Consider the following 144,179-nt stretch of genomic DNA (forward strand, 5'->3'; position numbering starts at 1 on the left):
CTCTAACAACAATCTATGGGACAGCGGTTACACCTCAGTTCCACACAATTCTACACAGTTTCACACTGGCCGTATCACCACTGCAGTTCAGCCAATATAAACACTCAATATAAACAGCTTAGCAGCTCAGAAACTGAGCCCAAGTATTAATGAATATACACCAGGTATCAAGTTCAAGCAAATAGGTAGGTTTAAAAGACTGATCTGGGGGACATTTCAATTTAGAATATTTCAAGGCCTACTACAAGTCAAGTCAAGTCAAGTCAAAGTTTATTTATATAGTGTTTTTTACAACAGGTGTTGTCACAAAGCAGCTTTACAGAAAAATCTGGGTCCAAGCCCCCATGAGCGTCGCCAATAGCGACAGTGGCAAGGAAAAACTCCCTAAGAGCAGGAGGAAGAAACCTTGAGAGGAACCAAGACTCAAAAAGGGGAAGCCGTCCTCCTCTGGTTGACTGGATAGCAAACAGCATTAGTATAAAATATTAGGATACAAAACGGGGAAAAACAGGTGGAGCAATGGTTAATTAGATAGTTTGAGTTCATGCAGCAGCAGGAGGGTCAGTTCACGCAGGTGAGGTGCAGATCAGCCAACAGAGATGGAGCTCTGTTTACTCTAGCAGCTCTGGTGGTTCACATGTGGCGACTCAGGCAGACGTCGCTCAGGGGCTCAAATAAAGAGAGAGAGAGAGAGAGAGAGAGAGAGAGAGAGAGATTGATTAACAGGACAGGTCCGTTTATGGAGAGATATTACTGAGTTAATAGTGCAGCAACTGATATTAGCAAAATGCTCGTGCAAACAGGTCAGTTTTGAGTCTGGTTTTAAATGTAGAGAGTGTGTCTGAGTCCCAAACAGAGGTTGAGGGATGATTCCATAATTTTGGGGCTACATGGGAAAATGCTCGACCACCTGCTGTGGTTTTTCTAATTCTAGAAACTGTCAGCAGGCCGTTAGTTTGTGAGCGGAGCATACATGTGGGTTCATATGACTGAATTAATTCACTAAGATACTGCAGAGCCAGGCCATTTAATAATGCATACGTTAAGAGGAGGATCTTATACTCTACACAAAATTGAACAGGTAGCCAGTGACAGGATTGGGGATAGATGGTCAAATTTTTTGGTCCTTGTAAGAACTCTAGCAGCTGCATTCTGGACCAAGTGTTGGAGCATCCAGCTAAAATGGTGTTACAGTAGTCCAGCCTGGAGGTTATAAATGCATGCAAGTTTTTCCGCATTGTTTAGGGCTAGAATATTACGTAGTTTAGCGATGTTACGCCAGTGAAAGAATGCGGTTCTGACAATGTTGCAAACATGTGTATCAAAAGAGAGACTGGAATTTAAGATGACGCCTAGATTTTTTACAGTAGTGCTTGGAATGACCGTATGGCCTCTAAATTTAGTTCAAATTTGGAGAGCTGAGATCCCTCTGCTTTGGGTCCAAGTAGTAGGACCTCAGTTTTGTTAGGATTAAGAAGAAGGAAATTGTTGGTCATCCAGTTTTTGATATTTTCAACACATTCTTCAAGATTATTTAGATTCAGTAGATATGTAAAGTTGCATGTCATCTGCGTAGCAGTGAAAACTAACGCAGAATCTGCGAATTAGGTTACCAAGAGGTTGCATGTACAGAGAGAAAAGCAGCGGCCCGAGCACAGATCCTTGGGGGACACCGCGTTGCACTAGCGTGCGATCAGAGTCTTTATTGTTAACACTGACAAATTGATAATGGTCTGTCAGATTAGATCGGAAACCACGACAAAGCCTGTCCTTTGATACCAACCAGATTTTCCAGCTTATCAAGGAGGATTTTGTGGTTGATAGTACTGAATGCTGCACTGAGATCTAGAAGGACTAGTATGCAAATATGGCCACTATCAAGAGACACAAGGAGATCATTTACTCCTCTAGTTAATGCTGCTTCAGTACTGTGAAAGGGTCTAAAGCCAGACTGAAACATCTCATGGAGACAGTTTTCTTGTATATAGGAGCTCAGTTGATGTGAGACCACTTTTTCTAAGATCTTAGCAATGAAAGGGAGATTGAATTGGTCTATAGTTGGCAAGTTCATTGGGATCAAGAGCTTGCTTTTTAAGTGGGGGGTTAACGACTGTGGTACATACCCCAGACTGAGGGACGAATTTATTATAGACAGCAGAGGTTTAACAACACAGGGGATCTGTTTGAGAAGTTTTGTAGGTACTGGGTCAAGAATTCATTGATGATTTGGATGAGCTAATCAGTGTAACCAATTCCTTTGTTTGGATAGGACTAAAACATAGCAACTGGACTTTAGGGCTGGCAGGGCACCCTATCATGTTGTGGTAATAGATCTATAGGCAGATTTTGGATTTGTAGTCTAATATTTTCTATTTTATAATTGAAGAAACTGCTAAAATCATTGCCGCCATATGTTGTTTGAATATCATCTTCAAACTGTTTAATGTTACCAGTTAGTTTGGATATAGTCGCGAACAGGATCTTAGGATTTTTGTTATTCTCAATTAGCGATGAAAAATACGATGCTTTGGCTGCATTTAGGGTACGCTTATATTCTGTGATGCTGTTTTTCCATTAGATTCGGAAACAGTCTAGTTTTGATATGCGCCATTTACGTTCCAGACTACGATGTATGATGTACGATGTATGCTCGTTGTACCATGGTGCGACCTTTTTTCTTCCAACTTTTTTCATCTTATACTACAAGTGCCTATATTTTACTGTTGAAGTTTTCGCATATTTTGAATAAAAACCGTGGTCATTTCGGTTTATAGCAAAATGTTAAATAAAAATGAAATACATAGGGTTTTGAGTTTGATACCCCTGTTTTAACCCAAGTAGTCATTGCAGTGAAAAAGCCTTGAATATATTAATAACACAACAGCAATTAAACAACCAATTAATAAATAGCAACTTAATCGTAGTTAATTAAAGCTGTTTGGAGACCTCTCTGGTGGAAATGTGGAAATGCATGCGCTGTGCGGAAAAACATTTTGCAACTTCGGTTGTGGTTTGCACCCATCATCTTCCAATTTGTTTTGGTTCTCGCAGGGCAAAGAACACAGTGATGTTTAAAAAAAGTGTGTTACATAGTTTTGGAGCAGAAAATTTGTGCTCCAACATTTTACATTGTCGTTCATTTGCATCATGTTCGGTAGGTAGCGGCCTTTAGCGGCCCTTGATGAACCATCCCAGAGTTACCAAACGGGCTTTGCATGTTTACAGTGGTGTTGCATTTGTGTGGACTGCGAGCTGAAGAACAACTGGAATTCCCTTTCCTATCTAATTTCCTAACTACATTAGAGATTTTCACACCCCACCACCAACCCATCTCCTCCCGTTCCTCAGTCTTATCTCTCCATGTTTCCAGATCTCCAGCTCAAGCTCTACAGTCATACAATCTTTCTCAAACTACAAGCATAAGTTAAAAGCATAGTCTGAACCCACAAACTGGGTAATACTTTAGTATAAGGCAACATTATAAAACTCTTGTATTGCGCTTATTAAGCCTTAACAAGCCAGTAGTTGGTAGTTAATGGACTGCTTATTACAGCAATATTAAGCACTGAATTAAGAATTTCCAGAGCACTTACAATGCTCTTATTAAGGCTCAACAAGCAAGTAGTTGGTAGTTAATGAACTGCTTATTACAACAGCATTAAGCAGTATATTAAGCATCTCCACATCACTTGCAATGCTCTTATTAAGCCTTAACAAGCCAACAGTTAGTAAAACACATTTTACTACATTATTAGTCAGTTACAGGGGGAAAATAAGACATTTCCAGGGACTTCTGTGTATTATACTCTCTTTAAAAAGATGGTTCTTTGATAAAGAAAATGGTTCCATATAGAACATATAGGTTTCTTTGCATCATGAAAACGTTCTTCAGATTGATGGAGAATGTGCTGCAGATGGCTCTATATAGAACCTTTTTGAAAATGGTTCTATATAGCACTGAAAATGTTCTTATATTGTTACAATGTCAAGAAAACCCTTTTTGGTGCTATATAGAACCTTTTTCAGAAAGGTTCTATATACACCACATTGTCTACCAATCTGATAAACCATTTAATGATGCATAGAACCCTTTAATCTTGCAAAGGGTTCTATGAGTGCTCATGGTTCTAAATAGAACTATTTTCTTTACTAAAGAACCCTTAAAGAACCATCTTTTTTAAGTGTGTATATATAATCATTATTACGGACTTATTAAGCCTTACTGAGCTGGTAACTGAGATTAAGCCTATAGTGTTGACTCAAGTACTTCATCACTATATAATACACAAATTAAACGTTACTGGTTAATAATGTAGTAATAAGCAGTTAGTTCATTAGTAATTATTGGAATTAGTTTGTTACCACCTGTTAGCTTCATAAGGCTCAGTGAGGGTATAATAATGGACACCTTACATTATGATGCCTAATACACAAATACAAGTGCTCTGGAAAATGCATATTTCACCTTAGTAAGCAGCAGTTAATTACAAACTACCGGTTGTTACGGCTTAATAAGCACATTATAAGGGCATTATAATGTCCACTCATAGTGCATCACCACAAACTGTTCTCAACAAAGAGTGCAAAGGCTTTTCTTGTATAATACGCTAAAGAATACAGCGCTGCAAACCAGTGGAATATTCTCCGGAATATTCTTGGCTGTCGGAAAAATGACATCATTGTTAAATATTTGTGAAACTTTAAAATAAACCAAACATTTTCCCTGTGGAATACATGCGAGTCTACACTATTTGTTTTTTTTTTCCAAACCAGTGCGGATCGTAGCTCAGGTGTTGGCAAACCTGAGTGTTACCCCAGGCCATGCGTTGCCTCCTTCACCTGGCAGATGGCTTCGCTCCGCTGCTGAATGCTTCGACAGAACGCCTCACAGCATCCCTCTACCTCTCTCTCGCTTCCTTTCCTCACCCCCTTCTCTCTTTCTCTTGCTCTCCACCTGCCGTCCTGTCCCCGCAGTGGGCAGTGGGTCATGGCCAGACCTCTGCAGAGCCTCGCTCTCTCTAATATCAAACCAAAACAAAACAAGTTGATGCCTCTTGATGGATGCTGTTGACTTTGCGGCAGATACTTTGTGTGTCCGCAATCCGACCCTCATGCTGGGACTGTCCTCACAGCAGTCCAAATGTATGGGAAAGTATTCGGGAGGGCTTTAGAGAAGACATTACTCCTCGCTGACAAATATGATCTCCAAACCAGTCTAAACTTGAAGTGAATTAGTGGGGTGGAATCGGGTTCATGCTCCAGTTCGAGCCGAGGCTTACAGTACAAATCATACAGTACCTCATTGATGATACTCCAGATGATACATGATCACACATTTCTGGTCTTCATCTCATCTATTAGTGATCTCCAGTGAGAGCCTATAAAGCTATGACTATAGCCGAAGCCACATCAGACAACTGGTTAACTCAGAACATTCCAGGAAGCAAATGCTGTAATTTTACCCTGGAGTTGCCAATGGGAAAAATGCAATGAGCCTTGGCAAAGATGGACGTCAGAAGTTCCTTTGAAACCAGCATCATTTGAAGAAGGAATGATTGAGCGTTCTTGATCAGGATGCTCCATTTGTGACTCTTTACATTGGTGAGAAGAACTTCCCTGAGATGATGATGTGACTGTCTTTCAAGCTTCAAGGTAAACTGCCCCCAAAAAAAGGTTGCTGGGGTTGAGAGTTGGTGGCTTTGTAGCAAAAACCCTGTCCAAGAGGTTGTTTGTTCAAATCTGGTCTGGCTGTGTTGTGGTGGTGCCCTCAAAAAATTAACCTACAGGGTTGTTGGACTTAAAATATGGCACTAAACACATGAATTGTGTTGTATTTATTTATTTATTTTACATAAAGTGGTCAAAAATGAATGAAAATGCATTTCAATTAATGAAAGCCAAAGAGAATTCCGTTCCAATGAAACTGAAATAAATTGTACTGAAAGTTTCGGTTTTGTTCCATCAACAATATAATTTTATGTAACAAAGCCATTGTATACTGACTCTACTGTATTTGACTGAATGGAAGTGGAAATATGTGGCATAACTTTATAGAAGTTTATAGAAGAATAATTAATTATATATAATTATAGAAGAAATGATTTTGCCATGGAAGTGAGAAAGAAAAGCAGGTGAGTGGGAACGATTACACCCTTGTTCCAAGTTGCAACACCCCTTTTTGTCTCCACACCCTCTAGCCTTACTCAAACCCTGTTCACCACCATCCTGATTGGAATTTGAACTGAGAACCTCCTGACTTTTAATGTTTTGTGTTACTTTTGGCCATTTAATGTTTTGTGTTATTTTTGGCCATTTGTCTCACAGAACCACAGTAAAAATATCTAAAGTCTTGGTCAGGATTTGAACCAATAACCTCCTGACATCATGGCTGACTTAGCACTTTATGGTCGAGGAGGTCATGGTCCTATTCGTGTTTAAGAGTAGACAACCTACATGTGCAAGGTGAAGTCTTTACATTGGTGAACATCCCTGGGATCTTGTAGCTGTCTTTCAAGTGTACCCCAAGTTCTGGAAAAGTCAAGCTTTATGTGCAGGAGGTTGCTGGTTCAAATATGGCGGTACGGTGGTGGTACTGGTGAGGACTTGTTTCTTGTCACCACTACCAGTACCACAATTATCGGTACTCTGTATCTCATTTTTTCACAGTCAACCACCCCCACAACCCGCTCCTGCTCAGGATTTGAGCCAACAACCATATGACCTTTGCATTGCTCAGACCAGTGAGCCACCAGACCTTACAGCCTTCTGTTTGTTTGTTTTTTTCAGTTGACTTTGCAAGATGAGAGAAATAGACCTGAAACATTGATCTTGATTGGGATTCGAGCTAATAATCTCCTGATCCTGGCTCATATCAGGCTAAACGACCTCTCTTTCAGCCTGTTTTTGGTGAGATGGGGGGGGCGGTGATATGTATCTTTAAGATTCCCAGCTTACAGTTTAAAAAGTTTTTAAAAACTTCAAACTTTTGCATGTGTGTATCTTGACACTGACCACTAGAAGTCAAAGGCTGTACTTGCATTCTGCATTCAAAGGTTTTAACTCTGACCTTTGAGCTACCGGCCTGAATGCTTTATTAGTTTAAACTGAACAAACAGAAAAGACCTCTTTCTCTCATAACTTACAGAGACTTGGAAAGCAGCAATTACAGCGCAAGATGCCTCAATCGCTCAAATGTTATTTGTTCATATAACATAATTTGTTAATAAAGATCTCGATCTAGGTTCTGAAAAGTTATCTCAAAACGCCAGAAAATGGTGCTTACATATGTTAAAATGTAAAATATTTGCTCCCAGAGGAGGATACCCCCAGACTCCCCTACAAGATTCAGATGTTTTGGCCGAAGCCCCAGTTTTTAAATCCCAGAAACGCCTCTGCTCTGTGTGATTTATAAAACTTTATCCAATGTAACTCTTTCACCGAGGAACGATCCGTTGTCATAATTTAAACGTTTGGTATTTGACAGAGATAAAGAGTTCTATAAGAGCACCAAAGCTGGTTCCAGTATTGATCTTGGACTCAGGCAGGCCTGAAGGCTTAGTAGGAACTATGTTTGCACGCAGCGTAGGGGGGGGTTTTGGCATGGCAGAGTGTATGCATAGTCCTGCGGCGTGATCGCAAACACTCAGGAACCAAGCCGGAGCCTCTATTCCGAACATTTCTCCCACTCTGTCTCTCTCCTACTTTATCCGGCCCCATCCAGTCACAGATATATCACCCCAATGCACCGTCATTTCACCAGCGGCGGCTGAAGGTCTTTGTTGGACCCGCTGAACTTCTCTGGAGTTGAGGATTCTGGCGAGGACTCAGGCAAAGCCTGATTTATGGCTGTTAGGTTTTTTTTACACAATCTCATAAGCACCAATCAAGAGAGCTGTGATGGGGGGCACTTTCGGCTGGTTCTTATTACCATTGCTATTCCTGAACTACCATCCAGAAGTTTTGGAATCACTGGAATTCTTTGTGGATAAAGGTGATTTGGTAGCACCTGCTACACAGCATAGACTTATCCATGCCATAAACATGTCACAGCAGATGTTTATGTTAAAGACGTATTTTGTATGTATGGTAATGACATTGTTATACACCACCCAGCCACTTCATTAAACCCACCTCCTTGTTTCTACACTTACTGTCCATTTTGTCAGCTTCACTTACCACATTGGTGCACTTTGTAATTCTACAATTACTGACTGTAGCCCATCTGTTGGTCTTTATACCTTCAATGGTCAGCACCCTCACAGGACCACCACAGAGCAGGTATTATCTGGGTGGTGGATCATTCTCAGCACTGCAGTGACATTGATGTGGTGGTGGTGTGTTAGTGTGTGTTGTGCTGGTATGAGTGGATCAGACACAGCAGTGCTGCAAGCTGTTCAGAACAAATATAAATAAAAAAAATGATCAATTGCTTCAAAGAGCTGTAGATGGTTCTAGAATGACTGGGAAACCTGTGTAGCATTAAGAATGAAGCTATAATGAAATGAAAATCCAGAGTGCTGCTCAAATCTCAAAGCAGATAATTTGACAAATTGATTATTATGATGTTTTATCATTTAATAACTTGTTCCCAAAATACTTTATATATTTAAATAAACCATCTGAAAACACCTTCTGGTGCTTAGTGTATCTATACTGTGCTCACCACCTGGAACAATTAGACCATCAAAGCAATTTATATATTAAAAGGGAATCACAATTTTCAAATTTGGTGGGGTCGGGATGTCTACGATGCAAATATAGCCATTTTATTTACTATCCATGCTAGAAAAAAGCTGCATGGCTGGTCAACAGCAAAACCAGCATATGTTGTGTTTTGGATAGTGGTGGTATGTTGGTCAACCCGAATGACCATGCTGGTGACCAGCTAAACCAAAGCTCGACCAGTATAAACTGGTCTGTGTTGTTTTATAGCAGTGAATGTGTTTTCACCACCATGAAAGGCATGATCTTGTTCCCGCACCTTACTAAGTGGTGGCCACAACTTAATTATCTCATTCCCACACCTTACTAAGTCGTGGTCACGCTATATTAACGTGTGGGAAAGAGATCCTAACGCATTATTTTTATTTACATGGGATGTCACCAGCAGGGCTCCGTACTTCTGCACATTTTAATGCACAGTTACTGTTTATGTGCTGAATTTAATATACTGAGGGGGAAATAGAACCTAAAGTGTAGCCTGTGCAAAAGTTTTGGCATGTTTTACATTCTATGTTTTATTGTTTTCCTCAGCAAATAGATAGAAAATGTGCATTACATCACTAAATGTGCTGAAGAAATGCCATATTTAAGCCCTGTTTTAGAGGTGGAGGTCTGGTGCCACCACTCTTAAGTGCCTCTGTAACAGAGCATTTCACACCAAACCACTCTGAACGACTTTGTTCATTCATTCATTCATTATCTAACACTCTTATCCTCCTGGATCACAGGGCGGGGAGGGGGGGGGACTCCACATGGGGATGGCCCTGGTTGCCCAGCTGGGGAATCGAACCCAGGCCCTTCTTGCTTTCTTAACTGAATCATGCAGAAATTTGGAAAATCAGCGGAATTTACTTTAAACACCATTCTTGAAACAAAACAAACATTGGACAAGTGGCAAATGTCTCAGACTCGCTTTATGGCTTTATCCAGAACAGCTCACCATCCACTTGCCAAGTTATTGTAGACAAAATACCTTAAATGATTAATATAACAAATGATTCCAAACTGCTGAATTCCGTTGTATGTATAAGGAACTCATATCGGAGGATTGAGATCTGTAAGCTGAAAAGAACGCTGTGGTCATGTATTACAGTTCAGCGCTTGCAGGGCAAGAAGTGCGTGGGTGCAGGTGGGGATTTTGGAGGGGCATTTTCAGGACGGATACAGGGAAGGAGGGATGGGAGGCGTTTAGAAAGAAAGAAAGAGCCCATCGACAGCAGTAGAGAAACTCAGAGGGAGGATAAAACAAATTAAAGATTTTAATTGCATTGAGCCCCCTCCTCTGTGCCTCCATTCTCCATCCTGACTCTGTGCACTTCTTGCTGTGCCCCTGCACTCACTCTCTCTCTCTCTCTCTCTCGCTCTCTCTCTGCTGGTAAAAGACAGTGGGTGAGTGTGCCTCTGTTAAGCAAACCTCATTATCTTTGTCATCTCTCAGTCATTAATCATGCAGGGCTGTTTGGAGCGGAGCACAGTGTGCGTTCACCACCCGGAACAATCAGTCCCATTTACACACTCCACATATTAAACACCGCTCTTGAAACAGTCTTGAAAAAAACACAAGACAAATGACTCGAAGTTTGGATCACAGTCCTAAAGAACTTCCGGAAACTACTGACATTCATCAGTGTTACGTCACCGGGTTGGCCACTTTGAGACCCGCCTACCTTAAAGGTCCTCTATAGGTGTACAGTTATGTAGGGTATTGTATGGTATGATACGATATGGTTGCGAATCCATGATATCACATTTTGTTGTCATTTCCACCGCCTAGTGAAATGTACCCATAGACGTCAACCTCTAGGCCAGGGGTCTCAAACTCAACCACTAAAAGGGCCATATTAAAAAATCTCAGCAAATCTGTGGGCCAGATCTGTTTTTATTTCATTTTCATTTGCCATGACCCGAATGGCCTGTTGTTTATTCAAAATATTCCAAAACTGCACCAGCAAAATAGACACTACTTATTAAAAAATAATTCTAAATAAAAATAAATTGTTTTAGTTTTTTTTTGTTTGTTTAAAACTGCCTATTTGCTTGGCCTAGACACTAGGCGTCTTTTCTTTTTGTGTAACTGCTAGCCCATAGTTGTTGGGGGGACTTACACTATGTTGCAGTGCATGCTGGGGACGTAGTGAACCTCAGGGTGAAACAGGCTAATAAGAATAGAAAATTAAAATAATTAGGTATAGGCCTGTGTCATGGGCCTGACTTGGCCTGTGGGCCTTGTGTTTGACACAGGGGCTCTAGACACAGTGGGCCAGATTCATAAAACTGGACAGTAACTGCGCTACACCATGCAAAATGTGTTACTGTCAGTAAGAGCTATTCATAAAGTCACCGCTGGTGATCAGCGCACCGGTGTCTTTTAATGTGGCAGGATATTAGGCAAGAGCCAATCAAAATCAACATGTAAATGAAAATATTAAAGATCCATGCCAAGTGAAGTTCTGGTTGGCTGCCAAAATGGACACGATGAAAGAAACAAAAAATGAAGAAAACCAGAATTCAGAAACAGAGTGATGAATTTCAAGCCAGTGGCAGGAAATTAATTGTTTGGTAAAGATGCTTTTAACTTCTAATCAAAAAACAAATTTTCTTTATTTGAAAATGATGTTGAAACCAGACAAAAATGACAAAGTCTAATTATAACATCTTAAATTTCAACTTTTATTGTAGAAATTCTATTTTAGCACATAAATTTCTCATTGGTAAGAATTTAAGCCTGTGCCCAGTTCATTACAATTGCAGTAACTATTTTTACTAACAAAGTTTAAAATTTAAAGTTGTGGTAATTTTTCCACAATTAGAAATTCATTTGACATGCTGAAATTTGTATTACTCATATGACATGCTATATTACTACGGCAGGCTTTTTTAGCTTTTATTTTCTATTTTTCCAGATCTCAGGAATTTAATGTACGCATTAAATGCACGTAATTTTAACTAAATATTTAATTTGCATGTGAAAATGAAATGTCCACTAGTAAATATCAAATTTCAACTAATACAAAATCAGCTTCTACTTGTACAAAATGAATTTTTCCGAGTAAATACCATTTTCACATGTGCAGACAGAATTTTTTGCGGAATACTCTCCGCTGTGTGTACACAGCCTCAGGTTGTGTTCCATGATGAACTGACAGAACAAAGAGTCTCTGAAGCTGTAGGATCATCTCCAAGGTGAGATCTTGGGGCACATCTATCTTTGCTAATGCATTATTAAGTAAGATGCAGCAACTTTGATGTTTTTTTTTTTTTTTTTACAATAAGCAACGCACAGTCTGAATATTACAGTAAAAACACAAAAAATACATTCTAGCGTGTGATGCTCTGATGGCTCATTTCCCACTTAGGGCGATATCTGTTTTGTCCAGTGGGCACGCTCCAAAAATTTCCCATAAATCACTTTACCTTTGCTCATACCCCCACCAGGACTGATCAGATTACTTTTCAGACTAGCAAGCCTTAAAAATCGGAAAGTGAAAAACAAAAGAGTGAAAACGAAAAACAAAACGAAGTGCAGGTTTATGGGGAATCTGTATTAGACCAGATTTCCCATATCTTAATATGGCCACGTACCTCCAAATTTGCAACAAAATTTTATGGTATTTTATGGGTAAACCATATGGGTCGACACTTAGACGTACTGTACCTGATTACCTATGCCGAATTTGGATCCCCTTCTTGTCAGGATGCCTAATGTACTGAGCTGTGAAGTATAGGTGGAGCAAGAAATGGTGCACACCATTCATTGGTCAAACTCAAGATGGACGACCACCATTTCTCAAAAACACTAGCCAGACTCTCTTATAAAACCAACGGCAGAGTAAGAAGTCAGAACTTAAAGCTCCTCCATTGTTGCTGCTGTTGTTTATTTACAGTTTTATGCAAAAGTTTGAAAAGTCAGATTGTTGATTTACTAAATGAAAATAAGTTAACACATCCTCTACTGCTGGTGACATCCTGTATAAATGAAAATAATGCGTGGCCACACCATATTAACACGTGGGAACAAGATCCTAATGTGTGGCCAAGACTTAGTAAGGCGTGGGAACGAGATCATGCCTTATTAAGCTGTGGTCAAGGCTTAATTATCTCATCCCTTATTATCTCTAAGTAAGTCATGGCCATGCATTAGTATCTCATTCCCACGCCTTACTAAGTCATGGCCACGAATTGTCTCATTCCCACGCCTTACTATGTCTTGGCCACACCTAGGATCTTGTTCCCACACGTTAATTCTTATACGGGATGTCACCAGCAGGGCTCTGAAGCTCCCTGTAGAGAATGTGTACTTATTTTCAATCAGAAAATCAACAAAAGCATGTCATTTGACCAAAGGAGCTCAAAATTTTGCACGACTGTACTGTTCATCAGCACCACGTGAGAAATGACCCACACAACCTCCAGAGAACCCCGCCTACTTTCATGGTTCTCTTGAGGGATGCAAACTCCACCAGGGTGCAACGAGATCTGGGTTTGGATGCCATACTGCAAAATCCCTCTACTATAGACTGTTGTCTCATCAGCCTCTCTAACTCTACACCGGCATGGTAGGTGCAAGGTGTGGGTTTCTAATAAAGTGGCCAGTAAGCACTGTATATGAAAGCAAAGGATTCTCAGTTGTGAGGGAATCTTTAGGCACTTTCATGTTACAACAGAATAAAGATACCTTAATAATATTGCTTTGATTCCTGGCAATTTAGCTGCTTTCCTTATTGCCTGAGTCACTGCTGACCCATAATAAACCATTTCTAATAAAGTAGCTGGTGGGCGTATGTTACGTTTGATCTAATATTCAATATCTTCCCTAACGGTCCCTTCGTTTCCTAGTGTTAATATTAAATAGTGTTATTCATACTGATATATTAATATTGAATAGTTTGTGCTGAACAGTTTTCTTAGTCTTATACTCAGCCTGAGTAACAGGTTGATGTCTGATTAATGGCTTAATTCCAACTTCTGTTTTGGCCTCTTGTCCCGGTGGTTTTACTACAGTCAGAGGGACTCATGTGGTTCACAAAGGGGTCAAAACAGTGGGCTTTACTCCATCAGAGAGACTGTTTGAATGGGAGATTAAGCCGCAGGGGTCACGCACAGATTAGAGGTGATTATGGAAATACAGAAATACCAGCGTGTCGAGACCACCGCCCAACCTCCAACCTTTAACTACCACTGCTTTATAGACAGTCGTGGTCAGCTGTGAGGAAACAATGTTAATCCTGTTGATGTGTGGCATCAATACACAGGCTTGACAGAATGTTTTTGTTTCACTTGTAAAATGCAAATAGAAACAGAAAGCAGTGATTTATAAACCTACTTTGACCTGTATTTGAACAGAACCAGTACAAAGACCAGATATGTAATGTTTCACTTCATCAACTTCACTGTTTTTTTGTAAATATATGGTCATTCTGAGATTTATGCCTGCGACACATTCCAAAAAAGTTGCAACCGGTGCGTTTTAAGGCCACAAACAGTGTGAAATGTTCAAAAAATAATCTTAAACAGGTGATGCAATCATGCTTGGGTATAAAAGGAGCATCCAGGAAAGGTCTAGTCTTTTATAAGCAAGGGTGGGTCAAGGTTCGCCACTTCGTCAAAAATGCATCAGCAAAAACTAAAGCATTTTACTCTCTATGGTGAAGAATAGCATCAAAAGATTCAGGGAATCTGGAGAAATCTCCAGGTGTAAAGGACAAGGCCGAATACCTGTGACCTGCACTGCATTAAAACCTGCCATGCTTCTGTGAGGGGTATCATCGCATGGGCTCGGGAATGCTTTGAAAAACTGCTGGCAATAAACACTGTCAATCACCGCAACCACAAATGCAAGTTAAGACTGTACTAAACACAGTGGAAGTCATATATCAACAATGTAGAAACACTGCCGACTTCTCTGGGCTCTAGCTCATTAGAACTGTGTATTGTGGTCTGACAAGTCAAGCATTCGGATTGTTTCAGAGAAATAACTGATGCATTCTCTACACCAAAGAAGTAAAAGACCATCTAGACTGTTATCTGCGTAAAGTCTATGGCCATGGGTAGCTTGCAAATCAGTCAAAGCATCATTAACACTGAACACATTTTTGAAGCAACCTGCGCTGCCTTTTAGACGCCGTCTTTTTCAGGGATGTTCATGCTTACTGAACATGAAAACAGCTATCCAAGCATGCTGCATTATTAAGCTCAAAATTTGACAACGAAGGTCCTGTAGAGTTGCGCAGCTAGTCACTTTTATAATAGAAGGATGGCAAAAATTGTTCAAAGGAAACACAGTGGTAAACATGCTCTTGTTCCAAATTTGGAATAACCATACGTTACAGGTAAAACAAAATATTGTGTTTTTTGTATGGTCTTCGATTTAATACAGGTCAAGCGGAATTTACTGACGACTGCTTTCAGGTTTCATTAGCATTTCAAATGTCTTGCCAACTTTTTTGGAACCGGGTTTGTACACTATACGGTACATCTCCTCAACATTGTTACATTTTAATAAAGTACAAAGATTTTGTCGATACGCTAAACAGCTAATTTGGGCACATTCTGTCACACTAAGCTGAGAAGTGGAGTCATGTTGATCTATTATCAGGGTAGTTTATTGCCTGCATTTGTGATTCTGTCAGACTAGCTAAACTGTTTTATTAAAATCATATTAGATTATACTACGTTATTCCAACATCATAATGCCATTCAGATCTGATTACACTTCTGATAAATGTAAGAAATCTAAATCCATCCCAAAACTGACCATCCCCTTTGAAAAACTGGCATCTCTGCTTTCCATCCCCTTTGGATCAGTCCGTACCTTGATATCATCGCTATTTTAATTCCATCCATGTTTGAGATTTGCGCACCATGTTGTTCTGCAAGTATCAGGAGTTATTCATATATAAACACAGCTTACAATTGAGGCAAAGCACGCATGCATTGATTTGGAGGCGGTGATGCGCTTTCGCTTTTCATGGGAGTGTTTTGGGCTGCTGCAATTAAGCCTTTATATTCAGAAAAGGCAAAGCGAACACAAGAGATACAGCAAAGTATGTAGACTTTCTTTAAAAAGAACCTGCATTAACCAGATGTGTGGAGTTAATGTAACAGCAAATTCGAGCTTTTAATCTTGGAGGGATTCTTATGGGACCACTCCATATTGCACTGATGAGGCTATATGACTTAAATAGACATGCTAGAGTGCTAACTTGCTGGCTTCGATTGGTAAAAAGGCCCAGCTTTACACGGTGAAACTTTCGTGCAACTAGTTGCATGTTGTGAGTTGCATGCAACATCATTTCTCCTGCTTGAAGCAATTAGCACTAGTTAGCCAAATTAGCAGCTTGTATTTTTGATATATTGTTCTCACTATGTAAAGTCATGTTTTTTTATATTTGCATATATATATATATATATATATATATATATATATATATATATATATATATACATTGCATTTTTCATTTTTCTGTAATTGTCCATGCTGTCATTTCTCTTCTTTTTTATCTATCTATCTATCTATCTATCTATCTATCTATCTATCTTTTTTTATTCTGTTCTGTACTGCAATTTCGTCAAGGACCGCAACATGATCTTCAAATGAAAGCCAAAAGAATCAAACTGTGTAAAATTAGGGAGCTACAAGAAAGGACAAAGAGAATAATCTAGCTACAGAGCAGGCTGTCTTTACACAATGAAAGTTTCATGCAACTTTAGTTGCTTGAAACCTACACAGAACTAAATTGTGCTTAAATTCCATAACGCAAAGCATCTTGCAACTCAGCCGCAACAGTTGCTGGCGGCTCAACTGAAGTTCCATGAAACCAATCAATTTTCAATGCATTCTGTCATCACATCGAACGATGTGCTTCGAAATGACTGAATTGAGATGGTTGCAGCCGTTGCACTTTCAAATAAGAGGCAGGATGCTTTACAATAAATAATGTGAAATAACTCGAGTGAAATTTCGTTGCATGTAAGTTTCAAGCAACTAAAGTGGCATGTGAATAAAAAAGAACATAATATATAAAAAAAAAGTGGCATTAACCCACCATCCCCCCTTGAAATTAGCGAAATTACTGTCCAATCACTGGGCACAGCCCTACCCCAAAACACCAGGCCATCAGTTCTACAGATGCTGAGTTTCTCAGACTCCTTACTGCTGACATCTCAGAGTTTTGAGTGAAGTCTCTTGGAGTGCTCTGTTGAGTGCTACTCCACTTTAAATGCTCACTCACTCGCATCACTCTAGACTAGCTCAGCCTCCCTCTCTCTCTGCGTTCCACAGCAAATGTTACTTCTCTGCTCATTAACTACCTGCTAATTTTCAGCCCGGTGAGTCTTTCCTGAGTTGAAGTTTAAGTTCTTCTTGCCTTTTTTCCCCCTTCTTCCCCTCCATTCTCGCTTCCTCTCTGCACATCGGCGGGCGCTAAACAACATGCATAATGCATGCATCTCTCATTAGGGTGATTGTCGCAGGAAAAACATCGGCGGGCTCGCGGCGGGGTTTTCTACGATTCCAAAAAAATTACGTTTTCAAGGGCCTGTTTTCTTTTGTTTCTCTTTTTCTCCCCCCTCCCTTCCTCGCTTTATTTATCAAAGGCTTTGCACAATCAGCCATCATTGCGGACGGGAGGGCTGCGGGGAAACAGATGTTTACTGATTAAACGTAAGCGGCGTGCCAGCGTGGCTGTATTACGGCCCATTCACGGCGCGAGAAAGGACAGGAAAAGCCAGGGGAAGAGAAAAAAGAAGAAAAAAAGCTGGAAAGGAAGAAAAAAAAAAAAGCTGACGAAACGCAGGCCAGTCGACGAGCCGCCTTCTCTGCAGTGCCGTTTGATTGTTGAGATTGTTCTTCGGGGGGATAATTCCCTCCCTCAACTACTTTTTTCAGATTTAATGTGGTGCTTATCCCAAACTGCACTAACTCACAATCAGAGCCACAGTTTACACAAGCACTCGCATCCAGGGCAGGATTAGGGCTGAGCGATTGGACCAGAAATCTTTTCACGATAAGGCGTTTTCCAGTATCATTCAGTCTTGATAATAATCGACTATTATTATATCATTGCTGTACTTGTATCTCCAAAACGGTAATAATAATTTATCTAAAACACGATATGGATTCAAATCTGATACACAATTTTTGGACTCACTGTTATAAAAAGTAGTGGAATGAAAGGCCAAAAAATTGACCCCTACATGTACTTCTTGTAGATGCTCCTAGAAAGCTTTCAGTGACATATAAGCATTTACATATGTTTCCCACACCGTTATAAACTGGTCATTTGCATGGTGGAGACACAAAAAAAAAATACTGACAAAAAATTGTCAAAGCAAATCAATTTTGCAAAAGCACTGAGACAGAAATATCAGAGGAGGTATCAGTTTTCGCATAAGATAGCAACAGTATGTATTTTCTAATGTTGACTATTAAGTCTAAATACAACTGTATTTACAATTGTATCTGTATTAACTCAGATGTAATCGATCAGCCGAGACGTTTGGGGCCGAAATTTTGCTTCTTTAGTTCAGCACTGGAGGCTAACGTTACTAACACTTGAAGTCAATAGTCACCCAAATCTTTTGTGCAAATACGTCCCTAAAATCTCTGTCAACCCGCTCAAACTGTATTCAGGAGTTCATTAAGGTTTTGCAGGCTTGTTTTTGTGGTTTAGGACACAGAAAGAACAAAACTTTACAATGTAGCTTAACACTGTGGACAGCCACTTCAGTCAGCAGGTGCGACCTTAATGAAAATGTGGATGCAGTTTGAGCAGGTTGAGAGAAATTTTGGGGATATATTTACAAGAAAGATTTGAGTGAGTATTGGAGACTACATATATATATATATATATACACATACATAATTGTCATTTTTGTTTTATTGGCCTAGGCCAGGGGTCTTTTACTGCCCTGTTACGGCTCCACAGCAGAATTAGAGATAAGAATAATCCTCCTTTGCAGTAAGGTAAAGCTTTTTAACAATAAATGGTCTTAACCTCTGGAGTTATATATATAACTGCTAAATCACCCTTTAACCCTGAAGGCTGCCGCGCAGACAACAATCTCGCCTAGCTAGTAGCTAACGAAAGGGCAAAGAGAAAGATTTAAGACGAACATCGATAATTTGGAGATTAATTCTTTTCATTAAGAATTACTCCAGCTGGTTTCCTGATACGTTTCATCTGCAACGAGAAACTGTCAAACACTAAAAAGTCGCAAAGCTGAAGTCAGCTTCTTGTTCGAATTTTTATGTTCCACCTTAAATGGTGCAACAGTTACATAGTTAGCTACATAGTTAGCTACATTCTGGCGCCTCAGGCACCACTTGAGGTGAGCAGGAAAATTAGAACAAGAAGCTGGTGCACGAGAAGCTGACAGCTTCATAAAAAGTTGAACGTTGAGAGACATTTTGCAAGAAACTGTTCTACTTTTTTGCAGCAAAGTTTTCTGCCAGAGATGTGAGAAAAGCAGCTATGACTGAGCTAAAACTTAAAGCAGAGCAAAGTTAGTCTGTGTTTTCATTTATATTATATATTTTTAGCCTATATTAGTACATCAGCACATACTGAGACTTATTTACAGTCAAGCCGACATTACTTCAATTAAATGGATATAAAAATGTTCTGGCTCCCAAAGTGGTTAGATTTTTGTTGAAACTTGACAAAATGGCTCTTCTTAACATTTGGGTTGCTGATCCCTGGCCTAGGCAGGAGGGGAGGGGAGGAGAGGGAGGACTGAAAGAGGGGCAGGAAGTTTTAAAAATGAAAACAATCCTGGACCTGTTGCTTATGGACCAGCAGTCCTGTTTACATTGCCTATTCCAGTGCCCACCTGCTACTGCGTTTCAAGTTTGGCCAAACGTAATGGAACTGTGGCACAGTGAGCCGCCTGTCCTGCATTAGCCTCTAATGGCACTTCTGTGTCCATCTAAACACAAGGTCCACTCGTGCGCTGCGAAAGAACATCTCACCAGACAGTCTGGAGAGACAGACAGACATCCGTTCCAAGAATGTGGTTTTGAAGAACAGCGGTGCTCTTGCTCAAGTGTAACCTTCCCATAAATCTTCCCAGGCGTTCATTACAATGCACTTGGCAATCATTTATTTTCCCCTCATATTTCTATTTTACAATTTACAAACTAGATAAAAAAGACCATAAATAAATGACATGTTTCATGTACCTAAAATCATTAAAATAAAAAAAGAGAAAAAAAAACAATGGCAGTATACATAGATGCAAGTAAGCACAATGTTAATCCATATGACTAGATTAACAGAGAAAACAAATTCGATGTGTTAGTTCGATTCCCCAGAATAAACTACATTAAGAAGCTTGGCACAATACATTCTATAGATCTCAACCTCCCCCACATTCCTTGCATATTCCAAACAGGTCCTCAAAGGCTGAGAGTGAGCAGTGAGGAAGAAAAAAAAAGAAAGATTTAAGGAAAGGAGCAGATTCTGGGGTCGGAGGCTTGTGAATGCATCACACTGACAACCCCTCATGTTAAACAAGAAAAGCCTCGCAGATAGAACGGGATGACATGAATCATGAAACAAGTGAAATGTCAAGAGTCTTTTTCCCTTTTCATAAACATTCCTGCAAAAAGTTTATCCTAGGTACAAATGTGCCTTTTTCCACTGTCCAGTTTCCAGGCTGTTCCCTTTAGCTTTATTATCTTCTGAACTCACAAATGACTTCCACAGCTCCAGGAGGGCTGTGTTTTAGCTACAGTCTCTGGAGAATTCCTTGTGTTGGCAGAGGAAACAAAAAAAACAGCGTGGTTTAACAAACAGCGAACCATTCTGGCGTTTTGTTTTCCAGCAAGTAGCCACAACTTAGCACTCTGTAGTCTTAGCACACGCTGTATGCATGTCCTCTTTGTGTGTGCGTTTTTCTCAAAACAAACTGTCATCCTTGAAAGAACAGAAAGCACATGAAGAGCACACTGAGCTGAGCGCTAGTAGTCTGCATGTTGCTAGCATACGTGACAGCATGCCTTGCAACTGTGCAATGCGGAAAGCAAAAAGATAAAACCCAAAATATGTAATCATGGATTGAAGAATCCTCTCCTCGGCTTGTCTGACGTTTGTTTGGCCTTCTCATGCCATTGGACCCTGGGAATTGTCCTGGGAATTGGAGTCCTGGTCCCAGTGAGGAAGCAGTCGTGATATGAGGCTTGCCGTGTTTTGGCGCTGAGGCGGTGAAGGATATCGCTCCGCTGCAGACGTACCGAGGCTGACACTGTGGAGAGACGAGAAGAGAGAGAAAGCGAGTGAGTCGGGTGTTCGAGACTCACTGTTTCAACACTCAAGGGCACAAACAAAGCATTAACTGAAGTAATCCTTTGAGCATGGAAACAGAAATTGCTCTGTTTTGCTCTGTTGCTGGGACGCTGGGGAGAAACACATTTCTCCAGTTTGGCTACAGGTTCTTTTATTGTTTTTTTGGTAAGAGCGTCCCGCTGAACAGCGCTAGCATCTGCCAGCAACTCATCTCTGCTGGTATGAATCCCACCTAAGGAGTGGATAAATAACGGTGGGGTGCCCGAAAGGAAACGGAGCAGATCTCGTAAATGGCGGGACGGGCCCGTGCCTCTGTGCTTACCTTAGCTCCGTCCTGCCGCAACTTCCAGTAAGTGAGACGTGTGAGGATTTCATGGCCTGTCGGGGGTCTTCGGATAGTTGGTTGGGGGGGGGAGAAGAGAAAGAGAGAGAAGGAGATGGAGCAAGAGAGTGAGAACAAGGAAGAGGTGGGGGTGGGGGGTGGGGGGGTGCCTTGGAGACCAAGTTGGAGAGAGAGAGAAAGAGATGTAAACTCAGTGCAGCATTCTCTAATCCAAGCGGTGCGCATGAGTTCCCAGCCAAGCGGAGCGGGGAGAAGAATTGCGGAGTGGAGACAGATATTCCATTTCAAAGGGTGGGGAAAACTGGAGAGATTCCAGACCCAGTTCCATTCCGTATGCGTTGAAGACGAATGCCTCTCCCCCAGCATGATAAGCACACAGAGCCAGAAACCCCAGAACAAAAAAATAAAGAGCTCAAAAATGTCTAACACTTCTCATACCGCCATTTTACAGCCCCCGCTTTAAATCGCCAGGTGCACTGACTCAGCTAAAAATTGACGAAATGGCAGGAAAAATGGCACAGGGGGGGAAATAAATCCAAAAGATCTACTTATTTACATACTGACACATACATACAAAAAAAGGTGGAGCAGAGAAAAAGAGCATGCCCTCTTAGTTCCACTGTCTAGCAAAGGCATGGTCAAAGAGCCTTCTAGAATAATATCCAGTATGTCACAACACCATGAGGCGGAGATTCCTCCAATCGAAATGGCTGGGTGCCTTCATCCGAAAAAGTGCTGTGTAATTTCGCCGTTCTTGTCTTCAGTTGCTCCTCTTTCTCCTCTTGTCGTTTGTTTTTTTTTTTCTTCTTCTTCTTCTTGAACAATTTCAATTTAAAGTGCATGGATGAGGTAAATGGATTTCCTTTCAAAAAACAAAAAAAAAACCAAAAACAAGAAAAGAAAACAAAGTATGTTTTGAGTTTCGTCTTCCGATACTGTGTGTTCAGACAGGAACCATCCTGTCCTGTATCTGTTGCATCTGGGACAGAATTCCCTGTGCGCTGCTGAGGATCTTGTCCTGGTGTGCGGTGGAGCAGATCCCTATCCTGGTCATGTCTCTGTTTGAGGGGGAAAAAAAAACAAATAATGGAGAAGTGATGAGAATAGCCAGCCACAAGCACATGATCTAAACACTAAAAAGGCTTCTATTTGGTTATTTGGATTTTATGCTACAAGTTTCTCCACAGCTACACCAAACCTCAAACCAGTACACCAAGTCTGTTCCAAATGAAATGAAAGCTCTCCCTCGTTTCTCGTTGCTGAGCTCCTTGGAGGACAATCTGGCTGAACAGGAGAACTAAGAGCTGAATCCTGACCTGAGATTTGCATGCCAAAGGCGATTTTCTCAGGAAAAAAAAAAAACAAAAAAACGCTCCATTTCTATCTATAGGGGCTTTTGTATGGAAATGTGATTTCTGAGCCCATAAGTCAAGGCAACATGTCCCCAAGTGCTGATTTGAGAGTGAGTTTCCATGGTCCTGCATTAATCATGATCACACCGAGAGCACACTGTGTCCAACACGCACACACACACACACTCTTACCACTCTATCGACGCAAGTCGTCACAGTGCGAAAGTTGCAGGACTTACTCTTGCGTCATGGAGACCACAGCTTCTGGGGTGGTGTAGCCGGCGGCGGTGAAGTTGTCCCGGTAACGTTCCATGTTGATGGCCTGTAGCCAATCAGAAATGGAGCCCAGGGGAGAAGAGAACTCTGGACTGCTGGGTTCTAGAAGGGTCGTGTTGGGTCTGAGAGAGAGAGAGGGAGAGAGAGAGAGAGAGAGAGAGAGGGAGAGAGAGAGAGAGAGAGAGAGAATATGTAATTGCTGTGCTAGGGAACTGCCCACATTTACTGAGTCTTAGAGGCTCAGTGGGGCATATAAAACTTTATAACCATATGCATCAGTTCATTGGAACACATTTACAGATCTAGCATGAAACACCTCTCAATGCTATAGCAATCATTAAAAAAAGAACAAAGTCCTAACAAGAACAATTCACTGTTCAAGCTTGGACCTCTAGCCATAGCAAAGTCTGCTTATGACATTCACTGACTTGATCCATGGACGCTATGCTTTTATCACAGCGTGTGAAACATCGTACCTGGCTATTTCTCCACCGGTCCTTTTCAGGCTGTTGGGGTTGCGGATGAGTTTGTCCAGCATGTTAACGATCTGGCTGAACTTGGGCCTCTCGGCTCTCTCTTTTTGCCAGCAGTCTAGCATCAGCTGATGCAAGGACACAGGGCAGTCCATTGGAGGGGGGAGTCTGTAGCCCTCTTCAATCGCTTTTATGACCTGAGAAAAAGAGCAGGAGAAAGAGAAGGTGTGAGAAAATGAAAGGTCAAAAAATGACCCCCCTAGCAAGTCTGAATCAGTGTTCCTGAAAGTCTCGCCACACTCACATCCTGGTTGCTCATATCCCAGTATGGCCGCTCTCCGTACGACATCACCTCCCACATGACGATGCCGTAGCTCCACACGTCGGAGGCCGAGGTGAACTTCCTGTAGGCAATGGCCTCTGGGGCCGTCCAGCGAATGGGGATTTTTCCCCCCTGCGATTGATAGGTTCCCATTATTTCCTTTCAAAAGACACAACAAAACACGTGCACCGAGGTTAATCACGCACACCCGCATGCACACAGGGCAAAGCAGCACTAGGGTTAGTAACGTTACACTTCACAAGCCGCGTAGAACATAAAAATATGGAGCTCTTTGGCTCTTTTACACTCTAAAACCTTACCCTTGTTGTGTAGGCTGCATCAGGGTCTTCCTCCAGCACTCGAGACATGCCGAAATCAGACACTTTACACACCAGGTTGCTGTTGACCAGGATGTTCCGTGCAGCCAAGTCACGATGGACGTAACTCATGTCCGACAGATATTTCATTCCTGATGCAATTCCACGTAGGATTCCGACCAGTTGGATAACCGTGAAACGCCCATCGTTCTTCTGTGAAAAAGGCAGCACACCGGCAGGTTACATCAAATAATAACTAGAGAAAGAAAAAGCTCCAACAGGTAACAAGGTCATGGGAATGGTGGACTCACCCTAAGGAAAGCATCAAGGGAGCCATTCTCCATGTATTCGGTGATTATCATTACTGGTTTACCTACACAAAAAAACAGCTTTCAGTTAAACATGTCTAGTGCCGCTAAATTTTGGAGTAGTTAAAAATAAGCACCAAAAAACTGTAAACAAGCAAAACATAGAAGGAGATCATTTAGCATTTTGCAAAAGAAATCATGTGAACTTGTCCCCACTGTTAGCCGTCTTCGCTTAGTGAAATATTCCCTTAATCTACTGCGGTATGGACTGTCATAATTCAGCTGCCATAGACTTCTTCTAAAGTCATGCATATAAAGCAGGTGTGCCACTGGTACAGCTTTCTCCCCCCACATCTATCCCTTATTCCTTCTCTTTTGTTCCTTTCTTCCACCTCTTCTCCGTCAGCTCTACTTAATAACTCCCTAACAATCAGCAAACCCATCTGCTAAACAAACACCATCTTCTCTCAGCCAAGTCTCCATGGAGGCTGTCTCATGAATGGTAATCAACTCTGGCACATATAAACAAAACGCAGAAGCAGGAAAACCTAATCAAAAACTTAAAAAAATATAAAAAAAAAAAACACTCCACACCCTATGCACCATAAGCAGATTTTCATTTTTGTGGCTCAATGTCCCTGCGCTACTGTGAGTAAATGAGTAGGTATGAGAAGAAAGAAAACTTTTTGGTTAAAAAAAGTGCTAATCTGATGTTCTCAAAGCGCTCAGTGGCTTTGAGTGACATTTCCCAATCAAGCTTGAAACTGCCTGAGCGGACGGCCCCTCCTCGTTTCTCACACTTGCTCGCTCTTCCTCTCCTCCATCTTATTTGCATCGGTGTTTTTTTCCTCCTCTGTGTTTGTTTATTGAATGCGTCCATTGCGGTGGGGCTATCAGGCCTCCATTCCAGAATTACCTGCCAGTCAGTGCTGAGACAAGAGAGCGCTATGGCAACGAGAAACCCCTTTTATTGAGATGGGGGACAGCAGTGTGATGGCTTTACAATGGAGGACAGTCTCACACACACATACAGGCTCTCTCGGAGAAATCATTGCGGTGTTAAAGCGGTGGCTTCATTATGCAAATGTAATCTTGCAATCTTGCATTTAGCGCCCACCATTCCTGTCTCTGAATGCTTCCTTTAGGGACGGCTGGCATCTCTCTCTCTCTTTCTCTCTCTCTCCCTTAAGCTTGGGGGCATTTTGTGGTTATTTATTCAGGACACTTTCAACATCATTAGTAATTTAACACATTTAATTGGCCCTGTTGGAGATGCGGGCTATGAGCGGAGGGGCCGCCATTGTCTGTCAGCAATAACAATTAGCTTGAGCGCTCTTCAGTCAGGCCGCAGCTTTTATGAGTGCAGGACTAGTACTGCCATTAATAAAACTAACAGCTCTCACCACGCTAACCAGGAGACAGCAGCTAAAGAGACCCCACAGCTAAAAGAGCCACTTCAGGACATGGGCGAGCAATGCATCTTCTCTCTCTCTCTCTCTCTCTCTCTCTCCCTCTCTCGCTAGCCCATCTCTTGGCAGTGTCCTCCCCAATGCATAACTTAGAGAGGATATCTGCCAGGCCTGTCCACAAGAGAGATAGGAGCCAACAGGCTGGCCACATGTGTGCCTAGTCTTTCTCCTACATCATAGTATCCCTACACATGGCTATTAGCTCCCCTCATCCTCAAAAAAGGAAAAAAAAAATGGAAGAAAAGTCTGCATTCCTTTCCCATCCCCAGGCTGCCTCTCCCAGTATGGCTGTTGAAAGGACTTGGAGTAAGTGAGGCATCACAGAGGAGAAATGTTATGCTTGTCTACTGTTCATTAAACAGTGATGAAGGCAGCTTAGTAGTTAGACAACTCCACTTTGACTTAAAGAGGTCACAGGGCTGCACGATATGGACAAAAGTACCATACTGTGGTTATACTGCTACTGTGATATGCTTTGCAATATATTAAACATACAAAGGTAAACTCATAATGTTGCTTGATGGACGTGGTTAAAGACCTGCATTTTTTTTTATTTAATTTTTTCGGTGAAACAAACCTTTGATTTATCCAAACACCATCAGAACCTCAACTGGAACATCAATGACTGGGCAAAGTGCTCATAGCACAAAAGTCTAGTTTGATAGAGGGCGCATTTGCATAATTTTTATGAAGGCCTTTTATTGCCTTCTGCTATAAAAGTCTAAAATCAAGATAATAATTAACAAATGATATACTGCTCAGCCCAAGTCTCAGCACAGCTAACAGGACCAGCCATAGTGTCCTTGAGCAAGGTTCCTGCGTCTGTGCTGCTGGGTAATTCAAGTTGCTTCGGGCAAATATGTCAGTCAAACGAATAAATGTGCATTAAGCTTCCCCATACAAATGCAACTAACCCTGTAAGAATTATGGCAGAGGATGAACTTTAAAAAGTTTGTGTTTAATTCATATAGACAAGCGGATACTTTCAATCGATAAAGCACTATTAAAAATTTTGATGTCAGACCAACCAGCCTGCCAAGATTCTGCTCTGGAAAGAGCAGCGGCCATTATAAAATACAAGTTTGATTTCCATCAAGTCAGAAAAAAGAGACTGCGTAATTTTTTAAAGCCGGGTGCCAAATGGCAATTGCGACGCAAACAGCAGACAGGCATCAATGCTGGGCAATTTACAAAGTGGAGCAGCAGAACAACAATGACGCCCAGCTTGAAACCAAACCCTAAAAAGTTGTGAAATTGTTAAGATCAAAAATGTCTGAGCTGTCGACTTCCCAAAGTGGGTGAACCAGTTTCAGCTTTAAGAGATAAAGGCTTGAAAAGTCTCCAAGTCTTGCAAAAGGCAGCGAGACTGAAGAAGCAGACTCTGCTTATCCGCTTTGGGCTGAATTTTATTATCCTTCTTCAAACAGTAACTTGAGGATAGCCGGACTGAGGACTCACATTTGGTGACCACTCCCTCCAGCCGGATGATGTTGGGGTGGTCAAACTGACCCATGATGCTGGCCTCGCTCAGGAAATCCCTCCGCTGCTTGTCTGTGTATCCAGCTTTGAGGGTTTTGATGGCCACACAGATTTCTCTCTTGCCTGGCATCTTCAGGCGGCCACTGCACACTTCACCAAACTCTCCTAAGGAAAAGAGATACACGCCAGACTGAATTATGCTGTCAAATATTCAAATACAACATTTACGTTTGCGCAATTTACCAGATGTTCTTATCCACTTAGTAAGGTGCTTTGTTGTTTATTTGTAAAAAAAAAAATACCCTTGAGCTAAGACACAGCCACAAACATAAGTCAGTGCTGATACCTAAACACACAGAAATTACAATACAATACACTACTTTTAAAACATTCATGATAAAATTGAGTTGGCCTGTTGCAGAGTTTGTACTAGTTGCCAGCATCAGTGTTGGGGGAGAACTCTGGATACATTGTGAACTGTGAATGGGAAGCAGCAGGCAGGCTTCTTACCGATCCCGATGACCTTTTCGATCTTAATGCAGGAGGCGTCGATCTCTTTGGCGAATTCGCGGACGGCTTGGTTGGGGTCCTCATAAGTGAAAGGGTCCACATAGATTCGGACCCCTGTGGGCAGAGAGAGGGAGGGAGGTGGGTGAATGTGAGAGAGACAAGGAGAGGAGAGGAGAAAGGGGGAGGCAGGCAACATGAAGAATACACAACATCTGTTTCCCATTCTCGTGCCGTTTCCTGCTGTCCAGAATGCCCATCTCTGGATTCACCTCCTTCATTTTCATTGCCATCCAGCGCACAATGACCAAGAGATTTTACTCTGTGAGTGTATTTGGCTACAACTAACTATTATTTGTGTAATCTATTAAACTATCGACTATTATTTGATCGGTCAACTATCGTGTCTGTTTTGGTTGCTTTCCATTTTTATGCTGCCATCATTTAATATTCTGTGTGACAAGTGTTTTATTTCAAAACAACATGCTTCCTGTCGTGCACGGCAATCAGTCAGAATAGCTGTGTGTATTATATGAACATCATATAGCATCACTGCAGCCCCAGTGGGTGTGGGCAGTGGTTCCTCCATACCTGGGTGAAGGTGCTTCTCTTCATCTGAGTCCTGCTTGGCTTTGCTGTATTTACTCCTCCTAGAGAAAACAGAAAACAAAGATGGGCTTTTAAAGCCTGCAGCTTGTTGTCACTGAGGTCGTTCAGAAACAAAAGGTGAGAAAGATGGGTAGGCATTGGTATGCTGAGTTTGTGTTATCTGTGGCCACCTGTCCCTCCTGCAGAGCAGGGAGGCATAAACTCAGAAAGGCTGCTGTTACTGCAGAGCCAGCACAGAACACCTCAAGGGTGCCTCTACAAACTACTAACTCCAGCCTTTCAGTTTAGCGCAGGGGAACCCATGAGGGTTCATAGAGAAAGAAGAAAGACAAGCAGCGTCTGAAATTAAAACCTGGGAAAAACTGGGATGTGGTGTGGCAAACTGTCATTCCACCCACCATATTGGAAGATACATTTTTTGTATTACCAAATAGTAACATGTTGAATTTCTGTGATATCCTTGATGTAACCCAAAATCAAATTAATGGGCTGTCAATGTTGTGCTTCACTCTCTGTAGCACTGAATTTTGATACTGGCCAATTATGAAGATGTTTAATTCTAATGTCACTTATTTTCACCATGATTTCAGAGGTGGCAGGTAAAAAAATATCATTAATCTGCCACAGTGTTTGGTTGAGAAACAGTTTCAGGCCCTGACGACAAGACAAAGGGCACACAGGAAATGGCCAAAACAGTCAATCCTGTCCAAACGCAAATACACACCCACACCCACACATGACCAATTACTCCCCCTGCTCAAAAGCTCCAGTTACCCTGGGGGTCACCTGGCTGAGGCCCACCCAGAGCAGTGAAGCACAATAGTTCTGATAGAGGCCCCAAACAGAAGCAGCAGGAGCCCGGGCATCCCCTGCTGAGCCGCAGGGTCACCTGGGTGAGTGTGTGGCGAGGGGCGGCTGAACTAAAGCAACCTTTTCAGGAATGCGGCAGTGTTGTTATTGTTTTCCTAGTGCAGTCTGGCGTTGACAAAAGCCCCCTGAGGTGGGCAGGAAAGAGGGAGAGAGAGTTTATGTGTGACAGAGAGAGAGAGAGAGAGAGAGAGAGAGAGAGAGAGAGGGAGGGAGAGGTGATGGTGGGAGATATCCACAGGTAGAGCAGGAGGAGGAGGAGGCTAGGCTTTAACGCCTGAGCGCTCCAGTGCAGTTCTAAAGAGCCTCGGCTGTGCGTGTATGTGTGTAAGAGGACAGTGTCGTCATCCCGAGAAACCAATCCAGCAGTCCTGCCCTCGTCCTGCAACTCCCCCGCCCCCTGCCCCTGCTCCGACTGGCCAGCCTGAACGGCCAGTCCTTGTTATTTTAGGCACAAGGAGATTATCAGGTGTGCCATCCAAATTCTACAGTGACAACCTGCCTGTGTTCTCGAATTGAATAAAACATCTAAAATACCTCTGATCATTTATTGTGATATATATATTTTGATCTACTCTGTGTAAGTTGTTACTGAATAAAATAACAATGATTATTAATATGGCAAGTGCTTCCAAATTTCTGAACAGTAGTGTAAAAACACACACAGAAGCCCATCTACCAGCCCTCTGGAGAACAGGCCAGCCAAGGTAAGAAAGAAAAAAGAGAGACACAGTAGAGGTGTAGTCTTCTCTCTAATAGGACAGCAACCAGTGAGGAAGTGCCTAATGGGTGCTAGGGGAAAACAAAGAGCCCATTCATTAGGCTGATTTGTATTTGGGAGTGTGAATGAGGGAGATGCTGCTTTTTCAGCCCTGCTAAGGCAGACCCACCTGCATTGAGCTGATTATCGTGGCTGATTGTGCTACAGTGTCAACTGTTGCAAAGAGGTAACGCCATGGGATGAAAGGCGTCTCTTTGGGAAGCTGTTAGTTAACCCTTTGAAGTCTTACTTATTGCTGGTGATGACAAAAGCACTGTATTTTTATTTTATTAAGTTCTCACTTATACATTCTGAAAGTGTATATTCTGCTTTTAATACGTAAAAGATGAGATCTTTTTTTTAACTGAATGTAATTATTTTTGTGTATACAGTACATTAACAACATTATCAAATGACTCAGTCACTTTTTAACACCATTTTTCTAGCGTGATCCTTAAAACCATCTATAGTTCCAGGCTGAAGCCCAGCTACGATAGCATGATGTTTGTTGTTATGAACTCGACAACTGTCCTCTTTCAAAAACAGTTTTTAAATGGCAAGTTCCATTGATTTCCAGCCACCGCAATGTCCTGAATTTGTTTCAAGATGATCTAAGCACACTGAGTCATTTACAAGCAAAACACACCGCTGATGCTGATGATACCAGTAATTTAGCAGACTATGCTAGATAGTTCCTGTAAGAGACCTCTATGGATAGTCCAAAAAAGTCCAAAATCAGCAAACTAATGAAAGCTACAGCAAAGTAGAAAGCTCCAGCTCCTCTTAAAACATGACATAACGTAGTGACAGCGAGAGGAGTTGGGACCACTGACTCTATTTATATGATATGTACACGCACTGGTTGGAACATGCAGCCTCTGGGCCTCATTCCCCAATCGTTCTTAAGAAGAAATTTCTTGCAGTCTTCACAAAGATTTTGACATTCACCAGCGTTTTCTCAATTGAGATTTGTTCTTAGGTAAAAACAGAATCTGTGCATAATCAACAGCACAATGGTGTAAACAATTCTGTGGTTTAAGAACATGTCAGGAATCTGACGTAGACTTTTTCTTAAGACCTTCCTCAAGAGCAAATTTTAGAAAAAAACTTAGGAAGATATTGGTGAATGAGGCCCATTGTTATTCTCATTGGGCAAGAAATTTTAGGTTTAGGTTCATAAAAAGAGATTTAATTTGAATTATACAGCAAAACAAAAGTATTAACTTGAATTAAAGCTAGCTAACGTGTCGCATATGGAGGAGGAGGATGCCAACCCAGGGTATGTTTGACAAGAGAGGGCAAAAAAAGTTGTATGATTAGGATGCAACAGTGGTGACATTTCGCCCGTGGGAATTGTGATGGACTCTGAGACGGAGTCCAACACACACATACACATGCATGTACACACCCACACAGTCTCCTGTGTGTCCCTGGCTCCTCTGGGGCCTCCTGAACAGAACACACTCCCTGCGGAGTCCAACACACGCGAGTAAGGAGAACCTGCAGAGGGCCGGCAGACGCTCTAATCAGGCTGAGCTGCCAGCCGCCTGTCACTACACTGCCAGCAGCACCGTAGGGAGGGAGAGAGAGAGAGAGAGAGAGAGAGAGAGAGACAGAAAAAGAGAGAGAGAAAGAGAGAGAGAGGATGGCAAGGGACGCAAGAAAGCTTAGAGAGCCAGAGTGATGGACAGGGAAAGTGAGAGAAAGACAGCAAAGGGACAGGAGAGAGAGGGAGAGAGATGGAGAGATAGCGAGAGAGTGATAGGGTCTGACGGACGAGGTGAGAGAGAGGTGACAGAGAGAGCCACAGGGAAAGAAAGAGGGATGGGGGGACGGTGCCTGTGGCCGAATACTCAGAGGCTGATGGACAGGGACGCGGAGGTGACTCACCTGCGGCTGATGACGAAGACTCCGATGAAGATGAGCAGCAGAATCACACTGCCGATGACGGACACCAGCAGCACTGTGGAATTAGCTCCATCTCCAATGATAGGGGAAGGAACTGAAGGCAAAAAACAACAGCAAAGCACAATTCAGCAAATCTTTACTAGATACAGCTTCATAAGAATCCTCACTTACCAGTAAATGTGTCTTAGATTGTTTAATCAAAATTTTTCATCAGCTACATAAAAAAACTACTAAAAAAACCAAAACCAAAACAATCTGTTTGCTTTCTCGTGGGTGTAACTCTGAAGTTGCCTGAGTAGATTCCCCAATCTCATTTCCGTAACAAACTAAGAGCCTTGTTTTATGAGCCTCATTATAAATCTTCCTATTCATTAAGAATCCTATCGTGCATTTTCAAACCGCTTTCCTTCTCGTCTCTCCAGAATTCCGTCTGTTCCCGTGCTTGTCTGTTCCGTTTAAGTGCCAATTTAAAAAAAAAAAGGCACTAGGCAAACAAAAGAGCTATCTGTTCAAAAAGAAGTTTGCAGCAAGAGGTCTGTAATTATGTATACATCAGCTGGTTTCCGACAGAGAGAAAAAGAGATCCACCCTGAAACTCAACACTCGTGTCTATCACTGTGGGAACTCAACCACGTGGTTTCTTTGTCGTCCGCCTGTCTTGTCTGCACATACACGCACACACACATACACAGACGAGTGCCTGCTAAAGCGTAACCCACCTGAATTGGTCATGAATTCGAAAGGGGCGCTGAATTCTCCGTAGCCGGCGGCAGTGCGAGCGCGCACGTGAAAGACGTAGGAGGTGAGTGGGCTCAGGCCTTTGATGTCGGCGCTGCGGGACGACGTCTTCATTATCCGATAACTGCGTTCGTTTTGATCCTGGTTAGACGAGGGAGACAGCCAAATGTTAAAATGCCTATATTCTAGAATTTTCTTTCCCTGTTGCCCACTTTGGCAAAAGCAGTACTAAAAACATTTAATTAAGATTTAGACAATCATTTTCCAACCACTCTTAATCTCTCTCGATATTAAATAGACTGTTTTTTTGTTACTGATGTATCTTTTTCTGTAATTGTCTGTCCTGTACTGTGCCTCGTTCACAAAGCAAGGAAGCTAAATCCTGCCTACAATTTACGCTTATATAACTCTGCTACAGACTGTCTGCAGTAACAACACTGTTTATCACTTCAATGCAAATGGGCAGCTAAACTGCTGAAGTCATATGTAAATGTGTTCACAGTTGTCACAGTGCAACCATAATAGATTCAAAACAAGCTGTTTTTGCAGCATAGTTTCCATGTTTTGGGACTGTAGCAATGCTTACATGGTACATTTCATTTAAAAAATGCAAGGAAAATCCAGCTGCCCTTCTAATCAACCAACGTGACTGGCCGCTTGGTCTGTTGCATTTGGAGCCAGCAGCTGATGAAACACTGCGATCAAACAAAAGGGATTCGCTGAAGGTCTGACATGAAAAGTACAGGGAAGCTTTTGTAGGGGGAAACCACAACCACGTTGTTCGAAAAACAGGGCGGCCATCTTTGTTTGCTCTTTCTCCCGCGGGTGTAACCTGAAGTTGCTTGTGTAGAAATCCCCTGCCTCATCTCTGCATTCAAACCACTTAGGATACCGTCAGATCTGCACCAAAGCAAGCAAAGCGACTTGGTTTAACTGAAGGTTTTCCTTTTTTCTCCATGTCCCCTAATGTTCGGCTTGTAGCTGTTGGAGCATAATACGAGCCGCTCTGTGTGAGTGTGTAAGGGAGAGCGAGAGAGAACGGAATCTGACCATGGCTGCTCTGTAATCACTCAACCAGGCAGAGGAGAGAACACAGCAGGAGAGGAGAGGAGAAGAGAGAGGAGCGCTATCCTCCCTCCATCTCTCTTTCCCTGCAATTCCTCTCTCTCTCTCCCTCATCCACCCCATGCTGTCTCTCCATCCGCCAGGCACTGGCCTTCACCTTCAGATCGGAACTACGTTATCCACAACTCTCTTTTTTGATGTGCTCGGCATCACGCTGTTCACTCTGATGGCTTGAACTACACTTCCCAGATGGCCTTGCTCTTTTTTTTTCGCGGTGCTTGACCCCCTGCCTCCAGCGTAAAGGCAGCCTGATCGGTTATGACCCTGGATTACGGATTACATCTCTCATGCCATCTCCTCACCTTCTCATAGTACTTGACCTCGTATTCCAGGATGACTCCGTTAGGCCTCTCGGGCTGCTGCCATGCCAGAGACACAGCATGCCTGGTGATGTCCTTGGCCTGGATGGAAGTAACCGGAGAGGGAGCTGGACGGGGGAAAAAAAAGAAGAAAAAAAACACACAGACTTTGAGAATAAAGCCTCAGTGTAGCTACGAGCTCTCCCTCAGCTGCCTCTTCCAGTTGATTCTGGTCCCAGTTCACAGAAAGACAAACACATTAGCGCCATAAAGCTATAAAGGATTACGGAGGCGGGGAGATATTTGCGTTGTCGTGCCGAGAGACCCTTTGGAACATTGCTAGCTAGCCTCCCCCATTAATTAGCCCTGGGTTAGACAGCAGCGATTACGGCAACAGCTGATCGATATGCGTTTCAGTCCCCCCCCCTCCCAACCAGAAGGCCACTTTCGCCAACTCACGGCACCCTACATGACCATTATAACAGCAAGACTGCTTGGTTTTCTCTGAGAAAAAGGCAGCGGCCCCAGAGCTTTTATTTTCCCTCATAACTAGACTTTATTATTTCAGCGAGTCTATTGACACAGTAATGTAGCAAGCATGAGCTTTATCTGTAATCTATATGGCTTTATCAATGGTGCTGTGCTGTTGCCAAGGCGAGGATTAAATCCAAGCTCCTTGGGCCACTGCTGGCTAAAGCTGTCTTAGACATTACCTCCCTCTGCTCACCTGAGATCAGTCTCAGCTTATCGGTACAGATAGATACAGTGAGGACTCAAGCTGGGGAAGCTGATTTGACATCTGCAACTTAGAGGAAAGGGTCATAAAAGTCCAGCTGTGAGTGGGTTGTAAAAGCTAAAAAGACAGACTGAAGTAGGTGAGTGCCTGACCAAAGTACACAAGGACAGGTGTGGCTGTCATTAGTAAGGAAGCCCACAGACACAGTGACACAAAGTGAGGTGAGGCAGAAAGAGTGACAAGGCTAGTAACTACACAAAGCCAGACACAAAGCCCCTTCCTGCCTCGCACGTCTTCAACAACCCAAAATTAAACACCTTGTAAAACTTTACAGACTGTTCAGGACAAACAAATGTAACCAACATTCGCAATATCCAGTCTGCATTACTTCATGAATAGCATTCACATAACCTGCGGATACGGGATTGCAAATCACTGGCCAATTTATTAGAAACCTCCACCTTGCTGGCGCACAGTTAGAGACGGTAGCCGATCTGTTGACGCACAGCTTGTGTGAGTCATCCTCTAGCCTACAACTTTAAAAAGGGATTCTTCAATGGTTGTTCAGTAAAGGCAATGTTTATAGTAGAGCTGTGACAATTCAAAGGACCATTTGAATGCATAATAGGGTCTTTGCATGGTTAGGGTTATTGTCTATAATGGAAAAACTGGGTCATCTTATCCACAAAGGGCTGGTGTGGCTGCAGGTTTTCATTCCAATCAAGCAAATGCACACCTGATTCCACATGTCTAATCAGTTGGTCTCAGTCTTTAAACAAATGATTAGTGTGATGTGTGTTCTGTTGTGTTTGGCTGGAACTGCAGCCACATCAGCCCTTTGCAGAGGTGACCCCTGTTCTAGCCCTTCATCCATAGTCATTTTCTGACCACAGAACTGATCTTTGCTGAATATTTTTGAGTGGTGATAGCTAAACATAAACAACCATTACCAGTAAAAAATCATAATGCTCAACCAGCACACACTCACCAGCCTGGTTGGTGGTGACCGTGACAGACACGGCCTGCTCAGGGCTGGGGCTCTGCTGGGACACCCCATTGACAGCCCACACTTGGAAGGTGTAGTTGGTATGTGCCTGGAGCTCATTGATGGAGACACGAGTAGTACGCAGGCTCAGCTGCTGGGGTGAATAGTGGACGCCGCTACCACAGGGCTGACACCGCTGACCATCCGGACCGCACCGCTTGCACACCACGTTATAGGTCAGATCCTGTCTCCCGCCTGATGACGCTGGGGGCGACCACTCCAGATTGACTGATGTCTCATTCACATTGGAGATGAGGTGCTGTGGGGCGGACGGAGGCTCTAGAGGGACAAAAATGTATGAGTACGTCTCTGATCTCACAAGGATTTAGTTACAGTTATTATTCTGTTCATCATTAAATCTCAAATTTCACCACAAATTTATTTGATTATTGTAGTATAATTTAGAGTTGGTTCTCTAAATATGTGAAGGTCACTGTTTAGCCAGTATGTGAATATAGATAATAACAGAAATTTTTTATTGTTGTGTTTGAAAATAGCTCAACAATTTTATTCCGGGCAAAAAATGCATATAATAATATTGAAAATTATGACAATAAACTGTCACTGATTTTATCATTCTAAAATCAACATAGTTGATTCACCAACTTTAGACTGACGCATCGTTCATAATGTTTTATAGACCTAGTCCTAGAAGAGCCCTATGAAAAGCTTTTCCAGCTCTAACACAACTGACTCAACCCATCAGCCTACTATGAACAGCTAAATTGAAAGTGTTGGATTAAGAAAAATGCAAAATGCATAGCCAGGGGGTCTCTGAGAGTCAGACTAGAAAATGCTCTTATGTGTGAAGTCCTTTGCTGGAGCTAGAACAGGGTGCAACGGGTTTTGATCAAAGTCATTCCATATGTGAATATTGAGGTCAGTGTTTATTCAGCATGGGAAAATGAGAGAGAAAGAAACGAGGGCATATGCAGACACTTGCATGCCCTTTTATTTCGTGTTCGAGTATGTGTGTGTGCGCGTTATGTGCTGCTGTTTTTCTCTGTGGTGTTTCTGTAAACCAGCCGATGCTGAATTTAGGCGTAATTAAGTTTATGACAAACCATCACCACAGGCATTCAACACTGTTTGCTCTCTCCCTAAGACATGGTTACCAAAAGAGAGAGAGAGAGCAAGAGAGAGAGAGAGATGATCAGCATCTCCATAACTGAGCGGGTGGCTGATAGGAATCCTATTAATGCTAATTGCTTTGCCCTCACTGCTGCCTCCTGTTTAGCACATGCATACACACATGCACACACACGCACACACACATACACACTTGTGCCGGTGATCAGAAACGACACACACACACACACACACCTGTGCATGACTTCCCCAAAGACAAAGGAACTCTCTCATGACATCACAGGCAAATCATCACAGGCACCCAAAATCACTCATTAAACTAGAGCTGCCAAAATTAATTGATTTAACAGAAAAAATCATAAGTTGGCAGTTTCAATCACTTTAATGTCTCTCTTACAGTAAGAAACACAGCCTGATTGACACAAATTAGACATTTATATGCATTTTTACCACATTTTTTAGTTGATCCAATAAACTACCTAAGATCTTTTGAAAGACTCTGCATGGCTTGTTATTGTAAATCCATTTTCATTCTTTTTAAACTCGTCAAAAATAATCAGTAGATTGTGGACTCATGAGCTCGTATGTGATACACCATCATCCGATCACGTTCCCAGGCTATCGCTGCTTGACAACAGTATCATAAGGGAACATGTGGTGGCAGACAAGTAAGCTCCTCTTTCCAAACAAGTAAATAAATAAATAAACGCCTAAGCAAATACATGTGCATGTAGGAGTATGGTACCACAAATATTGCCTAATAGGCTGCTGTTGAGATTCACATCACCCTTCTCCAATAACCCATTTCAGCACATCAAGTAATGGTAATACTACATGGCTTGTGTTTCTGGTCAGAATCTTGCAAACTTGGTAAGTTAACTTATTACTCACTTTGGTATGTTTGGTATAGGTTGGTAAAATCGCACTTTTACAACCTTTAAATGAAGCTTACTGTGTTAAGGCATCCTATGAAGTACTGTTACTGTAGACTACTTTTGCTATTAGGCTGAGCTATATCTCTTATGTATTTATTTATTTTTATTGATGTATTAAACAACTTCAGTGGAGACACAGTGGCGGTCAGTGCTGTTCGCAAAGGAAGACGCACGGCACGGTTCTGTTTAGGAAGCATAATCACAAAAAGTGCTGATGCCTGATAATACTGTAAAACCAGCTCCAGCCTAGTGGATCATCTGATTACTGTTGCAATCAGTGGTGACAACCCTACATCAAACACATTCTCATCCCCAGCCAACACTGACGACTTTTGTATTTCGATCGCCACGTTCGACACAGCAGCATCGTTAACCAGCTTTGCAGGCGCCATATTGTGAAAGCCATTTTCCTTATGGATCTTCTAAAAGATTCAAATACTCCAAATGCATATTTGATACCGTGTGTGGATTATATCGCCTCCATTCTGTCCTGGAGTTCAGTGTGAACGGTCTTTAAACTCTATTTAACCTGTATTAGCGGCGAGGCGGCGGTGGTACCAGTCTGTGAACCGAGAGCGCTCCGCTGTGGCGCAGAGCCACCGGCTCTGTGATTGACAGCGGCTGATTAAGTCGGCTGGCTTCGCCGCATTTTAATACGATAAGGTGAGAGAGAGGTTCAGCTGGGTGAGCGTAATGGGGTCAGCTCAACCACCCTGTCTCTCTCGCTCACGCTATTGCATGCTCTCTCTCTCTTTCTCTCACTCACTCACTCTCTCTTTCTCTCTCTTTTCACTGCTCACTCTCTTTATCTGAGTCGCCGGAGCTCGTGCAGAGTGTTGGTGTCGAGTGTGAGGCCGAGGTTTTTTAGAAAGACAGCAGGAGATATGAGAGAAGTAGTTAAAGAGCGCAAGTAAAGGAGGAGGAAAAAGGAGAAAAAGTGTAAGAGAGAGAGAAAAAGAGAGAGAGAGAGAGAGAGAGAGAGAGAGAGAGAAAGAGAGAGAGAGAGAGAAAATGCCACAGCTTGAGGGAAAGTGAGAAGGTACACTGATAATATAGTATCAGCACTAGGGCTGAGTATTAAAACTCAATACTTTTATGGTACCGAACGTAATACTCTAATACACCGATATATAAGATAATATTCTAATAAATAATATTTCAATATCCAAGTTGTTGGTCTTGGCATCCATGGGCCAGTAGGCATGTCTGATCCAAAATACAGACTGCTGACCAGCTGTCTATATTACATTTATTAACGTAATATAGATTTATTAGTGTAATTCTAGATTAGTTTGCAGTCTGCTTCAGTAAAATATACCCATTTCTGGCTTCTCATTTCTGGTTTAAGTCACACTTTTTCGGTTTGTAATTAAAAAGCAGGCATCGGAAGTCATTCTGGACCCTTTCCATTGGTCCATTTGTCATGAAATATTCACCCAATGGAGTAAGGTCTCGATACGTAAATATAAACGTGTTCAGTTACCCATATGTGGGTGTAGATGTGTCTCAAAAGTTAAGAATGGAATGAAAATGAAAAGTAAAGAAGACAGACGACAGAAGAGATTAAACCAAGGGTGCCACATTCAAAGGATCCTACAAAATGGGACAGGCTTTAAAGATATAAAGGCTGAGAAATGCACCCTTGAAGGGCTGGTGTATCCTTCACCCAGAATCCTTCACGAGCAGTGCAAAACTATTTTTGTGAAACGCCAGACAGAAATGCGAGTGGCAAGATGGTATGGCATTAAGGTTTGTAATAAAACATAATGCAAAATTTAAATCCATCGTTTTTCACCACAACACGTTCTAAGGACGTCTCAATTGTGTGTGAGCACTAAAAAGAAACATTCAGACACCAATGCTAGTGAGGTCTCTTCTGACTCAGCCTTGATTTTGAGACATGGCTTATGTGTTTATGACTGACGTATGACAAACACACTTTAATCCTTTGACAACACTGTAATTTAATACAGTCAATATGGCCAACAAAGCTCCCTTGAGCAAAGAGAGAGAAATAAAGCTCAATTTCAGACCTGAAAGAAAAGAATTACTGGTCAGCACAGACACACACATTCACTTACTTGTCATTAGTGGTGGGAGTTTTGTCTGGTGGGGGCTGCTCTGTCTCTCACTGATCATTCACACACTCACTCACTCACACACACCGTGATCTGGCTCTGCTCTCTGTGTTCTGATCACTGTACTCTTAACACACAAAACGTCAACTGCTGGCATTTTGCACCTATTTATCATGCAAACCGCACATACGTACGTGTGTGGTTTGCATGTAACTTTGCTATCAACTCTGTGTGTCCACCCAGAGCCGTGGCATGCTGGCTGCAGGCGCTCCAGTGCAGGGCCTCTGATTAACAAGCTGAACACTGTTATCATGTGTAAGTCACCTCAGGCACTGACACACATGTCTATCATAGGACTTCCCTGACTCACTCACAGAGGGTGTAATTCAGTTATGCATCTTTAGAAAACGATACACTAAATCATTGAATCTCAAATTTCAGCACGATTCTATTGTATTCAGTTTGGCTCAGATTCTTTAGAAAACAATTCAATGTATCATACGATCACAAATTTCAGCACGATGTGATTCAATTCTGATTCAGATTCTTTATTAAACTAATGAACGTATCACGAAATCTCAAATTCCTCCAAAATTCAATTCCAATTCTGATTCTTTAGGAAACAAGTGAACACTTGAATTTTGAATTTAAAATCCCACTACAGTTCAATTCCATCTCTTATTCGTCGGGAAACAACTCAACGCACCATGAAATCTCGAATTTCGCCACAATTCATTTCTAACTTTTTATGGAACAACTGAACATATTACAAAATCTTATAATTCAACATGATTCAATGCAATTCAATTTGACATGATTGCGATTCTTCAGGAAACAATGAACGCATCGTAAAATCTCTAATTTCACTACAATTTCATTCCAATTCTGACTCAGCTCAGTTTGATTATTTCGGTCTTATTAAATTGTTTTCAAAAATACACAAAATATATAGATGTGACTGGAGGGACTATTTACACAGTAGTAGAAAACAGACAATTTAAATTCACTTCCCACACATAAATATTGAATTTTAGGCTAAAAAACGAGCGCATACTTTATTTCAAAATCGATCCAGTTGAGTCACGATCTTTAGACTCATGCATCAAACTATGCTTACACATTCTCACAGTCAACTAAGAGTTAACACCTATTTTCCTGCACACATGCATTTTTACAAGGATCAGATAATCATGGGATTGGAACCTGATTAGCATGTGCTAATCGCTGTTTGTCAGAGCCATTGCGACAAGAGTTAAACTAGTGTGTGAACTGAACAGAAGGCTGTAACAGTCTCTACAGCTTGGTTGGTTACATGTAAGTCTTGTCTCATGAATGAACCCCCTGACCACTGAGCAAAATATCTAACCTCGCTGACCTGCATATGGAGAGAACTGGACAATGAAAACCACAAGTTTTCCAATCTAATGTGCTTTTTATAGGCAATGTCCCAAAGCAGTATGGCAGTAAAAGTTCAACATGAACTAGGTGTGTCCTGGGCACTGTGGCGTTAGTTCTGACCTAGTTCTGACTACCATAATAACTTTGAAATGGTTTGTATGGTTTGCTGAAGTGTAGGAGGAATGAACAGCACACTTACGAGTGCAGGGCATGGAGGCTGGGTCCGTCTCAGAGCGGAAGTAGCCCTTGTCGCATGTGCAGGATGTGGAGCCCTCTCGGACAGAGTAGCTGTGAAGAGGGCACTTTGAACAGGTGCTGTCCGTAGCCAAGGCCCTGTAGTAGCCAATCTTACAGGCTGAAACAAAAGAAAGAAAGAAATTAAACCAATCGATATTAAACCAGCTCTAATTTCCATTTTAACTTGCACAATATATTGTATAACTGTTTTCGCAACATTGGACTTTGCAACATCTGGCTGTAGTTTGTGAAGAGATTGTGGGTCTGTAAAAGGGGAGAGAACTCAGAAAATTTGAGCTGAAGCTCTGGGCAGCTTCTGTTTTACTAGAAGGCTGGGGCACCATTTGATGAACGGAGTTACGAATGAGGAACAGGGAAGAGATGGAGAGTGAAAACTTCACAGGAAATAGAAGGTGGAGACGGAAATTAATAGGATGTTAACTCCACATAGTAAAAGGTGGTTTGATGTTTCAGATGAGTTTCTATAGTTCTTGATGAACAACAGAATTCACGTTTTCTAACAATATTAATTTTGGTCAAAATAGTGCAAACAACTCTTCAACTTATATATAATATGTAACTAATGTGTAATAACAAGGCATGCGGCAATCACAATATGTAGCAAGATAATCCCAATACTGTATTTCGTCCATATTATGTAGACCTAAGATGGGCATTTCTCTTTTGTTATGCATGTGCGTGTGTTTACGTGGTTGCCAGGCCGGGCCTGTGGAATGGAGCTCTACAGTAGTGCTAAGGAATGTTTCAATGAGAGAGTGAGTGCTGTGGGTTTATGACACTCTAATTAACAGAGGAAGCGATAGCAGAGGAATGCACCCTGTCTTTAATCCCAACACCCGAGCCACACATTCACACACACATACACTCTGTCACTGACACCACAGCCTTCTCATCTTATTCTTCTTATTTACTTTCCTGGTCCTCTTCTCGCCATCTATCTGCGTCAGCATTGTCCCCTCTACTTTTCCTTTTCAGTTCTTTCTCAGCCTGCCTTGCTATTTTTTATAAAATAAAGACACAGACACAAACAAACCTATTCTTCTTTCGGGGACACGGACAAAGGAGCGCTTTGAGGTATTTTATTGACGGCTTTTACAGCGCCATCGATACCGCGCAAGGCTGATAGCGTTTGTGCATGCACATAGAAGGGCTATTTATGACATTTATCTAAGAGTTTATTGATTCATATGTTGTTTTCTTGTGGTTCCATTTTAACAGCTGTCCTTCCCCAAGTGGCCCTATCAGTGTAAGTGTTCGGTATGGAGAGTTACAAAATCACAAATGCACTTAGCGAAGAATTATGGCCGACAAATGCGCAACGTTCAAAGGGTCAGTGAGAGAAATTAAATAAATAAGGTTTCAAAGGCCACAAATTTAACTGAACTGCCAGACGGGACAAGCCTGTGCTCACTGACAACCTGTTGAAGCCATGTTTCCTTTTTTACGATTACACCAAGACAGAAGCCTCTAGAAGCAAACCGCCTCAAACAAGTGTCTATTAATCTCTCTCTTTTCTCTCTCTGCCTCCTCTTAATCGTGTAAAGTGACGTGACGCCCTGGGGAGCCGGATTAACACGCGCCCGCGGGGGCCCCCCCACCTTTTCCCCCATGTATCTCTCCATCTCCATCCCTCTATCATAGTCTGCCCAGGGGCCAATCTCTGGCAATCAGCCGCTATAGCGAGCGCGATCAGGGCCAGGCAGCTAACTATGAAAGGAGATTAGCACCTTTTTTTGTCATCCTCTCAAACGGGCTTGCTATTGAAACAGCAGGGGAGGGAGAGAAGGAGAGATAGGAAGAGCGGATGCAGCCCAGGGTCACGACCTCAGGAGAACGGCGTGCTTTGTGGCCGTGCGCTGGAGGGGAAAAGGAGGGAGACGGAGAGTCCATCTGACAAGCTTGGGATCTTTTTAACAGAAGCTGAAGGAGAGAGTATTAATTGGAGGAGCTCCCTAGGAAGCTTAAGGTAGGTGGATTAAAGCGATACTTTGGTGAAAAACCTAATTTACTCAAATACCTTTTACCTCAAATGTAGCTGGGTTCAACCAAGACTGTTTGGTGTCTGCTTTTTCAGTTTTGCTCTGGAGCTAATAGTAATAGATAAAGTAATAGAAGCTTATAACTGTCAATTAGCATCGCACAAACTGCTAAATCATCACATACTTGTCTTAAAATGAACTGAATTATTAGGTAATCTCAAATAGACTTGCTTATGTGGCTTCTGACACTGTATGTCTCTCACACTGTATATTATTATATTGACATCTTATATAATACTGGAGAATTTGTTGCACAGCTAAAAGCGGTAGTAGGTGTTATCTTGAAGCCTCAATTTTGACTGTTCTTTTGCCCATTTTTATAGATATCAGTATGTTATACAGTCTCAGCTTTAGCTCCACTGCATTAAACTTAAACTGAATTCAGAACTTATCTCCAATAGTCTCAAGTGCTAATGCCCTCCACCTGCTTCAAGGTCTGTACTCTGGCCTTATCTCCTGGGCAGCTGTCTCCTCTTCCTCCCTTCCTAACTGTGCTTTTATCCCACAATTTCTCCCCCCTACCGCCTCCTAAAATCCCTATCACAGAGACCCCTGGCTTCCCTGAGCCTCTGACCGCTGAGCTGGACAATAGCCGGACAGTCTCGGCCTCACTGCCCAGGCCTGAAGTGATGAGCTCTCTGCTTGTCCTCTAATGGAGCTGTAATTACCAGCCGCTGGCTGCTTACTCAAGGGTCAGCGCTTCTCTTCTACTCGTAGCAGAGCAGTGCAGCATGGGAGCTTTCAGAGTATTTTACGGGGTTTAAAAGGTCTGCCTGTTCACCTGTTGTCCAGCGCCTGAAGAAAAGGCGAGAGCAGAACTGGGGTACAAAGGATGTTCAGGATATTGAGTTTTCAGTTAAAGAGATTGGACACCACTGTGTTGGGAGGTTTGCGCGTTAGTTGAGGTTCACCAGGAGATGCTTTTAAAGAGAAGAGAAGAATTTGGATTGGAGTGGTGGGTAATCAGATGATGCCCAATAGGACAGATAGAGAACAATATTGTGGTAAATTAAAGCAATAAACCACAAGAGGCTAATGTCCTTAGTTAGGAATTATGGCTAATAAATGTGCAATGTTTGAAGGGTCAGCGGGAGAAAAGAAATCAATGAGGTTGTCCATGCCGGAAGGATTCAATTAAGTTTTACAGCTACTATGATTAAGAGGAGTTATCTATTATTCCGCCAAGCAATGTAGTCTGTTAACAGTGGGCCACGGCTGCAAAGCAACATAATCACTCTTCATCTATCTTCACAACAAATTTTGGCGCATTAATACAGAATTCAACTGATGCGTCTGCTGTTTATATTGTCTTCAAACATGCCTGAAATGTGGCTCAGCCAATCATCTGTTTAATAAAAGCCATCAAAGACTTTATTCATTCAGGCATCCAAAAAATGTCCAAGTAGAGAAGACTGGGTGAGAAGAAAAACAAAGAGAAAGAAAGAAAGATCAGAGAGCAAAGTGAAGTCAGTGTTGGGTGGTCTTCTGAGTTTGTGTTTCCTTTGGAAACGCTGCACTGCTTTATCATTTCCAAGTTACGTTTCTCACTTACACACACACACACACACACAGACACACAAGTGAGGTGATGCCACATACTCAGTTTTCCACAGGCCCAGCCGCCCCCCTCCACTCTTTTCCAATCAGCCAACCCATAATCAAAATGCATCTAATAAACTCTCAATTTTACAACACTCGAAATATGGCTGAGAAATGGATTGAAATATTAGGAGTAAATTATGAGCATGCCAGACAGCTTGGCTCCTCTCCCAGAAGCCGACTGCTAAGACACACAGAAGGATTTGGGCCGTGCTGCAACATTACTTCCATTCTCATGACAAAATAATATGTATTATCCTATCTGTAATACACAACGGCAAGCAATGCACTGAAGCCCCTCCATGTACAGAGACCCATATACACCCACGAGTTTGCTCCTGGCAGAGAAAGTGTCTTTTCAGACCTTGTGGTCTTATCTCTGTTAATGGCTAACACATCTGTGGCAGGTTTATGACAGGGGCTTATCTCTTGTAGCCACTACAGGGCAAATAAAGCCCCCTACCACACACACACACACACACTCTGCCCCTCACGTTACTGTAATGTGATCAAACACAAAGGGTTTAGATCTGGATTTCAAGGACTTTTCACTTCATAGCTGTCTTGTAACCCTTGAAATAGTGCCACTTCTGTCCAGATTTCAGTGCATGGATTGTCCACTTTATTAGAAACACCTACGTTGTATTCCGTCTCACTGGCCAAAAGCCTGGAAACCTACATTATAGGTGTACATTTACAGACTGTAGCATTTACAGACTGTAGCACATCTGCTGTAAGCCGTCCTATAATCCATTCATCATTTGTCAGGTTTTGACCACAGGACCACCTGCTGACCAGATATTGTTTGGAAGGTGGACCATTCTCAACTCAATAGTGACTAACATGGTAGTGCCTGTGGTGCTGGTACCAGTGTTGCTAGGCCTTTTATACCTGTCAGTGTCACTGCTTGATCGAGACTGGACCACCACTCAAAAATGGCCACCCATAGGAAAGAAAAATCCAAAATAAGATCTTCATAATAGGGCTGTAGTTTATCTTTACACAACAATGAGATCAGATTAAACAACAATGGAGACTTTTGCTTAACCCTATGGGGTCCTCAACCTTACCCATGCGTCAAATTCAATGTTTCTATACATGTTTATGTGTCTTTGCGGTAATACAGCACAGAAATATGGTTCAAACGTACATAAAAAGGCCAACGTACAAGCAAAAGCATTATCCTCTGGGTAGCCAAGAGCAGCTCTGTGGTCAGAAACTGACCAATGATGAAAGGCTGGGATAGGGGTGTCAAATTCAGTTCTTGCTGGGCTACAGCTCTTGCAGAGATGAACGATTTCTCTCTGAATTAAAATTACTAATTACTAAGGCCAAGGTAAATGAAGCTGATAGTTGAATCAGACATGTTTAATAAGGTAGAATGCAAAGGGTCTGCAGTGCTGTGGCCCACCAGGACTGACATGTGGGCTACGGGATGGCTAATCATCAGATGCGCTACTGTGCACCAGAGAGGTGAAGCTACAAGGTAGGAGTTTCTCATAAATTATATAAAGAGAGAGCAAATGACTCATCTTCACATCTTTAGGCACTTTACCCAAGATAGCAAACATTCCAAAAATGGAATCACGTTGATTGCATATATTTTGTATGCTCTCCTTATTGCTTGAGTCACTGCTGACTTCACCAGCCCATAATTGCGCCCGTGGTTGATCACACGCCCGAACAAGCAGAGAAGGAGTGAGCAAAGCAAAGCGTGAGGGAAAAAGGAGGAGAGAAAGAGAGATAGATCATTATCATTCTTGCCCTCCAGTGTGAACTGATTGGCTCATTGATTCGCTCGCCCTCCTCTCCCTCTCCCTCGCTCCCACTTTGCTTATTAATTACGTCTGCAGTGACTGATGAGAATCGGCTGAGGCTCCGTCACCCCAACGTGCTGCATGCTAACACTGCTGCTGTGTGGGTGTACAAGTGTGAATGTGTGAGTGTGTGTGTGTGTGTGTGTGTGGAGCGACGCTGATTGATCTGGCTCTAACCCTGGTGAGACTCATTCGTCACTGCTGGGCCGCCCCCCGTCAAAGTACTGAAGCTCTAATCCACAGGTATTCACTTAGTTTCATTCATCTCCTCTCCTCCCTCGCCCCCTCTCTCCCTCCCTCATTCCCTCCCTTTCTTTCTCTCCATCTCTGTGTCTGCTGCAAAAAGTTTCCAAGGTCTTATGCGAGATTAGTGGGGAAAGCCCGGATGTATAGCTGTAAGAAGACACCCAAAGAGGACAAAAGGAGTAACCTTCGTACGCAACACGAAAGCAAAAGTAGATCATTACGTGGCCATCTGGTGCTTGCGTGTGGGGTTTGTGCATATGTGTGTGTGTTTATGAGTTGTTTGACAGCGTGTTATGAAAGTCCCAAAGGCAAGGAGGAGGACAGTATGGTATATATTCAGCCACCCCAGGGCTAAGCCTTTCTGAATCAGAAATGCCTCCCCAGCCTGGGGTCCGGAGCTGATGGACAGGAGGCCCACCTCCACACATACACACACACACTGATTCAAAGCTGGAGACCATCCCAGGAATGTCTCTACCCAGGAGGGGGTGGACTGCAGCAGGTGACAGGAGGAAAGAGTGCACCCCCCCTACCCCGACAGAGAAATGAACGATACAGAAGGGTTTGAATTATAATGGTACTATGAAGATGTTGATGTCTTTTCTATTGTATTGCATTTCTACACTGCTTTGGGTGAGTTAAAAAAAATGTCATGTTAATTTCAACTGAAAATACAACTCTAAATATAAATCCTTCCTGTCTCACTCTTTTTAGAGGTCCCGAGCCAAAGATCACCTGACAAAATAGTGTTTCAGGCCAGGCTTGGGCCAATTCTTCATGTACAATAGTCATTTCTCATAAAAGTACATTTATTTTTATTTGAAGGAATAAGCCTTCGTAAATTCTGCACACCGGTCACGTACAGTGCAGAGCTTGCAGTAATATTTTGAGTTATGAAAGCTGAAAGGACTGGTGCGTCCGATCTTCTGCAATACATTGACCATGGATGCAGCCGTTCCACAGCACCGCAAGCTGGTTTGGGTTTCTGATTTAGCAGTAAAAGTCAGGCCTGGTCAGGTCAGGTCATAAAGTCATAGGTACAGGTCAGGTTTGGGCTTCAATTTCATGCCTGTGCAGGCCTCCAAACTCTTGCTCTTGCTCTTTCTCTCCGATCTCTTCCCATCTCTATTTCTTCCTCTCCCTCTCCCCCCTCTTTCTCTCTCTCTCTGTAAGTAGTTTCAGTAATACAGTTCATTGTCTTTCTCTCTCTATCCTCTGAAGGGTCCAGGCAGCTGTGCCGCCAAAGAATCATCTCGCATTCCTCACAATTCATTCACAGCAAACAAGCAAGGGCGCTGCCTTTGGGTGTGCGTGTGTGTCTACAGCATCATCACCAAAGCCTTGTTCCCTTCCCGCATCCCAATTTCTCACTGACTTTCTACTTATCCTCTGTTCTCTCGCTCTCTTAATCCCTCTCTCACTCTCCCTCAGTGTATTCCTTCCCTCTCCCCTGTTCATTTGTGTTGGTAATTGCCTCGTTGCGTTGGATGCCCAAGTATGATTCCCCAAAGCAAGGCTAAGTTTTCGCAAAACAAAGTGCCTGCAATCACAGATTTGGCAATCTCCCGAGCACTTTATTTCAACATGTCACCCAATTGACGCATGCTTTAAAAACCACAGAGCGGCTCTCCATTGGCTGGACTGGCAGCAGCCAAACATCAGTCTGATCAGTCATATTAAAATGTGCGGTTGGGGACACCGTGAGATCTTTAACTGGCACGTCAGACATCTGAGCAAGGCTGCATTGCATTATGCATTGGCCAGAGCGCGGACACTTGAGTGTTTTCTCCCTGCCAGCAGCAGCAGGGCTTGTCTGACAGCTTGCCTCAAGGAAACGAAAGGAAATCTCGAAGCTGCTTGACAGGATCAAGATTCCCTATTTGATTTCCCAGCGTTTCCAAGACTGTGGTGGCCTTCTGTTCAGGGATTCAAAATCTAATTGTGCAAAGTAGGGATGTCCTGATCAGTATCTGAATTGATCAAGGTATGTTTTAATTATCTGGTGTTGCCTCTGATTCCAGTTCATTCTTAAGGCTATTTTACCCTATTGTGTAAAAGTCTGCAATGTGAAACTATTTTAAAGTGGAAAATGCAAGCAACCACTTGAATCTGCAATGTGTGATGGCTTTATGAGGCTGGAAAAAATAAGTACTTCAAGGATATTAGCGCAATTTCTAAACAAAAGTTGTGCATGCAGGGTGCCACAGAACAGTGATATAAAAAAAAAAGTTCAAAAACCAAAACATATCATTTCAGAGAGTCAAACTATCCACATAGTAAAAATGAAGTGATTTTACTGCAGCATTTTAAAGTAACTGCCAGCCTTGCATATCAACTGGATTGGTTTTTACTAAGTTAATGGACATCTGTAGATACTCAATATTAAAGGACTGGGAGGCAAAAAAACTTACATCCTTAATTGTTAGTCACTCCACTCTTGTGTAGTCCTGAGTACAGTTATACTGAATTTAATTCCATCTTAGAACTGCTCATTCCAAGCAATAGGCACTTTACAATCTACAATATCCACTTCATGAGCTACAATATAAATAGGTGTTGTCTCTCTCTAACCCCCACCAGTCCCTCTCTCTCCACCAAGCAGCGCACCTATTAGCAGGGCACCTCTGCTACAGTAGGTCGGAGAGGGCCGCACTAAGTGCCATTGAATGGAGAGGTCTGTGTGTGTTAGCGCCAGGCAGAGAGTGAGAGAGAGAAGGGCCCTATTGATTCAGGGGGCTTTTGACATGCTAATGTTCTCACTGTCAGCTTCGCCCCCCCCATCCCAGCCCCCCCCCCGCCATCATCCTCATCCAAGGGCCTTCAAAGAGAGGCCAGCCTCACAAAGCAGAAGGGGGGGATGTAGTATGCTAGTCACTGAATGGACACCCTCGCTTTGCAAGTAACTCCTGCCTCCGCAGCAGAGCAACTGGGATGCGAAAGGGACGAGGCTGCACAAGAACGGGCGAAATTCACACCCGCTAACTCTCCTACTCAACTGTTTTAGCACATCTAGTAGCACCGAGCCAAAACAACCGGCAACAATTGACGAGCCAAAACAAGCGAGAAACTCTCGTATGGAGAACGCACTCACTTTTTAATGATATTGTTTTTTGCCTAGCACTTGGACACACACAGGAGCGGGCTAATATTGACAAAGGCTTTCCTAAGAGCTGAAGCTAGCATGCTAGCGAAGGCAGTGTGAGTCATAGTGTGTGAGGGTCGTTGCACTCCTGGGGCCTGGCTACCATGTGTGCGTGTGCTTGCGCTTGTGCAAGTGCGTGCGTTTGAGTGTAATAGGTGCTGAGAGAGGCAAAGTGCCGCCGAGCTCTCTGATTAATGTCCGGCTGGAAATTCAAAGCGGAAAAGTGTCAACGCCACAACCGCGGTGACTGATTTACAATCTACCCACTTCTATGTTTGGCCCTTTTCTTCTGAAACAGTACGCATGCATGCATGCTTTGCTAAAAGTTGACCCGGGATGGTGTGTGGGTGTTCGTTTCTCATTTAGAAAGCTCTACAGGCACGCTCGACATACGCCTTGCTCACTTCACCGTGTCACGTGTTAAAGGGTGGAACACGCCTTCGTAATCCTGTTAACGGCCAGTCACACTACAGCACTGCACATGTGCTGTGACTCCCATCTAGTTCACTCCACTCGCATATCCGATCGCAAGCGATGAAATCTCCAAACTGTCCGGGGAGCAACTTTGTGGAGACATATTTTCATGTCAGGAGTGTTATACTAATACTGAGAGCTGGAAGTCCAGCTGGCTAAATGGGAAGCAGAATTATGAACCACACGGGGAGGGAGGGGGGGTCAGAATTGCTCCGATTACAATCTTATTTCAACAGTAGGTGGTAAAATTGGTGTTGGGAGCTTATATCATTTCATATATCCATGGGGGAGGCATTCAAGTTGTTTCTGCAGAGGAATTACTCATTTGATAGCATCTGATACCACACTATGGAAAAACACTATAACACTGTTCCTGTGTATGAATGTGTGCAGACTAAGTTAGCATCGGTAAGACTGACATCCACTGATGTTACACGCTGCTGTTGTCCGCTCTGTCTTCACCCGAACAAAGCCATAAAGTCAAAACTAATTGCTTCCAGTGACGAACCAAGTGGCTCAGTCCTAGCAGCTGGTTTTAGAGTGGTCCAATCCACTCCAGCAGCTAAAGGTAAAGAAACAAACCCCTCCAGTCTAAGCGGGGAGAATTCAAGCCTCCATGCCTCGGCCTCTCCAAATAATTACAAGTATTAATGCCCATTGTTCAGTCAGCAGCGTGAGCCCTCCGGCATAATTACCACTATTACTCTGCATTGTGGAAACAAGGCTGCCGGCCCTTAAATAATCCCATTACTCAATCCATCTTTTCATCCGGCTGCCGCTCTCGTGCACGCACTCGGGCCTAATTGACATCTGTTAACTGACGTCCTATCAGATCTCTGACAAACAGGCTCAGAGGAGGTGAGACGGAGCTTTCTCCAGGCCACTTCAGTAGGAATATCCCCCCGTTAGGAAAATATGAGCCCATGTGTCGCATAGTTTTCCCACAGCACGGAGAATATTTTCCTCAAAAAACGCTAATGTGGATAACAGTGATTAAAAGTTAGTGGGGATCATACCGCAGGGCTACATGAGCATAAAATAACAAAATCAAACTTTCATATACTGGTCTACACTTGAGATAATAGCTTGCAATACAGTATTAATGCTGACACTACTTCAGAAATGTAAGGCCTTAAAATGATTCCCTTGAAAAGTAATTCATAAATACAAAAAGCACAAAGTTTGAATTATGTATCTTGGTGATAAAAGGAAGATGCTTCATGTTTAAATACATACTGTATGTACAGCTTTGTTCCTGCAGAACGAATGCAAGAATAAACTAAAAGAATTAAACGGCAAAATTAGAACATATAACTATGGATACATTGAAAAATAATGCTCCATACCTTAGATAATATTTTCTACTTCTAGTACAAAAGCCCCCTACTGGCTTTCCTTCATTTTTCGCAGTGTTAGCATTTTTCTGTGAGAGGATTGTGTACTTGATCACCTACAATGTTTATGAGTTCAAGTGTTTATGTTGAAACAGAACATGGGGAAATTTGACAAAGAGTCTCTTGAAATGTAGTCGTTTATACGGCCGTGAAACAGTCCAGTGTTTATATAGAGCAGATTTACCAAATGGCACTTGGATTCATTCGTGTCATTCGTCATCATAAATCAAGCTATGACGCCTTCCCGAACGCTTCATTAGTGGAAGAAAACAAGCACATTCGCTAGGTCCCACAATCCATCTGGCGCGTTTGTCTGAAGAAATTTTGGCATCGTCCTAATCAAATCCAAAGACAAAGGCACTCAGCAGCTATGGCGACTGTCAAGTTTAGTACGCCCAGCATCCATAAAACGGGTCAACGACCAGCAAAGCTCAGTCCAAAGAAAAGGATGGCTCTGGTTTTTCCCGCCGCCAATCTTGGCATGGTCCCGTTCGCACCCCCACTGACACTAACTCTGGTGACCTCTGACCCTTCTGGATGGAAGCCAGCCTATAGTAAACAGCCAAGCGATTATAACTCAGCACTCTGTGGAGGGCGGCGCTGGGCACTGGAGCACGATGGTGATGGACACCTTGTCAAATGAACGTTAGCCTCTGGCATGGACCATGTGTGCAGAGCAACAGTTAAAAAAAACCTGGGTTAATAAGGGAGGATGAGGGGAGAGTCATTCAAGCCATGAGTCAATAAGGCTCAGGCGCATGAGGAGCAAGTCAATCAGGAGCACAGACTCGGATATACAGATGCTCTGCTGGAGTGAATTGGCTGGCTACGCTGCTGGAATTAGCTGCTTTCACGATAGCCTTGTTATTGCGATCTAATAGAGCCAAACTGCATGCCAGCCCCTCATTTTGGGCTACTAGGACAAAATGATAATGAAGTAGAGCTGGAGAGCTGGAACTGGAAGTTTCTCATTAAGAGAGCTGGACATTGTTACTAGGATAGTTAATGGTAGCTGTCGGGCTGAAAACGCAGGCTGGGCGATACGGAAAAAAAGAAAACAACATGACAATATTAAGTTAACTGTTTTTTGGAACAAACAGAATGTACTAAAACAGTAGTGACACAGTGTTTTATCTTTTAATTCAGCATTTGCAAAACGCTGGAAACCAGAAGAAACAGGAGAAAAAAAAATGAATAGCATAACAAAATGGAATAATGAGCTGGCTTGTCAGATACTTGTTTCTATGCAGTTTATGTAGTTACTAAACAGTGGTTGTTGTGGTTTATAGGCTTTCTGAAACTGGTCTAAATCTGTTTTAATCTCACAGTTGTTCTGTGTTCTAGAAGAACAGACGATGCCCATGCTGTGGAACACAAAGAGCAAATTCTGTCGTCACTAGGGTGACATTGGTGGATATTAGTGGAAAAGTCAGGCCTTGTACCAAAATTTTTCTAAGATAAATTAGAAATCAGTGCTAACTGTAGAACTGAGAGGTCCAGGCCCACCTGGAGTCACCTCCACTCCTCCACCTTCCCAGTTGTTGTGTACTGCAGACAGACTCAGACCCACCGTCCATCCATCAGCCCATGACAACTGAAGGACTGGGAGTTGTTGAGGGCATTTCCGCACAGGAAGACCCGACCATGATAGACAGGACGGGGTCAAGGAGAACGCACACACATGTGCCAATGAGCGCGCACGCACACACATTCGCCCACAGCAAACAACAGGACTTTGACAGTGACAAGCACCCAAAATGGTGGCAGGGCGGGAATGGGACTAAATTTAATCCGTTACGTTTAGATTTAGAATGTACGCAGGGCCATTCAAGACGTTTAACCATGTAATTCTATATGGTTAACTATCTAATTTAAATTTAAATGTGGAAATGATTCTGCACAGCCTGCTGCATTGATCACGGATTGAAAAGAATGGGATGAGCACCCCCCCCTCTCTCTCAGAAGGGAAGAGAACGCTATTGTCTACACAAGTTTGCTGGCTTTGCATTTCATGGACGTTCAACATATGCAAATGATTTATCTGTTTGATATCAAAGGGCATCCCTCTTCTACTTTCTCTCCATCGCTCTCTCTCGCTCCCTCTCCCTCACTCCCTCCCTCCTTTTTACCCGAGACAGCTGACGGCACATTCACTGTCCAGCGCAGAAGCCCTGGATGGAGAACTGAAGGGGATCGTGACAGGAATCAACATATGCGCTTGCCATCAAAAGCACAAAAAAGGGGAAGCGATGAATATTCATAGCGTGGAGCGCTTAGAGCGGATGGAGGCTATTGTTTGGCGGAGAAAAAGAGCAGTAACAACAACACACAGCTGAGGCTGATGATGAACCCCACACACCTGCTCATAATTATGACAGGACTGAGATAAACATGCTAGCTTTTTCTAATTAGACGCACACATACGGAGTACACTGCATACCGCACGGACGCACACACTGGAGTGCTAATACTCAAATAGAGACAGTGTTTCAGCCACTTGCTTTGACACTTGGAAAGTCAGAAATCGATACAGTTCATTAAGTAGCCCAATTTGGTCAATGTGTGATTAAAACTCGAATTCACTTTTACACCGCAAGTCGAAACGAGCCACACTCTATCAATTTGGCACAACAATGCTTTAAGGCAGGGGTGTCCAATCTTATCCACAACGGGTCGGTGTGGATGTAGGTTTTCACTCCAACAAAGCACGAGGTCATCTGATGAAATGTTTGAAGACTAAGACTAACTGATTAAACCACACCGGCCCTTTGCAGATGAGACTGGACACCCCTGCTTTAAAGGAATCCTCCAGTGCCAAAGCAACTGCCTACCGTCTTCAAGTATAAGTGTTGTTAGGTGTTTATTTACCTTCTAAGTGCAGGCAAACGTGTCAAAATTGTGGCAATCAACTGTATCAGATGCAGTAGGTAGATAAAAGGTTAAAAAAGGCTGCAATGTTTCTTTTAAACCACTGGCCCATGACATGTCCCATTTTCCTCCACCTAGAACGTGGTGCTAAGAAAAAACATCACAAAATTTCTAGAGTTCTTCAGGGTTGTTAAGGGAAAACCATTTTTCAGTTTCAGTTTTCCGCCGATCTGAAAAGTTCACTTCCACTCTCCAAGATATCACATACCTAAAGGGCAGTTTTCTTATTATACCAATATCTGCAACTCCATTTTGGCTAAAATGTCAATTTTAAGGGCATGGTGCCTCAGACTGTTCCTGTTCCACTCTCCATAATTCATTTTTAGAATATCATCGCTCCAAACCTGAAATGCATGAAAACAGAGCTCAAGCCGACCAGGAAAATGGACCACAGTTACGGTTATATTGCTGGCTGGCCTGTATTTGCTATGTTGAACGCACACCCACGAGTTGGCCTGGATATTGAAGAAAACTCTTACCATTACATTTTGGGTCTATAACAGCAGGGGTGCTTTCTAATACTAACAGCTGGCGACCATCACACCAAACGCTGCCCAACTCCCCACAAGGCATTTGCCCATTTCAAACACATCCAGCATTTCTCCCTCACTTTTTCCCAGCACATGAGCAACGAAAGCGACAAATTCTCACAAAGAAGAGAAAGGCGCAAATCCCCGGGCTGCACCTTCCTCCTGCTTCCATTCACATTTAAAGCACTGGCGGATTTTTTACGCTTCTCTTGGCCCTATCTCTCGCTCGCCCTATTTCCAGACCTGCCCCGGCTCAGGCGCAGCTGTCAAAATTTTGACGTCTTAATCAGTCTCGGCCATGACCCCGGTCTCGGAGTGGGCGTGGGGGGGACACCCCTGACCCCGTCTAGTGTTCCTCTTCTCCTGCTCCTGCCCGCCCCGAGACCCCAACACCCCAACAATCAGGCAAAGGGTGCCATTGACGCCTTCTGGGCTATGAGGCTTGTATCCCTTATTCTCAGTGGGCTTTTTTTGTCACGAGGCGTCCAAGACGCCCCATTGAGAATGTGCTCTCCCCCTTTCTATATGTCTCACATTGAAGGTGAACCCATAGCTCCCTCCCCCTTATCCAGGCTACACACATGGGCTTATTAAGAAGACACTGACACTCATCTCCAGGCTGGGAGAGTGGGCCACCTTTTGAACTTTCCTCAATGGGGATGCGACTGCCTGTTGCCTGGTTGAGGACAACATCTGATGGGTTAATCCACCACGGATGCCTGGGCCACAATACACAGTTAATGAAAATAGCAAAGAACGCGGGGTCTCCAGCAACACCGTGTGGAGAGCCATCTCCTATGAAAGATCTTCCAACACCTCATAAAACCTGATTGAACTGAAATATATATTTTTACTACATTTTGTGCTACAACAATATTAATATGGGCCAAAATCAGACACTATGCATGTGTTCGTACAGTTGCATATATTAAAAAAGATGTGTTCCGTATCAGGCTTTTGGAGTCGGGCTTGTAATTTGCGATAGTGATGGTTGCCAACACATACGATATCCCAGTGGTATAAAAACACTGCCTAACTCCATTTCAGAGAGTAATAAAGTCATTATCTCAAACTGTGAAGTGATTTAGAATTTTCCGCTAAATGTCCATATGGAAACGACCTTCAGCATCCAGTGAATTATGGCACCGTTTCCTTTGTTTCAACACAGCTGTGAAGCACTAGAAACCACAGAGAAAGAGAGAGGGTGAGGGTGAGAGACAGAAAGAGACTAAAGGAGCGAGAGAAGGGAACCCAGTTGCTGTCACCTTGCTCCACCAATAAAAGACCCGCCAAAAAAAAAGCTGACAGTTCTTTTAAAACGACTAGTCTAGTGTACCCCTTCGAGCAGCCACCCATATACACACAGACACTAAGAGACCGCCCTGCAGAGGCAGTTCTATCCCCCATCCCAAAACCCCACAGGAGCCCTAAATTACACCCCGTATTTGTCATGCAATTAGCCTGCTGAGATAGCCCTCATAAATAACCGGCAGTGGACTGGCTAGCACGCCGTTTATCACCCGTGCACAAGCAGTGACCCTCTCCTCGACCAGACGCTTTTTACAGCGAGGTTACAGAGACAGAGGGGCTGTTCTCAAACTGTCTGCCTGTCCTCGCCTCTCCCCTTCATCTGCACTGACCCCTGCTTCACCCGGACACTGTGTGGAGCCCTTCAGCGCCCTTTGGCCCAGTCATGGACAGTGAGAACCAAATGCAAAACTTAGAGAGCGCAGAATGGCCTCACTGTGACACATACCACATAGTTTATCTGGCCTACTCTTTCTCTCTCTCTCTCTCTCTCTTCCTGCCCTCTCCTTGCGCTGAAACAATCTCTCACCTTGAGAAAGAGCATGCGAGAGAGAGACAGAGAGAGAGAGAGAGAGAGAGAGAGAGAGAGAGAGAGAGAGAGAGAAAGATCGAACCTACGATCTAATTAAAGTGCATTCCACAGACGTACGCCACACGGCTGCCGCTCGAACAAAAACAATTAGCGCTAGCGCTCTTCGCTCACAAATCCGCAGGGAGGTGTTCTGATATCAAACAGAGCGATCCGTAATCACCAGCAGGCCCCCTGACCGGCAACAGCCGCGTAATCCGCCAAGCTCTGCTGAGTGTCCAGCTGTCTGTATCAGGGTAAACTTTTAACGTTTTCCAGTGAGAAAACACAGCATGCCCGCGCTCAAAACACACCAATGTTTTGCCTTTTCTTCCTCACCTGGAAATTGTAAACTGCCATATCACTGCTATACTCCCTTTTTGGGGAGTGGGTAACAAATGGAACACATGTGTGGGATCAAGGAATATGTGGTTCTCCATATGAAGCGAAGGCCTTCAATTCAACTAAGGTGTTGTTTACTTAAAAACAAAAGTGCTCTATGATGCTTTATAACATTCATGATAAGTGCCGTAATTTCAACAGATTGCAGTAAACTACTGGAAGCAATGGGGGTGAAATGGCTTCTATTGTTTCCCTTCACCGCAAAAGAAGAAGTTGCTCATTACACAGGCAGAACTTCAAATGATGGGGACGGGCACAGTGAGAGGAAACCGCAGAAGGCATAAGAGCTTGATTAATTGAACAAAAGTCTATCGATGAATCGATTACAGACAATTAGCTGCCTTAACTAAGTGCCTGCAAAACAAAGGATGGCCCAGAACCCCTGGAAAGCATACAAAAGAAGCTACCAAATCCCTTACCTTGGCAGGCTCCTGTTCGCTCCTCAAAACCCGGGTTGCACAAGCAGTTTCCAATAGGCACCAGCCATTCGCCATCTGCCCCACAATACATCTTGGGCACTTCCCGCTCTTCCGAGTTGTCCACACAGGACCCGCGCACCTCTACCAGCGACGAGGTGTCCGCCCCAGTGGTGGTGTCTGGGAACTGGGCCAGATTGCGCACGGTCAGAGGGCACTTCTTGTAAAAGATCCGCACGGACACCAGGGCGATGCACGCTCCCACATCCTGGAAGGCCAGGTAGAAGCCCTTTCGGGTCAAAACGCCCACGTCCCGCACTTCCGTGTTCAGCTTCATAATGCGGTCGCCAATGTCCACCTGAGTGAAGCTCTCATCAGCGGCAATGGTATCGATTTTGCTGAACTGGTTCTCGCGGATGTAGCGCTCCTTATCGTTGTTGGACTCGTAGTAGTACAGGTTGAAGGTCTCCTTGCAGGTGCCCATGACTCCCGGGAGGCTGTTGCAGTCACGCAGGGTAAATTTGATCTCGATGTAGACTCGCTGGGCACCGCCGCGAGCGATCCAGTCCGTCCGCAGCCAGTTGTTCTGGTTGGGCTCCATGACGTTGCACACCTGGTACGTCCGGATGGGCGTGTTCTTCTCGTCCATGATGCTCACCTCTTCCCACTGACGGAGATAGTGAGTGAGAGAGAGAGAGAGATTCAGTTATAGAGCCCTTTATCTCAGCAGGTGCACTCCATCCTACACATGCAGGCTGGAAGAGAGTCTAACTGCACAGCTGCATTGACTTGCATTGATTACTTTCTGATGATGAGAATTTAATCACGCATCTGCTGTGTTTCTGCCATCCCGTCAGCTGTGCGCTCTCCAGAAGAGAAGCATTTGAAAAGTATACTTTCAAAGCACCATCGTCTAAGCTGATGGATTCAACTGTTTGGAAACATTCTGGCCTCTCCGGGCTCTTGAGGGAGCCACAGAGGAAGGGAAATGCTGGAGAAGATTTGTGTTTGACAGCACAACTTGAAATCTGGAACTACTCAAGGCTGTGTCAAGCGTCCATTATATCTATATACAACCGAGCCCAAACTTGCATTAGCAAAGGTGTTTCTGGAGAGTACTTTAAAGACTTGGACCTTTTTCTGGACATCAATATTTAATCCTCTTTTTAAAACTGTTTGGGGAGACAGGGGATGTTAACCTAGCAGTGGTGAGAAATTACAGTTTCAGAAACTTTGGACATTCCACTCTTAAACAACATTTGACACTCCGCTCTTAAATACTGCATTACGTGGTTGAAAATAGTGTCCATCTATGTTTTTAATACGGACAGCCTCTGCTTTCTTGAAGGCATTTGCTCGTGTCCAGACACTGTAGGTTAACTGTGCACAAATGCTAAAGCTGTGACATAATACCGTTTTAGGGAGTTTTAGAGTGTCGCTTTCTGGTGAGGGCATTAAACAAAAAAGCTTTCAAAAGGCCTGTCATGATTTATGACCCATCCTTTTTTACTTTTTTTTTATAACACATCTTTATAAGGCATCTAAACCGCCAAAGCTGAGCCAGAGTTCACAATCAGACCTGAACACTAGACAAAGAATTGAGCTGAAGTCCTCAGTATGGTGCAATTAACCAAAAAAGCCGATCAAATGAGGGACCGTGATTCAGGTCAGACTATACAAATAGGTCATTCCAATAGAGATGCATTAGAGATAAATCCATTGTGCATACAAGTCCAAAGCCAGTCAACTACTGTATATCCTGACTAGCATCAATACATAAAAGACACAATCCATTGTCAGTTCTGACTGATCTGCACATTCAGACACAGGGGTGGCAAGAAACTACAGCAGATGCTTGATATAAACTCACAGTGGCCTACAACAACCAGTGTAGCCTAGGGGGATCCTCTGTAATAGCCATTATGTGAAATTAAAATACTAGCTCCTTGTCATAAAAGAGATTTTTTTTCCTCCCCATTTTCCTTCTGGTGTGCGGAAGCCTTTAATTTGTTGAAACTGCTTTCTGTAATAGATGGACGTAAACCGGAACAGGCCTATGTCAGAATCCGCGCCTGCAGTACTTGCTTCTAGAAAAGAGCTTTCAGCGACTTTTTCGGAGGCTCTTGGCACGCTCCGGCGCTCTGAAACAACTCAAATGATCATCTGTTTTTATTCAGCACGAAAGACTGACGGCGCATTTCCGCAAAGGGGGAAAAAACCCCACAATAAAGCACTTCTTGTTGACTCTTTGGCAGTTTCCCTTCCAAATATGATTGCCTGAAACCAACAAATATTCTTTTCTCCTTTGTGACTCCTCGTTGGAAGCACTTACCCCTCCCTCTGCCGGACTCGCCACCCATTTCAGCTCGCCCTGCACCGTCCTGGAGTCCAGCAACGTTACTGCAGACAGAGAAGAAAGCAGACAGGAGAGATAAGAAGGTGAAAAAAATAGACGAAAAATAAGAAAACGAGGGCTGAGGAACTCGGCGCCTTCGCTTAGGAACCATATTTATGAGCGTAGTTTATGCGGCCATTAGCTCGGCCTGGCCAGTTCCTCCAACTGCGGGCAGGCCTCAGGAGCCTTGTTTTGGGGGTTTCTTTTTTTCTTCTTCCCCTCTTCTCCTCCTGCCCTATATGAAATATGGCTCTGTTGCATGAAAGCTGTAACTATAGAGAGCAAAATTCCCAGTGTTGAATGAACACATTTGGTGCCTATTTAAGTCCACATGGCAACGAATTAAGAGTTCAGCTCTGTTGTTCAATATTAATTCTACACTGTAGAAGATAATTCAACACAGATCTAAATTCATCTAAATGTGAGGTAACCTAGTGTTCTTGGATCTGCATAATGAAAGAAACATACGATACGATCGCATACGAACGCAAAATCTGACAAATAAACACAGACAAGCACACAAATAAATAAATAAATAAATAAACAAACACATACTCTCTGAAATCCACAACAGCAGGTAAACCCTTAAAAACAGAGCAGCCACAAAGGGTTCTTTGAGACACACCACATTTGGTTCCCATGCTTGAGAAACAGATTTGTGAGGAGTGAAGAACCTTTCAAAGGTTTAAAGAACCTCCACATGATGATCTGGAACCTTTCCACTGTGTGGATGTTCTTTTAAACTTTAAAAATGTTCTTCACACTCACATCTCGCGAACAAAAGAGGTTCTCGCCACTGAGAGGTTCTTCAGGGAACCGAAAGTTCTATGGCATCACACAAAGAACCCTTTCAGTTTTAAGAGTGTAAATTAGACCACCTTGCGGTATTAAAGCGAAACATGTAAGCATGAATACCTGGCTTGGAAAACTAAACCCTGCCCTGTGAGTCTATTTTAAATTCACTGTTTTGGAGGTGGTCAGTAACGTTACGGGAAAACAGGAGATTGCAGCATCTCGGTTAACCGTCCTAAAGCTATATTCGAGGGTTTTTTTCTTAAAACCCTTCGTGAATTCCTTACATAACACGAACGAAAATGGTTACACAGCATATTAATGTCCGAGCTGTGGCTGAATTACACGATGCTTCCAATTCGCCAGCTTCTTGTTCGAATTTTTCCGTTCCACCTTAAAAGGTGCAGCAGTTCCATTCTGGCGCCTGAGAATGTAGAATCAGAATGCAAGTGCTGCACCATTTAAGGTGGACCGGGGAAATTCAAACAAGATGAGTTCAGCTTCGTGAGCTCGGACGGCGTTTCAGTTTTGCTGAGGTAACTTATTTGGTGTCGCCGGTTAACCGTCAGAAAAATAGCTAGTTTAACGTTAACTGCTTAAAAATTTGTTTCTCCCACACAGAAAAAAACGTGAGTATAAAAGTATAAAGGAAGAAATTGACTATAGTTAATATAATGTAGATTTAAAGCTAGGCGGCTTTTCATTAACGCTGTTTGGTACCGTTTTTTACGATGAACGCTTCGTGTTACACAAATTAGCCGTTTAACCGACATTTATCTCAGGAAAAAAAACATTTTACCTAGCTAACGATAACGTTAGCCAGCCAAACTGACAAAAATAACTACTTCAGACGCACTTACTTTCATCTTTCGCTCGTAAAAAGGCACCAATACGAATCTAACATCCACAATAATCATTTTTCTCTTCGGCAGAATAAAATAAAACATCTCGAGATGGGACTTTTCTTCCCGTGCGCGCGCAGCGTAAACATAAACACAAACACCAACAACTTCCAACGGTTATCCGTCGTTCGATTCGGCTTCATCTCCGCCGTGCTTACCTTCGTTCGGAGGATAAACCCGCGCACTTGATGCTCTCTTAAATATCCATAAAAGAGATATGAGCGCGATGGTGGCCGTCCGGGTCATTTTTTTTAAATATATATAAATTATTATTGTTATATTTTCCGTCTCGTGCCGTGCGTGTTTCTCTCCCCTTCGCTCCGCGAGCGGACCGAAGTTGTGTCTGTCTTTATCCCTGTGGAGTAAAGAGTGACGGCTCACACACGCGCGCGCACGCACACACACATAGGCACACACTGACGCTACACACACATACATTCGGCCAATGAGGGGGGCGGATCTGACAGCGAAGCCTTTTTTTCCCACCCGTATTCCAAACACCGTCCCAAGTCCCGCCCCGTTGCTAGGATTGGCTGCTCTCTTGTTGACCCACCTCCTGTCTACACTGTGATTGGTTAGCTCGTCCTCGTCAACAGGAGGACTGCCTGCAAGTGTGAATCTACTTTACTTTTTTCCTTCTTTTTTTTCAAATCCCTCTTTCTTTTTATATATTCTAATGATGCTTATTGTTGTTTCTCTTTCTTTTAATTAATTTATCTTCTATATTAATTCCTGATATAAAGTATTATTACTTTATATTTATGTCATGCAGTCATACCAGTTATCGTATAATATAATAAATTACATGCAAATTCTGCTTTTTTTTATTATTATTCTTTATGCGCATACCATAATTATGGAAAAAAAAATGACTAGCCAATCCACGTGCAGGAGGGCGGGGCTTGTCGGAATGCAGGTGGAGGAAAAAATAACAACGCGTGGTTTGTTTTAAAGCGTGGTTCTTTATTGCACTTTATATACAGGTAACCTTAAAAAGTGGTTCTTTAAGGGTTCTTTAGTCACTCTTTATAAATAAAACTGTCACCATTTGAATGCATAAACGGCTCTTTTCATGGTTAAATGCCTGCCAGCTGTGATGTGAACGTTGTATATATGGTTATTTAAAGAACCTTTTAAAATGTAATAGCAAAAAAGGGTTCTAGGTAGCAACAAAAAGGGTTCCGCTACTGTTACAAGCCAGAACCCTTGTGTGTAGGCAGCGAATGTGGATGGAAAACATGAAAAAGTGTTTATTTTAACATTTCATTCCACGAGTTTGCTCTATTTTCACGAACAGCTCAGCTCATTTGAAGGAGTAAAAGAGCTCAAAGCCTCTATTTTAGACACTGAAGTTAAAGTTTGACTTTTGCTACGCGTGAGAGCGACAGATAGAGAGAGAGAAAGAAGGTGACTTCATCATAAAAACTAATTCTGGATTTCTGTTTGTATTGTCAGTCGGTTTGGCTGGTAGACTGAATGTAAAAAGTGGACGTGACTGCTGCTGTTCTATGAGAGAGGTCTCAGTGCGCCCCCTGCCGTCCGCTTTAATATTTGGTCAGTATTCCTCACTACAACTAGTTTCCTTTGATATTAATCTCTTTTGTAATGCACAAGAAGTGAAGTACATTCACAGGACCGCGTGGTGGATCTTTCATTTATTAATATAAGGCATCAAAACTATAGCAAGCGTAACTGTAAATGGTGCCTCTGTGAGGCTATGTGCACTTTTGAAGGAGGAAAAGGGGCTAAACTGACCCTATTGTCCTCCTTTGAATCTCCTTCTTCCCTTCGTGGTCCACCCACGCTTAACGACCCTCGGCTGTCAATCAAGCATTGACGCCACGCCCACTTCCAGGCCTTTCTGTCACAGGAGTCCATCGATAGTAGCAGATGTTTACAGAGCGCAGATTCCACTGATATGTTCACTGATGTGCCTTCTGTCCACTGTCCAGTGTCCAGTGATTGAATGGTAACCGTCTTTGGTCCGAGGAGCTATTACAAGCCCTGGAATTGGCCATAAGGGAATATAGTAGCAGAACAATGCAAGAACATCAAGGCTAGTCCTGCTATGTGCTATAGGGTAGCCTGTTGGTCATATTATAAAGCTTTAAAATGTCTAATTTATAGTAGTTTGGAGTTTCACAGTAATTGAGAGACTTTATAATGCAATAATTGTGAGCAGGCTAAAGTAAATACTGCTTTTTGTTGGCTGTTTTGCCGTAATAGCACAGAGGTTGAACGCTCCTTGGTGTCAGAGCGAAGCACTAAAACATCAATACTTAAGCTGTGAAGTGTTCACACTGAACAAGACCCAGAATATCAATGAGAAACCGGACGATAGCTTAAAAAACACTGTCTTAAATGGATAAGTGTGCTTTGAAAGTGAGACTCTGCTAAGCGGGGTGCTACACCTTACCCCAGAGTCCTTACGAAAGGCTACAGATTCTAGCAAAATGTGTTGTGTTTATGTAAAGTCCAGCATCCGCTCAGGCTAACAAATAAGTGAGGACACGATCGTAGTTCCCTCAAACTTTTAGCATGCTACGTCCGTCCGAACGCAGCAGGCACTTCCTGGCAGCGTATAGGCCGGAGGAGAGTACGTATTGTTTTCGGTTTGGGCCCCATTTGGATCTTTTGGTTTAATGGCATTAGTTTGAGGAGCAGGTGACGTTTGGGGTTCGGTCTCCAAGGGCCGTAATCGTGACGCTTTGTGGCGCCGGCGTTGCTCCGCCACAACCATCTCAGCAGGCATAATGAAGCCGGGCAGAGCATCTGGCGTTCGGAGATGGCCGCCCGACATCGATTGTCACTCAAGGCGGCGAGGAGAATGGCGTTTTATTTTCTCGATGTGCACGAAAGACTGCGCAACCATAAAGGGCCAATTAGCCCTCGAGGAGGCGGTGGTTCGCCTTCGAAGAGCTTCACCAATGGCGTTGAGCCTAAGTCCACCAGGGCCTATTGATCGCCAGCGCCAGTGGGCGGGGAGCCACCACGGGCGGCGGTGACATCGGGGGGCACAGCTTTGCCTCGCGCCCGTTTGTCTTTGGTCATTTGTGTCACCGCTGTTTTTGATTGATTACCGTCGGATCATTTTCCATTCTCTTCCTAGATTCGCAGGTCACCTGACTGAATTCCCCATGCGGCGCCCCCCACATCCCGTTTTGTTCTCCGAGCCCCAGATGGCATCTGCCCACACATCTGTATTGTCCAGCGCTAACGCAGGCCTCCAGGTCTCCCAACAGAGCACCCGATAATCCTCAAGGGATGCGAAGGCAGCTTATAATTGGCACATCCTAACAAAAAGCCATCAGTTTCTCTTTTAGAACTTTACATACACCAGATCCTGTCCAAACACAACTTTCTAACGCTCATCCAAACCTTCCTCTGCTCCTGACTGTGTGATGGAAGCTCTTGAAATGGAGTGGAGGAGTGCTGTTAGAGGGGATGAATGCAGGCAGGGCAAATTGAAAGAACCCGCTCAGCAGTCTGGAGCTGTGTAGGTGGATGTGATGAAGGAACAAAGGATGTGATGGAGAGGTTTGCACGTTGAGCTACTGCTGGGAGGCAGCTAAAAATCTCTCCTAAACATACAAGGCTAGAAAACAGCACTGTTTTCAGCCTTATCTACAGGAAGGATGTCGATAGGCCTGCTTCCAACAAAGTGAAAAATGATCAACGTTATCCCTGTTTAATATGGTCTATCTTGAAAAGCACTTTGAAGATCTCAAATTAGAGCAAGATGTGGTTGTTTATGATGAAATGTGGTCGAATAGCTTAAAGCTAAACTGGAAATTGTGAAGAGAAGCTTCCAGTAACATGCTGTATCCAGTTGTAGATGAGTCACGGACCTGATTGTTTCTCCAAATGTTGTCGTAGTGAAGACGTCCACATCTAAGACAGAGCGCAGTGTTTTCCCCGAGAGCATATGAGTGGATGCAAAACTTGGCTAATCAAGCTCACAGCTATCCAGCTTGTTGTCTACGCTCATCTCCGCATCCCTGCGTGAAAGAGAAATCAATGGACAGCGTGGGAGCCGCTAATCACCCTCAACAAAGAGTCTCTGAAGTTCTTTCTGTTACAGCATCAGATACGCTGCAATCAATGAAAAACAGACGCTTGTGCCTGGCTAAAGCATTTCTGATCTTTCTGATTTCTCTGATCTTGCTAATATCTCCTGCATTGAGTTTTAGCAAGAACTCCATTCCAAAAAACCAACAGACGGTGGCATAACAGTTCTGAAATTGAATATTTGAGGAAAGACTTCATCCCAGAAAAGCAAATAAGAGCAAAAGTAGAAGTTAGCATCATGCAAATATGCTAACTAGCCCCCCAGAGGCAGTCACTGCTAGCACTGGTAGCATTTCAAAAGTAAACAATAACTTCATGTTGGTTTCCTTTCTTTCCTTCAGCAAATCTCAGACTGCAAACATCTCACGGTGGTGTGGAGTGAGAACCAGGCCAGGTCTGGGTGAAGGTTGGGGGGGGGGTTGGAGTAGCATGGCTTGTCTTTGCTAATTCCTAGCCTCTTCAAAGTCTTTGTGGACTGTAAATAACAGCCTGGTGCTAGCCCTCAGCGCCTCAGCAGTAAAGCTGACTTCAGATGTGGCCTGGGCCGCTGTTTGGTAACGCTACAGAGGATCTGTAATGGCGCGGAGTGTCCCACAACACTGCGAAAGCGAGCGGAGTCATTAGAATGGGGAAGACATCACCGCCTGTCCCACAGCACCGCAGCAGCTGTCACGACTCAGCTCGACTGAACACCGGCTCAGGCAGGGCAGAGAGAGGCAGAGTGAAAGAGGGAGAGTCAACCGCAACTGTGAAACACATTATGATCCCCTGCTCTTTCCAACAACCTACCGTAACCCCTAGCCCTGTGACTTAGCGCTAGCTTCTCCTTCGTGTATACGAACAGATATCTATGGGCTGAGTGGGCCTGTGGCTTGAGAGCTCCGAGGTTTGCTCTTTGGCACCGAGTGGTGAGATTTGCCGTGTCAACAGAGGCTGCGAACGGCAGCAGGTGCTGGCAGTAAGGCAAGAAGACGGGGGGGCCATTTTGTTGTTTCATTTGTTCAGTCGCTCCTGTGCCAATTGAGCACAACTTGGCTTCAAACACACGCACAAAACAAACAAAGGCATATGTGGATCTGAACTCAGATGTAAGAAGAAGGACAGCGCTGTGCAAAAGTCAGAGACCACCCTTCATTTACTTGTATGGCTATTTGGTTGTCAGCCTGGTTATCCATCTTTCAGCGTCAGGACAAAAGCAGAAACAGAAAATTACGCAAAAAATCTCAAAAAACAAACATAATCGTCCTTCTTTTGCCTCCATTCCATTCTTCTTGGGAAGTTTCTCAAAGAAATCTGCAGGGATATTTTTCCACACCTCCAAAGTTCAGTCCCAGAAGTTGGTTGCATTTTTCACTTCTCATGATCCAAGGAATCCAAAACACATCCAGTTATGTTGAAGTGAACTCCATTCTTCTTTTTTGTCTTGTTATCTATTTCCTTAACAGCTTCATGACAGTTATACATCCTTTCACACTTATAGCATTGAGTTGTCTTCTCACAGTGGAAGGACTGACAGAAACACCTGGCTTTTTTTCAGATCTGAAGCGAGACTGGAGCTTGATTTTCCCTCATGATGACAGTTTTGGTTGTCTACCAAGCCTTGCATGGTTGTTAGGAGACCCACTGTCTCTTAAACTTTTTTGAACTCCTGATTTTTGACTTAATTTGCTTATTTTGCAAATGAATTATCTTGTATCCAATCTCCTCAAAAGTAATCCTGAAAATGAATAACTTGTTCTTAATGGCCGTTTTGGACTGGAAATTCAGTAAATGAAGGATGGTCTCTGACTTTTACACACTACACACACACAGACAGTAACAGAACACTTGTGGAAAAGCAGCCAGGTAGCTGGCTGCGCGCTGCCAAAGCGCTAATAAATCATCAGCCGAGGGGAGCGCTGAGGTCTGGAGACAGCACTTGACTGGATCTTGGAGCGTCAGACCCCTGGTTAGATATGTAAATATCGCCAGGAGGCATAAAGAATTCCGTACACGTCGCCTTCCCTCCATCTGTTCCTCTTGGCATATTGATTTCTGATGCAGGCCCCGGGACATGGAAAACGCGTGGCTTTCCAAGACGCCGGTTCAAGTTGCCAGAAATCACAATCGTTACGTCCTGAGAACCCTTCCATGTTCCGTTCTATCAGCTCCCACAACTTTACTGGGGACCGCATGAGCCTAGCCTAGAGAATCTCAAAGAGCTAATATGTTTGTTTTATCTCAGCTGAGCGGTTTCAGTTATTGATTTTAAGCCCTTGAAATAGAGCGAGAGAATCCTTGGATTTGAGAAAGCGCGTTTGTTGTCTCAGCCGGGCCTCGTGGCTGTGGCTCCTGCGCCCACTCCATCTTGAATGAATGAGAAATCCATGAGCTGTCTGAACTCCTTTAATTAAGAAGCAGAGGAGAGGCAGCGATCATTACAGATGCCGGAGGATCGCTAAGCTGCCAGGAACACGTGTGATCAGAGCGCCTTTAATCACCGGAGGTGTAAAGTGAGCCGTGTTTAAGGTAATAACAGGATGATGACACAATATTACAGCAAAACTGGAGTCGTTTTACACAGGCTGTGGTTCTGGTACAGTGAGCGAAGCAATTATGAAAGCAGGAATAGTGCCAGCTTCTGCTTAGATAAATGGGTTTGGCTGATTTTAGAGGGCAAAAAAGGCAGCTAAAAGGAATAGCTCAATGAAAAAACAAATGTACACAGTTTTCACCCTTACCCCAAATATAGTCAATCAGCAAAGACGTGTTTGGTGTTTGAAGTTCGTTCATTTTTCTTAGATTTTTTTTTTTCTTGCCAATTTAGTTGAGGCCTATTTCCAGTCACTAGCACTTATTACATGATGCTACCGAGTAGGGAGGGTGAGAAATGAAACTGCCACTAACAGAGCATCAGCATGTTTAGAAGAGAATGCTAACTGCAATTCTCTCACATCAGCTAACAAGCGGCTACATTGGCTAGCATTGCACAGTAGAGGAGAGACTGGGCCATCTTAACCTCCCAGGGAGAGTGAGGGGTCAATCTCATGATCTCCTGGTTATAGGGCCAATGCTTAGGCCAGGGGTGTCAAACTGGGTTCCTTCTGGGACACAGCTCTGCAGAGATGAGCATTTTCCCATTTATAATGTTATAAATTCAACTCATGAAGTCTTGTTTGTGAGCTGATGAGTTGAATCAGGTGAGGTTGACCAAAAAGGAACCCAGTTTGACACCCCTGGGTTTGACAACTGGGAGCCCTGACGTTTGCTTCTAGCATTTTGCACTGGAGCTACAAGGCTAAGCTAGCTGACAAGTAATGCAAGCTGCTGCCTCACCAATTAGCATCATGCAAACCACATGTCTGCATCATACGCTTGCCAAAACCTGCATCCAGTTATTAACTGACCTATAAAATGGACAAATATAGACCATAAACCAACATTTTTTATACTCTATATAGTTTGCCCAAGAATGCATATGTACATATTTGCATGTTCATGATCACGTTAGAGCGACGAAACGGGTGATAACAGTTTCGCCGGTGGTCTTGATCTTGTCTGCCTTTGAGCGGCCCACCCGTCCACACTGGGAGGTCACCCGCTGACCTCTGTGGCTCCAGCTCCTCGCTCTCAGGCCCCACAAAGCCCACTGTTTCTCTTTTCAGCAGTATGACCCAGCCTGGTGATGGCGTAAAAATTTGGGCCTCCTGGAAGTCTGATAAGACCTGTCTCTAAAAATACCACTCAGCGGTCTCTAGAGGCTGTCTGTCCTGAGGGCTCAGTGCACCTAGAGAAAAACCATCCACCAAACCTGTCAAAGCTACTGGGCCTGAGCTTTATCCACATGGTCATTCACATGGTCAACGTTTCCATTATGGTTACTCGCAGGCCCAAGTCACAAACAAACCAGAGAGTTCTCCCATACAAGCAACACCACACTAACGCTCATGGTGATTATATACGTCGGCCTCATAAAGGTCTGTCAACGTTTGACCCGAATCCGGTCCGAATGGACGTTTCTGGAATATTCGCCCCACTTTCTACTTGACCGCAGCAATTTTCTGGAGGAATGCCGACCTTCTACACTGGCTCTCCTGGATTCCACCCTTTTTCTCATGCTCTCTTTCTCTTTCTGTCTCTCCCGTGCTTTCTTAAAAAGTTCAGCTTCCATTTAATTGCTCTAATGTTTCTCCTATCCGGCCTCCCTGTGTGAAACCTGAGCCTGTCCGTAGCCCATTTGCTCCGTGCTCCTTCCCTTACCTCCCAGTATCTCCAATTAGGTGCCATTAGCAAGAACCCATTAAAATTCTTTGCTCCAATTTTGAGTGAACACTTCTCAGTCAAAGGCCCACTTTGGCCGGCCGAGCTACGTGGCATGTATCGGCAGAGATAGGGTTGGATATCATGGCAGAAGCCTTGACGCCTGCATGAATTGTACTCCATATCCATCTGGAACAGTGTCCTTGATAGTAGGCTTGCTGTAGGTCAGTGGTCTGTTCAGTTGAATTTAATTTGCATAGTGCTTTTTATCAAGATTGTCACAAGGGACTGGATTGTGTCAAAGGTAACACTATGCTTAACACAGTAAATGCTGTGTCTTGATCTTTTAACACATTTTCTTAAATTGACAAGTTATTAACACAATTGCAAAATGCATGAAGAAACATCTAAGCCAAATTTTATTTTATTTATTTATTTATTTTTTTTACATTTGTACTGTAAAAAACATTGAAAATATACAGACTGAAACAATTTGAATAAATAATCTGGCTTATTAGATTTCTGTTGCTAATATTTCAGTATTTGCCCTCTCGAAGAAAATCTTGTTTTTCTAAAGCCAGATATCAAACATTTTCAAAAGTCATTCTGGAATTTGTGAGTTGCAAGGCTCACCTACACAAAACAAATGTGATTAATCACATTTTATTATTTTAATTGTTTGACAGCGCTAATAAAAATCTCTGGGGTTGTAGCAGTAAAACCATAGTGCAGATTAATGCGCTACACTTTAAAAATGAGTCTACTCCACTTAAAATTATATATAGAACTGATTACACTTAGCAGTTAACTCAATATGAGGACACTACAGGTCCCCTAACTTCTTAGTTCAGTCAAAAAATTTTCTTAACTTTTTAATTCAGCTTCTCAGAATTGCTGGGACTCTTTCCATCACATAGTTCCACCAGACATTTTCTCCTCTTGTGTACCAACTTATGGATGGCTATGGCATCACTGGCGTTCAAACTCATGCTCCACTGTTGGGGTGAAGGCTTAGTATTAGTAATCTTGGGGACACCTAAAGTCACTTAAATAGCCAGGGCCTACTGGTGGGCCCAAAGCCCAAAGAACAGCTCTGCCAGTTTGCATTAAAGGCCCTGTAGTTACTTCATAATGAGCCTTAATATGCAGTAAGCCTGGAATTATAAGGGGTAAGGGGTTATTACACTGTGAAAAATTTTATTGTTTTAACTTCGAAAAGTATCATAGTCATGTGGTGTAACTGTCTAATAATCTAATAATTCATCCCAACTTTGTCCATATTTGGAAGCCCCAGAGGAGAAAATGGCAAAAAAGAAGAAATTCAGTAAAGATACAAATTCTATACCATTTATATAGAGACCTTTGACAAAACTAAGAAGTTTGAATTGGGTGTTCTTAAGTTTTGTAATCACTTTAAGCCGATTTCTCATTTTTTTACCCTGGGTACTTTGCTATCCACAGCCTTGAACTGGATACCAGCATGCGAAAGAACATATTGTGGTGTGTTTGCACTCTCTCCCATGATCAAGAAGTCAAATATTTCCACTTTTCTCTCACGTTAAGCAGCCCTCATGTGCACACACATGGACACACACATGCACCCTTCCTCCCCGCCGGCTAGGAGTATGTACTTTAATACCCATCTGTCTCGCTTGTTTGAATTGTGCGGGTGATGAATGATATTTATTCAGTGCTGGACCTTGAGGTAGCCACATTCTAGCGGTCATTAATAACGATGATGGCATGCCCGAGTCACGGAGGGGCTGGTGATTTGGGGCTGGGTGTGTGTGGACCTGTGGTTTTTCAGTGGGTTTTTTTGGGGGGCTGACCATTTCCACTGTTTCACGTCTAATCCACATTGGTGTCTGATACCTTGATTTCCCCCCGGATAGAAAGCTCTAGTCGGGACAAAGAGAGGGACGCTGCTGGGTTGCTTTGTCTCAGCCAGAGCTCACTGAGGGGGGGACTGCAAGGGGAGGTGGGGAATAGGGGTAGGAGAGGTGGTCTTTCAGCCATCCACCCACTCCCTGTCCAAGCTTTTCCTAAGGGAAAGACAAGGAAAGGGAGGCTACCAAAAGGAAGGCTTTCCCCCCCTGTGGTTCTGCCATGAAGTGTGTGGGAGTACAGGACCTGGGAGAAACCAGCGCCAGCCTCCGAGCTTTCAGCACAGTCGCCTCTTGTTTTTCTCCCACAACTGTTTGAGTGACCCCTGCTTAGCCTTGAGTTAATGGGCAACCAGAGAGCAAGAGAGCTAAACCTACACCAGGTTTAGTGCACTGTCATCATATAGGCCTATGGTGCACCAGCAGATACACGCAACTCAGTACAGTTCAGTTTTTATTTTATATACAGCACGTTTTACAATGTCCCAAAGTAGCTTTTCGGAAATGCAGGTCTAGCCCTCTAATGAGCATCACCGAGGGTGAGAGTGCCAGGAGAAACTCCTTAAGGGCGCTTTCAGATGATAAGCTGCAAAAACACTTTGCGCTGGTGATGCCATTATGTGCCTATAGAGCAGGAGTCCAGCAGACGCTGTAGCTGTAGTGATAGTATAGAATGTATATACACACATGTACTGTCAATCTATATAGACCGAAAACCTATCAACATTTATATTAACTTTAATTACCATCTCATCTCATGAGCCGTCATGTATTGTGTTCATATCATATTTATATATTTATTGATACTATCCTCGTCATCGCATTACCCAATATAAGCTCTATAAAATTAGCTACTACTACTATTACTACTACTTCTACTACTCCTAATACTACTACTTTAGTACTAGTACAACTATTTTACTACTATTACTACTAATTCTACTAGTACAACTACTACTACTTCAGTACTAGTACTACTATTTCTACTACTATTACTACTACTTCTACTACTACTCTAGTACTAGTATTACTAATCAATACTACCAGTACCACTATTACTTTAGTACTAGTTTTACTACTTCTAGAACTAGTATTACTACTATTTCTACTACTACTAGTACTACTATTTTTACTACTATTACTACTACTACTTCTTCTACTACTACTCAAAACTACTAGTTCTACTACTACTCTAGAACTAGTATTATTAATCAATACTACCAGTACCACTATTACTTTAGTACTAGTTTTACGTCTTCTAGAACTAGTATTACTACTATTTCTACTACTACTACAATTACTACTACTACTTTAGAACTAGTATTACTAATTCTACTACAACTATTACTACTACCACTACTACTTCTACTTCTATCACTACTAATTCTACTACTACTTCTGTTACTACTACTTTAAATTCTACTACTATTAGGCCTACTATTACTACTACTTCTGTTATAACTATTACTACTACTATTATATGTACTGTTACACCTATGTCTGTTACTACTACTACTGCCACTACAATTTGTCCTACTTCTTCAATTATCACTATTTTTACTATACAAATATTGCTACTACTACTACAAAAGCTTATATAACTATTATACTACTACTTCTATTACTACCTCAATTACTACTACTACTACTACTACTATTTCTACTAGTGCAATTACAACTACTACTACTTCATCTATTACTACTAGTAGTACTATTACTCTGTACTACTTCCACTGCTTCTATTACTGCTACTATTACTACTACTGGTACTGATATTTCTTTTACTATTACCACTACTACTTCTACTAGTGATACTACTGCTACTATTACGTTTACTACTCCTACTGCTGCAACAAAACAATAATAATAATAATAATAATAATAATACATGTTAATTGTTAGGCCTTTTATTATTATTTTTATTATCATTATCATTATTATTATTACAAGTGGTTTTGGTGTGTGGTGACAGAAGAATTGCTAATAAACACTCACTAAGGTGCTGAAATGAATGTGTATGTTACATTGTTATAATTTAACCTTGGGCAAAAAATAGGTGACACATATTTCCCTGCATTTTTTCTAACCGGCCCCCCTTGGAGAAGACCACCTGGCTAGTGGCCTCCAGGTAATTTGAGTTTAAGACCCCTGCTATGGAGAGAACTGTGCCGCTGCACCTTGACACTGAGCTACCTTGATTGCTCGGATCGGCCGTTTTTATGCTCTGTTTTGCCATTTTGCTGCCTTGCTTCTGCGCTCAAAGTTCAGTCAAATTAACCTTTGATCCAGTTCGCCACCGACTGTTGTGTATCACGTTTGATTGGCAAGACAATAAAAGTTTCATGAACCTGTATCATAGCATAGCAACAACAGCCAGAGCTTTTTTTTTTCTTTCAGACTGAGATACACAAATCTGCAGTGAAAGCGTACTGATTATAGGACTGTTCAGAGCCAGCATTGAGTAAAGCATGTGCCCAACTTCATGGAGAGTGAAGTGCAAAATCATTCGAAAGCACCCTAAGAGCATGAAGCACTGTAAAGAACCAAGAATCAATTTGAAAGACTCTCTAAAAGCTTAAGGAAGAAACTCTGAGAGGAACCAACACTCAAAGATGAGCCAATCTCTGCTCCGGATAGTGCGGTTATAGTACAAGTCGGACAAGTTTAAGTGAGATTAAACAGAGATACTTGGATATATCAGAGATCTGTGAGACAAGCCAGACCTTGAAAGTCTATCGAACACAAATGCTGCACCACAGATGCACACGAGGCGTAGGCCCGGAAAGCAGAAAGCAAACTTTTGCCGCTAAAAGGTTGCATGGTTGGCCAAAACACACACTAAAAGACACACAAACGCAAGCCCGTCCCCTCCATCCCGCCGTTCCGGCCGGGAAAACAGCAAGCACTTCCATTTCGAACGGAGTTGGCAGCGCAAGCGCTTTTCGGAATGTGGTCTGAGGGGAGCACGCAAACCACAGCGTTGCCTATCCAAAACAAACCAACACACATACACGGACACACATGGCAACTGCAGAGAATGCTCACTTTTGCAGGCCTGCCTGTCACATCGCCCAGAGCCCACTCTCACAGCGACGCAAAGTGGGAGCGATCTGAAGCAGATCAGATCTTTCAGCTCCGTCAGGCTCATGTCAAACCCCCCGCATGTTTCGGGACGTAGTCGTTCTCCTCAGCCTGAGATTAGACTTTACAAAAACCCGGCCCCAAAATAGCTCTCTTGTCAGGAGCACAGTTGAAGATTGCTATGGTCACTTTGCTCCTGACAGCATGAACAGCAACGGGACTGCCAGCTCTCTTTAAAGGGGAATTCCAGTCACTTTTCAAAAAAGAGATGCAAACAAAATCAGTCATAGTGGTTGGAAATGAAATGAGTCAGGCTTGTTCACAGTGGTGGTGATAGGAATCAGACGTCTGAAGCGTTTAATGCCTCTCACAGACAGTTATGACATGAACGGATACCATTTCATGCCTGAGATATTGTTTTATGATAGTTTTGGGATAACGTTTGGGCCTAAGACGTCGAGAGGTACATGCAGGCTGTTATAGGTCAAAATAGTACCACTATTTTGCCACTGACATTATATATACTAACATTCAAAAGGGGTCATTTTAATGATTGTTATCCAGCAATAATTTATATAGATTTATGATAAACTAGGCACTAAAATGTATGCTGATAGTTTAGTCGTAATAGTCTGTTGGGAACAATAAGAAATTATGACATGGTGCAAGAAATAGTCTATGTTATTTAACAATAAACTGTAATTAGCTATTTGTTGGTCATTTCTTGTCATGAAAATACTATGAACATCTATTGATCAGTGCGATTCTGTCACCACTTTTCAAATATCAGGCACATTTTAATGCTCACTTCCTGTATATTTGCTTAATTTAAATGTGGCTTGTGTAAAAGTTGTGGCATATTTTATATTTTATATTCTTTGCAATTTTAAATTGAGCAAATGGACAGTAATTGTGCATTAAAGCATATCATTTTACCAGGCATACCCAAACTTTTGCATTTTGCATTGAAGACTGTATATTAAAACAACCTGTTTCACTCTAAGGGATAAAGACAGGTTGGAAAAACGGTCACGTAAAATTGAATTACGACTATTTTTGATTCACTAAGCCCAACAAATGTCATGGGAGGACCTCAGGAGGCATAAAATAGAAGAAAAATGAAGGATATAGGCCTTTAAACGAGCCCACAAAAGCAAAAAATCATAACCTCAGAATGAGTACACTTTGTCCAATTATGACACTTTTTAAGATTAAAATGTGAACGACAGTAAAAACAGTTTACAACCACAAATCCAAGCCAGCTTCGTTTAGAGAAAGTGGCCCAGAATGGATTGCGGAATACAAAGAGGTCAGCTAACACCACCGCCGTCCATGACAATGCAGGCGCATCTGCGGTAAACAAACATGACTTACGGCCAGATTAGTGGCCCCATTCAAAGTCAATGCAATCTGACCGCAATCAACACTGGAGTAACGCCGCTATTCGGATGGCTGCATGTCATTGAGGTTTAGGGCTTGTAGTTTAGTTGGAATTCAGACCGTGAGCCATTGACAAACAGACAGACTGCATGACAAGTAGACCTCCCCAATGCTGTTTCCTCCGCTTATGTGGAGGCTATTTACTGCGTCTGCAGCTGTGTGGAGTTCCTCGCAATCTCACACACACACACACACACACACACAGTCTTCCAGAGCTCCTTTAGGAGCTTCACAATCACACAGTGCTCATGTACGAACGTATTCTCTGCACACAGCAATGATAAGGCCTCTCTCTCTCCCACTTGCTCTCTCGCTCCTGCTCTCTATCTCTCTCTCTTTTTCCTCTGTTCCTCTTTCTTGTTCTCTTTCTCTGGCTTTCTTTGACTATCTGCCTCTCTTTGTCTCAGTTTTTCTCCCTCTCCTTCGCTTCTGTAGCTGTCTATCACTTTCAGACTCTCACACAAACACACGGTGAGGTAGTGAAAAGCCCGAGCAGCCGCCCACTCTCCGAGTGCTGGGGGGAGGAAGTGACAGGGAGCTGTGGAATTCCCGCTGTGTATCTCACACTTAGCACGCACGTGTGTGAGGCTACTCCTTTCTCACACACACACACACACACACACACACACTCTTACAGTGACAAACACATTTTTGTTGTTATACAGTACCATATATATATATATATATATATATATATATGTGTGTGTGTGTGTGTGTGTGTGTGTGCATAGAATTGTGTAGATAGATAGATAGATAGGCAATATTACATTGGAACGAAATGTCGTTCTTCAGGCCCCATGGTGCAAGAAACAACAGCAGCACATTACACTAGAGTGCAGATACATGACATAAAATGAGTGCAGAATGTATGAGTATGTACCTATTACCCAATAATAATAATGCAATAATGCAATAATAATATATGCCATATTCATTATATATTACATTACTGTCAAGACACAATGTTCTATTTATCTAATAATAATGTGTACATATCTCACAACCTTGTATCTTGTTAAAAAACATATCCTGAACCTGATGCAATTAATTGACGTTTACATTCATTTAAAGTCATTTTGGACCATTTCTATTGGTCCATTCTTCATGTAAAGGCATATGACATATATATATATATATATATATATATATATATATATATATATAATGAAGGGCTTAGTATTAAAATGCATTATAGGCCACTTTTATAGGCCATCAGTACCTAAAATTGCACAATTGCACTAAAAAATTGCACATATGAGTTGTATTATATTGGACTGTTTTGCAATTGTCATGATTAACAGGTTGTGGTCACTGTGACAAAACACAAAACCTTGTACCACCAAGAAGGTCATTTTACATAAGAAGGAAAAAAATCTTAATGCAAGTTAATGTAGAAATTATTTATTCCAAGTAATTTTGGACCATTTTTATTGGTCCATTCATCATGAAATTTTGCCACAATGTAAGGGCAGTTGGCGATTTCAAATGATGCCAAAATATTAAAAATGACAAAAATGGAGATACAAGATTTTGACCTGACAGTGATGATAGATAGATTGCAATGCATTGTATTATGTTGTATCATATTGTGCCTTTCAGCCAGGATAAGCAGTGTGTGTGTGTGTGTGTGTGTGTGTGTATCATATTGTATTGCGTTGTATCGTGATTAGCACATTAGGTTGTGGCTGGTGTGTTCGCTTGGGCTAACGTATAGCTTTTGGCTAGACCGTTAGACTGGGAAGAGTGTAACTCCATTCATATTTCATTCATATAGTTCATATAGTGTACATTTACAATTCTGAATACTCTAATGAACTTAAAATGGAAACATTACAGCACATTTTTATTTTTATTTTTGTTGTATCAAAAATGTATAGTGAATCACATGTTCTTGTCCCATTTGTATTATATATATATATATATATAGCTGTTGTTGGAACAAAACCTCATATGTCCATTTTTGTCATTTTTCAGTTTTTGACAAAATTTGACAATGTCTGTTGCCCTTTACATTGTGTGTAAATTTCATGATGAATGGACTAAAAGAAACGACCCAAAATGACTTCGAAAAAAGTCTGGTTCCATTGACTTACATCTTAAGTAAAGGACAATTTTTCATTCTCCTGTAAAGTTATCATTTTGGAGATGTATAAACATAATCAATATGTATTTTCTATGCATAAATACCCATAGGCAACAATAATGTCTTATGTACATCTATCTATCTATCAATACACATATATGTCCCTATATGTGTATTGTAACTATGTAATAAGAATACACACACCACATACTCTCAGTGACACCAGCGCCCTCCGGAGTTCCCAGCATGTTCAATCGTAAAGCCACTGCCTGCAGTGTAACCTCATCACACTCCAGCTCGCTGTGAGTTCATCTACGTCGGCTGTAAATGAAATCCACTTTAAAGTGCGGACGGGCCGCTCACAGTACCAAGCACAAAGACTCTCGGTGATATATTGCACATACAGTATATCTCATTTATGGATTCCATAATCCCACATAAAGACGTACAGTGGTGATATGAAAACGGGGGCCATTAAGTGAAGGAGAACTCGTTTGAAAGATGATAGCGTACAATCCTGTAATTGCTCAGGAAAGCTCTGAAATCATCATTGCCCTGCAGGCACACTGCGCAGAGCACTTCCCCTCTTCAGCTTGCAGCCTGCTCCGCTTAATCATCAAGAGCTCTACGTCTGCTCGTGCCAAGCGTGTGCATGTGTGCACTGATTACTGTCTTTACATTAGCTTACTGCACGATGCAGCTTAAAGGAAGTGGGGTTCTCCTTTTAAGTCTTGGTTGTTCTCAGGGGTTCTTCCTTATTCTCTTAGAGATTTTGAGTCCTAGTTCTTCTCAGTGGTTCTTTTTCGTGCTCCTATGGAGGTTCTCCTTTTGAGTCTTGGTTCTTCACAATGTTTCTTCTTCATGCTCTTAGGAAGTTTTGCATTTTGAGTCCTGGTTCCACTTAGTGGTTCTTCTTCATACTCTTAGGAAGTTTGTTCTTTTGAGGTTTGGTGCCTCCTCATGCTCTTAGGGAGTTTCCCCTTTTGAGTCTTGGTTCTTCTCAGTGTTTCTTCTTCATGCTTTTATGGAGGTTCTCCTTTTGAGTCTTGGTTCCTCTCAGTGGTTCTTCCTCACGCTCTTATTGAGGTTCTCCTTTTGAGTCTTGGTTCTTCTTAATGTTTCTTCTTCATGCTCTTACGGAGGTTCTCCTTTTGAGTCTTGGCTCCTCTCAGCGGTTCCTTCTCATGCCGTTTTGAAGTTTTGCCTTTGAGTCCTGGTTCTTCTCAATGTTTCTTCTTCATGCTCTTACGGAGGTTCTCCTTTTGAGTCTTGGTTCCTCTCAGTGGTTTTTCCTCATGCTGTTTTGAAGGTTCTCCTTTTGAGTCTTGGTTCTTCTCAATGTTTCTTCTTCATGCTCTTACCGAGGTTCTCCTTTTGAGTCTTGGTTCCTCTCAGTGGTTCTTCCTCATGCTCTCATTGAGGTTGTCTTTTTGAGTCTTGCTTCTTCTCAGTGTTTCTTCTTCATGCACTTAGGAAGTTTTTTCCTTTTGAGTCTTGGTTCCTGTTAGTGGTTCTTCCTCATGCTCTTAGGAAGATGGTCCTTTTGAGTCTGGGTCCCTCTCAATGGTTCTTCTTCATTCCCTTGTTAAGTATTTCCTTTTAAGTCTTGGTTCTTCTATGTGTTTCTTCCTCATACTCTTACAGTGTTTCTTCTTCTGAGTCCTGGTTCTTCTCTATGGTTCTTCTTCATGTTGTTAGAGTGTCCCTCCTTTTGAGTCTTGGTTCCTCTCAGAGTTTCTTCTTCATGCTCTTACAGAGTTGCTTCTTTTTTTTTAGGTCTTGGTTTCTCTCAGTGATTCCTCCTAGTGTTTCTTCTTCATGCTCTTTGGGAGTTTTTCCTTTTGAGTCTTGGTGGCTCTCAGAGTTTCCTCCTCATGTTCTTACAGAGTTTCTTCTTTTGAGTCTTGCTGGCTCTCAGTGGTTCTTCTTCATGCTCTTAAGGATGTTGTAATTTTGAGTCTTGGTTCCTCTCTTTTTCTTCCTTATGCTCTTTTTCTTGCCTTATGCTTCCTCCTAGATTTTCCTGAAAACAAACAAACAAACAAAACCTCTGTGAAGCTGCTTTGGTGCAATGCCTTTTGTAAAAAGTCTGATACAAATAAAACTGAATTGAACCGAACTGTTGCAATAATAGAAAAACTTTTGCTTAATTATCTGTCCTCATGCATCATCCTCAACGTCCTATGAGTGTCTCACTCCCCAATTTCTGCAATTTACTTTCCGTTTCACTACTTTCTGAAAGAAATAAATCTACCTTTCGCTCTGCGCCGAAGCAGTGAACACTACAAATTTGTATGTGTCAGAATGTTCCGTCTGATTATCAATTGCGTTCTCCATTCGCAGGCTTGAATGCCAAGCAGGTCATTCAATAGTTTAGAGTAAATGAAGGTTAAATGTAAGAGGCTGCAACAAAACAAGCTCAGAAAATGTCTGCAATTTATTCGAGTTGTTTTGATAGTGAGGATTGTTTGCTATGCTTATTGCAGCACTTGAGACAAATAGCCAAACAGTATTGAAGTATTACATGGTTTTCTATCTGCTTGAACTGAACTAGACAAAGTAAAGCTGTTTATGAACTGGCCAGTGCATGAATTATGAATCACAGCAGTGTAGGAGATGTTAACTCATAAAGGTTGATAATTATTACTTTCATTTTGCTATGCTGATCAAATGAACACACTTCAAATTACTATATTGTACTATATGCTATACTATACACAGTGAATTACATTTACATTCAATTTACATTCTGTATCAACAGAGTCGAGTCTGCACTTTCAACTTTTTCTGTTTGTTTTGATGTCAAACAACAACAAAAAACATGGTACAAATGTAAAAGGATGGTTTTTCTTTCTGAAAAAATTAAGTTTATCAAATAATAAAATAAAAAATACGTTTTTATCAAATTCAAATCATAATGAACTACCACTAAGAAATAAATGGTTCCTCTGAGGTTCTTCCTCATGCTCTTGAGGCATTTTTCTTTTTGAAGGTTGGTTCTACTCAGTGGTTGTTCCTCAAGTTCTTAGAGAGCTTTTCCCTTTGACTCTTGGTTCCTCTCAGCATTTCTTCTTCATGTTCTTAGGTAGTTTCTCCTTTTGAGGTTCCTTTCAGTATTTCTTCTTCATTATCTTCAGGACTTTCTCAGTTTGAGTTTTGGTTCCTCTCAGTGTTTCTTCCTAACATTCTTAAGGACTTTCTCATTTTCAGGTCTGGTTATTCTCAGTGGTTCCTCCTCATCCTCTCAAGAAGCTTTTCCTTTTGACTTTTGGTTCCTCTCAGCATTTCTTCTTCATGTTCTTAGGTAGTTTCTCCTTTTGAGGTTCCTCTCAGAGTTTTCTCCTCAAGTTTTGGTTCCTCTCAGTGGTTCTTCCTCAAGCACATAGGGAGTCTTGTTTTCGAGGTCGGTTCCTCTTAGTATTACTTCTTCATCATCTTCATGACTTTCTCCTTTTGGTTCTTCTTACAGATAGTTTTGGTTCTTCTTAAATAGTTTCTTTTTTTGAGTGTTGCTTCATCTCAGTGTTTCTTCCTAATATTCTTAGGGGCTTTCTACTCTTGAAACTTGGTTCTTCTCAGTGGTTCCTACTCATTCTCTCATGAAGTTTCGCCTTTTGAGTCTTGGTTCCTCTCAGAGATTCGTCCTCATGCTCTTAGAGAGTTTCTCCTTTTGAGTCTTGGTTCTTCTTGGTGATTCCTCCTCATCTTCTCAAGAAGTTTTTGATTTCAGATCTTGGTTCTTCTCAGAGATTTATCCTCATGATGTTAGGTAGATTCTCCTTATGGGTCTTCATTCCTCTCAGTGTTTCTTCTTAACATCCTTAAGGACTTTTTCCTTTTGAGTTGTGGTTCTTCTCAGTGGTTCCTCCTCAAGGAAGAGGTTTTTCCTTTTGAGTCATGACTCCTTTCAGTGTTTCTTCCTAACATTCTTCAGGACCTTCTCCTTTTGAGTCTTGGTTCTTCTCAGTGGTTCTTTCTCATGTCAGGTAGTTTTTAGTTTCAAGTCTTGGTTCTTCTCGGAGTTTCCTCATACTCAAAGGAAGTTTCTCCTTGTGAGTCTTGGTTCCTCTTAGTGTATCTTCCTAACATTCTTAAGGACTTTTTACTTTTGAGTTGTGGTTCTTCTTAGTGGTTTATCCTCTTTCTCTCAAGAAGTTTCTTCTTTTGAGTATTGGGTCCTCTCGGCATTCTTCTTCATTATCTTCTGGACTTTCTTCTATTGAGACTTGGTTCCTCTCAATGTTTTTTCCTACCACTCTTCAGGACTTTCTCCTTTTGAGTCTTCATTTTTCTCAGTGTTTCTTCCTCGTACTCTCAAGCAGTTTCACCTTTTGAGTCTCGGTTCATGTCCTTATTTCTTCTTCTGCGAAACAAGTATGCACAACAATCTGTTTTAAAGTCAAATCGTTATGAACTATGAGTGAGAAATAATTAACGTACACTGACACCATGTTTTTGTTATCACCAGCAATAACTCTGACTGTGAATAACTGTGACAAATGTTCAAAAGTTTGATTTTGATGCTTAGCTGCTTTAAAACTAGACATTCTTACACATTCACTGAAGATGTTATCATTATACATTCTCTGTAGCTGGAATATATTCTGTCATTAGAGCAGGTTGAACAGTTCAGTAGATAGCTAACAGGCTAACAGACTCCTCCAATAACATTTAAAGACAAGCATTACTTTTTGGTCTACGTTGAAGGAGTCACTGTACAACATATACATTTGGAATGAACGTGATAAAATGTGAATATACAGTGGCGTGCAAAACAAATTAAAAGTTTGTTCTTTGTAGAGGACGTGTTAATTTATTTTCACTTGAGATGTCAATAAAAATGTCATCTGAAGGGAGGTTGTTCAAAACTGTATGCCACTGCTAGCTTGGCACTAGCATAACATGTTGTAGCATTAAGGTTGTGGTGTTAATCTGATAAAAAAAAGGCTGTTTACCAAACAAACTGCTTAGCTCATGGTTTGTCTATGGAATGCTCATGATTTTATGACTAATGCTACTGGATCTCAGTGTAAACAAAACTAAAGGAAAGAAAAACACTTAGTTACTGAGCAGCTGGTAAGAAGACACAGCATGAAGTCCTGTCTTACATTAAAACTTCACATTTTTACATCCTGAAAAAATAATTTTGTTTTTGTTTTATTTTTGGGGAGCCCTTGATACAAAAACCCCATAAACAGAGGTAAAACCCACTTACATCACTGAGTGTTTGTTATGATGGTGAGTTTCTCCTCTCGCTGCAGTATGTCTATATTAAAGCTGAGGAGACTGGCAGTCGAGGGTTGTGTGATAAGCGCAGGGACGTCTGTCTGCTGTCTGCGATGGAGCTCAAGTGCTCCCAGCATTCTCCGAGGGCCACCAGGGTCAGGATCGAGCTGTCATCCTTCCATCCACTAATGTCTTTTCCATCCGACATGAAGCAGACGATAGGGGAAAGTTAACCCTTAGAAGGCGCCGCTATCGCCGGCGTGTCGTAATTGTATGTTAATTATCTCTCACTCGTAGCTCATTTAAACACATTCTGTGAAAAGGGAAGACTCTAATCTTTCAGCTGATACTACATTTGCACTTGTAAATAGAAAAGGGGATATTTTATTACGGTTTGAATTCGTTTGCAGTCTTACTGAGCGTAAAATCCATTCTTTCAAGATCACATTTTTTTGGACTACTTTCATGAAATAACTGTTTATAGCATGGTGAATACACGCTAATGTCATATTGCTATAATGAGTGCAGTATCTGGGTTCTTTCTTTCAGTTTTGAAGAAGCTATTTCTGTAAACGTGGTTTAAATCTAGAAGTGGTGAAGCCTGTTTTTTTTCCACCAGTCACAACTCGCGAATAAGGAGCCGTAGTTGGAGTGTATATGCCTCAAACACAGTCCAAACACTGACACTGCAAATATTACAGGTTTTTCCACACTGTAGACCTATTTAATTCCTAATATCCCAGGCTTATTACACACTAAGGCTTATTACTCAGTAACTACAGGGACTTCAATACAAACTATCTGAGCTATTCTTAGGTAGAAGTGTGTAGTAAAGCTTTGGGCCAGCCAGTGGGCCCTGGCCATTTAAGAGGTTAATACACGGTACTAATGCAAAAGTCAGAGACCAGTTATTCATTTGCAGGAGATTTTTCAGAGAGATTAGATATAAGATAATCCACCGGCATAAGGAAGGGGAAAGTCAAAAGAAAATATGTGGAAAAACAGGAGCTTCCAAAATTGTTAAAGAAAACTGGGCTCCTAATAACCGTGCAAGACCTAGTAAACTACCCAAACTGTCCCTATCAGATAAACAGCACTCAAAGCTTTTAACTTTGAGAGAGAGGAGAAAATCTGTGAGAAGACAACTCAGTGCTATGGTCTGAAAGGATGTGTAGCTCTCAAGAAGCTCTTACTGAGAAAAGAACATCTGCAAATCGAAGAAAGTACTGGTGTTTTTAGAAGAATGGACTGACCACCCCACAGTCCAGGCCTCAAAATCACTGCATGTGTATATTTGGATTGTGAAAAATGTAACCAACTTGTAAGACTGAAGTTTGGTGGTGTGGAAAATGTCCGTGCAGATTTCATGGAAAGACTGAAAGCAAGTAATAAAGACAAATGTGGACACACTGAATACTGAAAAATGTGATATTAAATTAAATGTTGAGGCTTCCTTGTAATGTTCTGCTAAATATACAGTGGATTCCAAAAGTCTGGCACTAGCAAATGCTTTTGTTTTGCACTGCTTTCTAATTTGATACAGACTGTTCACTACAAGTTCTATTATCACCATGACAAATAGAGAAGTCTTAGAGAATCTTTGAAATTTTCATATGAATTTCAGAATTTCTTCAGATTGCAGGCGAATCAGACTCAAATCAGATCTTCTGAGATGACTGTACGCAGTGTTATTTGCAAGTAATCAGATGAGATTTGTGTGTCCAGACATCACCAACCGATCTGTATGGGTTACTTTCGTTGTACATGTAAAATACTTGTGTTAATGTGTTAAAACATGTTAAGATGCTAATTTTTAGTATTTGGATTTTGTTGCTGTTGAGAAACCTTTGTGAATCATGATGCTTTACCACCACCTACTGGTGTGGCGTTATTGCTGAAACAACACACAGAACCAACAGACCAAATGATAGAAAAAAATCAAGTTTTTAATTTATTTTAAAATATATTCTAAACAAAGTATTTTGGTAGAATTTTTATAAGCATAAATATGCTGCATTGTTGACTAGTTCAAAGTGTGAGCAAGTGTTGGGCAATCCCTAAAAGTACGATTGCAGTTCAAAAGAAAGTTACGCAAAGCCATTTTTCAAAACACGATTCCTCCGATTACACCTGGTTCACTCCCTGTAAAGTTTAAGTTTATTGGTTCCTCCTTAAAGGGGATGGATGTTACTCTTACGTCATTTCCCCTCTTTGATGAGGTCGGCTCAGCGTAGCCATAGCTAAGCACTCAGCTCACTATATCATGAATAATCCGAATGAAATGAAGGGGCTATGTACACATAGGCTTCAAGTTTCGCTTCAGTTGAAGAGATAAGACTCAAAAATATCTGGCCTTTATATACAACGGCCTCAAGATGGTCACAAATTGGCTTCAGTTTAAATAGTGACCTAAAATAGTGCAGAATCTTGAATGTTTCTCTACTTCATCACTTTACTCGTCATAACATTTCTTTCTTCAAACTATCCGTTGTTCATTTCCTGGTTTAAATGATAAAAAACAGATTTTCAAAGCGGTCTCACACTTTAGGACCCCACTGTGTGTTTTTGTTTCTGTAAATAAAGCAAACCAAGAGCGGTCTCTGATTTTCGCATACTATGCCGATACTCCATCCATTAAAACATGCCCGAACTGACCTCTATCGGAACATCCTTAGCTTACATTATTGGTTCACGCAAAACACACACGCAATTACAAACACTCTCGCTCATTTATTTCCATATTTGAATTTACAGGGAAGCAATCTTAGCAAATGGATTGAAGCATGTACTCATAGTAAATGCACACGCACGCACAGAGTCAGCGTGCAATTCATCACAGTGATAATTTATCGCCTGCAAGTCCAATTAATTCCATCACCACCCTTGCTGAAACCCCCGGGAGGACACGCACTCACACTACACACACGCGCGCCTGCGATGTTGCTACCGTAGAGTAGCTTGTACAAACACATTTGGCCGGCGCTGTCTGCCTGCGCAACGGAAAACAAACACACACACACACACGCAGCGGCCCACAGGAGCCTCGGCCAGAGTGGCACAATAAATCAAAGTGCCAGGCAGGGGACGGCAGGAGCTCACACACACAGTGGGTAGAGGAGCCTTTGTGTGGCGGCGTGGGGAGCGGTGGGGGAAGAGCGCAGATAACAGATGGATTTATGACAGGGATTAGGCAGGGATTAGGGCACCTCGAACTGCCATGATAGCGCAGTTTATCGTGTCACCTTTAGCTCTGTCACTGACATGCGCCGCTAAAGAGACAGCCAGGGAGAGAGAAGGAGCCAAAGCTTTCATTTCAATCCCTCCACTGCTTCCTCCAATATACCTCTTATCTCTCTCTCTCTCTCTCTCTCTCTCTCCGTGCAACTCTAAAGGCTGATTTATTCTCACACGCCAACCTATTTGCATGAAGATGCAGAGAAGCCTTCAAAATCTCAGCAAATCTTGCACCATCAGGTACACAATGTGGCCCAAAGTATGTGGACACCCCTTTCTTTTTTTTGGGTTTAGGTAGTCCAGGTGCATAAAATCAAACACAGCCATGCAATCTCCATAGACAAACACCGGCAGTAGAATGGGTCATACTGAAGAGCTCAGTGATTTTAAATGTAAATTCTGTTATAGGATGCCACAAGTCAGTTTCTGGCTGGCTAGATCTGCCCTAGACAACTGTAAGTGCTACTGATGTGAAATAGAAGCATCTATGAGCAACAACTGCTCAGCCACGAAGTGGCAGAAATGCGTGCATAAAAAAATGCCTGTCTTCTGCTGAATCGCTCACTACAGAGTTCCAAACTGCCTCTGGAAGCAACATCAGCACAAGAACTGTGTACTGGGAGCTTCATGAAATGGGTTTCTATGGCTGAGCAGCTGCACACAGGTCTAAGATCACTATGCTCAATGCGAAGTGTTGGCTGGAGTGGTGTAAAGCAGGGACTACAACTACAGTGACTAAAGCTTTATTACAGGTGGGTCACAAAGCACCCTCTGGTGGTCCCTGGACCAATATTAAGGAGTGGTCTGTAGTGGTCCATTAATGGCACTTTGTAATAAAAATCAATTCAAAATAATTGACTCAATAATACACTGCCAAAAATATCTTAGCAAGTGAAAACATTGTAAAAATATTAACTGTAACTGATATTCTCATTACAAGATTGTTGTAAGAATAATGTAAGATTATTCCCCCCATTTCTATACATTTTTACTTGTTTTAAGTCATTTTTTTCTATTTCACTGGAAGATCATTTTATTTGTTTTGAGAAATAATGCTTAAAACAAATAAAATGATCTGCTAATGAATTGTACACATTTTTACGTTGCCCCCCGGTAATACCATATATCACGGTATTTTGGAGACACTTTGAAAGTATGAAACAAGTGGAAACCTCCCTATTTTAAATTCACAAAGAAGTAAAATTTAATTGACCCACCTGATGATTTAACAGTTAATTCAATATTGTGTAGTGAAATCACAGTTTTAATATGTGAATAGTAACATACACTGTAACTGATATGTATTGTTTGGAATTTTTATGTGAAATACTCATTTTGTAATATGGTGTGGCCAGTAAAGCAGACCATTTTTAAGATTTTTGACCATTTTTACTCCGATCATATTTGATAAATAAAGCAGATATGGGCTCTATGTGTGAGCAAAGGCCAAGTAAAGCCATCATTCTTTTCAGTGCCTTCTCCTCTAAACTCATCCACTTCAGCCTCACTGGCTTCATTAGCACCAGGATATATCACAAAACTACACCATGACTGTAAACAACTGCCGTAATTTAGCAGTAATGTACGTTACTATTTAAGCAACATACTGATTTCTTAAATTTGGCTGTGAATTTTGGAAGCTGATGTCCAATCCTCAAGAGGAATTCCACCCCACAATTCAATTGTTGAGATGTAAACTGATGTAAAATTTTTGTAGAGAAACTTTCTGACTCCTGATTTCTTTAAAGTGGCTCTGATAGGAACCAGGGGTTGAATGTCTACAATATGACTATAGCCATTTTATTTACTATCCAAAACCACCAGTGCCTTCTGAGTGTCTATATGGATTGTTGATAATGATAAAATGCTGATAAATCTGACACAAGGTTTGTTTTACAATGCCCTACATGAATCACTCCACTCTGCATATTTTTAAAATATGTTTTGGACTGAAACCTCATCTCAGAACCATGTAAAACTCATCAACATCTCTTCAACGTCTCAGGCATCAGGGGATGCATTTACAGCCATTTTGCATAATAGCTTCCAGACATCTGGTTACTATCACTACCCATGTGAACAATTCTGACTCAGGTTTCTCTAGAACAGAGCATTTCATATCAAACCGCCCTACATACATTTATTTACTTCTTGAACATTTAGTTATGCAGAAACTTTAAAAGAAAAGGTCTCACATTTAACTGTAAAGTTCCTGTAAAAAAACGAGCCCAGATTTCCTGGAATCTTCGCAAAAGTGCAATGGGAAAATTAAGGGTATTTAAAATTCTATAACCTTAGCACAAGACATGAGAAATATTTAATGTGTATGCAAATTTGAATGCATTAGGCACAAAGGAAAGTGATATAATAACCATAAACCTATAACAAGGGCTAACAAAGTATGCAGAGAAACAGACGGACTACAGTCTGTAACTGTAGAACTACAAAGTGCACCTATATAGTAAGTGGAGCTGATAAAATGGACGATAACGATGTAGAAAAGCTAAACTAAAAGAGATGTGATGATGTAGAAATGCTAAGCTAAAAAATAACAACTGAATCTTAATTTAATACGTATATTTATTATAAGCTTGAGTTACAAATCTCAAGCTTACCTCGAAGTTGACCTACTATCTCTGAACTGAAGGGTGATCTAAAAGATAAAAGCAGTTAGCCTTTGTTGCTAACGTTTTTGACTCCATGAATGACAACATGAGGGTATTTCAGTCATGTCTTAACAGAGCAGACATAATAACAAATGGTGGCGGTTAGTTAGTCACCATGAAAACTCACTTAGTCATCTTACTTGAGGGAATTTCACAGCTAGCAGGCTCTCCTGGAACAAAATAAAGCGGACATCACAGCAGTGTTTTGTTAGCATGCAGCTATGCAGTGTTGCACTGAGAGTTTCACACAGGTTATAAATTAGCAAAATGGCTAAATAATTGAGCTACAACCACCATCTGTGGGTTTAAGAGCGAGAGTGGTTGCTGCATGGAGGAGGACAGCAGCGTACAAGAAAACCAAAGGCCAGCTTTCCAGACATGTATTATGTCTTACACCAAGAATGAATGCAGGTAGCCGCATTAGCACGAGCCTTTAATGGGGAAACTCCATTGAAAATCTATTTGAGTCCACAACTTAATCTGTGTCTGCAATTTGGCCCAGTGATGGTGAGTAATGCAGTGACTCATGCTAGCTTGTGTCTGCAGCTCAAACTGACAGCAGCGAGAAAGATCTTACTAATGCTTTCAAAAGATATGCTTCTCAAAAGGAAAGAAAAAGACGTTACGTCATGTTGCTTTGAGAGAACTGGCCCGTCTCCCAAAGCACAACACATTTTACATGGATTTAATGGCAAAATATTTGACCTGCTCATGTGTAAGCGTTTTGCGGCACCTCGGATCTGCTTGGCTTGAGCTACGCTCTATGGCCAAAAGTATGTGGACGCATGATCATCACACTTATGTAATGGGCAACCCATTTCAAAACAATGGGCGTAAATGCAGAGTTGCCCTCTGCCCTATTGTGGCTATGACAGCCTCTACTTTCTATGAAGGCTATGAAGATTTTGGAGTGTGTTTGTGGGAATTTGTGCCCGTTCAGTCAAAAGAGCATTGGTGAGGTCAGGCACTGACGTTGGACAAAAACGCCTGGCTCGCAACTCACGTTCCAATTCATCCCAAAGGTGATCATTAATGTTGTGGTCAGGGCTCTGTGCAGGCCACTGCTGTTCCTCCACACTAAACTCGTCAAACATGTTTTATGGAACTCGCTTGCTGGAACAGGAAAGGGTCTTCCCCAAACTGTTACCACAAAGTTGGAAGCATACAATTGTCTAAAATGTCTTCGTATGCTGTAGCATTAACATCACCCTTCATTGGACTTTGAAAAACAGCCCCAGCCCATTATCCCTCCTCCACCAAACTTCACTGTTGGCACTATGTATTCTGGTAGGTAGTGTTCTCCTGGCGTTCGCCAAGCCCAGATTCGTTCATCAGATAGTAAGGCGTGATTCCTCACTCCAGAGAACACATTTCCACCGCTACAAAGTCCAGTGACGGCGTGCTTTACACCACCCCAGTTGACGTTTGGCCTTGGCTTGGCATTGTTCCATGAGTTTGTATGGGCTACAGCGCCATGGCTGAGCTGTTGTTGCTCCTAGACGTTTCCATTTCACAGTAATAGCACTTACAGTTGACTTTGTGGCAAAGGTCCTATGATGGTGCCACATTTAAAGTCACTTAGCTGTTCAGTGCAACCCATTCCACTGTCAATGGTTATCTATGGAGATAGCGAGGGACGTGTTTACTCTCAAAATGTGCACCATTTTGCTATGGTTTCTGGGTTAAATGACATGTTCCTTGTCAAAACAGTGTGCAACAGGCTTTGAGGCAAGTTTTCTCTGGTTTGATGAGCGTGTCAGATGTGTTACCCAGTCAGCAGTGATGTATATATAAACCTCTGCAGCCTGGTGTATTCAACAGTTGAAGACATTAGAAGACATATTTTGAAGTATCTAACACATATTTAAACCCGTTTCCTCAGGCTCCAAAAATTCTTAGAAAAGACGGCCAAAAATGGCCTTCTCAGTCAATAATAATTATAGAGGTAATAATAATTAAGAGGGGTGTCCACATATTTTTGGCCATATAGTGTGTATGTATGTGTGCTGTATTTTCATGGCATGTGAATTTACATCAGATTTCTCTGTAGCTGTGTTGGTTATATACATTATTCCACAACTCATGATGATCTGCAATCTAGAACCAGCGACCGCACCTTACGCTGATTTCTGTATCAACATTCTGAGCAGTTTTGCCTCCAGTAGCTTTCTTCAGTTTTCAATTTTTTCCATTTGTCTGGTCTCACAAGCTAAATAAAAGGGAGCACTTTTCAAAAGGAGCTCTCCAGAAGCACTGTAGTCGTATGTGCAGCAGGGAACAAGACGATGAGCCACTTGTGATCGTATAATCAGATGACATCATACCGATACCCCCTAAGTGGCCGCGAAGAGAAACTATGGGTCTCAGCGGGTGAAGGCGAGAAAAACCATGCAGACAGTCAATCTGGGACGGTCTTCCTGGGGTAAAATTGGGTTTCCTTTTTCGGAAATGACAGCACATGCTTCATTTGGCCTGAAAACCTCAAACAAGCGCTCATTTTCTTTTCAAATCATCCTATTCTCAACCAGGCCCAGGATGCCCATTGATTCCCTATGGGGCTGCTTAGTGGATAGTGCCAGACATGCATTGGCGTAATGTTCATCCGATTGCATGACCCTAAATAGCTTCTTTTCTTGTTTCCAGAAACACTGAAGATAATAACACTACATAGACGCCTTCTGAACCACTGGAAGTGCCATATTTGAAGGGGAATTCCACCAGTTTTTCAAAACTTCTTCAGAATTCAGTCATTAAGCTTGAAGTCCTTGAAGTCCTTCAGAGTTCTTTCATCCTAGAAAAACTTAGCAAGAATCGTTCACAGTGTTGGTGACAGGAACCAGACGTCTGAAGTCTTGATGCCTATTAAAGCTCGCAGAGAGTTATTACGGGCATGTGCAAAAGTTTTGGCACCCACAGTCATGTTTTTATTTATTTTCAAGTGTAAAAGATATTATGATAATGATTATTATAATTTGTGATGCAAAATTACTATTTATTTGCTAAATTAAAGAAATGAGTGTGAAATGTGTGCAAAAATATGGCACATTTTATATTTTATGTTTTATTTTTTTTCCAATGTGTTAAACTCAGTAAGGGAAAGGAAATTGTGCATCAAAATTTGCAGAACAATGCCATTTTTAAAGCATTTAAACCAAAGTACCCAAAAATAACTTAGGGTTTTTGGACTTTTATTATGATCAATAATGCACATAAAAGCTCAGAAGGCACTCAGAGGTAGGTTCAGTGGTCATTATGGATAGTAAATAAAATGGCTATTGTTGCATTGCAGGCATCATGCCCCCTGGATCCTATCACCACCACTGTAACAAGATCTGAGCCTGTATCTATCTCTACAATTAACCATTTTACCTAAAAACCACTCTAAATGACTTTGTAAACATCCTCACAATTGTATTATGCAGGAATTCAGTAGAAGTCTCCTTTTAAACCTGAAAACCTGAAAGCCTGATCAGGCCCGATTCCTCTGTCTGACCACATCCCCTACGGCCCTGAGGTCAACCTATGGGGCAAAGAAGTGTGAGGGTCAGTCAATAACGAAGTCAATCAATGTACAAAAGGTCAGCACTACGTTTCCCCGCTTTGACAGGTTCGCTTTGGTGCTCCATCTCCGACCGCCTTCGCCTTGTCCGTCTGAAGCGCTCATCAAAACCCAGGTGTCATATGAAAGGCTTCGATTTTAAAGCCATGATGAAATATTTATTGCAGGAAGCCATGCGGTGAGACCAGGAAGAGAAATGATCCTTCCTCAGCTCTCTCGCTCTCATCAGCATTAAATTGCCAACCTCCTACTTGGTCATTATAATGAAATAAAATTAGTGAAGCTCGCACCCACAAGTCTGCAGCCTCCTACGTACACCAGCCCTTCAGACTGAGAGACTGAGAGTGAGCAAGTGAAACGAGTGGACCAGACGCACAGCAGCATCCCACACACTCCGCCGCTGAGCGGATTTCGGCATAAGAGCGAGAACGTGGGAGAGAGTCGGCGATCATAATGGAGAAACGAGGGACAGAAGCAGCAAATCTGATGAAAAGGAACCATTAAGATGAATAGAACAGAACACAATACAATGCGGTGAAGGAAGAGGAAGGAGGGTGTGATTTATTCAGTTTTGTAAAGGCAGACTGTGACAGAGGAGCACTGCTGTTATGACAAGCAGAAGAGAAATCTGTTTATTCAGCAGCGCTCTGACTCTCATAGGCTACGCTAGGCTAGCTTCTGCCATTCTGCATTGCATATTTATACTCCGAACCTCACCAAACGTTAAACCAGGGGGCGTAGATAGGCCAGTTTTACGGGTCTCACCGAGCACTGGATTAGGAACACCTGTACACCTACTCAGTCATGCAATTATCTAATCAGCGTGCGGTGCATACAATCTTGCAGATACGGGCCAGCAGTTTCGGGAAATGTTCACATCAAGTAAATATGCGATCTCAGTGATTGTGACCGTGGCGTGATTGTTGGTGCCGGACGGGCTGGTTTGAGTATGTCTATAACTGCTGATCTCCTGGGATTTCCACACACAACCATCTTTGGAGTTGGTGCAACAAAGAAAAACATCCAGAAATGCCTTGTTGATGAAAGAGGTCAGTGGAGAATGGCCAGACTTATACGAGATGACAGAAAGGCTAAGGTAACTCGGATAACCACTCTATACAATTGTTTTGAGCAGAAAAGCATCTCAGATGCACAACATGTCAAACCTTAAGGTGAATGGGCTACAACAGCAGAAGACTATGTCACTTCTTTTAGCCAAGAACAGAAAACTGAGGCTGCAGTGGGTACAAGCTTACCAAAACTAGACAGTTGGAGAGCGGAAAACATAGCCTGGTCTCATGAATCTCAATTTCTGCTGAGGCGCACAGATGGTAGGGTCAGAATTTGGTGCCAGTTGCATGAATCCATGGACCCAACCTGCCTAGTATCAATAGTCCAGGCTGGTGGAGGTGGTGTAATGGAGTGGGGAACGTTTTCTTGTCACACTTTGGGCCCTTCAATACAAATCAGTCATTGCTTGAATGCCACTGCCTATTTGAGTATTCTTGCTGACCATGTGTGTCCCTTCATCACAATTTACCATCTTCTAATGGCTACTTCCAGCATGATAATGCACCATGTCTCGAAGCAAAAGTTGTCGGAAACTGGTTCCGTGAACATGACAATGACTTCAGTGTTCTTCAGTAACCTTCCCAGTCACCAGATCTGAATCCAATAGAACACCTTTGGGCTGTGGTAGAACAGGAGATTGGCAGCATGAAAGTGCACCTGAAAAATGCAGGAATTGCATGATGCAATCGTGTCAATGCTATTAAGTAATGTACCGATTAGCAAACCAATCGTGCAAATTTCATGCCTCAAACTCTAACCTCAAATTGCTTCAGCTTGTTAAATTTAAAAGGACACAGAGTATGACATTAAAAACAGTTGTATGATACTAAAATTGTTATTTTACAGGTCCAGCAAAGTAAATAAACAAGAGAGAAATATGATGAAACTCTACTAACAGACCAGCTATTTTCACTTATTGCACCTGAAAACTCTACGGGCTGTATCAACCATTCCCAGACTGAAGAAGTACTGAGCACAATAGCAAGAGTGATGAAAAATAAGTGAAATGGGCCTCTAGACCTCGCTGTGTCATTGGCTCACTACAAAACACTATCCAACTTTTATGTGGCGATGAGTAAAAGAGGGTTCTTATTCTCTTTACTGCTGGATGTGCATACAAGAAATGTACACAGATGCAATGATGGCATGGCCAGTTGGACAAAAACAACATACAACATATGGTTGTACATGGACATATGAACTAGCTTGATAGCTCTGTTATGCACGATAGGTTAGCTTTCGCTTGGTTGTTAGCTTTCGCTTGGTCGTTAGCTTTCACTTGCTAAGTTTCACTGACACAAATGGTAGGGAATGTATAGGTTTGTTAAAGCTGTATAGGTTGGACAAGCCACATCAGCCTTGTTATTGGTGAGGGTGAGGCTATGTAGCTTTTTGCCAAGATTTTTCTGCCTAATTTAGACAGAAAGAAGAGTGTTTTGGCAAAATCAATGTAATTTATTGGGCACTGGGACATTATTCACAGGGTATATTTCAAATATACATGCTTATGAGGTTTCTGAGACTGCATGACATACTGTTATCTATAAACATGGATAGCGGCCGAGCTAAAAACAGCAGAAACAACCATCTTCAGGCCTGACTCTTGTTTATACTGTTTAGCCTACCCTTTTAGCTCCAGCGCAAAAGTAAACAAGCAAACTTCAAACATGAATGATGTCTTGGGGAAATATTTTTGGCCAAACCATTAATTAAAAGCAACATTTAGAGAACGTTCCAGCTCTAAAGCTCTGAAAAGGAAGGCTGACGTGCTGTTACTGATTGTGCATTATTTACTGTCATTTGATCATGCTGTTTTTCCCAATGTTCCCATTTGCTGTTCTATTAATCAAATGAGTCCAATAGAGCTATTGTAAGAGCAAAAGAGCTATTGTTCTTTTGAGGAAGGAAACAGCGAATGAAATCTGTGCATCCCACCATCTATTGCACAATGCTCAGCAGCTGTGCAACCCAGCCGAGCGACTGCTCAGCTTTAGGGGGACGGCGCCCCCCTCTGACGGCGAGAGGAACTGTGAGTGTGTGGGATTTCTTTTAAGTCGTGCGGAGGCAGATGCGCTGTGCGAGTGCGGTGGCGTGTGCGTGTGTGGGAGTGTGCCCCCGTGGCCAAGTCTGTAAAAAGTTCATGAGAGTGAGTTTGCAAAGGATGCTGAAGGAAGTAGAACAAGACGCAGCTGACATGCTGCGGAAGCCTGCGTGTATACATACCTACACACACACACACACACACACACAAGCACCCGCAGAACAAAGCCCTTTATCTCCATTTTGGTTTTGTTCTTTTTTTCAGAAATTGAAAGTACCAGCTGCCTTTTACAATCTGCTAAGTTTTCATGAAGAATGGAGCAACAGAAATGATCCGAAATTGCTTGTTCTACTTCCACTGAGAACATTTTCCCTCTCCTGCAAAGGTGCTACTTTGGAGACTGGAGGTATATATGAACAAAACATCTCCAAAGTGGTAACTTTACAGGAGAATGGAAAAACATACTTGACTTTTAATGTAAGTTAATGGAAATATTTTCAAGTTTTTCCATTTTTGGCCGTTTCTTTTGGTCCATTCATCATGGAATTTACACACAATGTAAAGGGCCACAGGCATTTTCAAATTATGTCAAAAACTGAAAACGCCAAAAATTGAGGTACAAGATTTTGTCCCAACAGCAGCTATATATATATATATATAGAGAGAGAGAGAGAGAGAGACATATAGAGGACTTTGCAAACGTACTAGTAGTGTAGTAGTGTATATAATTTGATTTAAAAAGCTATTTTTCTGAGCAGTAAACATGTATTTGCTCCGATAAACACAGTAAATACAAATAATATTAACATAGTAACTAGTGCTCTTATATATGTTAAGATCTTTGTTTGACCCTTTCCAACCCCCTCATGATAGCAGCACAGTATTATTTATAGTTATCACCTAATACCTGTTCTGGCTAATTAGTGCTTCATCATATGAAATAAATGTGCTGGCCATGGAATTTAAGAAATCTATTCAATGGTTGGAGCCTTTGAGAAGAAATCTGGAACCTCAAAATGAATCTCTAGCTCACAAAAATATCAACTACTTTTTTGAAAACAGTAGATTTTTGTGATGTTTCACTGTATTCATGACTAATTGCATTTAATGTTATGATATGTAGTGTTTTATTTACAGAAATACATCATGTATTTTACAGTATTTCTAAAATGGTTTTATTTAATGTGCTTAAATGCCTAAGATGTTTGCACAGTACTATATATATATATATACATATATATATATATATATATATATATATATATATATATATATAAAAAGTAGCCATATTTAAGTTTGTTATGGTTGTTGATATATATACAGTATATATATATACAGTATATATATATATATATATATATATATACATATATACATGATATATATACAGTATAATAAACAGTAATTGTGCTTTAAAATGTGTGCATGTGTGCAGAAGCGTGTTCTCTGCAGAGGATGTGTTAACCTATTTTCCCTTAGAAAGTCGAGAACGTAAGTTATTTGACGAGGGATGCCTCAACATTTGCCTATGACAGTATATACACACTAATATACTTATTAAACTATATAAATTAGTACATTTGTTGTTGGTTGTTTGGAAAGTGATATTTGCTGCTGTTATCTTACACTGTTTTTTGGGAAACTTAAATGATAAATACACTGTAATTATTTGTTTTTAGTAATTTCATGAACTTGATCAACTCTTCTCAAACACAAGGCATTCTGGATATTAACATTAGTACAACATTTTCAGTGTTCTACAGCTCATAGTCATTACGAAACCATCTTCTGCTCTGTTCATCGTTCTGGACACATCTAACAGTTCTTACTTTTTCCACAGCTCCTTTCGAAATAGCTGGAATGAGTGTAGAAGCATCATAATACAATCATGCCATAAATGTATCTGCAGCATTTTGGTGTTATTTAACTGAAAATGTTTGGTTTGTGATGCTACACTTTTGAACACTAGTGTATATAATGTATATATACATATACAACCATTTAAAAGTTTCATCATTTGTTATGTTTTGTTATTTCACATTTAACAATAACTTAAACAATGTAGATTTAACTCATATGAAACAGACACCAAAAGGAATTTCATGAATTAGATGGAGTTTTTTTTTCAATATTTCATGTATTTTGAGGTATTACATATTATACGACAGTTAGGTCCGGCCACGCAAGCTGATTGATTGAGGAGTGTTCTAACTGTGCTGTTATTTCGCCATAACAGGGTTTTTCACAAACACTATATCACTCCGCTGAGACGCTGTTGCTGTTGACAGCTGTAGGAGACGCTCAAGCCATTTGAACGTTTTTACTTCTTACTTTGCCACAAACAGAAAATGGATACCTTTAAGATCACATTTGACCGACAGCCGATTTGGTCAGACTCTGATGAGACTACACTAAATTCCCAAACTGTCAGTTGGTGTGGAGCTGGAGAACGAACCGCTGAGTGGGCGGAGCTCGTTACTGTGATGTAGCAACAAGCTGCTTGTTAAGGAACTATAATTTGGCGAAAGGAATTGCGAACATTAAAACATATTAAACGCCGTGTTCGTGGCCCAGTTTATTAATTTCTTACTTTATTTATTTAACTGTTGTATAAAAGCAATAGAACACTCGAGGTCGTGTGTTATGGCCTTCAGCTCGTGCCTGCGACCAAATTACAGCCGAGATGTTATTTCACAATAACACACTCCCTCTTGTGTTCTATTGCTTAAGTGTATTGTAAATGATATACGGTGACTGTGTATTTACAGTAGTTTTTTATTAAGTATTTTGTTTTTTGTTAAGATTTAATCAGCACTTTACCAATTTGAGGCATATGTTGTACAGCTTTCTCAATCATTTTAGAACCATCTACAGCTCCATTCATCATCCAGGACACTTCTGAAATATCTTTTGAATGTGGAGAATTGACACTCTACAGTACTGTGCAGACCTCCAAGGAAATGCTTTAAAACTATTTTGGCAGTAAATGCATACAACATTAGTACAAACACATAAACATAAGATTTTATTGTTTTTTTTTAAAGTAATTCATATGTTATTTAGATTAATAGTTAGAGGAACACGAGTTTGTTCAAATCAGCAGTACCTGATTTAATGTAATTGAAAGGACTGATTAGATAAATCATGTGCTGGGTGGTAACTGTAAATACTTGGCCTCTTTGAGGAGAGCTTTGGAAATGGTTAAGCTAACACACACTCATTAAACAATGTTTATTTGTTTATTTGTTTTGATTCTAATGCCTGTTTATCTTAGCCTCAGCAACTAAATATAATCATTTGCAATATTCATTGTGTCCACCATTTGCCTTCATTAGAGAAATCTGCAGGGACGTTTTTCCACACCTCCAAAGTTCAGTCTTAGAAGTTGGTTGAACTTTCTGCTTCTCACAATACAGCTAGTCTGGACTCTAGGGTGGCCAGCTCATTGTTCTGAGAACACCCGCAGCTTCGCAGGTTGTTTGCTTTGCAGATTTGCTTCTTTTTGGCCTGTTTCCTTTTCTCAGTGAGGCGTCTTGACAGCTACACATCCTTTCAGACTCATAGTGTTGAGCTGTCTTCTCACAGTGGAAGGATGGCTGTGGATTTTGAAGCAAAAGAGCTGCTTGATTTTCTCCTCTCTCTCAAAGATGAAAGCTGTTTATCTGACAAGGGCAGTTTCAGTGGTCTGACAGGCCTTCCAAGTGGTTGTTAGGAATCCTGTTTTCTCTATATCTTTTAATCATTTTTGAACTGTTTTGGAAACTGCTGTTTTATATACATATGTAATATGTACATACATCAAACATAGATAGAATAAAATCTTCTCTTAATCCAAAGTCTGACCATCAATCAGTGTCCAGAAGCCAAAAGGTACTGCTGATAAAACTGCACATCTCCACTCATCTTAACACGAACAGCAGGGTCAAACCCGGAGGCCGTGCAGACACAATCAGAGGCGCAGCCAGACGAGCTAAATATAAAGCGTATTTACGTTCGCGACGCGGCTCTCTTGATAGTTGCTTCTTCATATTGAGAACGTTTTCTAGGTCACAGAAGTGGCGCATGTTAATTTGCTCTTTTGCTCAGAGGGGGAAAAAAATCATCCTTACCACTAAATAGGTCATGGTAAAGAGGAGGCTGCTGCTAATCTGCCCATTACATAATGGGTAACTTTGCTATACTGATGCACCGTAGTGTGCAGCCCTTGGTAGGTCATATCTTACATATTCTTAAGGAAATGAGCTGAATGTCTTTGCAATTTTGGTAGAAACCATTTCTTTTACCATTATTCCAAGCTAATATTCAAAACATCAGAGCACTGTATTCAAATTCCCATATTAAATACGATAAATACAATATGAGCCACAAATTTGTCCGCAGCTCTACAGAAGTGATATGACTGAGAGATAAATCCAGAATTGTTGTCAGTAAGTTGTAGTCGCTGTGTCTTTTCCTTGACAGTTACTGTAATTGCTCAAGATGAGGCAAGATTCAATTGGTTCATTTCACTCCTGCGGCCTGCGTGCGGTTGCCAATTGCATTGTAAGCATGTCTTTGAAAAATCAAGCTAGGTTGGCTTTCCTGTCCTCTTTATCTGGTGTTATCTGATGTTCCTGTCCCCATTTTGGTCACCGCAACTTCTTCTTCTTGCATTCCCCACGCTGTAAATTTTGTGGGTGTGTGGGAGTGGTTATGCCTGTTATCCCCCTATTTGGTCATATATAAGACAAGGCACTAGCACGGGTGTAACTTGTACGCCTGCCATCATGTCTGCGAAAGGTTTGGTCGCCATCGCCCTCATCAGCTGCTGGGTTCTGTGCACTCTGGGTCCGACTACGGCCACATGTGAGTTCATGAATGGGAATTTCAATTCAGTTCAATTCAATTATTGCGCTTTTTTCACAAAGCAGCTTTCCTAACAGAAGCTGAGACTGGAAAAAGCTCCTGATATTATGAAATTTCCACCAATTTTTCACTACAATTCAATCGTCAAGATCTAAACAAAGTCATTCTGAGTGGTTTGATGTGAAATAGTTTGGTAATACTAGAGAAAATTCAGTCAGAACTGTTCACAGTGGTGGTGATAGGAACCAGACGTCTGAAACGTTTAATGCCTCTTAAAGCTGCCTCACAGAAAGATAAAAATTTGCTAATCTGTTGCCTGAGACATTGTTTTGCTAAAGGTTTTGGCCTAAAACCTGCTGTTTAAACCCCATTTATGGCAAATAGGTACATGCATTATATACTGCTATAAGGCAAAAAAGCCCCCAAAGAACTTACTTTCTCAGATTCACCACTATTTTATGTAAAAAATCAGAAGATACATGCAGGTTTTCTCATTGTGGATAGTAAAATAAAATGGCTGTATTTGTGTTGCAGACATCGTGACCACTGCTTACTATCACCACCACTTTAAAGAAGCCAGTCAGGTTCTTCACAAGGAACCACTTGACATCAAACCACTCTGAACGACTTTAAGTTCGCATCTAAACAAATCAGATATTTTTGGAAAACCAAGGAAGTTCCTATTTAAGCAGGAATTCTTTGTTTTTGCTGTTGATTTTTGCACATGTTTTGTTATATTGTGTACATCGGTGCTGTCGGAAGAAAATCTTGCATCTCCAAAATGGCCACTTTACAGGTGAAAGAAAAAAACAACTTTACTTTTAATGTAAGTCAATGGAACCAGAATTTTGTCATTTAAGTCATTTTGTACCATTTCTTTTAGTCCATTCTTCATGAAATTTACCCACAATGTAAAGGGCAACAGACATTTTCAAATTATATCAAAAACCGAAAAACGACAAAAATGGGATGGTTTTCTTCCGACAGCAGCGATATGTAGTTCTGAAAAAGGAGAAGGTTCACATAAACCAGGGTGTCGTGGAGTTACACACTCATGTATGTGTCAGTCATAACTCTACTCTATCAAAGCCTTATCTTATTGTTCTGATCAACGAGACAGGCTCATCTTTGTAGGACTGAAATTTGTCAATACGTTGTAGCGGTCAATGTAGCCCAATTCAAACCATCAAAACTGATTTCACTACAAATTAGTCATACATGTGAAATACTTTAATGAGGGTACTGAGAGTCCTCAGCATTGTTTCTCATTCGTACCAACACCCCTGCTATTTGACTCCGGCTATATTTAGCAATGCATTTCTCAGTACGCATTAATTTGCACTCAAAAAAGGAACCAATAGGACTGTTTGGCTTGTGAACTGAAAATATGTTGGTATTAAATACAGGAATTGTGTGGCTTTTAAGAAACTGGTTTATGTAAACCTTTTGCATATGACTGTAAATGGCTCTAATATGTCTGATTAAGCTCATGTGTACAAGATGTATGTGAGATGTGTATATTCACCATCCACTGTATTACAAACACCCATTGATCACAGGTCAGTTTCTGACCACAGGACTGGAGGGGATCAGCTATTTTTAGGGTGAGGGAACATTCTCAACACAGCACTGATGCTAGGCAGATTTACCGGCTTTTAGTTATACAGACATCTATTTTTCCAAATAGATAAAGAGTCAAATCAATTTAATTTACTTAATAAAATGATCATTTGTAAAAGAAGGGCAGTTCTCTGGCTCATGATTGGGCAATTGTTTCGAGCCTGAACAGCTACCGGAAAATCTTCAGCCCAAATATTTGACTCACTTACTCACTTGATAATAGTCATGAATTACAGAACTCATGTTTTGATGATTTTTTTTTTGGTTTGGTTTTTACTGATTTTTATAGGTTTGGTGCATATTCTCTAGATTGGGGCACCCAAATGTTTTGTCTTGGGTGGCCAGTGTCAATATTTGGGGGGGGCTCGAGAGCCAAAAAGAGGAATTTGAGTTTTAGAACTTTATTTTGTTACTAAAATATTTTAAAAATACTTAGTTACAGACCTTTTTTATGTAATTATATCCAATTTGGATGCTTTTAATACAAATACTGTATTTGAACTTGTAAATGAGTTGTAAATACGCAACAACCAAAAGAACCAATGGGGAAATAGTGGAACTAACAAAATATACATTTTTGAAAGATGTGTGGGATGTGACCACCCCCTTGCCCCCACCACCCTCTCACAAACAATGTGTAGAGAGCTTTTGTAGAGAGCTGATACCTTATTGGAATGATTAATATGTGACATTTCACTCATTAACTTGAATTTAATTCATCGACTGGGTGGAAACCTGGCTAGTTTCTGACCGCAGAACCACTGTTGTCCAGATATTATTTGGGTGGTGGATCATTCTCGGCATGGTTGCGTCACGGACGTTGTGGTGTGTGGGGTGCGAGTGTATCAGAGTATAAAGGGGGATTTTCACACACATCAGTGTCACTACTACCTGAAAATATCCAGCCAAGAGCGGCTCTGTGGTCAGAAACTGGTCACTGATAAAAGGCTAGAGGATAAGTAACACAAATGCATTAACAGATGGGCTACAGTCTCTAACTGTACACCAGCAAGGTGGAGCTGCAACGTGGGGGTTTCCAATAAAGTGACCTAATGAGAACACTGTGTGTGTATGTGTGGGTGTGGGTGTGTGTGGGTGTGTGATATCAGACGGTCCGATGAATCACGCCTGCTGTGTGAAATACACCCGGAAACCTGTGGCCTTCAGTCTGATCAAAGGTTACTTTGAGCAGAGTTCCCGCGAGGTGTGCCGCATCGATGCCATCATGTGAGTCACCCAACCGCACTACACCCCCGACCCATTACCCACAGTACAGAGTGGTTACACCACTCAAATCCTTCTTCTATAAACTTACACTTGAGAACATACTACAACAAACCCGCAGCCCTCAGAGTAAAATACTGTACATACATCCCAAGCAGCTGCCTCCTATGGATGTATTCAAACATGACATGAGGCAAGAGCTTAGTTTCTGTTCTACTCTCTGAATCATGCACTTTTTCCAGATTTATCACAAAGCGCAACAAGAAGATATGCGCGAGCACCACCGACGAATGGGTGAGAAAGGCGCTGGCGCGTCTGAGGTAAGGAAAAGAAGTACTTTTCTTAAGGCCTTTACGATCTACACTACCTCAAAGCCTGCCGAAAGGGCTCAGTAACACTTCACTGTAGAGCAGCGTTCTTAAGACTACATGACACCTACATAAGCATGACAAACAACATTATATGACATGACTTTATATATACATATGACATTGACCTGTTCCAATAGGTGTCGTCTGTCATAAAGGCTGCTTTTGCCAGCTGTAATGACCTATGTCAGGTGAAATCGATTTTTTTTTTTATTAATTTTTGGGTGAAATAGCATAGCATGTTATAACAACTCACTTTGTAGCTTAGTGTATATCACAGTGACTGCTTATGCTGTGACAAAATTTACCTAATGGGCAAAGAAAAAACATTTTTGAACCAGCCTGACAAACTAATAATTTACTATGTTTACAATATATATATTATCAGCATTATATCACAGTGACAAGTCATTCCACCCAAAACGTGTTATGACAAGCCTGGGTGATAATAATTAGCACAATATTTACACACACACACACACACACACACACACACACACTACATCGTGTGTAAATTTCACTATGATTGGACCAAAACAAAACAGCCCAAATTGACTTGGAAAAAATTATGGTTCCATTGACTTACATTAAAAGTAAAGCATGTTTTTTCCTTCTCCTGTAAAGTTAACATTTTATATATATATATATATATATATATTTTTATATATATATATATATATATATATATATTTATATGTATATATGTATATATATAAAGGCATATATATATATATATGCCTTTTTAAGGCACAATGTTTTAACAGTAAAACTGAATAATACATTATGTGTACATATTATATTATTATATATTATTTCACAAGCTGTTTAACAGTGAATTAGTCTCTGGTTCTCTGTCAGCTCTCTATCCTAACACAGTGATCATCACCTTTTAAGCATTGCCATGGGGTTACTTGTCAGTCATCGACAAAATCCAATTACATCGCCCTATCGCACAGGCCTAGACACAACCTAATGTCAGAGAGAAATCTGTGTCACATGACATAGATGACATCAAACTTGGCAAATGCAAACTTTATGGAAAATGACAGCTACTAGACAGTGTTTTTAAATGTTGAGTCTATGTGAGTCATGAAGGGTGTTATGTAGCCTTATGAACAAGTGTTACCAAGTGTTCTCTGTAATGTCAAATACAAATGTTCCATAAGTACTTACAGCATAAGACCTCACTGACAAGGCCACACCTCAGAAGTACTGTGCAAAAGTCTTAGGCAGTGTGCTCAAAATCCATCTTCCAGGGCAGTAAGCATGATATTACTATATGTATTACTATATAACATTAGAATGCAGACATTAATGCAGTGAAATCAAACAGAATTTCTTGCTTTTCTTGTGAGATTAGAAGGTTTAGAAGAGGTTAGAAGACTAAAGTTTGTTTCCTTAGCCATCACATGTATCTATGTATGTGTGCATTTATTAAAATCACTACTTACCGCATTTGTGTTATTTGTATTTATTTTAATATTAGTGTTTTGTTCTTATAAATAAAAACACTTACTTCCCTGATAAATCGCTTTTTATCATTTTCACAGGTTGCACAGTGCTGTAACTTACATATTAGGTATAATAAGGATTTAGAGTACTAAAGTTGGAGCTAATTGGCTAAATAGTTCATAAACACTGCACTGTTCTCAGACTTTTTATATACTCCTAAAGAGCACAGGAACACAAACAGGAAATGCTTCTCGGTCACAGCTCTCTAACTTGTTCTTGCGTTTTCTTTGCAGCGATAAAATGAAAAAGATGTCAAAGCTGCAGTCTAACCACGCTGGCGTCAGCACCCTCTCAGCTCGGGGCACCACCACAAGCTCCTAAAGTCTCCCCATGCTACTCTATCTTCAATAGCGGCTTCTAGAAGTGATCCTTACTATCCTTTCTGCTTTATTTCTGATGCAAATAATCTATAATGCAGTGAACTCTTTTATTGCCTTCTAAATGAAACTATTAAGCTATATGTTGTATAAGTGATGTTGCATATTGCATTACATAACTTCTTAGACTGTAACAGACAGAAGTTTGATACAGTCAGTATGTTTTTTAGAGGTAACGTAAATGTTTGACGTATATTCCTTCCAATTTATAGAGCCTGCATTTACGGAAGATCACCTGGTCAGTAGTGGCCAGGGCCTAATACCTTCAAAGGCCAAAAAAGCTCTCTAAAATATACTGACTGTATCTATAACAAAGCTTGTGCTATGATGATGTTTAGAGGCCAAACTGGTCCTCGATAATATACTGAATGTATCTTCAACAGCATTTAATTACCTTGTGGCTTCTGTTAAGGTCATGTGAATTAAAGGGTACTCAGACAAATAAAGGTGTGATTTTCTACACTGTGTCAGTCTTTCCTCATTGCCTGCTCCTTCAGGAGCGTGTCAGTAGAGACCGTGACTCATCTGCTGGAAGTTGCCCATGTGGACTACTCTTGCCATCATGTCTTGTGTTTAAGCGTTGTGTTCATCGTCGGTTTTAGGAGCTTCAGGCACTGGAGAGCGCATTCTGGCATCGTGCATCAACTGAGAGAGAGACAGGGAGCGAGGGAGGGAGGGAGCGAGAGACAGAAACAGGAAGGAAAGGCAGAAACATAGAGAGGGAGCAAGAGACAAATAGAGAGAAAGAAAGACAGAGAGAGATTTTTATATTTGCATTTTTAGATGTTATTATGCAGACACCTGATCATATATACACATATAGTTCGAGAGTTGGGGAAAGTGGTTCTATATAGAACCTTTTTGAAAAGCACCAAAAAGGGTTCTTCTATTGTAACAAGCCGGACATCGTAACAATAGAAGAACCCTGTTTGGTGTTATATAGAACCTTTTTCAAAAACGTTCTATATAAACCATATACAACACATTCTCCATCAATCTGAAGAATCCTTTCATCATGGAAAGGGTTCATTGAGTGTTCATGGCTCTATATAGAACCATTTTCTTAACTAAAGAACCCTTGGCAAAAAGCATTCTGTATAGCGCTAAAAAGGGTTCTACTATTGTAACAAGCCTGACATTGTAACTATAGCAGAACCCTTTTGGTGCTTTGGTGCTATATAAAACCATCCAAATCACATTATGCATCAATATCCATCATATATACATATATACAAGAGTATATATATATATATGTACATACACTTTTGCAAATACATATATATATATATATATATATATATGTGTGTACATACACTTTTGCATATACATATATATATATATATATATATATATACATACACTTTTGCATATACATGTATATATGATGCATATATATACAAAAGTATATATAACAGAATTATATATAACTAACAGAATTATGTTGGCTCAAAGCTCAAAGTAATTTCCAGTATATTTTATATGTTCCCATTTTTTAAAGGGCTCATATCATGGAAAACTGAATTTCCCTCGCTTTTTTAAATAAAAGAGTTTGATGTAGTACATAAACACTGTTCAAAACATAACATACACTACAGTTCATATATATGGAAACTAAACTGCAAGAACAGCCAGTGCAGAACTAGATGTGTCCGAATTCAGGGGCTGCATCCTCCAAAGGATGAGGTCTACGAGCACCTCAAACATCGTGCACCTGCACGTTACTGTAAGTTTTGCTTCAGACCATTTACATTTGTATCTGTAGCTATTTGACTATTTGACAGCCGCTGTTCGCTCCTCTGCTGACGCCACCATGTTCTCAAATCTTTGCCGGCACGCAATGAACCTCGGGATATGTTGGCTGTCCAACCATAGCGTCCTTCGTTGCCATGAAAAAAAAGGACACATTTCTTGGCCGCATATGAAGGAGCCTTCGAAATGGGACAGCCTAGTCGCGCCGCTGTGACGCAATTGGCCTTCAATACCATTACGTATACCTGCCTATTCCGTCTGCCACAGTTTAATGCCGCCTATTCGTGCTGTTATAAGAAGTGTTTCAGTCAAGACTCATTTATGAATGAAGCACAATACGGGGCAGCCAATCAGAACAGAGGCCATTTACATATATCACTTATATATTACTTGAAAACAGCCTTTTTGGTTCTAAGACACATATGAGACATCCGAAGAGTTTAATGCCTCTAAAAGCTCCCTCACAGAAAATTATATGAATTGGTTATGAATCCATTTCCTGATGTCTGGGGCATTGTTTTATGATAGTTTTGCCATAAGGTTTGGGTTCTGAGAGGTGTTGTAAAAAAAACAGTACACAAAGAAAACAAACATTTTAGGATTAACCACTATCCTCATTAATAAAGTCTATAAAAACATATAAAACAATTCAGAAACTCACCGGTCATTAGTTAATAAAATGCATCCTACCTTTTTCTTGTGTTTTATTTTGTCTCCCTCATGTCCACTTGCGAAATTTGCGTGCTGTCATAATTTATTTATACATGATCATTTTCTAACCTCTCTTTATTCCTTAGAATTATACAGGCTTACTTACTGTGCCTTTAACACAAGCTTATATGTAACTGAGCACCTGATTGGTTGCCCTGTATTGTGCCTCATTCAAAAAGCAGTCTGAAACACTGAAACACTACTTATAACTTCAGCGTGAATGGGCTGAATGGCATGTGAATGGGTCGGTTTTATGACGTCACAAAAATAATGAATTCAAAACAGGCTGTTAGTTTGCACTGTATGTACTGCGGAGTGAGCTGTACGTTTTGAAACGTTATTAATAATAATAAGAATAACAGTAATTAACAGTAATTTAAATACTACAGCAAACTCTTATTTCCAAAAAGTGGTGAACAGTTTTCCATGATATGGACCCTTTAACTGAGGTGTGTATGACCCCGTTCTCTACTGGTAGAGCCTTGCTAGCTTAAAAGCAGAGTCACAAAGCTGAACACAAGCCTACGGCCCACGCTCCTACTCACATAGTTTCACAAGAATTCATGAACTTTTGGCTGTAGTAACACCCAGCATGCCTTGCTCAACCGCGGCCACAAACACAAATGTGTCATCTCCGTTCTGACATTAGTCTGTTTAATATTAACTGTGTGGTTGCTAATAATATGATACTAACACGGGCAAGTAAACCATTCAACTCGCACCATCATGCATGTCTGAATCATTACACACCTGCCTCAAACCATGACGTTGTTAAGTCATTTCCAATAGACATGCTTGTGTGGTTTCTGACTCTATGACATAAAGTTATCTGTAGAAATAGACAAAGAGGCTTAGCTAAAAATAGTAGTGGTGTTCCTCAAGGCTCTCTTTGAGGGCCCTTACTGTTCTCCTTTTATTTAACCTCCGTACACGCGATGATGATGTTGCAAAGAACCCTTGATCTTTTCATGATTCAAGGGTTCTTTGCATTATGAAAGTGTTCTTCAGATTGATGGAGAACTGGTGCTCTAGATGGTTCTATATAGAAAATTTTTAAAAGGGGTTCTAAATAGCACAAAAAAGATGGTTCTTCTATTGTTACAATGTCAGGCTTGTTACAATAGAAGAACCCTTTTGGGTTTAAAAAAGGTTCTATGTAGAACCATATACAGCACATTCTCTATCAATCTAAAGAACGCTTTCATGATGCAAAGAACACTTGAATCATGAAACGTTAAGAAAGAACTTACCATAGATTAGAAGGCCTGTGCAAAAGGAATTGTTAAACAAAGGTTAAAGAATCATGTGGCAAATGAAAGAGAACAAAAACATAGTCTAGCACTTACTTTCTTATTATCATTTATTATGATGATTTTTGATAATATTAATTAATGGCCCAAGGCTACCTGAAAGTACATGTATAGGTCTCACTCAACTCTCCTGAAACTGACTACGAGCTGGCTTTATTGTGTGTGTTTGCTGCCATCTAGAGCCAAAGCATTAGAGCAAAAGTTAGAACAGTTCGCTCACAGATTTCTGAAATCAAGCAGTCGGTCACCATTGTTGTCAAACAGTTGAGACAGGAGCCAGAGGTTCAGCAGGTCTTTGGATGTCCACTCAGGGTATGTCTCCTGCAGTTTTTCGGCTGAGGCGTCGCAGTCCTTAGTATAGGCTGGAAGAACGTAACTTTCTTAGATTTGTAAACTTATTGGCAGCAACCATATAATGAAGGTCTATGCAGGCAACACTGTTAAATGTAGAAAAACATAAGGCTCTTTATATTTCAAATGATGTGATGAAATATTGTGATGAAAGCAAATGTTGTAAGAATCGTCCACAATACTATTAGTAAGGATGTAGTTTTGTAACTTTTTTAATGCTGATGTAAGACCTTGGCAATCCAACCATAGATTCAGAATTCTACTGATAAAGGACTTTAGCTGTAAGTATTTCAAATATGGATTTAAATGGTTTTATCTTATGTAAGCCTGTTTATTTTTAGAGGCACCAGTTTTTTTTTCCAATAACCATCCTGCTCCTACACATGGAACATTCTGACCAGGTAGAGGGAAGCTCCATGTCAAAAACAGCTATTTGTAATCTGAAAATATTAATCTAGTATCTCAAAATAAATACTTTCTGTCTCAAGATTTTGATTTAGAATCTCAAAAGAATTATTTTATCAAAGATTTTACTTATTATCTCAAAATAATGACTTTTCACAAACATGACTTGCTGATGTGAAATAATGACTTATTTGAACAAAAAATGTATTTACAATTTCATAAGTAATTATCAAAATATAGGCAATTTTTCTCCTCTTTCTGGCTGGAATGGGCTTCCATACCTACGTCTAGAGGTGACTAGAGCAGCCTTATTTAATACTCTAGTCAAAATATTGTTATTTCAATAAAGTGAGTAGAAGTAAGCTCCAAAATTCAATTTACAGTGGAAGTCCACCTATTTTTCTAAATTTTGTGTAATTCAATCACTGAGATGTGAACAAAGCCATTAAACGTGGTTTAATTGTACAGAATCAAATTTTCTTTACAGTGGCAGTGATAGGAACCAGGAGTCATGATGTTCACAGTAAGGTGCTTTGGGGACTAATTTGCCTAACACTGCCCTCTCCACCATTAACCAAAGTACACGTTTTAGGGCAAAACCTTCCCCCAAAACTATCATAAGGCAGTTGTCTCAAGCATCAAGCCATGTATTTGTAACTATTTCAAGTAATACTTCTCTGTGAGGTGGTTTTTAGAGGCATTAAACTCTTCAGACATCTGGTTCCTATCACCACCACTGTGTACAACTCTAACTCAGTTTCTCCAGAACTAAGTATTTCACATCAAACTACTCTGAATGATGTTGTTTACATCTTAACCATTTAATTATGAAGACATTTTGAACAATTGAGTTCTTCTTTAAGAAAACAGTATAGAAGAGATAAAAATCTGCAGTAATGAGCTGCAGTGGAACTTTACCAGCATGGGAACTTAAAGGGGAATTCTGCCAATTTTTCAAAATTTCTGCATAATTCTGTGGCTGAAATGTAAACAAAGCAATTGAGAATGGTTTGACGTGAACTGGTTCACTGCAGAGAAACTTACCAACTCAGATTTCTTTACAAAGGTGTTGGTAGGAACCACTGGTTGCTATGTCTAGAACACAACTGTAGCCATTTTATTTACTATCCAGAACCACCAGTGAACCTACATGTCTCTTGAGTTTAGGTAAAGTTGATGATGGTAAAATAATGGCAAATCTGAAAAAATAAGTTTTCTTTGGGGACTATTTTGCCTTAGAACACCCTTCATATACCCCTCCACCATGAATAGATTAAAATATGTTTTAGACCAAAACTTCACATCACATAACTACCATAAAATAATGTCTCGGTTGTCAGGCAGCGTATTTATAACTATTTCATGAAATAACACTCTATGAAGGAACTTTTAGAGGCATTAAGCTCTTTATATATCTGATTCCTCTCCCCACCACTGTGAACAATTCTGACTCGGTAAGTATTTCTAGAACGAAACAATTCACATCAAACCACTCTGAAGGATTTTGTTGATATGTTGATATGTCATATGAAATTTTGAAAAAACGGTGGAATTCCCCTTTAAGTTTAAAGTAGGCTGTGCAAAGTAGAACAAGCTTCGACTCGTTCGCTCGATTCAGATGACTCGTTCGTAAAGAAGGATTCATTCGCGAATCGCTCATCAACGAACAGGCCAAATGTAGACGAGCTGGCTCTGGGGAGCTTCTGGTCAAGCATTTGTGAGCTTTACCAAGTTATCGGGCGTCTCTTGGTTAAAGTCACTCTTATCTTGTGTCACTTTGCTATTTATGTAAACATTTAGGAACATAAAATGATTAAAATTTAGCAGAGATAAGCCACCTCAACAGCTAAGGTTAGCTCACTTGCTACCTACCTAGACCCTTCATTGTTTCGTCGATAGACTGGATCCTTTGCCTGACCATGTTGTAAGAGTACCTCACATTTATTTCGTGGGTTTCTAAAATAGCTATAAACCGAAAGTACAGATATTAGCCTTTGTCTGTATGAAAAAGCAAGGAAATGACAGGTGTGGCGGTGTTTACACGCTAGCGAAGCAGGCAGCTAACCGCACAGCACCTGATGTTACTAACTCGGGTAAGCGAAGTAGGTTGAGAAGCGTTTCGTTCATTACGCTTTTGGGCACATTCAATATGTACACATAAATATAGATATAAAAATATCGATAAAACTAATTAAAATACTTTAAGGGCGTTACTTTTCAGCAGCACTGTGACCAAACCTCAAAAACGAAGTTAGCTCGCTAGCTAACCTAGGTTAGCTCGCCCGCTTAGCCGCGACGCTCATGTTAGTGAAATAACGTTGGCTAGCTTTAGCTAACCTTCATAATCGTCAAGATCATCATAAGATTCTGGGTCTTTCACCAGCGGGTAAGAAAGGGACATGTTTGGACGCTAACTAGCTACTATATGAGAATATTTTACCACTTAGTAATAGTAGTTATATTATGTAGCTGAAGCCCAGTGTGTTCAGCAGTCTGACGTTTGGTTAGCTTTAGCTATAGCTCGCAGATGCGAGTGTTCAAAAGTAACGGTTAACGGTCAAATTCAAAAATACACAAGCAGCAACGTTACAGAGCCTCAGCTACACCTGGGACGAAATGAGCCTAAAATACACTCACATTAAACAATAATTACTTAAGTGAATTAGATTAAAATAGAAATAAGACTAACTTAGCTAGCAAAAACCAAGTTCAGTAAAAACAAATGAAGTATCACGTCAGAAAACACCTCTAAGTAGCCCCTAAGAAGACATGGAGATAATGTTTTTAATAAGGCATAGCCACAAATTACTGCACTGAGTAAACAAATTGCTATATTGAGGCCAATGATTAATATATTGAGGCCACAAGTTATGAGAAACGTAACTCGTGGCCTCAATATATTAATTTGTAGCCATGCCATATTTAAAAAGTAATCACCATGTCATCTTAGGGGCTCTTTACCCTTCAATATAGTTTGCTCCTTACAAATCTGTCTGGCCACTTGTCTTCAGTCTTGTCTCTACACTCTTTTTGTCAGGTCTACTTACCATTTAGTTGCATTAAGTTACAGGTTTTCTGTATTATTCTCTGTATAGTTTGTTTGTCCCTCTTTACCCTGCTCATCAATGGCCAGCACCCCCACAGACCATGTAGGCCATTATTTGGGTGGGGGATCATTCTCTGGACTGCAGCGGTGCTGAAACGGTAGTGAATGGGAGTGTCCACCTACTGTCCACCCTATTAGACAAACATAGCTTGTTGGTCTACTTTTTAGAAGTCAGAGACAGTAGCTCATCTGTTGCGGCACAGTTTGTGTTGGTTATCCTTCATCTGTGGTCACAGGATGCTGTTGGCTGGATATTTTTGGTTGGTGGACTATTCTCAGTCCAGCAGTGACACTGGGGTGTTTAAAAACTCCAGCAGCACTGCTGTGTCTGATCCACTCAGACCAGCGCAACACACACTAACACACCACCACCGCTGCAGTGCTGAGAATGAGCCACCACTCAAAATGATACCCGCTCTGTGGTGATATTGAGGAAGTACTGACTAAGGCTGAACGATTTGGGGAAAATATTGAATTGCAACTTTTCTGACCAGTATTGCAGTTTAAATATGATTATTGTCTATAAATGAATCTCCAGGCTTTTTTACAGCAAGAAAACTAGCAGATCAATTTCTTTGGACTTGAGACTAGAACTACAAAGTGGATGCAAGATAGGATTATTTAAAGTGGAAATGTTAAAAAAATTCTGCATAATTCAATGGTTGAGTTGTAAACAAAGTCATTCGGGATTTGGCGTCAAATGGTTTGTTGTAGAGAAACTTACAGATTCCGATTTCTTTGTAATGAAAGAAAGTGTAGGAACTAGGGGTCACCATGTCTACAACACAGATATAGCCCTTAATTTACCATCCGAAGCCACCAGTGAACCTACTTGTGTTGTGAGTTTTATAAGTAATATGGATGACGGAAAACTGTGGAGGTTTTAGACCAAAACGTTCTCAAAGTTGTACTAAAGCAGTGTCTCAAATATCAGCCAACGTGTTCATAACCAGTTCATGTGCTCATGTACCAGTTCAATCTGTGAGTGAACATAGAGATGGACGTCTGGTTCCTATCACCACCACAGTGAACAGTTCTGACTCTGTAAGTTTCTTTAGGATGGAGCATTTCACGTCAAACCACTCTGAATGATGTTGTTTACATCCTATGAATGAATTTTAAATTTACTTTTAATAATGTGGTCAGTGAGTGTAAGTTTACGATTACAGACTGTGGCCTGTCTGTTGTCCGAAACAAATTGTCAGGCGCTCTCTACCCCGTTCATCATAGGTCCTTTTCTTACCACAGAGCCACTTTTGAGCTGGTAATGTTTGAGTTGTGGATCATTCTCAAGAAAGCAATGACACTGATATGGTAGTGAGTTGGTTAAAGTATATCAAGCACAGGGGTGTTGCTGGGGGTATTACATGTCAGTGTTACTGCTAGGCTTCGGAGTGGTCCACCAAACCAAAAGTATCCAGCCGAGAACCGTCTCTTTTGTATGGCAGTGTTGTTGCTAGCAATTTTTTCATTTTCTTTTAGCATTCATTCATGTTCAGCACTAAGAGCAGCACACTGATGAACTGATAGCATGAACAACACCATAATTCATTGACCTGATTGGGTTCAAGTGTTTTTATTTCTCAACTTACAAGAGATGTTTACAATGTTTACAATATTTAGCATTTTTTGTGCCAAAAAATTAAATATGACAGCATGACCTACATCTCATTTTCATGTATTTAAAATCTTTGTTTGAAGTGTTAATCAGTATTAAAGAATACGTTTGTTGTTTTCTGTTTCCTAAAAGCTGAAATTAAAAGTTGTAAATATATCATGCAAAAAAGGAGCTTTTTTAGAAAGAAGGCTGACAAAATATAACGTAATAGTGTATTGAAGCATCCTCAGAGTTGCTCTTAAGGCGAGCGAGGCGTCTATGGTGCGACCATTGTGCTGTCTGTCTTCAGGGCTTTCCTATAAGAGAGATCACAGAATAGATCAGTATGTTGATGTTTTCTGGACTGTGCCAAGAAATGTGTGATTTATGTTCTATTAACTGTTCCAGGTATTGAGCGACTTACTCTGCATTCTGAAGTTTCCTGATCTCCAGGATCTTGTCCTGCACCCAGTTCTCTCTCCAGTGGCTGCACTTAGGACCCTCAGTTGTGAAAAAGCTACAAAGAAACAGGAGCGTTTTAGGAAGTCCACCACAGTGCCAACGAAAATGTGGAGCCAGTGTTCTGGTAGATGTACTGGTGAGTACATATGGTGTTTTACCATAATGTGGATACTGTGTTAAGCCAAAAAGAACTAAGCTGTGAACATCTACATCTTCAAGATAACTTACACATATGCAAACTGTTAGACGTTAAGCGTGTCAAAAAGTGTGCAGCACATAAACATTTAAACAATTTACATAATTGGTGCAGATCAGTTTTTACTTTGCAATCTTTTTTTACTTATTTGTTGGAGTGGTAAACTTCATAGTATGTCATAATCCGCTATTGTTTGGGTAGTGTAGAATATTGTATTGTAAACTTGGGTTAAGAATTCTATTGGTAAGTCAGTATTAGAAGACAAAGAAACATAAAGCAGGTGTTTTTCTCTCTCAGGATACTTACATGACTGCTTTAATGCATGGAGGATTCCTTCTCTGAAGCTGGAACCCCGTGATAGGCACGGTTATTTTCTCAGTTGAGACCTCCTTGCAACATTCGTGACTTCCGTGTTTCCCATCTGACAGTAGTACATAGAAATAAAATGTTAGAGGTGTGTTTATGTCAGATGCATTAGGGTAATAGAATGATAAAGCGACAGTTGATACTTACTTGCCCCCATGATGGCAGTGCAAAGAATAACAGCGATGACAGCAAGGCTTCCCATTGTTTTCTGGCCGAGATGCATGTTGCGTTTGTCAGAGAGCTGTCCTCGTGTCTGTTTTCTAAGGCAGGGCTGAAGATGCAAGTGATCTGGCTTCTCGTGGTTTCCGATCATCTTAAATACTATCATAAAGGGGAACTGTCTGATCTGCTGAATGTCCAATCCTTTGTTTTTTTGCAATGGACCATTCTAGAGAAATCTTTTTTGCTTTCTCAGCGATATTGTCATCAGATGTAAAGTGATTCAGTGTTGTGGTTAATGATTAAAATAATTTCATATGGTTCAAAAAATCAAGCTGTTCCAGTATGCAAACGGAGGTTTTCCAGGAACAAAGAAAGTCTGGTCATGTGAAGTGTTGTTAGTCTGCTGCCCTTCGTTATAGAAGGCGCTAAATTATCATTTACATACAACTTGGCAGATGCCAGGAGAATGCTACCTACCAGAATGCATAGTGCCAAGACTAAAGTTTGGTGGAGGAGGGATAATGGTCTGAGGCTTTTTTTCAGGGTTTGGTCCAGGCCCCTTAATTTGAGTGAAGGGTAATGTTGATGCTACAGCATACAAAGACATTTTGGACAATCCAGCATGACTGTGCCTCTGTGCACAAAGTGAGCTCCATAAAGTCTTGGTTTGGAGAGTTTGGCGAGGTGGAACTCCAGTGGTCTGCACAGAGCCCTGACCTCAACTTCACCGAATACCTTTGGGTTGAACTGGAACTTCGATTGTGAGTCAGTCCTTCTTGTCCAACATCACTGCCTGACCTCACAAAGGCTCTTTTGACTGATTGAATGAGCACAACTTCCCACAGACACACTCCAAAATCTTGTGGAAAAACCTTTCCATAAAAGTGGAGGCTATTATAGCCGCAAGGGGGCAACAGAGTACGCAGAGAAGCAGACTGCAGTCTGTTATTGTTGGACCATAGAATGGACAAAGAGTGTAGACAAAAGTAGGTGTGCTTAATATAGTGGCTGGTCAGTGTGTGTTACCATGTTGCGTCTTGTGCATTTTCATTGCTGTGTTCCTCTGTGCATCATGTAATTCACGGAGTGGCCAATGAAACGAGGGGAATTCTCCCAGCATCCAAAAAATGAAGGATAACAAAGCATTTCTCAAGGTTTTGTGAGGCTGGGGAATCATGCAGCTTTGCGACGTGTAGCTGGTGCTATATATGGCTGCTGTGTTTTAATCACAGCTCCAGGAGACCATGATACACAGTGTTACAGAAACGGGAAGCTCTACCCATCTGTGCAGCTGCAGGCTGTATGTGATCATCAGGCATAGTTTTTAGATAGTTTTCCTGGATCAATCCATTATGCAAGGGTCTTTCGCATAGTACTGTCTACCAGCAGGCAGCATGATTCATGGTGATGGTAGTTAGTCCCACTCCTGGACGGTGGAGATTTCAGCTCAACAAAGAAAGTCTGGTCATGTGAAGTGTTGTCAGTCTGCTGCCCCTCGTTAGAGAAGGCACTAAATCATAGATTTTATTTCTTTACTTTGCATGCAACTTGGCAGATGCCAGGAGAATGCTACCTACCAGAATGCATAGTGCCAAGACTAAAGTTTGGTGGAGGAGGGATAATGGTCTGAGGCTTTTTTTCAGGGTTTGGTCCAGGCCCCTTAATTTGAGTGAAGGGTAATGTTGATGCTACAGCATACAAAGACATTTTGGACAATCCAGCATGACTGTGCCTCTGTGCACAAAGTGAGCTCCATAAGGACACGGTTTGGCGAGGTGGAACTCCAGTGGCCTGCACAGAGCCCTGACCTCAACTTCACTGAATACCTTTGGGTTGAACTGGAACTTCGATTGTGAGTCAGTCCTTCTTGTCCAACATCACTGCCTGACCTCACAAAGGCTCTTTTGACTGATTGAATGAGCACAACTTCCCACAGACACACTCCAAAATCTTGTGGAAAAACCTTTCCATAAAAGTGGAGGCTATTATAGCCGCAAGGGGGCAACAGAGTACGCAGAGAAGCAGACTGCAGTCTGTTATTGTTGAACCATAGAATGGACAAAGAGTGTAGACAAAAGTAGGTGTGCTTAATATAGTGGCTGGTCAGTGTGTGTTACCATGTTGCGTCTTGTGCATTTTCATTGCTGTGTTCCTCTGTGCATCATGTAATTCACGGAGTGGCCAATGAAACGAGGGGAATTCTCCCAGCATCCAAAAAAGGATAACAAAGCATTTCTCAAGGTTTTGTGAGGCTGAGGAATCATGCAGCTTTGCGACGTGTAGCTGGTGCTATATATGGCTGCTGTGTTTTAATCACAGCTCCAGGAGACCATGATACACAGTGTTACAGAAACGGGAAGCTCTACCCATCTGTGCAGCTGCAGGCTGTATGTGATCATCAGGCAAAGTTTTTAGATAGTTTTCCTGGATCAATCCATTATGCAAGGGTCTTTCGCATAGTACTGTCTACCAGCAGGCAGCATGATTCATGGTGATGGTAGTTAGTCCCACTCCTGGACGGTGGAGATTTCAGCTCAACAAAGAAAGTCTGGTCATGTGAAGTGTTGTCAGTCTGCTGCCCCTCGTTAGAGAAGGTGGAGGAGGGATAATGGTCTGAGGCTTTTTTTCAGGGTTTGGTCCAGGCCCCTTAATTTGAGTGAAGGGTAATGTTGATGCTACAGCATACAAAGACATTTTGGACAATCCAGCATGACTGTGCCTCTGTGCACAAAGTGAGCTCCATAAGGACACGGTTTGGCGAGGTGGAACTCCAGTGGCCTGCACAGAGCAGGCCAGCAGGCAGCATGACTCATGGTGATGGTAGCCAGTCCCACTCCTGGACGGTGGAGACTAAAATAAATGCAAACCTGTAATCTAATCTCAGTTTGTTTTCTTTTGCCTATCTGAATTATACTTTTAAATATTTGAGTTATGTTTGAAATACACCCATAGGTTTGAAATAATAAAATCATTAATCTTTCAATTAATCTTCAAATCTACTATTCATCTTCAGCTCTGTTTTGCAGTCTTTTCCTGTAGCACCAAATCCATGGGACAGTCCTATCAACAAGCAAATAAAATCAAATTAGGGCCTTTAAACTCTGTTAGAGAATAGGTGAAGAGATTAAAAGATCCAACATTATTCAGCTAAAATGTTATCCAGATTTGGAAAGTGCTCAACCACACAAGCAAATTGCTACTACTTTCTTTTAAGTTATGATTAGCTAATGTTACATTTTCTACTATAATTGAGTATGCATGGCTAGGTCATTGGTGTCCAGTCATATCCACAAAGAGCTGGTGTGGCTGCAGGTTTTCATGATTGTTCTTCCTGAGTAAGGGGAATCAAGGGAGCTCCTGCTTGTTTGCAATGAAAACCTGCAGCTACAGCTGCCCTTTGTGGAGAAGACTGGACACCCCTGATCTCACAAGTGAACCAACACCCTAACTTTCTAACTTGCTAGCTGACAAAGCAGAGTTTTTCTCCCTGGTGAACAGCCTCTCTCTCTATATATGAGCCTTTATGAAGGCTTGGATCTGATCTGGTCCCTAAAAGAGCGGAAAAAGCTTGTGTATGCGAACACAGAGAACTAAATGGCTAGCTAGTTGCAGAAAAGCACCATATAACCCTCATTATTCTACTAAATTATTCAAGACACACAAACGGATGAACGATTAGATAGCGTTACCTCATTATTAGCTAACATTTGACAAAACCTACTTCTAGTTAAACTTGGTTATTAGTCAGCAAGTTTGTTAGCCAGTTGGCTGGCTATTCAGAACAGTAGCCTGAGGCTTCAAAATCCGCTAGCATGCATGCTAATGGCTTGGTGTTCTGCAAACTGTAAAATGATCATTGACAGACCTAAATTATAAACTACAGGCTGTTTGTGCACCATGTTGCAATGCGGAATTGCCTCAGCAGCTGAGGAGACATTCGATGCTCTGTTGATGTTTGGTCAAAATACGATATCTCTGTAGGCAGCATATTGGAGGTATCCAAGAATTGAGACAGCTTCTTGTTGGGAGCGGGCATATTATGCTGTCTATGTACAGAGGTAGGATGTCAACTTTGGGTGGGCATTTGAATTTTGTAGGTGGGCAACAACAAAAATGTTGCTCTTTATAAACTATGTTTATAAACAAGGACACATTTTAATTCTGAGATGTGGTTGACAAAAGGTTACAGTTACAGCACTTTTGTAGGGGGTGAGGGGCCATTACCCCGTGGGGAAAAAATAATTATACTTTGTAGTTCTACAATTACAGACTGCAGTCCATCTGTTTCTCTGCATACTTTGTTAGCCCCCTTTTACCCTGTTCTTCAGTGGTCAGGACCCCCATGGACCCTCACAGAGCAGGTACTAGTTGGGTGGTGGATCATTCTCGGCACTGTAGTAACACTGATGTGGTGGTGGTGTGTTAGTGTGTGTTGTGCTGGTACGAGTGGATCAGACACAGCAGTGCTGCTGGAGATTTTAAACACCTCAGTGTCACTGCTGGACTGAGAATAGTCCACCAACCAAAAATATCCAGCCAACAGTGTCCTGTGCGCAGCGTCCTGTGACCGCTGTTGGAGGACTAGAGGATGACCAACACAAACTGTGCAGCAGCAGATGAGCTATCATCTCTGACTTTACATCTACAAGGTGGACTGACAAGGTACGAGCGTCTAATAGAGTGGACAGTGAGTGGACACAGTGTTTAAAAACTCCAGCAGCACTGCTGTGTCTGATCCACTCGTACCAGCACAACACACTAACATACCGCCACCACGTCAGTGTTACTGCAGTGCTGAGAATGATCCACCACCCAAATAATACCCACTCTGTGGTGGTCTAATTGGGTTTTTCTGACCAGGATTGCAGTTCAAATGTGATTACTGTCTATAAATTAATTTCCAGGCTTTTTTCAGCAAGAAAACTAGCTCATCCATTTCTTTGGACTTGAGGCCTAAACACTGATTGTAGTGTGCCAGTCTGCCAGTTGATGAGTTCTATGTTATCAGGTCAATGTTCCCTTATAAACTTAATACAACACCGAATAACATAGGATTCAGTTAAAATGGCAGATTATCCAGTTCAACACTTGTGCTCTTTTATATTGTGATTTTGATTCAAAAAATGATTCTTCCTTCATCGCTAGTCCTGAGCATGGATGAACAGGGAGGCTCACATATTATGCAGAGGGACAGATGGACTACAGTGTGTAATTGTAGAACTACAAAGTGGACCTGATAAAATGGACAATGAGCATAGGTACAAGAAGGGAACATTTAAAGTGGAATTCAAGAAATGTTTCAAAATGTCTGCATACTTTTGTAAACAAAGTCATTCAAAGTTTTGACATCAAATGGGTCATTGTAGAGAAACTTAGCGATTCAAGTTGTCACCACGTCTACAACACGAGTATTAACTATCCAAAAGCACCAGTGAAACTTACACGTGTCTTCTGAGTTTTTATACGCAATATTGATGATGGTAAAATGGTGGAAAGTCTAACAAAAAGACGTTTTCTTTGGGGACTCACAATGCCCCGTGTGTACCTGTCTGCCATGTATGTACTTTAAAAATAAGTTTTAGACCAAAACTTTCTCAAAACTATAGTAAAGCAGACATCAGCCAGTGTGTTCATAACCAGTTCATCTGCTAACTGTCTGCGAGGAAACTTGGAGACGTCTGGTTCCTATCATCACCACAGTCAACATCTGTAAGTTTCTTTAAAATGGAGCATTTCACGTCAAACCACTCTCAACAAAGCATTGACACTGATATTATAGTGGCTTGGCTCTAATGTATCAAGCACAGGGGTGTTGCTGGGGTTTTTACAAGTCAGTGTCGCTTCTAGGTTTCAGAGTGGTTCACCAAACCAAAAGTATTCAGCCAAGACCCATCTGTTTTATATGGTTTTATATGGTTTATAAAGTTTGCAATTTTCTATTTTTATTTAGCATTCATTCATGTTGAGCACTAAGAGCAGGGCACTGATTAGCATGAACAACACCGTAATTCATTCACCTGGTTGGGTGCAAGTGTTTTTATTTCTCAGCTTACAAGAAATGTTTACATGATTTACAGTTCAGCATTTTTTATACCAAAAATGAAATATGACAGCATGACCTAAATCTGTCACCATGCTGGCCTAAATCCAATCTTTCATATATTAATTTTTTTCAAAGTTTCAGGTGGAAATAAATATTAAGGAATAAATATGTCTGTTCCTTCCAGAAGCATGAATTAAATGAAATAAATAAATCATGCAAACAAAAGGAGCTGTTTTTTTTTTAGGAAGAAACCTGACAAATATATAATGTAATAGTGCGTTGAAGCGTCCTCGGAATTGCTGTTAGGAGAGCGAGGCGTCTATGGTGCGACCGTTGTGCTGTCTGTCTTCAGGGCTTTCCTATAAGAGAGATCACAGAATAGATCAGTATGTTGATGTTTTCTGGACTGTGCCAAGAAATGTGTGATTTTTTTTTTATGTTCTATTAACTGTTCCAGGTATTGAGCGACTTACTCTGCATTCTGAAGTTTCCTGATCTCCAGGATCTTGTCCTGCACCCAGTTCTCTCTCCAGTGGCTGCACTTAGGACCCTCAGTTGTGAAAAAGCTGCAAAGAGACAGGAGCGTTTTAGTGCCAACGAAAATGTGGAACCAGTGTTCTAGTAGATGTACTGGTGAGTACATATAGTGTTTTGCCATAATGTGGATACTGTGATAAGCCAAAAAGAACTAAGCTGTGAACATCTACATCTTCAAGATAACGTAAACAAACTGTTAAACGAACCGAAAAGCGTGCGGCACATAAACATTTCAACAACAATTTACAGAATTGGTGCAGCTTTTACTTCGCTTCCTTTTTTACTTATTTGTTGGAGTGGTAAACTTCATAATGTATCATAATTCGTTATTGTCTGGGTAGTGGAAAATATTGTATTATAAACTTCGGCTAAGAATTCTATTGGTAAGTCAGTATTAGAAGACCTAGAAACATAAAGCAGGTGTTTTTCTCTCTCAGGATACTTACATGACTGCTTTAACGCATGGAGGATTCCTTCTCTGAAGCTGGAACCCTGTGATAGGCACGGTTATTTTCTCAGTTGAGACCTCCTTGCAGCATTCAGATATTTTTTGATGCCCATCTGACAGTAGCACATAGGGATAAAATGTTAGAGGTGTGTTTATGTCAGATGCATTAGGGTAATAGAATGATAAAGCGACAGTTGATACTTACTTGCCCCCATGATGGCAATGCAAAGAATAACAGCAATGACAGCAAGGCTTCCCATTGTTTTCTGGCTGAGATGCACGTTGCGTTTGTCAGAGAGCTGTCCTCGTGTCTGTTTTCTAAGGCAGGGCTGGAGATGCAAGTGATCTGGCTACTCGTGGTTTCCGATCGTCTTAAATACTATCATAAAGGGGAACTGTGTGATCTGCTGAATGTCCAACCCTTTGTTTTTTTGCCACGGACCATTCTAGAGAAATCTTTTTTGCTTCCTCAGCGATATTGTCATCAGATGTAAAGTGATTCAGTGTTGTGGTTAATGATTAAATTAACAAGGTTGAAAAAATCAAGCTGTTCCAGTATGCAAACGGAGGTTTTTCTGGAACAGAGAAAGTCTGGTCATGTGAAGTGTTGTCAGTCTGCTGCCCTTTGTTATAGAAGGCGCTAAATCATAGATTTCATATTGCTTTACTTTACATACAACTTGGCAGATGCCAGGAGAATGCTACCTACCAGAATGCATAGTGCCAAGACTAAAGTTTGGTGGAGGAGGGATAATGGTCTGAGGCTTTTTTTCAGGGTTTGGTCCAGGCCCCTTAATTTGAGTGAAGGGTAATGTTGATGCTACAGCATACAAAGACATTTTGGACAATCCAGCATGACTGTGCCTCTGTGCACAAAGTGAGCTCCATAAGGACACGGTTTGGCGAGGTGGAACTCCAGTGGCCTGCACAGAGCAGGCCAGCAGGCAGCATGATTCATGGTGATGGTAGCCAGTCCCACTCCTGGACAGTGGAGACTAAAATAAATGCAAACCTGTAATCTAATCTCAGTTTGTTTTCTTTTGCCTAGCTGAATTATACTTTTAAATATTTGAGTTATGTTTGAAATACACCCAAAGGTTTGAAATAATAAAATCATTAATCTTTCAATTAATCTTCAAATCTACTATTCATCTTCAGCTCTGTTTTGCAGTCTTTTCCTGTAGCACCAAATCCATGGGACAGTCCTATCAACAAGCAAATAAAATCAAATTAGGGCCTTTAAACTCTGTTAGAGAATAGGTAAGGAGATTAAAAGATCCAACATTATTCAACTAAAATGTTATCCAGATTTGGAAAGTGCTCAACCACACAAGCAAATTACTACTACTTACTTTTAGGTTATGATTAGCTAATGTTACATTTTCTACTATAATTGAGTATGCATGGCTAGGTCATTGGTGTCCAGTCATATCCACAAAGAGCTGGTGTGGCTGCAGGTTTTCATGATTGTTCTTCCTGAGTAAGGGGAATCAAGGGAGCTCCTGCTTGTTTGCAATGAAAACCTGCAGCTACAGCTGCCCTTTGTGGAGAAGACTGGACACCCCTGATCTCACAAGTGAACCAACACCCTAACTTTCTAACTTGCTAGCTGACAAAGCAGAGTTTTTCTCCCTGGTGAACAGCCTCTCTCTCTATATATGAGCCTTTATGAAGGCTTGGATCTGATCTGGTCCCTGAAAGAGCGGAAAAAGCTTGTGTATGCGAACACAGAGAACTAAATGGCTAGCTAGTTACAGAAAAGCACCATATAACCCTCATTATTCTACTAAATTATTCAAGACACACAAACGGATGAACGATTAGATAGCGTTACCTCATTATTAGCTAACATTTGACAAAACCTACTGCTAGTTAAACTTATTAGTTATTAGTCAGCAAGTTTGTTAGCCAGTTGGCTGGCTATTCAGAACAGTAGCCTGAGGCTTCAAAATCCGCTAGCATGCATGCTAATGGCTTGGTGTTCTGCAAACTGTAAAATGATCATTGACAGACCTAAATTATAAACTACAGGCTGTTTGTGCACCATGTTGCAATGCGGAATTGCCTCAGCAGCTGAGGAGACATCTGATGCTCTGTTGATGTTTGGTCAAAATACGATATCTCTGTAGGCAGCATATTGGAGGTATCCAAGAATTGAGACAGCTTCTTGTTGGGAGCGGGCATATTATGTAAAATGCTGTCTATGTACAGAGGTAGGATGTCAACTTTGGGTGGGCATTTGAATTTTGTAGGTGGGCAACAACAAAAATGTTGCTATTTATAAACTGTGTATATAAACAAGGACACATTTTAATTCTGAGATGGGGGTGACAAAAGGTTACAGTTATAGCACTTTTGTAGGGGGTGAGGGGCCATTACCCCGTGGGGAAAAAATAATTATACTTTGTAGTTCTACAATTACAGACTGTAGTCCATCTGTTTCTCTGCATACTTTGTTAGCCCCCTTTTACCCTGTTCTTCAGTGGTCAGGACCCCCATGGACCCTCACAGAGCAGGTACTAGTTGGGTGGTGGATCATTCTCAGCACTGCAGTAACACTGACGTGGTGGTGGTGTGTTAGTGTGTGTTGTGCTGGTACGAGTGGATCAGACACAGCAGTGCTGCTGGAGTTTTTAAACACCTCAGTGTCACTGCTGGACTGAGAAGAGTCCACCAACCAAAAATATCCAGCCAATAGCGTCCTGTGGGCAGCGTCCTGTGACCGCTGTTGGAGGACTAGAGGATGACCAACACAAACTGTGCAGCAGCAGATGAGCTATCGTCTCTGACTTTATATCTACAAGGTGGACTGATACTGTCCACTCTAATAGAGTGGACAGTGAGTGGACACAGTGTTTAAAAACTCCAGCAGCACTGCTGTGTCTGATCCACTCGTACCAGCACAACACACACTAACATACCGCCACCACGTCAGTGTTACTGCAGGGCTGAGAATGATCCACCACCCAAATAATACCCACTCTGTGGTGGTCTAATTGGGTTTTTCTGACCAGGATTGCAGTTCAAATGTGATTACTGTCTATAAATTAATTTCCAGGCTTTTTTCAGCAAGAAAACTAGCTCATCCATTTCTTTAGACTTGAGGCCTAAACACTGACTGTAGTGTGCCAGTCTGCCAGTTGATGAGTTCTATGTCATCAGGTCAATGTTCCCTTATAAACTTAATACAACACCGAATAACATAGGATTCAGTTAAAATTGCAGATTATCCAGTTCAACACTTGTGCTCTTTTATATTGTGATTTTGATTTAAAAAATGATTCTTCCTTCATCGCTAGTCCTGAGCATGGATGAACAGGGAGGCTCACATATTATGCAGAGGGACAGATGGACTACAGTGTGTAATTGTAGAACTACAAAGTGGACCTGATAAAATGGACAATGAGCATAGGTACAAGAAGGGAACATTTAAAGTGGAATTCAAGAAATGTTTCAAAATGTCTGCATACTTTTGTAAACAAAGTCATTCAAAGTTTTGACATCAAATGGGTCATTGTAGAGAAACTTAGCGATTCAAGTTGTCACCACGTCTACAACACGAGTATTAACTATCCAAAAGCACCAGTGAAACTTACACGTGTCTTCTGAGTTTTTATACGCAATATTGATGATGGTAAAATGGTGGAAAGTCTAACAAAAAGACGTTTTCTTTGGGGACTCACTATGCCCCGTGTGTACCTGTCTGCCATGTATGTACTTTAAAAATAAGTTTTAGACCAAAACTTTCTCAAAACTATAGTAAAGCAGACATCAGCCAGTGTGTTCCTAACCAGTTCATCTGCTAACTGTCTGCGAGGAAACTTGGAGACGTCTGGTTCCTATCATCACCACAGTCTGTAAGTCTCTTTAAAATGGAGCATTTCACGTCAAACCACTCTGAATGATTTTGTTAACACCTTATGCATAAATTTTGAATTATTTGAGTTGTGGATCATTCTCAACAAAGCATTGACACTGATATTATAGTGGCTTGGTTCTAATGTATCAAACACAGGGGTGTTGCTGGGGTTTTTACAAGTCAGTGTCGCTTCTAGGTTTCAGAGTGGTTCACCAAACCAAAATTATCCAGCCAAGACCCATCTGTTTTATATGGCAGTGTTAAAGTTTGCAATTTTCTATTTTTATTTAGCATTCATTCATGTTGAGCACTAAGAGCAGGGCACTGATTAGCATGAACAACACCGTAATTCATTCACCTGGTTGGGTGCAAGTGTTTTTATTTCTCAGCTTACAAGAAATGTTTACATGATTTACAGTTCAGCATTTTTTATACCAAAAATGAAATATGACAGCATGACCTAAATCTGTCACCATGCTGGCCTAAATCCAATCTTTCATATATTAATTTTTTTCAAAGTTTCAGGTGGAAATAAATATTAAGGAATAAATATGTCTGTTCCTTCCAGAAGCATGAATTAAATGAAATAAATAAATCATGCAAACAAAAGGAGCTGTTTTTTTTTTAGGAAGAAAGCTGACAAATATATAATGTAATAGTGCGTTGAAGCGTCCTCGGAATTGCTGTTAGGAGAGCGAGGCGTCTATGGTGCGACCGTTGTGCTGTCTGTCTTCAGGGCTTTCCTATAAGAGAGATCACAGAATAGATCAGTATGCTGATGTTTTCTGGACTGTGCCAAGAAATGTGTGATTTTTTTTTTTATGTTCTATTAACTGTTCCAGGTATTGAGCGACTTACTCTGCATTCTGAAGTTTCCTGATCTCCAAGATCTTGTCCTGCACCCAGTTCTCTCTCCAGTGGCTGCACTTAGGACCCTCAGTTGTGAAAAACCTGCAAAGAGACAGGAGCGTTTTAGTGCCAACAAAAATGTGGAACCAGTGTTCTAGTAGATGTACTGGTGAGTACATATAGTGTTTTGCCATAATGTGGATACTGTGATAAGCCAAAAAGAACTAAGCTGTGAACATCTACATCTTCAAGATAACGTAAACAAACTGTTAAACGAACCGAAAAGTGTGCGGCACATAAACATTTCAACAACAATTTACAGAATTGGTGCAGCTTTTACTTCGCTTCCTTTTTTACTTATTTGTTGGAGTGGTAAACTTCATAGTATGTCATAATTCGTTATTGTCTGGGTAGTGGAGAATATTGTATTATAAACTTCGGTTCAGAATTCTATTGGTGAGTCAGTATTAGAAGACATAGAAACATAAAGCAGGTGTTTTTCTCTCTCAGGATACTTACATGACTGCTTTAACGCATGGAGGATTCCTTCTCTGAAGCTGGAACCCTGTGATAGGCACGGTTATTTTCTCAGTTGAGACCTCCTTGCAGCATTCAGATATTTTTTGATGCCCATCTGACAGTAGCACATAGGGATAAAATGTTAGAGGTGTGTTTATGTCAGATGCATTAGGGTAATAGAATGATAAAGCGACAGTTGATACTTACTTGCCCCCATGATGGCAATGCAAAGAATAACAGCGATGACAGCAAGGCTTCCCATTGTTTTCTGGCTGAGATGCACGTTGCGTTTGTCGAGAGCTGTCCTCTTGTCTGTTTTCTAAGGCAGGGCTGGAGATGCAAGTGATCTGGCTACTCGTGGTTTCCGATCGTCTTAAATACTATCATAAAGGGGAACTGTCTGATCTGCTGAATGTCCAATCCTTTGTTTTTTTGCCACGGACCATTCTAGAGAAATCTTTTTTGCTTCCTCAGCGATATTGTCATCAGATGTAAAGTGATTCAGTGTTGTGGTTAATGATTAAATTAACAAGGTTGAAAAAATCAAGCTGTTCCAGTATGCAAACGGAGGTTTTTCTGGAACAGAGAAAGTCTGGTCATGTGAAGTGTTGTCAGTCTGCTGCCCTTTGTTATAGAAGGCGCTAAATCATAGATTTCATATTGCTTAACTTTACATCCAACTTGGCAGATGCCAGGAGAATGCTACCTACCAGAATGCATAGTGCCAAGACTAAAGTTTGGTGGAGGAGGGATAATGGTCTGAGGCTTTTTTTCAGGGTTTGGTCCAGGCCCCTTAATTTGAGTGAAGGGTAATGTTGATGCTACAGCATACAAAGACATTTTGGACAATCCAGCATGACTGTGCCTCTGTGCACAAAGTGAGCTCCATAAGGACACGGTTTGGCGAGGTGGAACTCCAGTGGCCTGCACAGAGCAGGCCAGCAGGCAGCATGATTCATGGTGATGGTAGCCAGTCCCACTCCTGGACAGTGGAGACTAAAATAAATGCAAAACTGTAATCTAACCTCAGTTTGTTTTCTTTTGCCTAGCTGAATTATACTTTTAAATATTTGAGTTATGTTTGAAATACACCCAAAGGTTTGAAATAATAAAATCATTAATCTTTCAATTAATCTTCAAATCTACTATTCATCTTCAGCTCTGTTTTGCAGTCTTTTCCTGTAGCACCAAATCCATGGGACAGTCCTATCAACAAGCAAATAAAATCAAATTAGGGCCTTTAAACTCTGTTAGAGAATAGGTGAAGAGATTAAAAGATCCAACATTATTCAGCTAAAATGTTATCCAGATTTGGAAAGTGCTCAACCACACAAGCAAATTGCTACTACTTACTTTTAGGTTATGATTAGCTAATGTTACAGTTTCTACTATAATTGAGTATGCATGGCTAGGTCATTGGTGTCCAGTCATATCCACAAAGAGCTGGTGTGGCTGCAGGTTTTCATGATTGTTCTTCCTGAGTAAGGGGAATCAAGGGAGCTCCTGCTTGTTTGCAATGAAAACCTGCAGCTACAGCTGCCCTTTGTGGAGAAGACTGGACACCCCTGATCTCACAAGTGAACCAACACCCTAACTTTCTAACTTGCTAGCTGACAAAGCAGAGTTTTTCTCCCTGGTGAACAGCCTCTCTCTCTATATATGAGCCTTTATGAAGGCTTGGATCTGATCCAGTCCCTGAAAGAGCGGAAAAAGCTTGTGTATGCGAACACAGAGAACTAAATGGCTAGCTAGTTACAGAAAAGCACCATATAACCCTCATTATTCTACTAAATTATTCAAGACACACAAACGGATGAACGATTAGATAGCGTTACCTCATTATTAGCTAACATTTGACAAAACCTACTTCTAGTTAAACTTGGTTATTAGTCAGCAAGTTTGTTAGCCAGTTGGCTGGCTATTCAGAACAGTAGCCTGAGGCTTCAAAATCCGCTAGCATGCATGCTAATGGCTTGGTGTTCTGCAAACTGTAAAATGATCATTGACAGACCTAAATTATAAACTACAGGCTGTTTGTGCACCATGTTGCAATGCGGAATTGCCTCAGCAGCTGAGGAGACATTCGATGCTCTGTTGATGTTTGGTCAAAATACGATATCTCTGTAGGCAGCATATTGGAGGTATCCAAGAATTGAGACAGCTTCTTGTTGGGAGCGCGCATATTATGTAAAATGCTGTCTATGTACAGAGGTAGGATGTCAACTTTGGGTGGGCATTTGAATTTTGTAGGTGGGCAACAACAAAAATGTTGCTCTTTATAAACTATGTTTATAAACAAGGACACATTTTAATTCTGAGATGGGGGTGACAAAAGGTTACAGTTACAGCACTTTTGTAGGGGGTGAGGGGCCATTACCCCGTGGGGAAAAAATAATTATACTTTGTAGTTCTACAATTACAGACTGCAGTCCATCTGTTTCTCTGCATACTTTGTTAGCCCCCTTTTACCCTGTTCTTCAGTGGTCAGGACCCCCATGGACCCTCACAGAGCAGGTACTAGTTGGGTGGTGGATCATTCTCAGCACTGCAGTAACACTGACGTGGTGGTGGTGTGTTAGTGTGTGTTGTGCTGGTACGAGTGGATCAGACACAGCAGTGCTGCTGGAGTTTTTAAACACTGTGTCCACTCACTGTCCACTCTATTAGAGTGGACAGTATCAGTCCACCTTGTAGATATAAAGTCAGAGACGATAGCTCATCTGCTGCTGCACAGTTTGTGTTGGTCATCCTTTAGTCCTCCATCAGCAGTTACAGGACGCTGCCCACAGGACGCTGTTGGCTGGATATTTTTGGTTGGTGGACTATTCTCAGTCCAGCAGTGACACTGAGGTGTTTAAAAACTCCAGCAGCACTGCTGTGTCTGATCCACTCGTACCAGCACAACACACACTAACATACCGCCACCACGTCAGTGTTACTGCAGTGCTGAGAATGATCCACCACCCAAATAATACCCACTCTGTGGTGGTCTAATTGGGTTTTTCTGACCAGGATTGCAGTTCAAATGTGATTACTGTCTATAAATTAATTTCCAGGCTTTTTTCAGCAAGAAAACTAGCTCATCCATTTCTTTAGACTTGAGGCCTAAACACTGACTGTAGTGTGCCAGTCTGCCAGTTGATGAGTTCTATGTCATCAGGTCAATGTTCCCTTATAAACTTAATACAACACTGAATAACATAGGATTCAGTTAAAACTGCAGATTATCCAGTTCAACACTTGTGCTCTTTTATATTGTGATTTTGATTAAAAAAATGATTCTTCCTTCATCGCTAGTCCTGAGCATGGATGGAGCATGATGGCAATGCAAAGAATAACAGCGATGACAGCAAGGCTTCCCATTGTTTTCTGGCTGAGATGCACGTTGCGTTTGTCGGAGAGCTGTCCTCGTGTCTGTTTTCTAAGGCAGGGCTGGAGATGCAAGTGATCTGGCTACTCGTGGTTTCCGATCGTCTTAAATACTATCATAAAGGGGAACTGTGTGATCTGCTAAATGTCCAACCCTTTGTTTTTTTGCCACGGACCATTCTAGAGAAATCTTTTTTGCTTCCTCAGCGATATTGTCATCAGATGTAAAGTGATTCAGTGTTGTGGTTAATGATTAAATTAACAAGGTTGAAAAAATCAAGCTGTTCCAGTATGCAAACGGAGGTTTTTCTGGAACAGAGAAAGTCTGGTCATGTGAAGTGTTGTCAGTCTGCTGCCCTTTGTTATAGAAGGCGCTAAATCATAGATTTCATATTGCTTTACTTTACATACAACTTGGCAGATGCCAGGAGAACGCTACCTACCAGAATGCATAGTGCCAAGACTAAAGTTTGGTGGAGGAGGGATAATGGTCTGAGGCTTTTTTTCAGGGTTTGGTCCAGGCCCCTTAATTTGAGTGAAGGGTAATGTTGATGCTACAGCATACAAAGACATTTTGGACAATCCAGCATGACTGTGCCTCTGTGCACAAAGTGAGCTCCATAAGGACACGGTTTGGCGAGGTGGAACTCCAGTGGCCTGCACAGAGCAGGCCAGCAGGCAGCGTGACTCATGGTGATGGTAGCCAGTCCCACTCCTGGACGGTGGAGACTAAAATAAATGCAAACCTGTAATCTAACCTCAGTTTGTTTTCTTTTGCCTAGCTGAATTATACTTTTAAATATTTGAGTTATGTTTGAAATACACCCATAGGTTTGAAATAATAAAATCATTAATCTTTCAATTAATCTTCAAATCTACTATTCATCTTCAGCTCTGTTTTGCAGTCTTTTCCTGTAGCACCAAATCCATGGGACAGTCCTATCAACAAATAAAATCAAATTAGGGCCTTTAAACTCTGTTAGAGAATAGGTAAAGAGATTAAAAGATCCAACATTATTCAACTAAAATGTTATCCAGATTTGGAAAGTGCTCAACCACACAAGCAAATTGCTACTACTTACTTTTAGGTTATGATTAGCTAATGTTACATTTTCTACTATAATTGAGTATGCATGGCTAGGTCATTGGTGTCCAGTCATATCCACAAAGAGCTGGTGTGGCTGCAGGTTTTCATGATTGTTCTTCCTGAGTAAGGGGAATCAAGGGAGCTCCTGCTTGTTTGCAATGAAAACCTGCAGCTACAGCTGCCCTTTGTGGAGAAGATTGGACACCCCTGATCTCACAAGTGAACCAACACCCTAACTTTCTAACTTGCTAGCTGACAAAGCAGAGTTTTTCTCCCTGGTGAACAGCCTCTCTCTCTATATATGAGCCTTTATGAAGGCTTGGATCTGATCTGGTCCCTAAAAGAGCGGAAAAAGCTTGTGTATGCGAACACAGAGAACTAAATGGCTAGCTAGTTACAGAAAAGCACCATATAACCCTCATTATTCTACTAAATTATTCAAGACACACAAACGGATGAACGATTAGATAGCGTTACCTCATTATTAGCTAACATTTGACAAAACCTACTTCTAGTTAAACTTGGTTATTAGTCAGCAAGTTTGTTAGCCAGTTGGCTGGCTATTCAGAACAGTAGCCTGAGGCTTCAAAATCCGCTAGCATGCATGCTAATGGCTTGGTGTTCTGCAAACTGTAAAATGATCAATGACAGACCTAAATTATAAACTACAGGCTGTTTGTGCACCATGTTGCAATGCGGAATTGCCTCAGCAGCTGAGGAGACATTCGATGCTCTGTTGATGTTTGGTCAAAATACGATATCTCTGTAGGCAGCATATTGGAGGTATCCAAGAATTGAGACAGCTTCTTGTTGGGAGCGGGCATATTATGCTGTCTATGTACAGAGGTAGGATGTCAACTTTGGGTGGGCATTTGAATTTTGTAGGTGTTGCTCTTTATAAACTATGTTTATAAACAAGGACACATTTTAATTCTGAGATGGGGGTGACAAAAGGTTACAGTTACAGCACTTTTGTAGGGGGTGAGGGGCCATTACCCCGTGGGGAAAAAATAATTATACTTTGTAGTTCTACAATTACAGACTGCAGTCCATCTGTTTCTCTGCATACTTTGTTAGCCCCCTTTTACCCTGTTCTTCAGTGGTCAGGACCCCCATGGACCCTCACAGAGCAGGTACTAGTTGGGTGGTGGATCATTCTCGGCACTGTAGTAACACTGATGTGGTGGTGGTGTGTTAGTGTGTGTTGTGCTGGTACGAGTGGATCAGACATAGCAGTGCTGCTGGAGATTTTAAACACCTCAGTGTCACTGCTGGACTGAGAATAGTCCACCAACCAAAAATATCCAGCCAACAGTGTCCTGTGCGCAGCGTCCTGTGACCGCTGTTGGAGGACTAGAGGATGACCAACACAAACTGTGCAGCAGCAGATGAGCTATCATCTCTGACTTTACATCTACAAGGTGGACTGACAAGGTACGAGCGTCTAATAGAGTGGACAGTGAGTGGACACAGTGTTTAAAAACTCCAGCAGCACTGCTGTGTCTGATCCACTCGTACCAGCACAACACACTAACATACCGCCACCACGTCAGTGTTACTGCAGTGCTGAGAATGATCCACCACCCAAATAATACCCACTCTGTGGTGGTCTAATTGGGTTTTTCTGACCAGGATTGCAGTTCAAATGTGATTACTGTCTATAAATTAATTTCCAGGCTTTTTTCAGCAAGAAAACTAGCTCATCCATTTCTTTAGACTTGAGGCCTAAACACTGACTGTAGTGTGCCAGTCTGCCAGTTGATGAGTTCTATGTTATCAGGTCAATGTTCCCTTACAAAACTTAATACAACACCGAATAACATAGGATTCAGTTAAAATTGCAGATTATCCAGTTCAACACTTGTGCTCTTTTATATTGTGATTTTGATTAAAAAAATGATTCTTCCTTCATCGCTAGTCCTGAACATGGAGGAACAGGGAGGCTCACATATTATGCAGAGGGACAGATGGACTACAGTGTGTAATTGTAGAACTACAAAGTGGACCTGATAAAATGGACAATGAGTGTAGGTACAAGAAGGGAACATTTAAAGTGGAATTCAAGAAATGTTTCAAAATGTCTGCATACTTTTGTAAACAAAGTCATTCAAAGTTTTGACATCAAATGGGTCATTGTAGAGAAACGTAGCGATTCAAGTTGTCACCATGTCTACAACACGAGTATTAACTATCCAAAAGCACCAGTGAAACTTACACGTGTCTGCTGAGTTTTTATACGCAATATTGATGATGGTAAAATGGTGGAAAGTCTAACAAAAAGACGTTTTCTTTGGGGACTCACAATGCCCCGTGTGTACCTGTCTGCCATGTATGTACTTTAAAAATAAGTTTTAGACCAAAACTTTCTCAAAACTATAGTAAAGCAGACATCAGCCAGTGTGTTCATAACCAGTTCATCTGCTAACTGTCTGCGAGGAAACTTGGAGACGTCTGGTTCCTATCATCACCACAGTCAACATCTGTAAGTTTCTTTAAAATGGAGCATTTCACGTCAAACCACTCTCAACAAAGCATTGACACTGATATTATAGTGGCTTGGCTCTAATGTATCAAGCACAGGGGTGTTGCTGGGGTTTTTACAAGTCAGTGTCGCTTCTAGGTTTCAGAGTGGTTCACCAAACCAAAAGTATTCAGCCAAGACCCATCTGTTTTATATGGTTTTATATGGTTTATAAAGTTTGCAATTTTCTATTTTTATTTAGCATTCATTCATGTTGAGCACTAAGAGCAGGGCACTGATTAGCATGAACAACACCGTAATTCATTCACCTGGTTGGGTGCAAGTGTTTTTATTTCTCAGCTTACAAGAAATGTTTACATGATTTACAGTTCAGCATTTTTATACCAAAAATGAAATATGACAGCATGACCTAAATCTGTCACCATGCTGGCCTAAATCCAATCTTTCATATATTAATTTTTTTCAAAGTTTCAGGTGGAAATAAATATTAAGGAATAAATATGTCTGTTCCTTCCAGAAGCATGAATTAAATGAAATAAATAAATCATGCAAACAAAAGGAGCTGTTTTTTTTTTAGGAAGAAAGCTGACAAATATATAATGTAATAGTGCGTTGAAGCGTCCTCGGAATTGCTGTTAGGAGAGCGAGGCGTCTATGGTGCGACCGTTGTGCTGTCTGTCTTCAGGGCTTTCCTATAAGAGAGATCACAGAATAGATCAGTATGTTGATGTTTTCTGGACTGTGCCAAGAAATGTGTGATTTTTTTTTTTATGTTCTATTAACTGTTCCAGGTATTGAGCGACTTACTCTGCATTCTGAAGTTTCCTGATCTCCAAGATCTTGTCCTGCACCCAGTTCTCTCTCCAGTGGCTGCACTTAGGACCCTCAGTTGTGAAAAACCTGCAAAGAGACAGGAGCGTTTTAGTGCCAACAAAAATGTGGAACCAGTGTTCTAGTAGATGTACTGGTGAGTACATATAGTGTTTTGCCATAATGTGGATACTGTGATAAGCCAAAAAGAACTAAGCTGTGAACATCTACATCTTCAAGATAACGTAAACAAACTGTTAAACGAACCGAAAAGTGTGCGGCACATAAACATTTCAACAACAATTTACAGAATTGGTGCAGCTTTTACTTCGCTTCCTTTTTTACTTATTTGTTGGAGTGGTAAACTTCATAGTATGTCATAATTCGTTATTGTCTGGGTAGTGGAGAATATTGTATTATAAACTTCGGTTCAGAATTCTATTGGTGAGTCAGTATTAGAAGACATAGAAACATAAAGCAGGTGTTTTTCTCTCTCTGGATACTTACATGACTGCTTTAACGCATGGAGGATTCCTTCTCTGAAGCTGGAACCCTGTGATAGGCACGGTTATTTTCTCAGTTGAGACCTCCTTGCAGCATTCAGATATTTTTTGATGCCCATCTGACAGTAGCACATAGGGATAAAATGTTAGAGGTGTGTTTATGTCAGATGCATTAGGGTAATAGAATGATAAAGCGACAGTTGATACTTACTTGCCCCCATGATGGCAATGCAAAGAATAACAGCGATGACAGCAAGGCTTCCCATTGTTTTCTGGCTGAGATGCACGTTGCGTTTGTCGGAGAGCTGTCCTCTTGTCTGTTTTCTAAGGCAGGGCTGGAGATGCAAGTGATCTGGCTACTCGTGGTTTCCGATCGTCTTAAATACTATCATAAAGGGGAACTGTGTGATCTGCTGAATGTCCAACCCTTTGTTTTTTTGCCACGGACCATTCTAGAGAAATCTTTTTTGCTTCCTCAGCGATATTGTCATCAGATGTAAAGTGATTCAGTGTTGTGGTTAATGATTAAATTAACAAGGTTGAAAAAATCAAGCTGTTCCAGTATGCAAACGGAGGTTTTTCTGGAACAGAGAAAGTCTGGTCATGTGAAGTGTTGTCAGTCTGCTGCCCTTTGTTATAGAAGGCGCTAAATCATAGATTTCATATTGCTTAACTTTACATCCAACTTGGCAGATGCCAGGAGAATGCTACCTACCAGAATGCATAGTGCCAAGACTAAAGTTTGGTGGAGGAGGGATAATGGTCTGAGGCTTTTTTTCAGGGTTTGGTCCAGGCCCCTTAATTTGAGTGAAGGGTAATGTTGATGCTACAGCATACAAAGACATTTTGGACAATCCAGCATGACTGTGCCTCTGTGCACAAAGTGAGCTCCATAAGGACACGGTTTGGCGAGGTGGAACTCCAGTGGCCTGCACAGAGCAGGCCAGCAGGCAGCATGATTCATGGTGATGGTAGCCAGTCCCACTCCTGGACAGTGGAGACTAAAATAAATGCAAACCTGTAATCTAATCTCAGTTTGTTTTCTTTTGCCTAGCTGAATTATACTTTTAAATATTTGAGTTATGTTTGAAATACACCCAAAGGTTTGAAATAATAAAATCATTAATCTTTCAATTAATCTTCAAATCTACTATTCATCTTCAGCTCTGTTTTGCAGTCTTTTCCTGTAGCACCAAATCCATGGGACAGTCCTATCAACAAGCAAATAAAATCAAATTAGGGCCTTTAAACTCTGTTAGAGAATAGGTGAAGAGATTAAAAGATCCAACATTATTCAGCTAAAATGTTATCCAGATTTGGAAAGTGCTCAACCACACAAGCAAATTGCTACTACTTACTTTTAGGTTATGATTAGCTAATGTTACAGTTTCTACTATAATTGAGTATGCATGGCTAGGTCATTGGTGTCCAGTCATATCCACAAAGAGCTGGTGTGGCTGCAGGTTTTCATGATTGTTCTTCCTGAGTAAGGGGAATCAAGGGAGCTCCTGCTTGTTTGCAATGAAAACCTGCAGCTACAGCTGCCCTTTGTGGAGAAGACTGGACACCCCTGATCTCACAAGTGAACCAACACCCTAACTTTCTAACTTGCTAGCTGACAAAGCAGAGTTTTTCTCCCTGGTGAACAGCCTCTCTCTCTATATATGAGCCTTTATGAAGGCTTGGATCTGATCCGGTCCCTGAAAGAGCGGAAAAAGCTTGTGTATGCGAACACAGAGAACTAAATGGCTAGCTAGTTACAGAAAAGCACCATATAACCCTCATTATTCTACTAAATTATTCAAGACACACAAACGGATGAACGATTAGATAGCGTTACCTCATTATTAGCTAACATTTGACAAAACCTACTTCTAGTTAAACTTGGTTATTAGTCAGCAAATTTGTTAGCCAGTTGGCTGGCTATTCAGAACAGTAGCCTGAGGCTTCAAAATCCGCTAGCATGCATGCTAATGGCTTGGTGTTCTGCAAACTGTAAAATGATCATTGACAGACCTAAATTATAAACTACAGGCTGTTTGTGCACCATGTTGCAATGCGGAATTGCCTCAGCAGCTGAGGAGACATCCGATGCTCTGTTGATGTTTGGTCAAAATATGATATCTCTGTAGGCAGCATATTGGAGGTATCCAAGAATTGAGACAGCTTCTTGTTGGGAGCGGGCATATTATGTAAAATGCTGTCTATGTACAGAGGTAGGATGTCAACTTTGGGTGGGCATTTGAATTTTGTAGGTGGGCAACAACAAAAATGTTGCTATTTATAAACTGTGTATATAAACAAGGACACATTTTAATTCTGAGATGGGGGTGACAAAAGGTTACAGTTACAGCACTTTAGTAGGGGGTGAGGGGCCATTACCCCGTGGGGAAAAAATAATTATACTTTGTAGTTCTACAATTACAGACTGCAGTCCATCTGTTTCTCTGCATACTTTGTTAGCCCCCTTTTACCCTGTTCTTCAGTGGTCAGGACCCCCATGGACCCTCACAGAGCAGGTACTAGTTGGGTGGTGGATCATTCTCAGCACTGCAGTAACACTGACGTGGTGGTGGTGTGTTAGTGTGTGTTGTGCTGGTACGAGTGGATCAGACACAGCAGTGCTGCTGGAGTTTTTAAACACCTCAGTGTCACTGCTGGACTGAGAAGAGTCCACCAACCAAAAATATCCAGCCAACAGCGTCCTGTGGGCAGCGTCCTGTAACTGCTGATGGAGGACTAAAGGATGACCAACACAAACTGTGCAGCAGCAGATGAGCTATCGTCTCTGACTTTATATCTACAAGGTGGACTGATACTGTCCACTCTAATAGAGTGGACAGTGAGTGGACACAGTGTTTAAAAACTCCAGCAGCACTGCTGTGTCTGATCCACTCGTACCAGCACAACACACACTAACATACCGCCACCACGTCAGTGTTACTGCAGGGCTGAGAATGATCCACCACCCAAATAATACCCACTCTGTGGTGGTCTAATTGGGTTTTTCTGACCAGGATTGCAGTTCAAATGTGATTACTGTCTATAAATTAATTTCCAGGCTTTTTTCAGCAAGAAAACTAGCTCATCCATTTCTTTAGACTTGAGGCCTAAACACTGACTGTAGTGTGCCAGTCTGCCAGTTGATGAGTTCTATGTCATCAGGTCAATGTTCCCTTATAAACTTAATACAACACCGAATAACATAGGATTCAGTTAAAATTGCAGATTATCCAGTTCAACACTTCTGCTCTTTTATATTGTGATTTTGATTAAAAAAATGATTCTTCCTTCATCGCTAGTCCTGAGCATGGATGAACAGGGAGGCTCACATATTATGCAGAGGGACAGATGGACTACAGTGTGTAATTGTAGAACTACAAAGTGGACCTGATAAAATGGACAATGAGTGTAGGTACAAGAAGGGAACATTTAAAGTGGAATTCAAGAAATGTTTCAAAATGTCTGCATACTTTTGTAAACAAAGTCATTCAAAGTTTTGACATCAAATGGGTCATTGTAGAGAAACTTAGCGATTCAAGTTGTCACCACGTCTACAACACGAGTATTAACTATCCAAAAGCACCAGTGAAACTTACACGTGTCTTCTGAGTTTTTATACGCAATATTGATGATGGTAAAATGGTGGAAAGTCTAACAAAAAGACGTTTTCTTTGGGGACTCACAATGCCCCGTGTGTACCTGTCTGCCATGTATGTACTTTAAAAATAAGTTTTAGACCAAAACTTTCTCAAAACTATAGTAAAGCAGACATCAGCCAGTGTGTTCATAACCAGTTCATCTGCTAACTGTCTGCGAGGAAACTTGGAGACGTCTGGTTCCTATCATCACCACAGTCTGTAAGTCTCTTTAAAATGGAGCATTTCACGTCAAACCACTCTGAATGATTTTGTTAACACCTTATGCATAAATTTTGAATTATTTGAGTTGTGGATCATTCTCAACAAAGCATTGACACTGATATTATAGTGGCTTGGTTCTAATGTATCAAACACAGGGGTGTTGCTGGGGTTTTTACAAGTCATTGTCGCTTCTAGGTTTCAGAGTGGTTCACCAAACCAAAATTATCCAGCCAAGACCCATCTGTTTTATATGGCAGTGTTAAAGTTTGCAATTTTCTATTTTTATTTAGCATTCGTTCATGTTGAGCACTAAGAGCAGGGCACTGATTAGCATGAACAACACCACAATTCATTCACCTGGTTGGGTTCAAGTGTTTTTATTTCTCAGCTTACAAGAAATGTTTACATGATTTACAGTTCAGCATTTTTTATACCAAAAATGAAATATGACAGCATGACCTAAATCTGTCACCATGCTGGCCTAAATCCAATCTTTCATATATTAATTTTTTTCAAAGTTTCAGGTGGAAATAAATATTAAGGAATAAATATGTCTGTTCCTTCCAGAAGCATAAATTAAAAGAAATAAATAAATCATGCAAACAAAAGGAGCTGTTTTTTTTAGGAAGAAACCTGACAAATATATAATGTAATAGTGCATTGAAGCGTCCTCGGAATTGCTGTTAGGAGAGTGAGGCGTCTATGGTGCGACCGTTGTGCTGTCTGTCTTCAGGGCTTTCCTATAAGAGAGATCACAGAATAGATCAGTATGCTGATGTTTTCTGGACTGTGCCAAGAAATGTGTGATTTTTTTTTTTTTATGTTCTATTAACTGTTCCAGGTATTGAGCGACTTACTCTGCATTCTGAAGTTTCCTGATTTCCAGGATCTTGTCGTGCACCCAGTTCTCTCTCCAGTGGCTGCACTTAGGACCCTCAGTTGTGAAAAAGCTGCAAAGAGACAGGAGCATTTTAGAAAGTCCACCACAGTGCCAACAAAAATGTGGAACCAGTGTTCTAGTAGATGTACTGGTGAGTACATATGGTGTTTTGCCATAATGTGGATACTGTGATAAGCCAAAAAGAACTAAGCTGTGAACATCTACATCTTCAAGATAACGTAAACAAACTGTTAAATGAACCGAAAGCGTGCGGCACATAAACATTTCAACAACAATTTACAGAATTGGTGCAGCTTTTACTTCGCTTCCTTTTTTACTTATTTGTTGGAGTGGTAAACTTCATAATGTATCATAATTCGTTATTGTCTGGGTAGTGGAAAATATTGTATTATAAACTTCGGCTAAGAATTCTATTGGTGAGTCAGTATTAGAAGACCTAGAAACATAAAGCAGGTGTTTTTCTCTCTGGATACTTACATGACTGCTTTAACGCATGGAGGATTCCTTCTCTGAAGCTGGAACCCCATGATAGGCACGGTTATTTTCTCAGTTGAGACCTCCTTGCAGCATTCAGATATTTTTTGATGCCCATCTGACAGTAGCACATAGGGATAAAATGTTAGAGGTGTATTTATGTTAGATGCATTAGAGTAATAGAATGATGAAGCGACGGTTGATACTTACTTGCCCCCATGATGGCAATGCAAAGAATAACAGCGATGACAGCAAGGCTTCCCATTGTTTTCTGGCTGAGATGCATGTTGCGTTTGTTGAAGAGCTGTCCTCGTGTCTGTTTTCTAAGGCAGGGCTGGAGATGCAAGTGATCTGGCTGCTCGTGGTCTCAGATCGTCTTAAATACCATCGTAAAGGGGAACTGTGTGATCTGCCGGATGTCTTTACCCACCCCCTTTTTTTTGCCACGGACCATTCTAGAGAAATTTTCTTTTTTTGCTTCCTCAGCGATATTGTCATCGGATGCATTGCCAGTGATGCAATTTTGTGGTTAATGACTAGAATAACACAGTGAAAAATTCAGGCTGTTGCAGTATGCAAAGGGAAGTTTTCCTGGAACAAAGAAAGTCTGGTCATGTGAAGTGTTGTCAGTCTCCTGCCGTCCGTTGGGGAGGGCACTGAATCATTAATTTCATACTTCTCTTTATGTATAGCTTGGTAGTTGTTCTTGGAAGCTATGGTATGTGCTGATGGATGGATCTCAGCCTGTGGTTGCCTGTGGTAAGGAACAAGGCTAAAGTGAACAAACTCCATCATGTCCAGTTTAGGAGGTCAGTTTAGGAGGTCACGCTGTAAA

At 41.4% G+C, this 144,179-nt stretch overlaps 2 protein-coding genes and 1 long non-coding RNA gene across 4 annotated transcripts; 1 reads left to right on the plus strand and 2 right to left on the minus strand.

Moving 5' to 3' along the window:
• Positions 1–19,798: 19,798 nt before the first annotated feature.
• LOC118825621 lies at positions 19,799–21,422 on the minus strand. The gene is made up of 2 exons (XR_005008674.1): positions 21,328–21,422; positions 19,799–20,964 (listed from the first exon to the last, which is right to left on the minus strand). It is a non-coding gene; the product is annotated as an uncharacterized LOC118825621 (long non-coding RNA).
• A 349-nt stretch (positions 21,423–21,771) lies between these two features.
• epha4a (eph receptor A4a) lies at positions 21,772–63,048 on the minus strand. Of its 2 annotated transcripts, none has more exons than XM_036596322.1 (17): positions 62,807–63,048; positions 60,892–60,959; positions 58,563–59,226; positions 41,638–41,793; positions 35,882–36,217; positions 34,161–34,285; positions 32,715–32,874; positions 31,978–32,089; positions 28,443–28,501; positions 27,855–27,968; positions 27,324–27,509; positions 24,400–24,461; positions 24,092–24,301; positions 23,754–23,930; positions 23,453–23,646; positions 22,940–23,098; positions 21,772–22,406 (listed from the first exon to the last, which is right to left on the minus strand). In XM_036596322.1, the coding sequence occupies exons 1-17, from the start codon at positions 62,892–62,894 to the stop codon at positions 22,292–22,294; spliced, it is 2,985 nt and encodes a 994-aa protein (XP_036452215.1). In that variant the 5' UTR covers positions 62,895–63,048; the 3' UTR covers positions 21,772–22,291. The 2 variants fall into 2 exon arrangements, with proteins under 2 accessions (XP_036452215.1, XP_036452216.1); XM_036596323.1 differs by having other exon boundaries at positions 22,292–22,406; positions 23,754–23,903.
• A 16,895-nt stretch (positions 63,049–79,943) lies between these two features.
• ccl20l (C-C motif chemokine 20-like) lies at positions 79,944–107,645 on the plus strand. Its single transcript, XM_036595995.1, has 6 exons — positions 79,944–80,096; positions 84,704–84,823; positions 101,919–102,084; positions 104,814–104,931; positions 105,171–105,248; positions 107,042–107,645. The coding sequence occupies exons 1-6, from the start codon at positions 79,944–79,946 to the stop codon at positions 107,127–107,129; spliced, it is 723 nt and encodes a 240-aa protein (XP_036451888.1). The 3' UTR covers positions 107,130–107,645.
• Positions 107,646–144,179: the final 36,534 nt, after the last annotated feature.

This window comes from Colossoma macropomum, unplaced genomic scaffold, assembly GCF_904425465.1.
Source record: "Colossoma macropomum unplaced genomic scaffold, Colossoma_macropomum, whole genome shotgun sequence".
In the NCBI taxonomy this organism is placed as follows: domain Eukaryota; kingdom Metazoa; phylum Chordata; class Actinopteri; order Characiformes; family Serrasalmidae; genus Colossoma; species Colossoma macropomum.

Bases quoted from the DNA above. Each gene is read 5' to 3' on its own strand.
- epha4a (XM_036596322.1), bottom strand. From the start codon at position 62,894: ATGACCCGGACGGCCACCATCGCGCTCATATCTCTTTTATGGATATTT. The intron at 24,462-27,323 runs GTGAGTCCTCAG...TTTTTTGTGTAG, and splicing joins GGAGGGAGTGGTCACCAAAT to GTAAACCAGTAATGATAATC. The intron at 23,931-24,091 runs GTAAGGTTTTAG...GTCTTTTGAAAG, and splicing joins ATGCAGCCTACACAACAAGG to GAAATAATGGGAACCTATCA.
- ccl20l (XM_036595995.1), top strand. From the start codon at position 79,944: ATGATAGCGTACAATCCTGTAATTGCTCAGGAAAGCTCTGAAATCATC. The intron at 102,085-104,813 runs GTGAGTTCATGA...GTGTGATATCAG, and splicing joins GGGTCCGACTACGGCCACAT to ACGGTCCGATGAATCACGCC. The intron at 105,249-107,041 runs GTAAGGAAAAGA...TTTTCTTTGCAG, and splicing joins AAGGCGCTGGCGCGTCTGAG to CGATAAAATGAAAAAGATGT.